General features: G+C 43.7%; 2 protein-coding genes across 3 annotated transcripts; both read right to left on the bottom strand.

Annotated features, from left to right (window-relative positions):
• Nucleotides 1–31509: 31509 nt before the first annotated feature.
• On the bottom strand, nucleotides 31510–34598 carry LOC130482400 (uncharacterized). The gene is made up of 2 exons (XM_056855108.1): nucleotides 33753–34598; nucleotides 31510–31536 (listed from the first exon to the last, which is right to left on the bottom strand). The coding sequence occupies exons 1-2, from the start codon at nucleotides 34596–34598 to the stop codon at nucleotides 31510–31512; spliced, it is 873 nt and encodes a 290-aa protein (XP_056711086.1).
• Nucleotides 34599–42752: 8154 nt separating this feature from the next.
• Nucleotides 42753–112416, bottom strand: LOC130482733 (ligand-dependent nuclear receptor corepressor-like protein). 2 transcript variants are annotated; one of them, XM_056855571.1, is made up of 7 exons: nucleotides 112263–112416; nucleotides 88007–88072; nucleotides 82440–82519; nucleotides 82091–82220; nucleotides 65584–65838; nucleotides 45656–45743; nucleotides 42753–44347 (listed from the first exon to the last, which is right to left on the bottom strand). In XM_056855571.1, exons 1-7 carry the CDS (start codon nucleotides 112408–112410, stop codon nucleotides 43315–43317), a joined length of 1800 nt encoding a protein of 599 aa, XP_056711549.1. In that variant the 5' UTR covers nucleotides 112411–112416; the 3' UTR covers nucleotides 42753–43314. The 2 variants fall into 2 exon arrangements, with proteins under 2 accessions (XP_056711549.1, XP_056711550.1); XM_056855572.1 differs by having other exon boundaries at nucleotides 112267–112395.
• Between the last annotated feature and the right edge of the window lie 28793 nt (nucleotides 112417–141209).

The following is a 141209-nucleotide window of genomic DNA, read 5'->3' as shown; positions in this document are numbered from 1 at the left end:
TTAAATGCAGCTGAATTCCAACTGATGGTGCAGGTGGAAACACTTTGTCCTATTTGTATAAAATAAAATGTGTGGCATGAAATTCCCTTTTGATTCTGAATTAATGGCTGGTTGGGTCACATGTACAGTGAGAAACAGAACTATAAACTAGTCCTATCATTTTGGTAGAATCCAATGGACACAATTCCAGCATCCTCTTCTTCTTTCTTTTCTTATCCCAAACTTGTAGTGGACGTTTGTGAGAGGTATTTGGTGTATATGTTGGCGAAGAAAGTGCCTGCAAGAAATGTCAGGGTGGTGGATGGGTGTGCAACAACTTGGCCTTATGTAGCCTTCACACCCTTTCTCATTGCTTTCAGCGGCTGTGTGTGTGTGAGGGCATAACTCTGTGCCATGAGAGCTACTAAGCTGAAATGGGTCAAAAATTAGAGCTGAAGTCTCTAGTGAGCCCAGTGCTGCAGACCCAGAGTAGGGGCTGTCCAGGCCTCTGTAGGATTTAACACTCCAGGCATACATTTTTCCAGTCAGTCTGTATCTGGCACAGCTGGGTCTTTCTGCCGTACGTGACACATCAGAATTGTCTGCCCTCCAAATTGGCATGTCCCAGTGATTCATGCAGAAACACAGCAGGTACTTCTGCATTCAAAAACCACTTTTTTGAATTTTTGAAAACACACTTTAAGGGTAAAGTGTGCATACACTTTTAGCTCAGGGAAGCAAACGTGCTTTTGCTATTAGGAGTTTGTGAAATAGTCTATTGTCTGTTGCTGCTTTCAGTTTTTTTCTGGTGCAATATTAGACCATCTTGGATCTTAAATGACAAGAGTAGGTGCAATAGCGGAACAGGTCTACACCCTGAATAATAAAAGTATATCCGAGAGATTATTTTGCAGCCTATGAAATGTGTGTGTGTGTGCACCATCCAGTCACAGCTGATTTATGGCGATCCCCATAGGTTTTCAAGGCAAGAGATGTTTGAAGGTGATTTGCCATTGCCTGCCTCTGTCTTAGTCTCCTCAGCATTATTAGTAAACTGCATGCCAAGCACCTTCATGACAAATTTACCAACTGGCTAGATCAAGAGGACATTGTTGACGAACAAGCAGGCTTTAGAGAGGGCAGGTCTACTTTAGATCACTGCCTGATTTTACAACATTTAATCGAAAAATACACTTTTTAGGGTCCAACAGCTTTGTATGCAGCCTTTATAGACCTTAAAACAGCATTTGACTATTTCTAGAAACAGACTCTGGGAAAAGTTAGAATGCTCCTCTATAGATCGAAGGCTTCTATACTTGATCCATACTCTGTATGATAACACCACCCTTCAGGTCAGATGCAGCAGACAAGGGCATCTTTCAAGACTTGTAAACACCTACAAAGGAGTGAAGCAAGGCTGCATTCTGGCTCCTAAGCTGTTTAATTACTACATCAACAATTTAGTTAGCAACTTAAAAGACCCTGCTTTACACCTTCCAAAGCTAGCCCATCGTGATATCTCTGTCTTAGTCTATGCTGATGACGGTCCTGCTTTCCAGGACCCCGGTGGGCCTTAAAGGAGCCATGCAGAGGCTATCTCAATATTGTTCTGTTGAACTAGATGTTAATTTCTCAAAGACAAAAGTTATGGCCTTTGGCAAGCACCCTAAAATACGAACATGGAGCATTGATGGCCACAAAATAGACCAGGTACTCAAGTTTAAATACTTAGGAGTAATCTTACAAGCCTCTGGTTCTAGAAAAGCTCACAGCGATTACACAGCACAGAAAGGGCAAAAATCTGCCTTAGACATCATTAAATTTTTAAGAACGAAGGGAGGGCATTATTTTCCAGCCACTCTTAAGCTTTACCAAGCAAAAACACTGGCACGACTGACATATGGGACTTTACTTGGGCCACCTTCAACTACTTTTGTCCCACTAGAGCGGGTTCAATCTAAATTCTTGAGAGGAGCCCTCCATTTACCTCATTGTGTATCAAATGCTATTGCTAGACTGGTGGCAGGACTGGCGAGGGTGGAGGCAAGGGTCTGTAAAAAGGTAAAGGTCCCCTGTGCAAGCACCGGGTCATTCCTGACCCATGGGGTGATGTCACATCCTGAAGTTTACCAGGCAGACTGCCTTCCCCAGTCGTCTTCCCTTTACACCCAGCAAGCTGGGTACTAATTTTACCGACCTCGTAAGGATGGAAGGCTGAGTCAACCTTGAGCCGGCTACCTGAAACCAACTTCCGTTGGGACCGAACTCAATCATGAGCAGAGCTTGGACTGCAGTACTGCAGCTTACCACTCTGTGCCACGGAGCTCTTGGGTCTGTACTGCTTCCATTATTCTTTGGCTTAAATTAAATCTTAACCCTCAAGGACTACTACCCCTGCTTCTACAGGATAAGTTCCAGTCAACATGGCTAAAGACAGTCCTTAATAAAATGGCCTGCCTGGGCCTTTCTCCACCTACCCTGTTAGTCATGGGTGTAGACCGAGCATCAAGTTTCTTGAAGCAAAGGGTGGAAGACATTGAACACCAGACAAACCTTGGAAAATCACTTTTCCTAGTACCTGATAAGTCTAGATACTTAGTCTCACCTGCGGCTTATTTTTCTCATCTTGAGCCTATTAATTATAGGAAGGCCTTTACCCTTGCAAGATGCCAGGCCCTACCATAGGCTGTTTTAGATGGGAAATATACGAAGATCCCTAGATCAGAGAGGTTTTGTCTGTGTGGGACAGGGGACATTGAAACCATCAAACATGCACTGATATGTTGCCCATTCTACCACAAAGTTAGATCAAAGCTTATTCCCCCCCTACTTGGTAAATTCCCTGAAGAGTCAGCTGAGCTTTTGGCAAAAAAGCTCCTATTAGAAGATGCTCAGCTTACGCTCCAAACTGTCCTTGGATTTTTCTTAAGGCAGCCTTTTTTGTTTGGAGAGATCTCGCCTCTGCAGGACTCTTGTTCTCTGTTGTATGAGATCCCTTTTATCAACAGGATTGTTTGTGGAAGTATTAAAAAGATGTGGGAGGGTACAAGATATGACGCAGGCCCTCTGGTGCTGGGGGGTACGAACTGAGTACCTTGAGCCAAGCAAGGCACATGTGCTACATCTTGTCTCCTTAGGGTTGCCAGGTCTCCCCTCCTCCAGCAGGAGGTTTTTGGGGCAAAGGTGAGACAAAGATCATGTGCATGGCTGCACCAACACAATTGCGTCACTTCCGGTTTACACCCGGAAGTGCTGCATCTCAAGGGGCCTTTCACCACTCAAACTGGGAGTTTGAGTGGTAAAACTGGGAGTTTGGGTGGTAAAAGTTTCAGTTTGAACTGGGAGTTTGAGTGGTAAAAGGCCCCTTGCAATGCGGTGCTTCCGGGTGTAACCCAGAAGTAATGTGGCATGGCGGGCAGGCGCGCATGTACGTGTTGCTTGCCGACCCTCAGCTGGTCAGCAGGCAGCCAGGTGGATTGGTGCGGGTTTGCCCGTCACCACCTGGCACCCCTATCTCTTCTAATCTCCAGGCAGTTAGGCCAAGAAGGCATTCATGTCCTTCAGTTACCTACACAAGGATGTTCCACAATGGTGCATTTTTTTAAAGTGGATTTTGGAAATGCTCTTTATCTGGCACAACTGGATCTTCCTGCCTTACCTGATGCATCAGATTTACCTGACTAATTTGTTTGAATTCTTGGCTGTAGAATCTGTATTTCTAAAATAGAGTGAGGGCGAGTTAGTTTTCTAACTTAAAATTCTCTTCTAAAATGTGTGTAAATTATATGGCTGAGATCAGGTGATCTCAATTCCCCTTTCATTGTTAACCATTTAAACATCTGTATTCAAGAAAGTCAGTAGGTAGTTTACAACCATTTTAATCTGAGCTTGATACAAATTTTCACCCCCACCACCAAACACTTAGCAAAAATGTTGATAAAGGGAAGGCTTGTTAAATGACAGTCTTTTAAGAATTGGTTTCCTCTACAATCAATGGCCTTTTTAGAACTAAAAAAGAACATTTTATAGAATAAATGAAAATAACAGTTTAAAAGTATACCATATGTTCTGATAATTATAATTACCTGTAAGATTTTATAAATCCTTTGCATTTTTATACAGCGTTGCACCAAGGTAAACTATCTATTGAATTTATGAATAACTCTTACACATCACATTACATAAATATATTAACATCTGTGCACAAAATAAAACTGGAGAATATATCTATATATAATAAGCAGTAGGATAGAAAAATGACAACATACTGTTAAAAAGACAGTATCCAATTTTTCTATGACCTATACTGAAATTGTTTTTGCTTATACATGCAAAGAGGTACAGTGAATGGAATAATGTTCATGGTTTATTATGAAGCCAAAAACCCCGGAAAGTCATTTAATGATAGAAAATGCTTATTCAGCAGGGGGGGATGAACCATGTACAAAACAATAGTGCAAGAAGAAATGCAAACTACTTGTTCTCATCGTTGAGCTTTTAATTAAAAACTGTACAGCGGCCCTGTGGTGCTGTTGTAAAACTTCGCTTCCACGCCATGGGTGGATTTAAGGCACATCATTCTCTTCAAAGGTTGCTTGCTTATCTCTATGTCAAATGGGTCCCAGTTCTCAGTTTTACAATTGTAGAAACTGGTTGGAGCAAGGGGGAAAGGAGTTAAAAGCATTTTTTAAGATTTTCAATCCAAAGTAAACACATTAACCTGCCTTGTTACATTGTCAAGAACGTGGGTTTCTATTGGCTCACCCAAGAGCTGGCTTTGGGGGATCAGAGTCCTGTTTGGGCTGCGCTACGTGGGCGTGCACAGGCCCTTCTTGGTCGCTACTGTTAAGATTTTATTTGCTGATCACGAATGAAGGTTTCAAAAGTGGTTAGGATTCAGTGATGTGTGTGAGCCAAAAAGTGTTTTTATGCCTGAACAAGACCCACTGCTACACCTGGCTGGTTTTGGCAGCAGATACTTATTTGGAACTACTGAAATGGTTGTTAGTATCAGGTATAAAATATGGCGCACAAGCACATTTTCAGAAAAATAATATGCAAAAGTAGAGCAGAAAATTTCTTGCATAAGCAGAAAACAGCTCGGCGTATACATTATATGACTTAGTACAATGGACAAGCTGGAGTTTTTTTTATGCTTCTGCAAGGACTCTAGTGCAAATGGTAATCTGGAGAATCCAGCCCAAGAGGATGTAGTGGTTTGGTTGTCTACATGAGCATATTGCAAACAACTAAGCACTAAGTTGGAACAACCTGAATTTTTGTTGAGCCCGAAACGTGTCTGTCTACCTCCTTTTCTGCACTCGTTGCTGGAATACCCTTCCTGTGATTCATAAGAACTAAAGGCTGACTTTTTAATGTAGCTTTCTGTTATACCTAGAACTATACTCGTGTCACTTAATGGCCTCTGAGATTCTCAAATCTGCTGTAAACTTCACAACTGGCTCAGGCAGACTTCAGCCTGCTGCTAACGTACATGCTGTCACCTAGCAGTGAAGATTAGAACACATTATAAAGGTGACAAGATTGTTTTGCTATTAGATGATCCAATACTGTGGGGCCGGAAGTGTTAAGACCTCTAAAGAGCCTGTCTTGTCAACCGCCCCTCTTATTTTCATGCGATGCCATATTTTGCTAGGGTAGGGAAGGTAACCACAAGGTGCTCCTTTTCGCTCGGAGGAAGGAGGACGTCTTCAGCTCGGGTTATTTTCAGACCAATGTTCAGGGAGGCCGGAACAAAAAAGATCCTCCTTCCTCTTAAGCGCCATCTTGTTTCCTGCCTTTGACAGGGAGAGCAGCTTTTTCAGTGCTCTACCGCAATTAGATCTTAGGAAACTATTTTTCTAGTAGCCTTCTTTGTGTTTTTTCTGTTTTGTGTGCTACCCTTATCTGTGTCCTGGTCTGTGTCCTGGTCTCCCCCTTTTGTGCTTGTTGTGGCTCCTTCGCCTCAAGCTTAGACTAAGCTTTAACAGAACAACTTTCCCGCCAAAACAAGATGGTGGAGGGTCGACCCGATGAGTACATCTCGTCTGAGGATTTAGATCCCGGCTTGGTGATTGCAGCTAATAGGAGCCAAGACGAACCCTTAGTCAGCCGTTAAGCCAGACAAGGACTCTAAAAGGAAGAAAAAGGGTGACTCCAACTTCGCAGGAGCCAGCAGCTCCAAGAAACGCGGTGCAGCTGATAGCCAGGCACCGGGGAAAAGTAGCGTGGCTTCTAGCCTCCCGGAAGCGCCGAGAACTTAGACCAAAAGTGGCGCGGCTCCTAGTCCTCCTCAAGCGCCCAGGGCTTCTCCTCCCGCAGGGGTGGAATTGCCCACCTTCCAACTTGCCCCGTTGCTTCCCAGCCAGGTTTCCCCGCTCCTCAGAATGCAGTCAAAGGGGGCTCCGATCGTCACCGACGGTAATGTACCCAGCCGCGCGATCGCACAGGTGGAGGGGGGGCTGGCCTCTTTAAGATCGGAGCTAGTCGAACTAGTCAGGAGCATTTTTGTGGAGGGTCTGCAGGCTCTGAATGTTCCCTCCCCAGCACCTTCCGTTCAGGGCGGCTATAACGAGCAAGGCATTAGACAGCAGCCCACGGAGGGAACCTCCAGACAGGAACCCTTGGAAGAAAGAGACCTTATGCGGGGCTGCGGTACACAGCGCTGGCCAACCAAGGCAGCCCAGAAGGCTCCCCCCCCAGGCGTTCCAATATCAGTATATCCCCTGACTCGTCTGAGGGTGAGGGGAGAGGGGAGGGGGAATTCTCCTCTGACGATGAGCCCCCACATGTGAGGAAAAACAAATGAGACTCTTTCCTCAGGAGGATTTTCAGAACCTCCTGACTAAGGCACTGGCAGACTTGGACTTATCAGAGGAACCTGATGCCCAAACAACAGAAAAGCTGAGGGGCTCTAAGGAGTTCTTCCACAGACACTCCACCCCATCTAAGACCATCCCAGTGCCTGACTATTTTTCCACCCTAATAAAGGCTGAATGGGAAAAACCCCTCGCAAATAAACAATTCCATGCAAGTACTAAAAAGTTTTACTCTCTAGCCCCCTCTACCACTCAGTTGCTTCAGATTCCCCCAGTGGAGGCCCCAGTTACTGCTCTCCACTCTCTGGATCTAGTCTCCAGGGATGGCATGGGTTCTAATAAGGGATCCGCTGGATAGAAAGACGGAATTTGCTATTTAAAAGGCACATGAGGCTTCATCTTTGGCTGTCAGCACTTCGATTACATCGGCACTCATGTCCAGAGCCGCCATAGTTTGGATGCGCAAGCTGAATCAGTTCATCCCAGATGACAACAAGAAGGCCCTTGAGGGTGTTTCGAGGGTTTGGAGTCACCTTTCTTGCAGATTCCACCCTAGACACCTTATCCTTTTCAGCACAAGCTATCGCCACCCAATCAGCAGCCAGATGGGCCTTGTGGCTACGTCCCTGGCAGGCAGATCCTTGCTCTAAGGCGGAATTGATGACCTTTCCTTATCAAGGGGGTAAGCTGTTCGGAGACCAGCTAGACTCTATCCTAGTGGAAATGAAAGACAAAAAGAAGGCCCTTCCTAGGAGTGTTCGTCGGGAGCACAAAAGTTATGCTTCCCATTCCTTTCGTTCCTTCCACACACTATCCAGGTTCTGGAGTGACCAGAGAAGGGAACAATGGAATATGCCTAGAGGTTCCTTTCGCAGGGGAGGACGATTCTCCAGGGCTCGATATTCCCAACCAAATACTGATTGGCAGAGCTTCAATTCCCGCCAAAATAAACAGTGACACCATTTTGCCACCCGTCAGGGGATGCCTGAGCCTGTTCGCCAACCAATGGGTGGCTGCTCATGCAGATCATTGGGCGACTCAAATAGTCAACCACGATTATCTGATCGAATTTGCTCACACTCCCCCGGAGCGTTTCATCCCTTCCCCTCGCCCCCTCTCAGGGGACAAACTTCTTCGCATAGCAACTGCAGTGCAGCATCTACTAGAGATTCAGGCCATCGAAAAAGTCGAACCATCAGAATGCTTCTCTGGCGTGTACTCAGTGTTTTTCACAGTCCCCAAGAGAAATAGGGACTGGTGCACCATTCTGGATCTCAAATTCATCAACAAGTTTGTCATACAAAGGCGATTCAGGATGGAGACACTGAGGTCCATTACCAAGGCCCTTAGGCCAGATGTCTTTCTCACGTCGGTAGTTCTTACAGAGACATACCTACATATTTCTATCCATCCCAGCCACAGGAAATTTCTGAGGTTTATCTTTCAGGAGCGGCACTACTAGTTCGGAGCACTATCTTTTGGCCTCTCAGCCCCCAGGTCTTTACGAAGGTACTGGTGACCCTAGTGGTGATGGCGTGAAGACAGGGAGTCCAGGTACATCCATACCTGGATGACATCCTTATCTGTGCCCCGACCAGGAACCAGAGCCGGTCATATACTTTGATCCTCATGCAGATTCTGGAGTCCCACAGCTTTATAATCAGGACAAGAGCCACCTGGAACCATCTCAGAGGCTGATACACCTGGGGGTCCTGATAGACACCACCACGAACATCCTCTTTCTGCCTCAGGACAAGGTGTCCAACATCTCGAATTTAGCCAAGAAGATTGCAAGATCCACCACAGCCAGGCTCATGACCTTAGCCAAACTTCAGGGTCTCATGATCTCTTGTATCCCGGCGGTCCCGTGGGCCAGATTCCATGTGAGACCCCTTCAGTGGTTCCTTCTTCTCCAACAGGACATCGCTCGGAAAGGGAACTGGGTCTTACTCCTCCACAAGGGGTCCAAGTTAGGCCTTCAATGGTGGACAGTTCAAGACAATCTTTCCAGGGGCCTCGTCTTCCTACACGAGCCCCCAACTCAGCTATTCATGGATGCCAGCCTGTCGGGCTGGGGGGGGCTACCTTCCAGGGTCAGCCAGCCCAGGGTACCTGGAACTCTTTAGAAAGACAGCAGAGCATCAATTTCCTGGAAATAAGAGCTATCCTACAGGCCCTCCTCCACTTCAGCCCTCAGCTGGAGGGGAAACATCTCCTCATAAGGACCAACATGGCCGCAAAGGCCCGACAACATGGCCGCAGAGGCCCATGTGAACAAACGGCGGTTCCCGGTCCTTGAACCTTCATCACCAGGCGGCACTAGTTCTAGATTGGGCAGAGAAGCATCTGGCCTCGATAGCAGCAGAGCACATTCAAGGGACCTTGAATGTGCAAGCAGACTGTCTAAGCTGGAAACATCTGGACAAGGCAAAATGGCAGCTCAACCCGGAGGTCTTCCGCCAGTTATCTCAGAAGTTCGGAACTCCTCTCATGGACCTGTTTGCGTCCAACCAGAATCGCTAGCTTCCAAGATTCTTTTCCCAATACAGACAACAGGAAGTGGAAGATACAGATGAGCTACTGGCCACCAGGTCTGATGTATGCATTCCCTCCTCTGCCCCTGATCCCATGAGTCCTGCGGCGCATCAGACACCTGAAGGCTACTGTTCTCCTTGTGGCTCCAGACTGGCCAAGAAGACCATGGTACCCTCATCTGCACGAGATGTCCTTCAGACCTCCTTGGTGGCTACTGGTCAGACACGACCTCCTCATCCAGGGACCCGTATGCCATCCGGATCCAGAATGGTACCAGTTGACCATATGGTCATTGACAGTATGGTCATTGAGAGGCAAAGGCTTTTAGAACTAGGGTACGACTCAGATATGGCCAGCGCTATTCTGGCCTCGCAGCGTCCTTCCACGCATCGCATTTACAACGTTACCTGGAAGGCCTTTGACTCTTGGTGCGACAAGAAATGCGACAACCCACTCAAACCTAGGGTGAGGGATATCTTGGCCTTCCTCCAGGATGGTAGGAAGTTGGGCCTCAAATCTGCGACCATGCAAAAGCAATTGGCGGCCATTGCTACCCTAGTCCCTAGGGTTGCAGGTTACCCTCTTTCCAGACACTCTCATATCAAGGCCTTCCTCAGATGGGTACACTCTACTTCCCCAGCAGTGATCCATCGATTCCCCACTTGGAAGCTTCATACTGTCCTTACAGCCCTTACCAGGGCACCCTTCGAGCCGCTGCGCACTGTTGACCTTAAATGGCTCAGATTGAAGGCTTTATTTTTGACTGCCATAACCTCTGCTCAAAGGGTATCAGAATTGGGAGCCTTGTCTATCAGGCCCGGTCTGTGTGAGTTCCACAAGGATGAAGTGGTTTTATGGCCAGATCCTACGTTTATACCGAAGATCAACACCCGTTTCCATCAAGAGCAGGAGATTGCTCTACCTACCTTCTTTCCAGATCCCAGCCGGCCTCGAGAGAAAGCATGGCATTCTTTAGACCTGAGAAGAGCCTTACGGATTTATATCAGACATACTCAGCCCATCAGAAAATCTGATTCTCTATTTATTACCCTCACAGCTCCTAACAAGGGTAATCCTATATCTAGGGCTTCCATTAGCTGCAACATCAAGCGATGTATAGTCCACGCTTACAAGTCTAGCAGTATTCTGGTGCCATCTGGCATTACAGCCCACTCCCTTAGGAGTGCAGTTACCTCAGCGGCACTTAAACACCGTGCCTCAGTCGAGGAAATATGTAAGGCGGCAACCTGGTCATCGGTATCTACTTTTGTTTGCCATTACAAGGTTGACCTCCTTTCTTCGGCAGATGCTACCTTTGATAGAAGGGTGCTGCAGAGTGTAGCAGATATATAGCAGAAAGAGCCTTGGCTACTTACCGTGAAGGCTTCTGCTCAGAGGGACGAAGGGCATCTTCATTATGGGTGTTTCCTTTTCCTCTTATCTCGGGAGGCAGGAACCAAATATTTAAATTTTTCTGACCTCTGAGGGTAAACGCCCCCTTGTGATCAGTTAAAGACTTTCCGAGCCTTATATATTTAAGATAGACTGAAGAAACATGTTAGTTATAATTCTATACAAGAAATAAGTTCCTAATAAACACTAACGATGAACCTTTAGGATAACTATAAGTCATGAACCAACAAACAGCGTTTAACTTGAATTGAATGTCAACTGGAAGTTAGATGTAACCATGATTACCTGTAATTTTATTTTATTTGTTTTATTTATATTTTACTGACGTCTGGGCGGGCAAGATGCCCTTCGTCCCTCTGAGCAGAAGAAGCCTTCACGGTAAGTAGCCAAGGCTCTTTCTCGCTCAGAGGGAGAAGGGCATCTTCATTATGGGACATACAAGAGCTGTCCCCCGCCCTTGGGAGGGTTAGACATCCTGAAGTATACTTTGCAGTACTCGTCTGCCTAAGGCGGCATCTGCTGACAAGTATAGATCTAATTTGTAGTGTCTCACAAATGTGGACACCGAGGACCAAGTTGCAGCCTTACATATCTCTTCCATAAAGCACGGCAGTCGAAGGCTGCTGAAGTAGCCGCACTTCTTCCCAAGTGGGCAGTAACGCCCGCAGGAGCAGGTAGGTTACTTATTCTATAAGCCTGTGTTATGTATAAGGTGATGGTCCTACTAATGGATGCCTTGGACATATGCTTGCCCTTGTCAGGTGGTGAGATATGAACGAATAAGGAGTCAGAGTTCCTAATAATTTTAGTAAGATAAATGTAAACAGGTAGTGCCTTCTTAGGTCTAGCTAGTGCCAGGCCTTCTCCTTAGGATTCTTGGGGTTAGTGCAGAAGATGTAAGCACTATGTCCTGCTCCCTGTGAAACTTGCAGCTACATTTTGTCCTATCTCAGTGATTGGTTCGAATGGTAGTTGTGTGAGTGCTGTCAAAGCTGTGTGCAGGCTCTAGTTGTGAATCTGTGTCTAACAGGAGGAGCTAAATAACTGACGCCCCTTAAAAAGGCTTTTATGTGATGGTGTTTGGTTAAGCGGTATCCAGATACCTTGGGTACTATGGTAGCTATAGATGCCAGTTGCCTTTGTAGAGTGCAGGTAGCTAGCCCTAAGCTCTGTCCCTCCTGATGGCTTCCTTGTTGTCAATATGGTAGTGACGGCCACCGGGCTATAACCTAGGGCTATAAGTCATCTCCTTTCAGTGCCCATGCGGTCAGTTTGTACCACCCTGGATTGGGATGGCATATTGGGTCTTGTAGAGGGAGATCTTGTCTGTCTGGAAGTCTCCAATGGTTCTGTATGGACATCTGAATTATAGATGGGAACCACGGTCGTCGCAGCCAATATGGAGCTATGAATCTGACTGATGCTTTTTGAAGTCGTACCTTTCTCAATACCCTTGGAGGGAGGGGAGGGAACCCGTACAGTAGGTCGTGTGGCCCTGGTGACATTAAGAGGTCCATTTGTTCCGCCCCCTGTTGACGGTACATGGAATAGTACCTTGGCAGCTGGTGGATGATGCTGGATGCAAACAGATGAATCTGTGGCGTGCCGAATCTCTGAGTAATAAGTTGAAAGACCTCTGGATGTAGAGACCATTCTGCCTCGCTGATGTCCTGTCTGCTGAGCCAGTCTGCTTGTATGTTGACTGTGCCCTGAATATGTTCTGCTGATTTTGATGAGAGGTTGGACTCGGCCCAAGGAAAAATGTAGTCGCTTCTGAGGATCGTCCTGATTTCTAGGGCACTGATGTGAAGATTCTGTTCTTGATAGTCCATGTTGCTTGAGCCATTGTCCCTTGAGTGTGGCTTCCCAACCTGATAGACACGCGTCCGTGAAGATTTGAATTGGTGTTGGACGGAGATACCAACTTCCTTTCGTCAAATTCTGAGACTGAAACCATCATACTAGTCTTGATCTGACTTCATCGGTCAGGATGAGATTTCTGTCACTTCTTCCTTGGTATGTCTCTTTGGTACGGCCTTAAGAACCATTGAAGAGGTCTTGCTCGTAAGCGTGCCCCTTGAACTGCGGGAATGCATGCAGACATGTGACCCTTCAGTTTGGTCAGGGACATTAGAGAAGGCGACCGGGAATTAATCGCTTTCTTTGCTAGAGATGAAATGTTGTGGATTTTTGTCCACTGGAAGGTATAAGGAGTTTGTCAGTGTGTCTATGTCCATCCCCCATCTCTCTCAATCGTTGGGATGGAACTAAGTGGGTCTTTCTGAAGTTGATTATGACCCGTGTTCTGTTAACCTCTTCAGAACTCTCTCTGAATGATCTATGCTCTGCTAGTTTGAGCTTGCGCAAATCAGAATGTCGTCTGAGAAGGGTGCATTCTCACGCCCTCCTCGTGCAGAGATGTGACTGGTGTGTCCAGAACTTTGGTGAATACTCGAGGAGGGGCGATGATAACCCGAATCGTAAGGCCCTGAATTGGAAGAGGTGTCCCTTGTACGGGAACCGAAGGAAACAACAATGTGCCGGGTGTATTAGAATGTAAGAAAATGCTTTTCCCTGAGGACCTGTGTGACTGACTTTAGTGTCTCCATCCTGAAGCGCTTTAATGGGATAATCTGTTCAGAAACTTGAGGTCTAGGATGGCTTTCCATCCGCCGCCTTTGTTGGGAACAGTAAAGAATACTGAATAGACTCCTTCATTTTCCCCGTTTGTGCAGTGTGGGAGAAGTGGCTATAGCTGCTGTGTTCTCCTGGCTACTTCCCGCTGCTTCCCGTCCTTGAATAACAATAGGCGAGCCGCCTAAGGACGGAGCACGGCGGGCGAGGCAAAAAGGCGAGCCGCCAGCCTCCTTCATTTCCCCCGTTCATGCTGTGTGGGAGGAGCGGCTACCGCCGCTGTTTTCTCCCAGCCGCTTTCTGTTGCGATCTGGCAGTCGCGTCTTTCAGGCGCGGCAGAGCAGCGTGCGTTTTGCAGCAGGCATTTGGCGCGCTTGTTAGCGGTCGAGCCAAGCCGTTTGTACTTGCCTGCGCCGTTCTTGCCGCTTTTGCCTTTCCCTTTTGAGTTTTGGTCCTCAGGTCACCAGAGTGACTGTCCAAGGGTTCATCTAATTGTAGTGGTAAGGCCACTAGCAGGCTAGGGTCTAAATTGGCAGGCGCTATATAGCTGTCCTGATGCCGATCCACCATTTTTTATTTATTTTATTTTTTTGGCAGGAAAAGACCCTTCTGAGGAGAATAGGCAGAAAATTAAGACAGTAAATAGAATTGAGTAGTAGATTAGTTAGGTTAAGTTTAGGTTTGTTAAAATAAGAATATTTTTAGGTCTAATAAGTAAGGCTAAGATTTCTCTATTATTTCTGTAGCAGAGAGCTGCTAGAAGGCTGCTCTCCCGTTCAAGGCAGGAAATAGAACTGATCACAAGGGGGCGTTTACCCTCAGAGGTCAGAAAAATTTAAATATTTGGTTCCTGCCTCCCGAGATAAGAGGAAAAGGAAACACCCATAATGAAGATGCCCTTCTCCCTCTGAGCGAGAACCCACCCAATACAGAAAAATAGCTCTTGTATGTCCCGAGCTGAAGATGCCCTCCTTCCTCAGAGCGAGAATGAGCCTTGGATTACTTACCATGAAAGCTCCTTCTGCTCCGAGGTACGGAGGGCATCTTCCCCTCCCGACTAATTTTGCAGCTATATGCACGGATCCATATGTATTATATATGTATATGTTTAGAGGGGTTCTTTTACACCCCAGTTCATTCTTATGCGCTGAAGCTTTTACTGGTTCAGTTCTTTGAGGAACCTAGTCCCGCTGTTGTTCTAGGTTTTCTGTCTTCCTGGTTACTTGCTAATGATTACAGCTCTGAAACTGATGGAGCTTAAGAGGAAGGAGGGGTCATTTCCCCCGGGAGACAGGAAGACGGATCTTTTTTGTTCCTGCCTCCCTGAGCATTGGACGGAAAATAACCCGAGCTGAAGACGCCCTCTGTACCTCAGAGCAGAAGGAGCCTTCATGGTAAGTAATCCAAGGCTCATTCTATCTAATTGAACGGAATGAGCAGAGAGCGCCCGCTGCTAATGGTGGCACTTCAAACCAAAGCACTTAGTATTATTGCTGACTCCTGGTGGAGAGGGATCAACACTGGCACAAGCCCTGTCTTCCCAGTGGCCTGGATTGATCAGTTGCTGGTACTAGAAGGAAGCTGGTAACTATCCTCCTAACAGGTCAGAAGGACAAGTTTGAGGGAAGGGCTCCCCAACTTTTTTATTTTGAGCCCGTGGGCACATTAGGAATTTTGACACGGCATGGTGGGTGCAGCAACAAAATGGCTGCCACAAACTGGCTGCCACCAGGAGGCAGAGGCAGCTACAAAATGATTGCCACAGCTTAACTTCAGTAACACAGTGCAGATCCTTGTGCTGTGGTGGCAGCTGCTGCCAAAGCAACATTTTTTTAAAAAAACCCTGCAGTTAATCAAATCTCCAGTAGTCAACCAGAAACCTTGCTGGGCAAAAGCCCTACCTGGCCCCACCCACTTCCTAAAAGCACTTGATGGGCACCAGAAAAAGTTTCAGCTGGTGCCATGGCGCTCACAGGCACCACTTTGGGGACCCCTGTTTGAGACTAATAAGATTCTCCAGATAATGCTTTGAGAGTCCTGAGACTTCCAGGCTGATTTCTCCCTGCCCCCAGTAAGCAACATTGCAGGCTCTATTTGCTGCTTTGACTCTTTTGAATTAATCTCAAGACATCTCTTAGGTTAACAGTACACAACTGTGTCCACAGGGTTAAACACACCTCCTCCTTTCACTTATCCTTGAAAGATTTTTAAACTGTGATGCCAGAACCAAAATTCGTTCATTTTTAAAAACTTGCTCCCAAGCCAATGCCCATTAGATTTGGTGTTCTTTCTTGTCAAGGCCTATGACGTTGCCACGACCTCACTCAAGTACATGGTGGAGGATGACCACGACTGACAGTCCAGAGAAGGTCACCGTATGTGAACGGGTTCTAAATAAGATGGCACTAAAGCAGGATTGGACATTTCAAGTCATTCCGCATGCTGCTGGAGTCTGTGCTGCAGTCTATAAGGATGCTCCTAGCTTTAAGCCGCATCTCATTTCCTGCCAGTCAATAAACATACTCCTAGGCCTTCACCTGTCTTGGGCACCAGCTGACTCTGCTTTAAAAGATCCAGTAATAGTGGAAACACATGCTTGAAAACTAACCTCTCTCTCCCCTCCTGTCACCAGTGGGGGTTGCAGGGGGAGAGAGAGAAGGGATGTGATCAGTATCACTTGTGGAGTTGAGGTGTGCAGACAGAAAGGCCTGGACAACCATACAAAGGAAAGAGCAAGAACCTTTTCCCTTTAGCTGATCTGCCCATGCCTCACTGGGTGAAGATTTTTCATGGCTTTGCTGAAACGCTTCGCCCGACACTTGCTTTGCCAAGACTGACTTTCTATCAATCCACCTGCTCTGCTGATGCTTAATTATTACAAAACCTTAAAACATTCTGGCATTTTGATATATTTGAAATATCATTGGAAAAATGAGTAGATGAGCACATACACACAAAATAGAATTGTTGAACAAAAAGCTCACTCAGTAGGATTGGCCATGAACTTAAAAAAAAAAAAAGACCTATCTTTGCTTGAAGAACATTGCGATGTTCAAGTATTAAATGAACATCAGCCGAGTACTATACATGTGCATAAATCTCCTTTCTGCTCTGTTTCTTGATGCTTCCATGCAGACACCTCGGGGTGAGAAGAAAGCGGAACTGCAGATGATGTCATGAGCCAAGCTAACCATGATTGTCTACTCTGTTTGAAGAAATGCCTGGCTTGAGAGGGGATACTAGAGAGGGAGATATTTCCATCTCCAAGGAAGCATGTCCTCTTTCCTTTGAGCCTGCAGAACCTTTTCCAAAGGATAAAGTTTTGGAGGCTAGTGCAATCCAATAGGTCCCATCCAACCAAGATGTCCAAGACATAATTGATCATCAGGTACAGATAGAGGTTTATTACCAGAAAGAGTATCTGGAAGCCCCACATCACTATAACCCCAAGAAGGTCTACAACAGGGGTGTTGAACTCAATTGTTACAAGGGCCGGATATGACCTAAATGCCACTTGGTCGGGCCGAGTCATGCCTCACCAGCCCAGATCAAGAGTGGATGGGGGAGGGTGGCTGCCTCGGCTGGCTCATGGGCCAAATAAGAGCTCTCAAGGGGCAACATCCGTCCCGCGGGCCATATGTTTGACACCCCTGGTCTAGAATCATCCAATTGGACATCACTTCCAGTTCCTTCAGTTTTGAACTTCAAGATATTTCCTGTACTGGTTACCTCTGTGCTCAGTTATACCCTGTAGACTAGAGCCCACATCCAACAAGGGAGCTACATCTACGGAAGCGGGTTTTTCTTAAGGGCCATGAGGATGCATATCACTCAGGATGCTCAACTAGGCCAGACTAAACTAGTTGTATGTGTCCTTTGCTATAGAGAGGAATGTGCATCCTTGTGCTTAACTAGAGCTGGACCAGAGCTTGGGCTGCAGAGAACTCTCCCACCTGTCGTTAACGGCACTTCTGTTGATGGAGGAGGGCAGGCCAGTTTCTGCTACATTCCCACTTCCCATGGCAGATTCCTGCTTTGCTCCCAGACTGTTCCTGAGGCTCCCAGGAGCTGAATTTTGGGGCAGGGAGCTCAGTGGTCTGAAGCAGGAGTGGAAGGAGGAGAATATCTGCTCTGCCAGCGTCACTTTCCCATTAATTTTCTTCACTTATTCTCAAGGAATGCCCGGGTTCTCCCCACATGACATTTGGTTGAGCCCATAGCTTTCGAAGTTACATTCCTGTAAGTCTGTCTCAGGTGAGGAAACAGTGCAGAAGTCCAGGGTATCCAGTAAATATCCCTTTGTAGATAACTTGCCCCTCAAAAGGGACAATTGGAAGGAAGCTCAATGGGGAAAAGCTAATATCAAGACAAAATACACACAAACATGCACACACTGAAGGCTCATTATAGCAATCTCAACTACCAGAGAAATGTTTCTGCAGCTGCAGTTTCAAATATCTCCTCTAGAGTTGTTTCCAATTTTTTTGAACAGACGTGCATTTTAAGATGTGTGCAAACTCACACAGAAATAATTAGACCACACACCCATTTTTACTTTGCATTTGGGGATTAAAACAACCACAACAACCCTGGAAGCTAGTTTGCCAAACATGCAAGATCTGAGTGTTGCAACTGAATCACGGCTAACCATTTCTAAACAGACTTTGGCATACACAGCCCAAAGTTAATTGTAAGGTGCTCTGCTTGTAATAAGAATGGACTCAATCCCCCGGGGGGTGTTTTCCTAGAGGAATGCGCCTGAGTGTTGGAAGCAGCGCTTAGCCCAGGTGGAACATGGGGCCTTTCAGCAACCCCCAACTATAACTGCCTTAAAAACAGCCTTGGAAAGGAGTTTCATGTCTAGTTTGTTGAATCAGTTTTGTAGAGTATTATGGCAATGACCTGCTCATTTTTAAAACAATCATTCACAGTACTACATGCTTATTAGAGACTAGGATGGATGGACTCAGCTTGAGGCTTCATGGATTTTGCTGTTGGGAGCTTCTATGAAGAGGCAACTGAAATGGGATCATGGAGTATTCAGCAGCTCTGTTTGCAAATCCACTCAGCAAAGGCAATCCAACGGGTTTAAGAGGCCCTACGAAAAAGAAGCAAGCAATTAAAACCGAAATTTCATAGACATCCCCCCCCCCCCCCGCAATCAATATACATTTGGTAGGAGATGCATTAATTGTTTTGGTGATTTTTTTTTTTTTTTACAACTAGTGAAATGCTATTTTGGTTTTAGTTAATATTTCCCCCAGCAAAGTTTATGTCGCAATTCTTTGCACTCTTGTTTTAGTGAACGCCTCACTAAATTCAGTGGGACTTGCTGCATGTTTTATTGATTTTAATGGGAAATTAAGCCATCAAAAGAACCAGAGTTCTTAATTTTGGCTGGATTGTGTTCAGAATTTCCCAAGGAATCGAGATCGAGTATTCCTCTGCCAGTGATTTACACTGGTGCCAGATTTATGTAATGTCTGCCTTCAAAAGCAAATGTTACACCTAAATTATAATTTATTCCCCTTACATAATTTAAAATGGTTCCTCCTAAAACTCACTGACCATTTTAACTGTGACACCAGGGGTTAGATATGACTGATCTGTTCTGCTAATGGTGGCACAAGGCATCTTTCCCTGATGCCACCATTAGCAGACCAAATCCTTGGGATCCCACCTTACACGGTCTGGGACCTTTGTAACAGTGGGACCGCCTCTCCTGGTATGCCCCCCAGAGAACATCATGTTCGTCAAATAATAATCTGCTGGTGGTGCCTGGCCCAAAGAGTGTCCGGCTGGCCTCGACCACAGCCAGGCCCTTTTCTGCCCCGGCTCTTGTCTGGTGGAAGAGTCTCTCTAATAAGACCAGGGCCCTGAGGGGCCTTAAGGAGTTCCACAGGGCCTGCAAGACAGAGCTGTTCCACCAGGCCTGTGGTTGAGGCCAGTTACATCTTATTCTGTCCTCTTTACACAGAGCCCAGACTTAAATTTCTCGGAGCATTGCTAAAGGGCCTAAATCTTTCTCCAGATCCAGAGAAGCTGCTCTTTCTCCTATCAGACGCCAATCCTGATGTTTCCTACAAAGTGTCACTCTTTGCATTAGCAGCTAAGAAAATCCGAACTAAAGCTGTTTTTAACTTGACATGTTTAAATACTAGTTTCTTGTGGGTCAGACTGTTTTAAAGTTATTCGGCCGCAGACAGTAAACTTTATCACTAACTACGTGGGGGGACCTGACTGCCCACAGGCCCTGCTTCGGCTTACATGCTATAATGGTGTACCACCCTATATACAGTAAGGGGAAAATGTATTTGATCCCCTGCTAAATTTGCCCATTTGCCCTCTGACGAATTAATGACCAGTCCATAATTTTAATGGTAGGTTTATTGTAGCTGTGAGAGACCCCCAGAAACCCAGAAGACAAAAGTCAGAGATTGATGTGCATTATAATGAGTGAAATAAGTATTTGATCCCCTATCAACCAGCCAGGTTAGGGTTAGGGTTAGGGTTCTGCTGTCGACAGAAGCAATTAATCCATCAGATTCCAAACTAGCGACCATGACCAAGACCAAAGAGCTGTCCAAGGATGTCAGGGACAAGATTGTAGACCTGCACAAGGCTGGACTGGGCTACAAGACTATTGCCAAGCAGCTTGGTGAGAAGGTGACAACCCTAACCCTAACTGTCAACCTCCCTCGGTCTGGGGCTCCATGCAAGATCTCATCTCGTGGAGTTGCAATGATCATGAGAACGGTGATGAAGCAGCCCAGAACTACACGGGGGGAACTTGTCAATGATCTCAGGACAGCTGGGACCATAGTCACTATCAAAACAGTTGGTAACACACTACGCCGTGAAGGACTGAGATCTTGCAGAGCTCGCAAGGTCCCCTTGCTCAAGACAGCACATGTACAGGCCCGTCTGCAGGTTGCCAAAGCACATCTGAATGACCCAGAGGAAAACTGGGTGAAAGTGTTGTGGTCAGATGAGACCAAAATCGAGCTCTTTGGCAACAACTCAACTCGCCATGTTTGGAGGAGGAGGAATGCTGCCTTTGACCCCAAGAACACCATCCCCACCGTCAAACATGGAGGGGAACATATTATACTTTGGGGGTGTTTTTCTGCTAAGGGGACAGGACACCTTCACCGCATCGAAGGGACGATGGACGGGACCATGTATCGTCAAATCTTGGGTGAGCACCTCCTTCTTTCAGCCAGGGCATTGAAAATGGGTCGAGGATGGGTATTCCAGCATGACAATGACCCAGCATTGAAAATGGGTTGAGGATGGGTATTCCAGAATGACAATGACCCAAAACACACGGCCAAGGCAACAAAAGAGTGGCTCAAGAAGAAGCGCATTAAGGTCCTGGAGTGGCCTAGCCAGTCTCCAGACCTTAATCCCATCGAAAATCTGTGGAGGGAGCTGAAGGTTCGAGTAGCTACACATCAGCCTTGAAATCTTACTGACTTGGAGAGGATCTGCAAAGAGGAGTGGGACAAAATACCTCCTGAGATGTGTGCAAACCTGGTGGCCACCTACAAGAAACGTCTGACCTCTGTAATTGCCAACAAGGGTTTTGCCACCAAGTACTAAGTCATCTTTTGCAAAGGGATCAAATACTTATTTCACTCATTATAATGCACATCAACCTCTGACTTTTGTCTTCTGGGTTTCTGGGGGTTTTCCTGTTGTTATTCTGTCTCTCACAGCTACAATAAACCTACCATTAAAATTATGGACTGGTCATTTCTTCGTCAGAGGGCAAACGGGCAAATTCAGCAGGGGATCAAATACTTTTTCCCCTCACTGTATTTATTGTTGATGCTTTTATTGATTATGCCTATGGGGCTGGTTTTTAGTCATAAACATTGTTTTAACATGATTTTATGGTAACTTTATGGTAATTTGATTCTTTCATTGGAATCAATGATGTGTGAGCAGCCCTGAGCACAGCTTTGCTGGGGAGGGCAGGATATAAGATTAATAAAATAAATAAATACATATGTGTGTGTGATTATGTGCACACTGTGGAATATAGTGCAGAGAAATCCAACATTTGGTGTTGGCGATGTAGTCTTCCTTTTGACTATAGACCAGTACTGTAGACACGGTACTAATGCATCATGAATGAAGCGTCCAGGTGCAGATGGATGGCATCTTGAAATAAGATGGGATTTTAGGGAGTGGAAAAACTTGAGTTTGTGAAAATTCTTCTGAGACAAGGAGCTGACAGTATGAATTGACATGAACAGCAAGACCTTTGGAATGCTTTGCCTTGGGAAACCAATCCTACCAGGGCACCATGTTCTGTAAATAAGAAGATTGCCTTGCTTTCCAGAAGACAAGCTAATGCCATTCTCATTGCCCAGAATGGGAATTTTTGCATATGGGCCAGGGACTTGTAAGTGGGCCTTGCTTTGATTCACCAAAAGGTTTGTCTACTGGATCTTGAAAAAGAGTGCTCACTTTCTCAGAATATAATTATGTGCGGAAGAAATATGACTGATTAGAATGAAAGACAATGAAACTTTCTGGATTTAGTGCTTTCTCAATGAAGTACTTTCCCTCTTCTGCGATCTCTGAATAGGTAACTATGGATATCTATGCTTTCAAGGCCTAGAATAATTTATTAATTTAGCTTTTAATCAGAATGGGCAGGGGGTGTTTATGAATGCAAAACAGAACAGCAGGTCAAATTTGTTATTTCCATGTAACTGGGTACTTCTTGTTTGCAAATTTCTTCCTGTGCTTCCTTGTAGCCTTTTATTTGCTTTTTTAAACGCACCACTTAATTTGTTTCAGTTAAAACTATGGAGGCTGAGTCTTCCTTACTAGTTCGGAGTTTGCCTGTTGAGGGGACGTGATGGAGGCTTGTAAAATTATGTAATGGGTGGAGAGACCTGGCAAAGTTTTCTCCCTCTCCCCAAATACTAGAACTCAAGGGCATTCAATGAAGCTGATGGGCAGTAGATTCAAGATGGACAAAAGGATACACTTCTTTACACAAGTGATTAAAATGTGGAATTCACTGCCAGAGGATGTAGTGATGGCCACAGACAGACAGCTTTAAAAGGGGATTAGACAGATTCCTGGAGGATAGGTCTGTCAGTGCCTACTAGCTCTGGTGACTAAAGGAATCTCCACATTCAGAGGCAGTAAACCTCTGAATGCCAGTGCCAGGAGGCAATATCAGGGGAAGGCCTGTTGACGGCCTTTGCCCTGTTGATGGCCTTCCAGGGTAACTGGTTGGCCACTGTGTGATGCTGGACTAGATGGATCACTGGCCTGATCCAGCAGGGCTCTTCTTATGAGGCCCTATAAGGACCTCATTTTCAAGTATAAGCACAAATAAATTCCAAATGCTGCATGAGAAATAAGGCTTTTCGTTCCTTATTTTTCAGACAAGTTGGGACTTGGGGGGGGGGAGTTTGTGTATTTGGACCTCCAGGGAATGTAGGATACAACGCAGGCATACAAAGATACTTGGCTAGCACGGAGCCTTCCCAGATCAGATAACACCCATGGTGGCTCTAGCATAAACTAAGCGCATCCCAGATTTTTCCACGCTGCTGAAAGGGGCTCTGGGGCACGCTCTCAGTTCACGTGAGGCTTGGCAAGGATGGTGGGAACAAAAATGATGCATCCTGGGAACAACCCTGGAAAAATGATGTTGTGGTCGATATAATCAGGGACTTCCAGATCAAAGGCACCATCAAATAAGGAGCGTACGGTTAAGAAACATGAGAACTGCTAAGCAAAATTAATTTCTCTCTCATGTCATTTATGAATGGTTGTTTCCTCGCGGTTACCCCGCTGACTACTTTGAGGCTTTGCTTTGATTATGCTTACATTTTCTGACCGTCAGAGGTTGTCTCGCTTTCCCTGCAGGGAAAATGCGTGGGGAGAGCAAGGTGACTTCTGACGGTGGGAAAATGCAAGCATAATCAAAGCAAAACCCAGAGGAGCCATACTGAAAAGGGTCCAGAAAATCAGTCTCTTCCAAGACCCCTGGAGCTGAGAAGAAACCACCAGCTCTAGTAACTTGCCCAAAAAAGGGAGACTGGAGACTGGCCAGAAGTTCTCCAACATAGTAGGGTTTAGGGAGAGTTTTCTTTCAAAACAGGTCCAATCACTGCCTTCTTGAGCACAGGCGGCACAATCCCTGCCCTCAAGGAAGCATTTATCCCTCCCCTTATCCATCTAGGGCACTGGTTCCCAACCAGGGGTCCATGGACCCCCAGGGGTCCGCGAGAACTAAATTAAGGTCCGCGAAACAAAGTTATAAACCCATAATAAATTAATATTTTCAATTTAAAGTTCTCTAATATAAAATATATATATTCAAATATTATTCTTAGTTTAATGTTTAACTAACAGTTATGATTAAAGTTTATTTTCAAATTCTCTGAATTTTTATTTTGAACCTTGGGGTCCCTGCACCAAACAAAAAAGTCCTAGTGGTCCCTGGTCAAAAAAAGGTTGGGAACCACTGATCTAGGGGGTCCCCTTCTGGCAGTTTTTATTAACCAGGAAGGACAAGGTTTGAGAACACAGTTAGTGGCTTCACGGCCAGATACTGAAGGCACACTGACAGTTAAATAGTAATGTTTTTAATTATTATTGTAAGCTGCCTTGACTCACAAGGAAAAGCAGGATATAAATGTCTCAACTCAAAGATCTTAAATTTGTTTGGGTTCTTGGTACTACGTGCCTTCTTAAATTGGAGGTAGCAGAAGCAATGTGTAGTTATGGGAGGGAGCTGCTGCTGCAAGAAAGCCATCTAACTGTGCCAGAAATAGGGCAATCCTACAAAGCTACACATCCAAATTCATTTGCACATATCTGAACGTGTGGAGTAAGCAGCTCCCTGCTTATCACAGGTGATTTGGGCATGACCCGGACCAGTGGGGGATTGAATATAAACAGGAGAGAGTGCACAGAAGGCAGGAATTCCACCTCAAAAACACAGGGCAGACTTTTTGAGTAGAAGAAGGAATGAGCAAAACCACAAAGGTTTTAGGAAAGCCCTGACCTGGATAGCCCCAGGCTAGCCTGATCTCTCAGATCTCAGAAGCTAAGCAGGGTTGGCCCTGCTTAGTATTTGGATGGGAGACCACCAAGGAACACCAGGGTCATGATATGGAGGCAGGAAATGGCAAACCACCTCTGAATGTCTGCCTTGAAAACCCTATGGGGTTGCAATAGGTCAGCTGTGACTTGTCGGCAAAAAAGAAAAGAGGAAAGCTGCCCAGAAGTAAATATATAGAAACTCAATTATAGTTTTCTTTGTATGTTACAGCCTGGCTTCATGATGTTTGCCACCAAAATGGCACCCTCTTGGCAAGCTCTCTTCCATACCATCTAGGCACACCAATAAGTACTAAGTCTCAATGCAAAAATCTCAACCTTTTGTTCCTTTTAATGCATCTTTTAAAATTGTTGTGGTGTGCGTTTACTCACTCTGCGTCACAGCACGCTGTAGAGACAAGTGTTAAGGGTGCATCCCGTCACTCTGCTCGGCTAACAACAGTGCAGTGTTTAGATGCAAGAAGCCCTCAGACACAGGAGGCTCTTCTACCTGTGTAAAAGCCTCTGGTGCTGGCGAAAGGCCCAAGATATCAGGCAAAGGTGCTGCTGTTTACAGCTCACTGTATGAGGATACTGGTGTCATGTGGTGAACTCACCCCACATGATCGACAGCAGAGAGGGGGGCTTGCTAAGCGGATGCTGGTTATGAAATCGATGTCTAGCAATGAATGCAACAGAGTTCGACTTAGGAGGGTTATGAACACTTTAAGGTGGTGCTCCACTGAGTGTGCTTGGGAATGCGTGTTCCCACCACTGCAGTGGCATTTCACAAAAAAACAAAGTTATGCCAGCATTAAATGAATGTTGTGCTATGATGGATGTTGTGCATCCAACTACAAGATGTGCCTGTGAAAGCCCTACAGACAGCTGTTAAATCCACCCATTTTGGAATTATAGTTAAGGAAAAAAAGAAAGAAATTTAACAGCCATTTCTTGAAACCTTCCTGCCTAATTTATTTTAGGGTTCCTATCGCTTAACAGATTTTTAACAATTGAAGGAAACAGAAATGAAATGCTTGTTACTTCCTTTAATTTCAAAAGATTCTGACTTAAGACAGCAGCTTATATAACAATCAGTGCAAGATATATTTTTTTGCCTTCAAGTCATATCTGACTTACGCCAACCCTGTAGGGTCTTCAAGGCAACAGACGTTGGGAGGTGGTTTGCCATTGCCTGCCTCCATGTCATGCCCCTGGTATTCCTTGGAGATCTCCCATCCAAATACCTGGCAGGGTCGATCCTGCTTAGCTTCTCAGATCTGACAAGATTGGGCTAGCCTGGGCCATCCAGGTCAGGGCCACTGCACACTACAACCTAGCATTTTGATGTGAAAAGACACTGGCATGGATCCTATGCTACATGAGCATAGCAGGCTCATGAAAGGGAACTTTCTGACCTTCGACTTGCTGCCATGCCTTCTGAAAGCCTGCTCTAAGCAGTGGACCCCTGCAAACAACAAGGAGGTTAAAGTGGGAGGGAAGAATCCATGAAATTGTTCTGCCTCTGGGAAGTGCCTTTTATCAGCAAAAAGCATAGTTAGAATCCATGCTGTTATATAGAAACAAGATAATTACTGGGATTTACTTCCAGTTCAAGGATACTAAAATGCCTTAAAGATTCTGTAGTATGCTCTCCTATAGCTGCAGGGACTCAAACGTGCTCTGGAGGAGCTTAAGATGAACAACACAGGGCACACTTTGTCTGCTAAAGATACCTTGACCTCTCTGGCAGAAGCTCAGATAGCTGGGCTGGGCAAGTCCTTGAAGAACTACCACCAGTCACAGCTGATGTTACTAGGTGAGATGGAACCTATGATTGGATGCAGTGTTAGGATGTTTTCTATGATTGGTATACTTTTTGAACTTGAATTCTGCCAACATGATGTTAAGAAGGCATCAAGGCAGCATATCACCCACCTAATTTTGCAATTAGTTCTCCTCCCTATCTACCACTAGGATAGCTATAATTGGGGTTTAAAGACAGGGAAACCGGGGACAATTCAAACCACTTTTGTTACCTTGAAAATCTGTAGAAACCAACTATAAGTTTCCTAGAATGTGGTGGCAAACCAGGTTTAGTATTTCTCTTCCTGAGAATGTAAGTTGGCAGATGCCCAATCCATTATGGGCATCACCATTTTGCTTCAGAAAGGGCAAAACTAAAGAAAAATCACAGGATATTTCTTTTGTTTGACCACAATTCTGCACAGTTTTCACTGCCTTTACAGCAAACTACCTCCCTTCCCCCAAAAGATTCAAGATTCAACAATGACAATGAGAAAATTAGAATGAAATGAAGAGAGAAACTACAGACAATGCAAACAATCTTACGTGGGAGCACGGATGCAAAGGAGCATCTCTTTGGAAAGCCATAAACCTTCTTGTCATACTGAAAAATGCTGCATGAGATGGGATCAAAGGCAGCACATTTTCCACAACTCCCAGCAGCAGCCTCCTGCCCCCCAAAGTTCACCCCACAGGGTTGGTAGGACCCCCCCCCTTTGTAGCACCCCATAAGGCACAATAGGCTGCTGTCGGAACAAAGTTTTGCCAGCCTCCCTAAGCGTTATGAGCCACTCAAAGCCTGACCTAGTTGGGAATGGGTGGCATAAAAATCTAACAAATAAATGAAATAAATAAGTGCCTGGAAGCATCTTCCATTCTTGTGGGTGGGGACAGGGATTGAGTCCCGCCCCGGAGTATCCACACAATTGTATCAAATTCTTTACATACTACCTGATTCTATTTGTTTTAGTCTTTTCTACATGGCCCCATTCTTAACTCTCCCAAAAAAGATGAGTATTAAGATTACCCTTTAAGGCTTCCACTGTCCCACTAATATCCAGATTAAGAAAAAAAAAGGGAAATCTTAAAAACAGGGACAGTATTTTCAGAAGTGAGTGGGAGGGTAGGCAAATGTTATCCTCATTCTTGAAGGATTCAAATTACAAAGCAACAGTGGATTCAGGTCAGGTTTCTTTTAATACAACAATTACAAAAATGTTCCCAATACACTTGTTGCTGTTTATCTGATTTAATTTCTTATAGTAGCAATTATATATAGTGCCAATACCCTTCTAGGTTCAGTCAATGGGCTCAGAAGGGTGTAACTCTCCTTAGGATGGCAGTATAGATGTGGCAAACCAGGAAACTGGCCAGAAATGGAGATGAGCCTGAGGAATAAATACATTTAACCGACTCCTCTTGAAATCCACCCCTGCTCAAACAGCTTGACAAAAATTTGAGAAAAGAACTTTGGAAGAGCTATCTGTTCTGTGGGGGCTCTAAAAGGAGTGCCACCTGAGGCCGCACCCCCAACTCTGCCTGTCCCCCCTTCTCATTGCTTCTGTCCCAAGCAGCTAATACTTCTTATTCACCAGCTGTCTTTAAACCCAGTACACACTTGAACATTCACAAGAGGATTCATGCGAAAATTTGGCATTTTCTTTTCAAAATGTGCAGCTTGCTATGATGCATTTAGAGTCCTAGGGGAGCAAGCAGAAGGTGTGTGTGTATGTGGCAACAGCGCTAACAGGTGTCTACTCACTATCTGCTCCCCCCCACCCAAAGTTACCTCCTCAATTCATTATAGAGCCAGTCCTGAATTGGAAGACTGTGAGTTGCAACATTAGGGCTTCACATTAATGATATGCTCATACACTCAGTTTGTGCATGCAAGAATGACTTCTACAGCCAGAAACAGGATCTGCAGCAGGGTACATTTCTACATTCATGGAAGAGGGTAACTGAATCTAATTACACGGGCACCATTGAGACAACCAGCATTTTGGATGGCAAAATAAAGTGGATCTGAAATGTCACCTGCCCTGATTTTAGAGCTGTCTGGTGAGGTTTTTTTAAAATGCCCAAGTATGGAAATATGAAAAACACAGAATGAACAGAAAAGAACACAAACAGAAGTCTAAAGGGAAATAATGGAAAACTCTGGAAAAAGTTATCAGGGTTTGATTTTTCTGAAAAAGTAATAAGCAGCAGCAGTTGTTGCTAACATTTGTATGTCTGAGCTTCTGCTTTGACTAAAAAAAATCAGATTTTTAAAAATACACCATAAGATAAGCCTTCAGTTACCAGATCACAACTCGGGGCTCTTACTCTTCTCTTCATACATTCTGAGGCAGCAGGAGAGTAAGGAGCCGCAGCTCCATCCTTCCTCTGATCCCTCGACCATCCCTCGGTGTTTACCCCCCCCCCAGCTATGGAGCAGTAAAACCCAAGTCCCAGCTGCTGATGCAGTGGGAGAAAGAGAGTGAGCCAAAGGGTGAAAGGAGGAAGGGGAGCCCTGAGAGAGCTCTTGGTACATGCGTGACAGAAAACAGGCATGCCATTTTATGGGATTGCGAAAGACCGTTCTTGTAGGATGTTTTCGTTTGAGCATTGATGAGATTTACTCGTAGGACACATTCAAGACAGTCAGCAGGAAAGCCAAAGTTATGCCTCATGCCTCCTTGGCTCCCTTTATTTAGAGAGCACTTTTATTTTTGGAAGGCAAATAAACGAAAAGGGAATCAGCTTCATGCTGCTGATCTGCTATGTTTAATTTACAGACGACAGCAAAAAAAAAGCTTTGAACAACAGTTTTGAATGATTTAACTCAAACTGCCTTGATAAGCCTAAGGGCGACAGTGGAAACCTGCACACACACAACCTGCTCACCAAATTTAATACCTTTGTTTACTCTTTACCTAATATGTCTCTAAGTGTTACCTAACCTTATTGTGTAATTATATATTTATAAGGAAAATATTTTAACTGTGCTACAAATTAGTAGGCAAATGTATGTGGTTACATGAAGCTCCAGATCCCAAAGGTATGAGGATGCTCAGAACTCTCTCAGCCCCACCTACCTCAAAAGATGTCTGTTGTGGGAAGAGGAAGGGAAGATTGTAAGCTGCTTTGATACTCCTTAGGGTAGAGAAAAGTGGGGTATAAAAACCTACTCTTCTTCCTCTTCTAAATAAATAAATAAACACTGACTGTGACAGTCATCCATTTAGACTGCATGTGCTGTTCTAGTTCAGTGTTGCAGAAGCTCAGCCTAAGGTTGCTGAATGGGGTATCCAGGCCCAAGGACTGCATGCAGAGCCCATCTGAACGTACAGCCTCCAGTTTGGCAACCGAATTGCCCCCTGCATCCAGGCAAACACATAAGGCCCAGCATGGTTTTTAACCTCCTCTGATATCAGATGGAACTGGGTCAAGCTAATTTCTTCAAGACTGTGATCAGCATGCCATAAAAAAATAACATAAAAGCAGTAGGAGAGTCTGTTTTAAGAAGGCATTTTGTTTGGTCCAAAGCATTGCCAATGGAGTGGGGAAGCAGGATTTTCCTTCCTCCACACTCCTCCCGCAGCCAGCTGAGCCCCCCAAATTCTGCTCCTGGAAGTCAAGAGACCGTCAGGAATAGTGTGTGTGTTCAGCGGGGGGGGGGGGGGGACACGACAGGAATCTGTGACAGGAAGGGGTAAATTAGCAAAAATAGCCTTCCCTTCCTCCTTCACCAGCAGAAGTACCCTCTGGCCAGCATGTGGTATATTTTGATCCAACTCATTAACCTGCACTTTTAACATTATGTGCTGTGTTCCTAAACAGGATATTTTACTTTCATTGTTTCATCGTTATGCAAAGTTAATAAGATTTTGTAGGGGGTGGGAAGATGAGTTTAAACTTACCTAGTTGGTATTTTGAGTAACAACTTGACACTTGGCCAGGGCTGCATAATCGCCTCTTGTTCCTGTCTCTTATATCCATATTGGTGGGCTTGCATTGTATTCTCCTTTTCTTGTTCATTTTTTTAGAGACCTCAGTAGGGCTGTCATCAAAAGAGACACGTTTGCTGGATTTCCTGCTACCTTGTTCAATGTTTAGCTCTTTAACCAAGCTGGAATGTTTAACTCCTTTAGATGTCTCTGCATTCTTTTCACACCCATCGGACACATTTTGTCTTGAAGAATGGGACCTTAAAGTACAATGCCTTTTCTCATGAAAGTAGCTGAGACTGGTACTACGATCAAAAGACTCTGGAGTACAAACAGCAGGATTTTTATGAAATGAATGCTGGTCTTTGGTGGGATTGATTTTCTTCAGAAATATTCTACAATCCTTAAAGGTTTTGCCATTCCACGCTCCTTCAAATTCTCCAGGGATCTGTGCTTTTCCAATATTTTGCTGATTATAGTGTGCCAACTGTGCACTTGGTTTATAATTATTTTTTAAGTCAGGCTGTGTGCTGAGGTCAGACAATTGTGTCTTCTGTTGAAGATATGCATCTCTTATTTCAGTTTCAGTTGAGGACATGTTTCTACAGGACTCCACCAGAATTGCAGGTGATTGGTTTTCTACTGTATCATTCCCTTGGCACATGCCCATTGTGCCATTAATTTTCCCACTTCCATTAGCAAAACACTGGCTTTGGCAAAAAAATCGCAAGTTTCTTTTTTTCGATTTCCAGTTACTCATTTTATAATTATACATTTTTTTCATTTGTTTCCACCGATCATGCTGCAGATTCTCAAGTTCTGTTCTTCTTAATTTAGCTAATGTCAAATTATGCTTCCTGTTTAAGACTTGAGACCTGACCATCTTATGTAAAATTTGTAATTTTCCTGCTGATTTTGAAGGTGTAGATAGTGCAAACTTTTTAAAGTGCTTTCTGCAAGGATTAGAATTACAATCAGATTGTCTTGTTCCCATTTTAAACTGCCTTGTACTAATTACTTCAAAAGGATTGCGAGCGTTTGCCTTTCTCACTAATGAAAGTGACTGGGTTTCCGTTGTCTGCATAAACCACGTGCACAGTTCATCTATATTACATTTTTTCTGGAAAAGCATTTTTATGGGTGAGTTTTCAAGCTGTAAAATGCAGGAGTCCAAGGAGTTTGATACTTCAATGCTACAATCTTGTTCAATATGACACCCTTCTTCGTACAGACATTTCCCAAAATCTTCTCCATTGACATGCAACCAAGTGTTCGTTATATGTTCATATCGACTGTTCAGTTCTTTTAACAGAGTATCATTGGAAACTGATGGATCCCACCATCTAAGGGAAGAATTAGATGGAACAATGGGATCCGGTGAAGTTTTGTTGAAGGACCTCCGTTTATTATTCTCAGAACCTTCGTTTGCTTTTCTTGAATTCTCATTTACTGAGGTATCTTTAGGTGGCACACTCACATTTGAGTCACATTCCAATTTTTGATCTTTAGCATTTTTCAAACAGAACTTATATGATTTGGGTAGAAAGGCACTCTGATAAGATAATGAGCTAGAAGAGGCTAATGCATGTAAGAAAGGCAACGATGGTCTTCTCTCTCTAAGGGATTGCCTCAAAGGAATTTCAGGCTCCTTGGAGGCTATTGCAGTTTTACTGTGCAAACAATCCTCATGGACACTGTTTTGAAAAATTTTTCTATCATCCCTCTTATTGCACTGCCCATGATCCTCCTTAGATGATACACTTTTTTCTAACACAGTCTCTTGCTCTAAAGGAGGCAGGCAGCTGCTAACGCTCACTTTTCTTTCCTGAGATGAAATCTGATTAACAGTCACTGATATGCCAGATATTTTTACTTTGGCTGGCCTACCAGGTTTCCTAATCACATTTAAAGGCTTCTGGTTTGGTCGGACAATATTGCTGCAGTGCAATGGTAGCAATGGGCTGCTCTCTAGAGGTCTAACATATTCATAACCAGTTACACGGGTCTTATTTTCCTTAACAGAATTTTGCATAGCTTTGTTTTTTGGCAAATCATTTCTGGTTGGCAAACTCTGCTTTACTTGAGCAGACTCCTTTGCAGCGTCACAGTCATCGGGAGGGTTTGGTACCACACTGACCACATTGAGGTTACCTTCAGAAACACATCTCTTAATCCTTCTTGATCGTCCAAAGACAACTGTTACAGTAATATTTTTGTTAATATTATCCTCCTCCAGTGGTTCTGCATTAGAGTTGGCACCTTTCCCAGCACTAATGGAATCACTTGGATTGTTGGCATTTTCAGCCACATCTGTCTTAGGCTTTGGAGGCCGCCCAATTGGCCGCTTAACTTGTTTCACAACTTGAGGGCCTATTTTCTTGGGTCTGCCAGGTCTTCTCTTCAGGCAGGATCCACTGTTGTTTTGTTCAACAGTCTCTTCACTGGGTTTATGTTCACTGGGATTGGTTTTATTAGCAATTATTGCAGGTAAAGCAGAATCCACTTCATCTTTATGACTATTTTCACTATCACCACAGACACATTCCTCAGTGGAAAGATTTTTAGTGAGATCTTGTATTTCTGATTGTTTTTCTGAAACTATACTTCCTCCCCTCTGAACAGAATAAAGATCAATGTTTAATTTAGCAGAATTGTGTGCAGAAGTTAGAGTATATTTGACTCCTTCACTACTGTTAATCTCTGAAAGGAACATAAGTTTTATAGGACTAGTGTATTTTAGAACGGGTGAACTATCCCCAGGATTAGAACTTGTTTGCAGGTCCTCGTTATTGGAAGTCAATACAGCTGAATCAAAGACTGATGAGTTTGGAACATTTTTACATCTTTCATCAGTTATTTCTTTTTCTTTGATGGACACACAGTCCTTGCTATTATTGCTACATGGCACATGAGCCTGTGATAGCACATACTGACTCTTGCTTCCAGATTCATTCATGCTAATAAGAAAGCCAGTTTTAGAACTACTGGCATCACACTTGTGAATATCTTTCAGTTTGCTGGATATTTTATAGCCACTGAACAATGGATTTTTAGTCTTCTGAGCCATGTTTATTGTATCTTCCAAGCGTTCTACCACCACATGCAGATTTGTATTCCGTACAATCTTATTTATATCTTCATTGCTGTATGTTGTTTCTTGAAAATCTTTAAACACTTTCTCTCCTTCGACACTATCAGGAGGTTGTTTTGCCTTTGAGGGCTTGGAAAATAAAAAATTATTTGTTACATACACAGAGCACCACACAGGGGGAATAAAGCTGTTACGTTTGGTCCCATCCAATATACCATTATCCTCTCCCTTTTCAGGGATCTTATCAGTATGTATTTCAACTTCACAATCTCCATGCGTTTTAACCAAGCTGGTATGGGATGCTGTGGAGTTATTTGCTGAAAGTGCCACAAAACCAGAACTGGTTTCTAAATTGTTATGAGGTAGTCCTAGTGACTCTTCTTGACAATGCACCAAAGACTTTGATTTAATAGGAGAAAATCGCTTGTCTTTATTTTCATGATTTTGTAAGACAGTATCTTTCAGCACTCTATGATTGTCAGTTGTGCTTGGTGATAGTTTGTCGTTTTTTGTAGGCTTTTTCATATTTTTCTCTGAAGCTGCCTTTCTCTTTATCAAGGTTTCCTCAAGTCTAGCAAGTTCCCTCTTGAGCTGCAAAGACTGCCGTCTAAACAATGATGAATTGGGGGGATTCTGCCTTGCAAACAAGGTTTCTTGTCGTTTGCGAAATCTGGTTTGGATATTATTTTGCGCTTCTGTGTCATGTTGGCTCAACAGCTCCATAAAATTGTAATCATTTGCCTTAGCGTTGCATAAGAGAGATGCTATAAACTTTTGCAATTTAGTATCAGTTTCTGTTTTCCCATCACTCTTCAATAGTTTTGCAGGGTTTGCTTTATCAGTAGTATCAGTAGTTTCTATTAATTTTAATTTCTCATTAATTCGATCCATTAAGTCTTGAAATGCAGCTACGTTTTCAACTTTTTCAAGCTTATCAGAAATCATAAGGCGATTTTCTCGATTTACACACAGAAAAGTTTCCTCTGAGTTATCAGACGCTTCTACAATGAATATTTTATCTTTATGTCCACACTCAGAGCAACTTCTTTCAGCTGGCAAGAGGGATGGAGGCTGTTTAGAACTGATTTCAATTTGGTTTTCTAAAACTAAAGAACCTGCAACTGATTCTTTCAAAGAATCATATTCATCCGCCTCCACAGGGGATAATGGGGGCGGTGAAGGGCTGCGGCCTCTTCTAGCTTTGGTTGACTTTTGCCTGGCTGAACAAAGCTGCGTACAAAGTGCTGCTCTTGCAGGGTGGCTGCTACACTGCTGTGATTGTTTGGGGCAGCACCTATGAGCATTGTGAGGCATAGTAATCCCTTTGTTCAACTCAGAATTAAAATATCCAGCAGCCACAGATTGGCACGAAAAACAATCCGAGTAATTTGCACAGGCAGAAAGAGGTGGTAAAAAAGTATTTGGTCTTTGATATTGTAAACAGCACCTTTGCAATAACATGCAGCCAGTGCAACTGCAAACAGGATCATGTGCATCATCTTCAGATGTTTCAGAATGCATAACACATGGCAGCTGGCAATGGCAAACTGAATAGATATTCTGTCCTTGGATTAAAAACTGCAACATAGCTAGAATTTGATGGCCATGATACGGACACAACGACTCCAAAACTTTGTTTAAAGCAGACTTTCCTCTTTCCAATTTAGTTGTTTCCTCTGATTTTGCACCAGCTGCTGTACTTGAACTGAAAACAAAAAAAGCAGATCAAAACAAAAAGTAAATGACAGTAAAGTATGGCACATTTTGATCAAAGACTAATTATCCTAAAGTAGCAAAATTATTTGGAAATTTTATTATAAGAATGCTACACTCCCAGAGATTTGCCTATGTAGTAAGTAGAAAACATGTACAAATGAGCTACTATGTAGTATGCTGATACAATAGTTAAGTGAGAATAATTTAACTTAGCTAACCAAAATGGTCAGCAAGAGGTTTTCTCAGCTAAAATTTTGAATTCAATTGTACCGTGCATTCCATAGTCTAACGATAGAAATAAGGCTGGTGTCACTCTGGAGATAGGATTTTGTTCATTTAAATAATCAAACACACCATGGCTATAATCGTAAGCATAATTTTAGCAATATGACAGTGACACTGAACTCAACGGGAATCTGAGCTGTTTCATACATGGTAAATTTTCTACATAAATAACTTTTCTTCACAGGATACTCTGTGAAGGCATTTTTTATGCACGATTAAATGCCGATATATCATGGCTGTTTTCCAACTAAATGTATGTGCAGCAAAACACACACATTTGCATTCATTACATAAAGAAGGTCACATGATTTCCTATGTGAGAGTGGCATGTTTGTGAATGATCACTTGTGAAGTAGCTGTTACTTCCAAAGAAATCTACTTAGGAACAGGTAATTGATCAGATACTGGTATTAAATATTTTCAAGCTTAAACAGGAAAGTTACAGGAGGATCAGAAAAGCAATCCCTCCTTTTATGTCTTGTGTTTTGTCTGTAATAAGCCTGAGTAATACTGACACTATAGGAGCTCCTATTGGGCTCAATTATGCCCATTCTTTTTTATAAGCAATGCTACAGAACCCAGAATATTGGGCTCATCAATATTAATTTTAAAAGCTTGTTTTAAAGGATGTTGCGAAGGGTAGGAATTATTTCCTTTAAACTAGTAATCCATTGCAGAAACCTTTCCTAAAGATTAACATCTTTTTTTAAAAGCGTGCACCACAGAAGCCAGATTTTGTTCACTTAAATGCACACCTGAAGATCTATATTAGAAGGTCTTCCCCTTCTAATAGAAGAGGCAATTCCTCAAGTGCATTCCTTCCCTGGAACAAAGCTTTCGCTTTCATTTAAATGATCCGGGAACCCCCTGTGGAGGACCACAATGAGCAATTTTAGGCAGTTTGGGTGCCATATTAAAGACAGTCAATGAAATGTTGATGGTGCCCTGTTACAATATTTATATTTTATATTTACAAGTAAAGTAAGCCAATAATATATTGGGAAACCAGTGGTTTATTTATGTGTTGGATTAAAACTACAGGTCCATCTACTCTAATAAAAGTTCAGCTAAAATAGCCCACAAAATATTGTCTAACTGTGTAATATTAACACTGTTACTACTTACCTAATCATTAATTCAAAATGAAATATTAAATAGCTTATAGTAGAAAATACACACTTTAGTACAAAATTGCTTAATTGAAACTTCAGTTATCAATGTTGATCAATTTTATTTAAAAATACGAATTAAAACAAATTATATAGTTCTGTTTCAGAAAAGCATGTATATGTTCAAACATATCACCAAACTCTGAACATGACACTAACTGATCATCCTGTCCATTTCCTATGAATGTTACAGGTCCAGAATTGTGGAACGCAGGGAAAAAGTATTTCAAACCACATGTATTAAATGATATATCACATCATGTAACATTTCTATTCTGCTTGATGACCAATTTAAACAGAATAGTCTTTCTCTTGCCTAAAAATATTTAGCTGCCCTCTAGCTCTGCACTATTCCAGTCATAATTACTAGATTGCATCATAAGAAATACATTCCAAAACTATAAGAAATGTCAGTGTCCCTAAAGATTACCACAACTATATAGCAGTCTCGTATGGTGGCTCTGAATAAGGCACGCAAAAGCCCAAGTCTGAAGAGCCTGTGACTTGATGTTATAGCACATGCTTTTGCATCCAGAAAGTTCCAGGTTCAGTCTACAGTTAAAGGAAAGGTATCTGCCCAAGAATCACAGCCTGTCCTAAGAGACAATACTGTGCTTAACAGACCAGTAGTCTGACTCGGGATAATGCAACTTAGTTCATTTGTAAGTAGAGTATGGTGACTGCAGTGTCAGTGAAGTATATGATAGCACTGGAAGGTCAGTTGGTGCAAATGTTTTCAATTTGGTGTAAGTAAGTACCATGTAGAAAATTTAGTGTCAATAAACTTTGCTGCTATTACTGATATACACATCTCCATGGTTCACAGCACTGAGAGGTTTTCAGTGGGTCATGACGACCTTAAGATCCCTCCAACATCCACCAAAATCTATCCTATTATGAATTTAGAGACAATCCCTTCGGAGGTCAGAAGACAGCTGCTGTAATAAAGATGCTTCTAATTTGAATTTGGTAATAGACTCAGGTTCAAGAAATGTAGAGAGGCTCCATGAAAAGAGGGTGGGACTGAGGGTGGAACTAGGTGCCGTGGGGGAAACCAGAGGATTTCCAATTTCACTAATTTCTCATTCAGAGCATTCGCATGAGAGAATCAGCAGATAGGAGGTTCTTCACATTTCCCTCAACAGGGGAGAACAAATCAGGGGAGAAAGGGAATTTTGCCGGGGAGAATCAGCAAGCATGGGAAAGTAATGATGGGGGGAGTATTCTTACTTTGGCAAACAATGTTACGGAGTACTCATTTGCCAAAGTAACATCCAGTTCAGCGCTTAAGAAACACATTCTCACAATGACTGCTTCACCATGGGAAAGGTATTTTTCAACAAGAGTTTTTATATGCCAATTTTCACTACCTTTTAAAGGAGAATCAAACTGGCTTACAATCACCTTCCCTTCCCCTCCCCACAACAGACACCCTGGGAGGTAGGTGGGGCTGAGAGAGCTCTAACAGAGCTGTGACTAACCCAAGGTCACCCAGCTGACTTCGTGTGTAGGAGTGGGGAAACCAACCCAGTTCACCAGATTAGCGTCCGCAGCTCATGTGGAGGAGTGGGGAATCAAACTCGGTTCTCCAGATCAGACTCCACCGCTCCAACCACCACTCTTAATCACTGCACCATGCTGGCTCTCATTAGAGTCCGGCACTCTTAACCACTACAGCATGCTAGCTCCACTTTTGGGGTGACCTCAGGCCAGTCACACTCTCAGCCTAACCTGCCTCACAGGGTTCTTGTTGTGTGGATAAGACAGAGAATTATGAAGAGTTAATTTTTATACCCCACTTCCCTACCTTTCAGAAGTCTCAAAGCGGCTTACAATTGCCTTCCCTTCCTCTCCCCACAAGACACCTTGTGAGGTAGGTGTGGCTGAGAGAGTTCTGAGAGAACTGTGACTAGCCCAAGGTAACCCAGCTGGCTTCAGGTGGAGGAGTGGGGAATCAAACCTGGTTCGCCAGATTAGAGTCCACCGCTCTTAACCACACCACCACACTGGCTCTCAAAAGCTATGGGAAACCTGTATGTGCTTCTGTTGCCAGCAAACTACAGCTATCACAGAATGTAAGTAAATTTCACCTGCCCTGGCAATTAGTTTGTACAAGTTCAGCCATGTCTGCAACATACATAATTTCCGCTGGTAAATTGAGAGAACATCTTTTCATGAATAAACACATTATTTTATTCCTCATTACAACTGTGGCTGGGAAGATGCATATATTTAATTTTACCAGGACCATCCAGAGGGGCAGAGGGATGAACTTTAAGTGGATGTGAAAAGACAATCCTGATAAATAATAAGAACAGAATCAGAAGGTGACTTGTGTCAGGGTAGACTGACAATGCATATTTATGAAACAGCTGAGCTTTCTTGCAAAATTTTCTACTCTCCTTTGTATATACAGCTGTGCTGCGCAGAGGCCATGCAAAAGTTAGGCTGAGTATTTGCTTTCTCTCTGATGCCAAAGGGAAATTTTGCAAACATTTTACAGGTCTGCTCGTGGCACAGAAAGGAAACTCATTACTGGGTTGGATCCAGCCAGCTTTTCTATTAGTGAAAATGGGAGGAGGGGTCCCTTTTAAAAATAAAAAAAGGCTACAGTGATGATCATGGGACCTGTATGCACAAAAGCCATGTCATTACAGGGGCTGCAATGAGAAGACCTGAGTGAAACTGGATCCAACCCAGTACCTTTAAATGGATAGAGTATGTGGATATATTCACATAAACACACATATGTATTAATTACATATGGGAATCTAATGTAAAAGTGAACTGCAATAAGAAAAATGTTTTTGCTAGTTATATTTCTAACATTGGCAAGCCATAGGCACAACAAACTGGGAAGCTCTCCTGCACAAACCTCACTGAGATGATTGCAAAATGTGCAAGAGGATAGTGCCTGATACGGTGAAATAGCTTTCCTTGTGTCACATATTTGTGCTTTGTTGTTAAGTGTATAAAAATGATCTCTTTCGCTATCACACAGTTACATGGAAGCATTTATACCCATGGAGTAAATCAAATAAGCCAACATACAGTATTTTTTTTTACTGAATGAGCAAATCAATCACACATCAGTACTGTAAATTTATGTGCAAAAGCATTGAAGTGCTTTACTAAAAATTACAACATATAAACACATTAACAAATTCATACGATCAGATTTAGAAATATAACAATACAAAGAGGAAACAGAATTACAGTACATTTACAACACAAGACAAATACATGGAATTCATTAGAAAATATTGTAATAAATAATTCATGAATTATAGTGCAATTGATTTATGCATAAATAGAACTAATTGCCTAGAAGTTATTAACAAAATCTGTCAAAAATCAAGGCAGCCACAGAGTTTTACTAAATTACTGCAACAATGGAAATACTGCAATTAAAAAAAAAAGAATACAGGTATTTGTACTGTAAACAACTAAAAAAATCAGTCTCACTAAAGTTAATATACAATTTAATTTAATATAAAATAGTCATTAGCTACCAGAAATGGTTTAAACAACTTTACTGAGCAGTAGTTCTAAAAACAGAGGCACTGTTTTTTAATATAAAATACTTGAGAAACATTCAAATAAGTAGAAAGCATGTAGGGCTTTCTTTCACCTTCATTTAAAAGTCTACTGAAATACGAATTTTCAGAAACTTGTCAATTTCTAAGTTGCGACTGGTAACTGAATTTTAAAAGTACTTCAAAATTATAATTTAACAACCTTTTAAATGAATACATTAGGGATGGATAAGGGGAGTTTACGTATTTCCCTGCCTTTCCTCAGTGGTATAATCAAAGGTTCAGCGAGTTCATTAGAAATAATTACGTTTTATTTAAACTTACAGGTTGAGCATTATCTACAAACTATCAAAAAATATTTTAATATACTATTTCTGACCAAAAATAAATACAAGTACTAAAATGTTGAAAAGTAATTATAATATTACATACAAAACTACCAATCACTGTTAAAGTCAATAGCAAAATGATCCCTGATTTTATGAATCCTGTCACTTTTTGGTCAGGCCACCTTTTAAATGATATTAAAAGTGTACTGTAACTTTTCTGATACAAACTTCAGAATAGAATCTAACTATTGTTTCTGGAATTAAAAAACGAGGCCAGTATCCAAAGAATCCTGTCTACGAGAAGGAAAATACAGGGGATTGCCCCCCAACTGCATTCCCCTGTGTTGTATCACACCTTGATCTGGGGCTTCCTGAACTTTAAAAGCAGCTTTGGGGGGCATGAGGATCTATGAGGAAGTGGGACAGAACCCCCTCCCCATGTTTGGATCCTGGCCCATGCATTAAGCTATTAATCAAAGTTCTCAATAGTTCTCCAAGCAGAATGGTTTAGTCTACTGGGGAAAGATCCAACAAAATTCTAAACCTGGCAAAATATGGCTTAGTTCTTTAAAATTAAGGATGGCCTTGACACCTGATGTTCGATAGTCTCTTTATAACTAATATATTATTTTGTTTACAATGGATTTGTTTATTAATACGTAACTGAACTGAAAAAGATTCATTTCAGATTGAAGGGCCAAACTACACACTACACAGGAGAAGCATGAATAGAGGTTTGGAGCAGCTTTCAGGAGTGCCCAAATTCTTTTGGGCCCATGGAGCTTGGGGTTGGTGGTTAACCCTTTCCCATGTCACTGTGGGGAAGACACAGGCACAATATATCCCTATATATCCCCCCTCCCTTGGGGATATATACCTATATCCCCCCTCCCTTGCAGCTGATAGTGGCTTTGGGGGCAGGGAGATTTGACTGGGAAGAGAGTAGGGGAAAGTGGCACTGTGCTCCTGATCTAATTCAAGCACTCCCCACATATGCTTTCTTACCTATTTAAAAAACCAACATGGAAAGATCCAAGGATGATTTTACAGTGTAATATGTAGTTTGGCCCCAATAGGCCACATAACTGCTAGGCTGATTTTATTACCTCTACTTTATAATTTGATACTCCAATTAAAAAGAAATCAGTAACAAAGTGCTGATTCCCCTTCCCAGTTGATTATGAAATGCTACCAATTGAGTTGAATGGCAAACTCTAAAAATAAAATTACATGTGAATTTAAATGCTTATACACTAAATGTAGTTTGCAATATTTTCATTTCAGTAACAGATACGGCCAAAAGAGATAAAGCTTTTGGATGTTCTAAGCTTTCCATAAATACCTAATAGTCAATGAAAGGGCATGGATGTCCTCTTTCATACAGAGATATGTTTTGATAGCATACTCAAGTTACATAGTATATAAAATCCAACAGAGATGGATTCTTCCCCACATGAGTGCAGTGCCTGCATGCAGTATGACCCCATAGAAAGTTCTTGCACAGCCAGCATAGTGGCTTATTAGCTGGATCAGAAGGTATGTACCACCCATATCCCCATGGTCCACTTTCCTTCCCTCACTCATGCCATTCACTCAAGTTATGTGTGTTCTAGAGATGGGATGAATGCCCACACAACCTGTTCTTCAGTTTACCCTTGTCTGCCTGCATGCGCTCAGTGGAAGGAAGGGCTCTCTATGAGCCCTATAGGCATATCTCTGCAGGGAAGGATCAGACCTGATGTGAATACTTCAAAATTCATCTAAAAATTCATTTGTAATCTAAAGGTAACTGGTCCTCTGAGGTTCCATGAAAAGTTATTTATTTATTTAAAATGAACTGCCCAGCTTTCTAGTAAATATATAAGGATTTCTAGTACTGAAAGTTCAAAACAGCTTCACTGTTTTATATCTGTAGTTATATCAAGACCCTGAACTGCAAATTTGGTTATTAGCAAAGTGATGAGATATCGGCCCACCAAAATGAAAACCTGATGTTCATTTTGATAAACTGAAAAGGTTTTGAAATGTCACAGCAGCAAATACATTACTGTTATAGTGAGGTTTTTCAGTAGGAGTGTTACACAATCCTTAAATAAATGTAAGTAGTCATAACACTAACTAACCAGCACATTTAAACCAAAATAACCATTCTCAAGCTCATTCTGTGCACATTATGAACATGCTCTAATCTGCATTCCAACTCTTGTCTTTAACCCTTACAAGTTAGCTTATTTTCCACACTAAAGGAAAACAGTTAATTTTATGCCTTTAGTATTCCATCTTATAATCATTCTATAGCTACACTATATTTGTCAGTTTTCACAAGTGTATATTTTGTAAACACCGATTTTTTGCTAAACTAACAAAAAATGTAAGAACCCAGTTACATACTTAGCACTTGCTTTTAAAACTGAATTTTTTATCTATATCAGATGTTTAGCATTGATGGACTTTTTCTTCCATAAAACTGTCTGCATTAAACTAATACTTCACAAGTTACTTTAAGAAACTAAAGCTGTTCTCAATTTCTCTTAATTTGTATATTTTCAGTTCCTTGCAACTCCTAAAAATATTCTGAGAGGCATAAATGTCTTCAAAGCATTAATCAGGTATTTCCTTTATAAAATGGATTATTGAATGGCTAGGGTCACTCTTCATCAGTAAAAAATAATGTTTCACATGACAAATACTTGTTATTCCAAACATTTTATGCTATTGACTACTAAATAAAACCTGAATCTTTTTCACTTATTTATACAAGGATTATATTAAATGCAAACTATCACAATTAAGTGATCGATTCTATCATTTTTCCACAGTGAAAACCCTGAATAAAATTATTCTTCAAAAAGGCATGTAAGTGGTTTCTGAACTGTAAAATTTCGTCTTCTGTCTGAGTGAACATTTGTGTTTCTCACGTGTGTAGTCTTACACACAAGTGCGCGCACACACACATACACACACACAGGCGCACAAAGGTTTCTAACAAATTAAACTACATAGGCTTGCTGCTATTTTTGCAGGTGCCAGTCCCTGAATCTGTCATGTTAAGCAACCCAGTGTCTGGTAATCGGAGCTTCTTCTTCGGTGGAGTCTTCAGCGTTCCAGATCTTTCTTTAACTTTGTATTCTAAAGTGCTGTGAGGTACCCCATAGATTCCTTGTGCTTTGGAAACACTCATTTTCCCGCTCATTACCATAGTAATAGCTTCCTCCATTATTTCATGATCATACTGTCGGTAGCGACCACGTTTTTTTCTTGGCTGCTTATTATCCTTGCGGTCGAAACCATCTTCTGTAGATTCAGAGGTTCCATCAACAATTCCATTCTTAGTATTAAGACACAAAGGAGAGAGGTCCCCATGCAGAAAGTAGGAGTCAACACTTGAATGAGTTACAGATGCAGAACATTCAATTTTGTTCTGTTTAGGGAGTATACTTTTCAGTTTTTGAAGAGCCGATCCTTCCAAGACTGATGTGGTTTTGGAAACCTGGTACATAACATCGAGAAGTCCAGCACTATCAGGCTGTTGTTTGGGCACAGCATTGATTCTTAGCTGAGGAATTTTTAACTGTACTGTTGGAGTCGATGCCTCATACTGTATGTTTTCATTTTTTTCTTTAAACTGAGTGACCATTCTTTGTAGGGTTAACTGGTGGAGGTAACTGGAAGCGGTTGGGAACCTTAATTCTGAGGTTTCAAGTAGATTGAGTTTATTTTTTTCTGTGCGCTCTGCTTGAGCTTTTGCCCACAAGGCTACTTTTTGCAGCACTGCACAAGTTTCTTTACTGTCTTTGTAAGAATAACTGTCACTGAAATCTCGACTTTTGTTTTTAAAGGATGCAGGCTTTCCTGCTGGTAAGGCTTCTAAGTGGAGAAGTAAAGTTTTTTGAGGTATGCCATAAAGTATGCCTGCTTTATTTATGTCCAGTGCTCCGGACTGAATGTCTTTCAACGCTTTTGAGAGCAAACCATCTGCAAACTCAGCACTTCTTTCCACATAGTCCTCTCTGTGTCTGTGGAGTCTCCTGGATGGATGGAATGAAACGATGGTGAACTGATGCATGAGAGACTCTCACACAGCTATGGAAGGGAAGGGTCCACTCCTTTATTATACTCCTTGCTTAGGTAACATCACTGCTTCTGACACTTTTAAGTCTTTGAGATGTGGTAGCTATTGATTACCATAGCAAATGCTACAGTTCTGGTAGGACCTTGTGTCAAAAATGATACCCCAGCTTCTACAGGAGCCCTTCCAAGAACTTTAAATCATAGCTCAGTATTTGATAACGGTCTCATCTGTTTGCAACTCCCTTTTGACACATGCTTACAGAGCAACACTTTTCTTTCCACAATTAACATCCATTGAATGCCCCCCTCCTAAAGGAGTTTTGTTAGTAGAAACGTGACGTTACCGCTAAACAAGTAATAAAAGAGTCAACCCCCTCATAGAAACTTTGTTGCAACTACTAACAGAAAATATTGTAAACATCCAAGAAATTTTTCAACATCTATAAGTTGCAATTAAGTCCTAAATACTAATCATACCCCAATTTTTTAAGCAAAATTATATTTGTTCACATGTGTATATATAATTTAATAAGCAGATTTTAAAACAAAGCAAGGAATAATGCTACTAGACTGTTAAGGGTTTTTTGGGGGGTTGCTTTTTAAAAATAAGTTTTTAATACAAAATGCACATGTTACATAAAAGGGACTGCTATGGTTCGTGGATGGAAGGATGCCAAAATTATAACATTGCTTATTTCTCTATTACTTCAGTCAGGAGATTTCAGCACATTAAACATCACATTAATAAATGGTATCTTAGCAGCATGCCACCACACACCAGAGGCAGAATCAAAATGCAAGAATGGCCATCAAGAGCTCTCTCTCTCTCTCTCTCATGAGGAAACAGCAAGGATACTAACAACTATTTTTAACTTATTCCTAGATGAAGGACTCCATGAAAAATACAAATATTTTCCTTTGTCCCAATTTGAAAATTTCTACAGCACAGAAAATAATTTTTCTATCTTTTTTCCTTTGTTTGCACTAATGTAATTATGCTTTCAGTTCACTTTCAATAACATGAACTAAAGTTTGGTGATTGTTCTGATAACTTTTCTTTAACAGAAAAAAAGTGAAAAACACAAAATGAAACATATGAGTTATACACAAACACACAATTATGAGTGGAAAACTCTTTGGTAAAAGCAACGTATAACTGTGTGTGCCCGTATACATTTTTTCAGATTACAGAACAAATCTGTCTTCAGGTTTAATCTTCAATTATTTTTAAATTAACCAAAATAATATTACTACATATTCCTTACCCAGACACCGAATTTTCAGAACATGATCCATCATATGCTGACTGTTCCAAACTTATTTTCTTTGTAGAGAGATCTAGCACTCCATCCCCTATAGAAATGATGAAAATATATAAGTATTACTTTGGAAATAACTATCATTTGCAACAGCAAAATTAATTATAATGATGGATTTCAGAATTATTCTTCTGAACCTTACGAATGCCAAAGTGCAATTACCTGCCTACTTAGGCACTGCACATGAGACACGACAATTTGTAAATCTCATGATATCCAGGTCATAAATGCAGAAGTCCACACTCTACCCTATTTCTATGCCAGCTGTCCTGCTCAAAAGTTACCAAGGCAAATCACAAAATTAAAGTTTATATAAAACACAAAATTTTATAACACATTATTAACCTAAACATTAGAACATATTAGTTATAATAAAAGCAACATCACCTCATCAATCAGCTAATTAATCCTTCAAAGGCATTCTGGAATAAAAAAGGTTTCAGCATCTCTGAAAGGCCGGCAGAGATGGCCCAGATGCCTCACCCACCAGGGAAACAAATTTTATAGCCCAAATCTGATCCCATGGATCCTTGCCAGAAAAGGCTGGCTGAAGGCCTCGCCCTCAAAAATCTCAAAATTCAGACATGCTGATATAGTAGAAGATGATCCTTTGAGGTATTCTGAAACCAAGCCTAGGCTTTCTGTCAGAACCCCAGCTACTACATTTTGCACCAACCTTACAAATCATCTTCAAGGAAATCCCCACGTAGAGCACTTTGTAGTAGTTCAATCTAGATTTTCTGGATGTTACCAACACATGGGTGATGGTAGCAAGGTCTGGGACAGCTGATGAACCAGCCCTAGAGGGAAAAAGGCATCCTCTGGCAACTTCGGCCACCTTCCTTTCCAAGAATAGTAAGGTACCCAAGGAATACCCCCAAACTGTGTACATGCCCCTTAGCAGTTGTGTAACCCTATGCAAAATAAGTTGTACACACATTTCTTTTTATTTCCAAACAGCAGTACTTCTGTCTTATATGGATTAAGTTTTAATTTATTCATCCTCATCCAGTCCTTCAATGCCTCAACACATTTTAGTATTTCAACTGCTTCCCTGGATTTAGATGGAAAGAAGAGACAGTGTGAGCACAAGCCAGCAGTATATCATCAGCATAACTGGTGACTCTTAGCTCGAAGTCTCTGGATGATGCCCAGTGGTTTCATGTAGGTTAAATAGAAGCTTGAGGGACCCATAGGCCAATGAGTCAAAATGCACAGGATCACAACCAGTAACTCCTAGGATCTACCATCCAAGAAAAACTGAAATCAATGTAGAACCAGTACCATCTACCTAATGTGAACAAGAGATTCAGCAGAGCAATTATACTGAATAAGGTCCAGGAGAACCAACAGGGGCATTTTCCTGCAGTAAATGGCTGTACATTTCCTCTTGAGAATGAGAGACCAAAGCAAGCAACAAGGAATTTGTTGCTGGAAATGTTTAATTCATCCCACTGTATCTGGCATGGCTAGGAATACCATACTGCTAGACAGCTTCTAGGCTGGATCCAACTTGGCTGTTTATTTCAACTCATGTTCCCAATTTCAGAGACTAATATTGTGTAGGTTAAGAAAAATGAATTTTGATTTACTGTGAACTCTTATGATGGTTATCACTTATGGTGACTTTAATCATATACATATTACCAAATATCTGTGGTATGTAGAACATGTTGTCTATGAAAATTATTTACAAGTTTGCTGACTCCCACACAATTTTTCAAAGCTATATTTAAAAAGAAGTGCTTGATTTCATTCATCCTCTGATGCTCCATCCATTGCCACAGACTTTAATACACATATCTTAAAAGTCCCTGCACCTATATGACTATGTGCACATTTTACATATTCTGAAACCACACACCTTTTGCTTGATATCTGTGTAGGCACTAGTTGTAGATAGCTTTCCTTTACGCACAGGTGGAATATACACAAGACTTATTACCAGCTAATTTTCCTTGTATTTCCAACCCACTGAGTTGGGCTGTGGTGATGTTGAGTGTTTGGGGTGTGTGCACACAACAGTTTGACATGACATCTCCTGGGGAAAGCACAGGCCATGACGTCTGTATCATAGATGTTGTAGATTCAAAGCAAATAGGCATTTACTTGTGTGTGTGTGTGTATGTAAAGTGCCTTCAAGTCGCAGCCGACTTATGGCAACCCTGTAGGATTTGCAAAGCAAGACTTACAGAGATGGTTTGCCAACACCTTCCTCTGCATAGTGGCCCTTACTTGGATTTTTTGTTTTTTGAGCTCATCTTTTTTTAAGGTTTTGCAACAGTGTCTAAACACTTTGAAATAAATTTTGTTTAGGAATGACTAGCAATGAAGTATATACTGTTGCATCCAGAGAGAACATAGATAGGTAGCACAGCAGATAATACAGCTGGGTTGCATGCTACCTCTTCCAAAATGGAATAATTAGGGATATATATTTTAGATGCTCCAACTTTTTGTTTAACAGTTCCATCTCACAAGCGTGTGCAACAAACCATAGCTGGATATCAGGCTTTCAATGACATGGTGCAGGACACTTCTGACTGGGACAGAGAGCAGGATTGAAACGCAAATAAATAAATTTCTTCAGCTCAGCATCATGCTCAGCACTTAATCCACATGCTTCAATGTTAACCACATGGTTAACATTGTTTGGAGCAATGTCAGTTACTTTTAAATCTTTCAAGACCTGTTTTGTTAGCTGCTATGACCAATTGCAATTTGCAGCTGATGCAACAGGCCTTCTTTCTATCACTCTTATATCACAACTTTTTTCATGTACGTATGTCATTCTGGTTTTCAATACATCATGTGTGTGTATGCGTGCGTACGTGCATGTGAAATGCCATCAAGTCGTAGCCGACTTGTGGCAATTCCAGCAAGGGGCTTTAAGTGAGAAGCAACAGTGGTATGCCATTGCCTTCCTCTGCAGAGTCTTCCTTGGTGGTCTCCCTTCCAAGTACCAATCCTGCTTAGCTTCTGAGATTGGGTTATAACAGGGATGGGGAACGTCAGGCCATATAAGGCCCGCAAAATCATTAGGTCTGGCCCTTCGTGGGTCCTGGCAGATCTCTAGCTCAGAAGGATCTAAGACTGGCAATCCGCCCCCTCCCAGACAGGAATAACCTATATTCAAGGCAGATGCGAGTTTGTTTTGCCAAGAAAAGGAACCTGCTTTCCCCCTTGCAGAAGAGTCGTTAGCTATGGAGCTGCTAGGACAGCCCAAGAAGCTGTGTTAACTCTTTCCCACCCGGGCCGTGGAGAAACATATTCCCTCTGTACTACAAGAGAGCTGGGGGCGGAAGTGGCGACAATGGAGGGATTAAAGGGGGCAGGGCCAGAATGCATGGGGGGGGGGGGCGAGTTCTTTGCCAGTTCTCATTTCATTCCTGCAGGCAGAGGTAGCAGGAGCTGGCTGTAGAATCCAGCCCTGACAATGTGGCAGACACTCGGAGCCGTCTCCAGTCGTGCCTCTTGGCTAAATGTTTGACCAAATATAGCAGGCTAATTTTTAAGTTGATAATTTTGTATGGCCCGCGAATGATATTATAAATATCCAAATGGCCCTTGGCAGAAAAAAGGTTCCCCACCCCTGCCTTCCCTCCCTCAATATATCATAATATCTAATATTAAAGACTACATCAACATAACTGAACTTCTTATCAATCAAACAACTGAAGAATGTCATTCCTTGTACTTTACAAATGTTATGCACTAGCAGCCAAGATCAAGTAAAAGTTTTGATCACTGAGATCCATCACCCAGCTTTGTACACTATCACAACCTTTGCAGAATATGAAAAAATGCCAACGATTCCTTCTCCTTTTTTGTCAACAATGCAGCCCTTCCTCCTGAACCTAATACCATGTCATTTTATATTGAGTTACATTATTATCAAACAGGTGTATTCAACCAGGTGGTTAGAAGGAATCCATTGCCACCATTTGACACAATAGGTTGGAAGTATAAGGTAAACAATTTGGTACTAATCCTCATGTCTATCAACGTGGGCACTGCACTACAACTTCATTTGCCTGTACTACTAACACTGAATTGCACAATGTTTACAGCAAGATCATCAAGCAGGTACAGAGATTTTCAGTCTACATATTTCATGGATGGTGACCTTGGTGAAGAGTCAGAAGGTGAACAGTCCAACTGTGCATCAAACACTTCTTTGCAAACACACCTTAGAAGCAACGAATGTCTGAGAACCCCCAAACTTTAAAGCAATTTTCAATATATTTTATTACCACTGTATGTTTCGAACACATGTACTTGTTTATGTTGATACAAACGGGAACTCATGAGGACTGCAGGGAGATGTCCCATTTTCTCTTTATATCCCCCCTCCCTCACTATTTCCTCTTGTCTTCCTCTGGTGGTCCCTATATTCTCCCTCACCCACCAAACGACCCCACTTTTATCTGCCTCCCAGTCTTTAGCTTTCTCTCCTTTCTCCCCCTTGGAGCCTGTCCCCTTGTATGGTGTAGTGGTTAGTGTGCCAGACTAGGATCTGGGACAAACAGGTTCAAATCCTCATTCTGCTATGGAAACATGATGGGTGACCATGGGCCAGTCACACACTCTCAGCCCAACCTGACAGGGCTGTTGTCAGGATAAAATGGAGAAGAGAACAATGTAAGCTACTTTGGATCCCCACTGGGGAGAAAAGTGGGGTATAAATGAGGGAAATAAATAAAATAAATTCTCTCACATCCACCTGCCTACCTGTTTCAGCTTAAGTTTCAGCATTGATGAGAGGAAAAAGACTCTCAACTGCGACCCAGCAGTTACAACCTTTCCTCTCAAGCGATGTAATACTTTGTAACTGGGCCAATCCACATTAAACAAACACTTTCCTTTCCTCAAAACATCTACCTCAGGTTAGGTGGTTTACTGGACCCGGTTACCCAAATGCAGGTTATCTCAAAAGGTGCAGATTTCCCCTTTCACCGAAGAGTCGCTGGTTCTCAGAAACTGCCCAGGTAGATTTGGTGTGTCTGTTTTTTACCAGGGTGCTTATTTATCACCTAAATATAAGCTTTTCTCCCTAAACCTAACCCAAACTCTACCTCAAAGCCAAATAAAAATCCTGGCTAAATTAATGCTCTTATCCAGAGCTGCAAATCTGTCTTGGAAGTTTTTCCTCCTCTTTTTTAAACTGCTTGCTCACCCCACCCCACCCAGTGGAGTCACACACTGGCTGCCATTAGATTCAGGTGCATCTTGTGGTGGCAAGTCACCTAATTGAGGTGTATGGTGGCCACTACCAAGCCTGGGTAAGTCATGAATGTCAAATGGTAACATGTTACTCAGGTGAGTTGTGCAGTGGTCACTGTTAAGCCCAAGTGAGTTGTACTGTGTTCACTGTGGGCCTGGGCAAGTCATGTGATGGATGCGTGGTAACCAGTCGCCTAGGTGAGAGATGTGCCGTGGCCACTGCCAAGTCCAGATGAGTCACACGAGCCCCATGGTAGCAAGTCATGTAGTTTTGTGAGAAATCAATGGGCACTCATTTCTTAAAACAGAAGCTGCTTCTACAATTTGTGTTTCTTTTTAGCCCCCACTATATTTCCTCCCCTGCAAACTTTGGACTTCTCTCAGTTTTGTAGGAACACCCCCCCACCATCTGCCAACTGCTCCATGTGTGTATATTTTGATCCGCATTCTACGGCTTGGATCAGAATTAAATATAATTAGTTACCATAAATTAAAACCATCTTGAGAGTCCACAATAACTCCAAACATTTTCATGAACACACAAAAAAAAGTGTCTGAAATCAGGAACATGATGGACTTCCGGTAAGGACGCTGACCGAGGTGAATTGCCTCACTGGACCTCCCAGTGAAGGACCAAAATACGTCTAAGATAGAGGCATTTGTGGACCCCTGCCCCCTCCTAAAAAGAGGAGAGGGAATCAGGAATTCTTCTGCAGCCAGTGAAGTGCGGTGTTGACTCCTGAGTCCTCCGACAGTGCTTTTTTAAGACTCCCGGAGCCTCAGATGCTGTCCCGCCATGGCAAGAGGATCTAGATCGCCACAGACGTTTTATATTTGGAGTCAGGCTTCGCTCTCCCTTACCCAACACCATCTAAGCAACTAATTAAGGGAACAAAAGCCTCACCCTCCGAAATCTGTGAGTAACAAGAATCTCTTTGTTTACATTGGGATACAAGAAATCAAACTTTTCTTTTAAAACTACTACTGCTTCCTGACCTCCCGATTGGGAGAATGATCTTTTAAGACTTTATGAAAATCCTGAATTAGATCGGCAGGGAGCTTGTTAAAGCTATTGGAAGATAGACTAAACAACGGCATAGAAAATTGACATACCGGTACCCAATAGCAAAAGCCGATTTCCTTGAGAGAGAAGGAGGAAGTTCCCACCTCCAGCAATGGCCCCTGAATAGCAGATTTTCTGCTGCATGGCAAGGCAAAGAGAGAGGGATTCCAGGCAAAGCAGAGATCACAGGCTGCAAAGCGACGCCGAACGACCGGAAGTACGTCTGGTGGTGTAACCGGCAAATGGATCCGATTTACCATAGAGAGGACGACAGAAGGTCCGTGGCACTTCCTACTTCCTGCCTAGAAGCCGACCTAGAGCGACTCTAAACTCGATGGTATTTTAAAAACTTTAAACTTGTTTTAAAAATCACTCGGGGGCCGAATCCAACTTTTAATACAGCGATATGGTTGGGGAAGCATACTAGTACTTAATCTCTCAAGGACTAACAGCTGGGAGCTGGCTGAAAAACCGAGACTTTTTGCCAGATTACATGTCGATTTCACGGCCACGCTCAAGCTCATTCCATACTCCTGCAACAGCAAAATCTTCAGAAACCATGACGGAGAAGTAAGACAAGAAAATGCAAGAACTTTTGGCCAAACAGACTGATACTTTTACTAAACAGATGGAACAAATGTCTAAGCAGCAAATGGAGCATGTGTCCAAACAGCAGGAGAAGCAAATGACCCAACTAACTGAAATGTTAGCTGAGATTGTCAAAGAGGTAAAGGAAACTAAAACCCAGGTTACCTCATTACAAGCTGATATGAAGACCATGGATGCTTCGGTAAAGAAGATGGCAGAAGACCACAAAGAAGTTAAGAAGAAAGTGGATACACACGACAAACAATTGGAATTGTTGCAGATGCAAGAGGAATCTACGAAGGACCAATTTGCTTTAATGGATTTGAAAGCCAGAGAGTCTAATCTGCGCCTACGAAATTTATCGGAGGATTGTGGCAGCACCAGAGAATCACTGATTACAACTTTGGCTGGATTATTCAGTATTGGAGAACAAGATTTAGACCACGCCATCAAGAGAATTTATAGGATCCCTTTACCACCCAATATGAAAAGAGCAAAAGCAAGAGATGTTATGATATCCTTTTATGATATAAGGATGAAAGATATAATAATGCAACAGCACTACCAAGATCCAAAAGTAATAGAAGGTAATGCTCTGATACTCTTGAAGGATATACCAAGACACCTGATGGCGAAGAGAGGTCTGTTTAAAGAATTTGCTACATCTCTGAGGAAAAGTGGAGTTAAATATAGATGGCTGCTACCACAAGGGTTGGCATTTACCTATAAAGACGTGAAATACACAATCTCCACAAAAGAAGACGTTGGAAAATTTCTGAGAAAATACAAGAAAGATCTTGTAGGATATACATCAGAGCAGAAATACGATTCAAGTCAAGAGGAAGATGAGGATGCAACCAAAGGAGCAGTGGGTGGAGTATAAGACTAAACAATTAAAATTTTGACAATGGCTAAAGTCATATCGTGGAATGTTAATGGTCTAAATGAGAAGGTGAAAAGAGGGCGGATTTTTAAATTTTTACATAAACAAAAATACTCATTAATATGCCTTCAAGAGACGCATATTTCGAGAAAAGACAAAAAATATTTGGAGAGGAAGACCCTGGGACAATCTTTTATTTCCTCAGCTAAAACTAAAACCAAAGGACTTGTGATATATGCCCAGGCTAAATTTGCTCCAGAACTGGTTTACAAAGATGAAGAGGGCAGAATTCTGTTGGTAAGAGTTAAAATAGGTGGACAAAAGATATTGATAGCAGGGGAAAGCTCAATTTTATAAGCAATTGTATGATATTTTATTGCAAAACGTAGAACAACAACTATTGTTAATGGGAGACTTTAATGGAGTTATAGACACTACGATAGACAAGAAATCAACTGCAAAGGATGAACGAGAAGGTTGCTTACCAAACATTTTTTCCAATTAACTGAGGAATTTAATATACAAGACATTTGGAGGACAATGAACACAACAGCAAAAGAATATACTTTTTATTCTGTTAGACATAATTCACACTCCAGAATTGACATGGTATGGGCGAGCAAATCTGTCTTTACCCAATTGAGGAAGGTGCAAATAATCCCAAGAACATTTTCAGATCATAACCCGGTTGCCTTTGAATGGTATACTAGACAAGCATTCAGGTGGAGACTTAATGATAGGTTACTGAGAGATGAAAAAACGAGAAATGAAATACAGGATATTGTTGAGGATTATTTTCGGATTAATCTGAATGGAGAAACCAGTTTGAATGTTGTATGGGATGCTTTTAAGGCGGTGCTAAGAGGATATATGATTCAGAAGAATACGGTATGGAAGAAAAAACAATTGCAGCATACGAATGACATTCTTTGGGAATTACAAAATCTAGAACAGAAATTAATTTTGGAAATTCATGAAGATAAGAGGAGACAAATTGAGACAAAAATCAAAGTAGCCAAACATCAATTAAATTTGGTGATTATGGAAGAAATGAATAAAAATATGAAAACTGCAAAACAGAGATATTTTGAACATGCAAATCGACCTGGTAAATTTTTGGCAAGTCAATTAAGAGATTCCATGCAGAAAAAGGTAATTAGCAAAATACAAACTACAAAGGGACCGGTTTATACAACAACAGCTATATTGAAAGAATTTGAACTGTTTTATCCAAAATTATATCAAAAAGACAGTATCACTGGGGGAAAAAATGGATAAATTTTTAAGAAATGTCAAGGTAAATAGACTTTCCTCTGAACAGCAGAGGTTTTTGGATGCACCAATTACAATGGCAGAAATTGAAGAGGCTATAATGAAACAAAAAACAGATAAAACACCAGGCCCAGATGGCATTATAGCTTTATTTTATAGGACATTTAAGGAAAATGTCAAAAATTCTCTTTTACAAGTATGTAATTCAATTTTGGATACAGGACTAGCTCCAGAGACTTGGTCGCATGCTTATATATCATTGACCCATAAGACTGGAAGAGACATGGAAAAGGTGACCAATTATAGGCCAATTTCGCTCCTAAATGTGGATTATAAAATCTATGCTTCAATTTTGTCTAATCGTTTGAAACAATCCATAATATCTTTGATACATGAAGATCAAGTGGGATTTGTACCTGGACGACAGATAAAAGACAACTTGAGGATATTATTGGATGCGGTTGAATACTATGAGCATAACAATCAACATAAGGCAGCTTTTGTTTTAAAAGATTTGCTCAACTTTATATGGCAAGGGAAAAAACCTAGAATTGCCTATAAATACTTGGTTGACACTAAAGAAAGAGGAGGATTTGCTTTGCCAAATTTTAAACTTTATGCGGAAGCATCAGTATTAGTGTGGCTAAAAGATTGGATACAACTGAAAAACAATAGACTATTGGACCTAGAAGGCTTTGACAATAGATACGGATGGCACGGTTACTTATGGTATGACAAATTAAAAATACATAAGGGCTTTCAGCATCATGTGGTTAAATCCTCATTAATAAAAACTTGGCTAAAATATAAACATCTTTTGGAACCTAGAACACCACTATGGATCTCCACGCAAGAGATGTTGACATTGAGACCACTGAGACCAGCACAATTTCTTATTTACCAAGATTTATTAGTATGGAAGGATAATAAATGTGCCCTTAAAGAATATGGAGAAATGAAGGAATATATTACTTGGCTTCAATATTATCAATTACAATCTGTATTTACGCAAGATATGAAGTTAGGTTTTGTAAAAGATAAATCACCTTTTCAGCGAATGTTGTTGGATAATAATGAACCCTTAATATCAAAAATGTATAAGATGTTATTGACTTTGTATACGGAACAAGACCTTGTTAAACAATGATAACTTGGGCGCAAACTCTGGGACATGATATTCATCTACATAAATGGGAAAGACTGGTCAAAAGACATGAAATATATCTGTTCTCAATCATTGAGAGAGAACATATATAAAATGATCTACAGATGGTATTTAACACCAAAGAAATTAGCCAAAATGTATGGAAACATGTCACCAAATTGTTGGAAATGTCAAGAAGAAGTGGGTTCATTTCATCATATTTGGTGGCTTTGTGAGAAGGTTAAGAACTTTTGGGATATGATTTACAATGAATTAAGGTTGATATTACAACAAAATATTCCCAAGACACCAGAAATGATGCTGTTAAATATAATACCAGATACCATGGTGACCCAGAGATCTTTTTTGATGTACGCCACCACAGCCGCCAGATTGGTATATGCTAGGAGATGGAAAATGGCTGAGATACCAAATAAATCAGAGTGGATAGAAAAAATGATGGAACTAGTTGAAATAGCAAAACTTACAGCATCAATAAATCAAAAAGACGATAATGAATTTGCAACTGAATGGGAGGCATGGACAAATTACTGTTTGAATGAACTTAACTGTGATATTAAGAAATTTATTTTGATCTAATTCTGATTTGTTGTAGGGGATATGGATGATTTGTTATAATAGAATTAGACAATACTTACAAAGAGAGCAACAATGATAATAAAGAGATAGAGGAGGGGAGAGGGGAAGTTAAAGAAATTTACATTTTATGAGATAAGAAAATACTGTTACAATATAATTAATCAATGGCTATGTATAATGGAATATGAAATGATTTTGGGGGGAAAATTAAAAAAATTATATAAAAAAATCAGGAACATGATAAAAATGAAATACGCAGCAACCATGCAATATTTCCAGATTAGAATGCCAATTCAATTCTATTCAAAACTGCCTCTAGAAGTTTATTTGTGCGCAAACTGCCATCTCCTGGCATCTAAAATATGCATGCCACAGTATTCTGCTTGGGGAAAAATACTATAACAGAGAAGTACTGAGTGGTATTCTTGGTAAATAGTATCACAGTAAGCCTACTACTAAGACACTGAGTAAAGAATACACAGCACAAAACTGATCCCAAAGAAGTGAAAGTTTGATGCCTCCCAATTGTCACAGAGATTCTTCCAACAATTATAAATATACTGAAAAATACACTTGCTCTAGCCTCGGTTGGTATATATTTGCAGATGGTTTGTAGATGCCCAGAAATTTCAGTCTCCCTTTAAAAAATTTGGTGTAGGGATTCATTTCCCTCAAACTTTCAGAAAATCCATAATTCTGATATACAGAAAAAAGCAGTTTATCATGTCTGCAGCTATCTATTACCTGTTCTGCATTACAGGTATCAATTAAGTAACACTGCCTAATCTAATATTACAATTACCGTATATACTCGCGTATAAGCCGAGTTTTTCAGCCCAAAAAAAGGGCTGAAAAAAGCCAACTCGGCTTATACGCGGGTCAATACGGTAGGCGAGGGGAGGGGGGAGGAGGGATAGAGGGAAGGGGAACTTACCGCCGCTGCCGCCGCCATCCCGCACGCTTTCTCTGCGGCCTGGGAGAGGCCTGCAGGGCCTGCCTGAGTGCAGGCAGGCCCCGCCGCCCCCCCGCCGCCCCCCCCGCGCCTTCTCTGCGGCCTGGGAGAGGCCTGCAGGGCCTGCCTGAGTGCAGGCAGGCCCCGCCGCCCCCCCGCCTTCTCTGCGGCCTGGGAGAGGCCTGCAGGGCCTGCCTGAGTGCAGGCAGCTGCATGGGTCCTAATAGGAACATCATGCACTGCACATATTCAACTGGTGCTCCACCAGCTGCACTGGCTCCAGACTGAATTCCAGATCAAGTTCAAGGTTCTGGTTTTAACCTTTAAAGCCCTTAACGGTCTGGGACCACTGTATCTTTGAGATTGCCTCTCCCTGTATAACCCCAGAGAGCCTTATGATCAGCCAATAATAATCTATTAGAGATTCCTAGCCCCAAGAGTGTCTGGCTGTCCTCAACCAGGGCCAGGGTTTTCTCGGCCTTGGCCCCAGCCTGGTGGAACTCTCTGTCTAATAAGACCCAGGCCCTGCAGGACCCAGCAGAGTTCTGCCAGGCTTATGGTTGAGGCAAGCGATGGAATTATCTAGATACTGACCTCCTCTCCCCTCTCCCTTGTTTCTTTTCCCTTGTTGCCCCCTTCCTATTCCCCATCAGTTCCTTAATGTCCTTCCCCCCTTTTCTCCTACATGTCTTCCAACTTAAAGGTGTGGTCCACCTTCTCCCCGAGGTATGGTATTAAGTTTGAAAGAGGTTCTTTGGAGGAACATCTCTCCCTGCAGGGAACTAATTTGGCGCCTTAGACTGGATTATATTAAATTTTGATTCAGCGTTTATTCAATTAACCTTTATTGCTCATTGACAAAGTCTTAAGCATTCATAATATAGAGAAACAGAAATAAACAATTTTAGAATAAGCACAATTAATAAAGACTTTATCCATTTGCGGTACAGGGTAAACTTGCATTATCAGAGCTATTGGAGAGAGAAGCCTAAAAAAGTTAACTGGTATATTTCTGTACTACTACTTCAAACTGTTTATTTTGGGCCTCTAATTCATCTATAAAACTCAATCTAAAGGGTGGTTAAGTCCTAATGATGATACTATTTGGAGTTCAATTTCTCTTTAAGAGAATTTTTAAAAGTTAACAATTCATTACTTTCCAGCACTCATTTAAGGCATGATCCAGCATATTTAAATATCAGTGATTTCCACTAGAATATTAAGCAAATTTAACAATTCAGTGGTATCTAAATTTCTCACCTTTAGCCAGATCACACCCTTATTTATTTTACAAAAGATTCATTAGAATTGAATTTCAAACAGATGGCTAACTGAAGTGTGACTTTGCTGTGGTTGAGGGTGGTGTTCACAAAAATGATACAGAGTTTTCAGAGATCACCCAGGCTAATCATTTATGCTTGACTACGTTTTCAAACCTTAGTTTGTGGTACCTAGTACATTTAGTAGAAATGTGGTAATTCTTTCTCCTTCAGGGCAATCCCTGCTCCAACGATATCCAGTATTGAATGTGTGAGCCCTGTGTGGGAAGCTAAGGCGAGTGTGGCTCTCTTGCTGGTGTACCAGCCGCCTAGAGCACCAGTGGATACCCCGTCAAGCATGTTGGACGTGGTGGCAGGGGCTTGGACCTTGAGGTTTCCAAGACTTACAGTTCTGGGTGACTTCAAGGTCCACACTGACACCCCTGGGTCCTTGGGCTCGGACCTGGTTTCTTCCAGAGCGTCACTGGGACTCTCTTAGTTATCAGTTTCCACACACCAAGCAGGTCACACACTAGATTTGATCTTTGTGGCAGGATTAGATCTGGGCTCGATTCAATTGAATATTGTGCCATGGTGAGATCATTTTGCCCCAAAGGCCCGTCTGGGCCTCGCCATCCCCCCCACCCCCTGCTTAAGCAATGAGCGGATTTATGCTAACCCACAAAGACTTATGGATCCACCTGGTTTCCAGAATGTTCTGCGGGACCCAATTCCCTCCAGTGATTCTCTAGATGTGCTTACTAATGAGTGGCACCATCGTCTCTCTGACAACCTCTCTGCCTCCATTCTAAATTAGCTCCTTGGTACACTGAGGAGTTAAGAGATAGAAAATGGGAACTGAGACAGCTAGAGAGAGCGTGGCATTGCACTCGCGACAAAGAGTCAGGAGCATCTTATGGAGCATTTATGAAGTCCTATGAGGTGGCAGTGAAGGCCATGAAAAAAAAGCTTTTTACTCGGCCTCCATTGCATCTGCTAGCTCACACCCAGCTCAATTATTCAGGTTAGTTCAGTCTCTCACTTCCCTTTCTGGGGAAGCCCAAAACATTAGGAATTCGGCTTTCAGCTGTGAGGATTTTTCAAGCTATTTTGCAGATAAAGTCTTGGCATTCCACCGCAACCTCCCTGCCACAGGTCCCTTGGCTATCTTCTGGTCCTTATTTATACCCCTTTGGGGTCAACACTGATAGGATGCTGACTGCAATGAGGCCAACTACTTGCCTACTAGATCCTTGTTCCTCTGGGCTGGTGAAAGCCAGTCTTGAGAAAGTGTGTGCTCCCCTAGAAGTTATTGTTAACTTATCCCTTAGTCCGGTGGTCTTCCCAAGGTTGCTAAACCATCCCTAGATCCAACTGATCTGGGCAACTACCACACTGTGTCATACCTTTCCTGGGTAAGGGGGTTGAAGAGCAGTGGCCAAGGAACTTTAGGCATTCCTGGAGGACACAATGGCCCTGGATCCACTCCAGTCTGGCTTCCAGTCTGGCCATGGGACAGAGACTGTGCTGGCCACCCTTACAGATGATCTCCAGCATCAGCCAGAGCGAGGAGGGTCAGCGCTGCTGGTTTTGCTTGACTTGTCAGAAGCATTTGACATTGTCAATCACGATCTTTTGACCCACCGCCTCACTGACATTGGATTCCATAGGACAACCTTACAGTGGCTGGCCTCATTTCTCCAAGGTTGGGGACAGAGGGTGGCGCTAGGAGAGGACCTCCACTCAGCACCCCTGGTATGTGGGGTGCCTCAGGGGGCGATCCTTTCTCCAACATTATTTAACATCTATATGCGCCCTTTCACCCAGCTGTTCTGGAGTTTCAGGCTGGGGTGTCACCAGTATGCTGATGACACCCAGCTTTTTCTGTTAGTGGATGGTTGGCCGGACACTGTCCCAGATGTCTTGGCTGAGCGCCTAGAGGCTGTGGTGGAATGGTTAAAACACAGCCACTTGAAGCTAAGAACATAAGAAAAGCCTGGCTGCATCAGACCAAGGCCCATCAAGTCCAGCAGTCTGTCACACAGTGGCCAACCAGGTGCCTCTAGGAAGCCCCCAAACAAGACGACTGCAGCAGCACCATCTTGCCTGTGTTCCACAGCACCTAAGATAACAGGCATGCTCCTCTGATCCTGGAGAGAATAGGTATGCATAATGACTAGTATCCATTTTACCTAGTAGCCATGAATACCCCTTTCCTCCATGAACATGTCCACTCCCCTCTTAAAGCCTTCCAAGTTGTCAGCCATCACCACATTTTGGGGCAGGGAGTTCCACAATTTAACTATGCTTTTTGTGAAAAAAGACTTCCTTTTATCTGTTTTGAATCTCTCACCCTCCAGCTTCAGCAGATGACCCCGCGTTCTAGTATTATGGGAGAGGGAGAAAAATGTCTCCCTGTCCACTCTCTCCAAACCATGCATAATTTTATAGACCTCTATCATGTCTCCCCTCAGCCGCCTTCTTTCCAAGCTAAACAGCCCTAAGTGTTGCTGGGCTTCTCATAGGGCAGTTGCTCTAGTCCCCTAATCATTTTGGTTAAATCCATCAAAGATGGAGGTCCTGTGGTGGATCAGGCTAATTTATTGCTGACTTTTGACGGAGTGCAACTAATACCATCCGCCTCCATCCAGAGCCTGGGGGTGATCCTGGAGGCTTCTCTTTCTTTGGAGAGCCAGGTCACCAATGTTGCCAGGTCGGCTTTTTTTTACCTCCCCCAGGCTTGGCAGCTTATGCCCTATCTGTCTCACCGTGACCTAGCCACAGTGACCTATGTAACAGTAACCTCCAGATTGGACTACTGTAAATTGCTCTACGCAGGGCTACCCTTGAGGCTGCTCCGGAAATTACAATTAGTCCAGAATGCAGCTGTGCAGACCCTAAGGGGAACTCCATGGAGGGCACATATTCAAGTTGTGCTCCACCAACTGCATTGGCTTCCAATCAAATTCTGGATCAGGTTCAAGGTATTTTTGCTTATATTCAAAGCCCTAAACAGTCTGGGATCTTCATATTTGCAGGGTCCACCTCTTCTAGTAAACCCCCCAGACAGCCTTGTGCTCTATTTTGGACAATCTCCTAGTGATCCCTGGCCCAAAGATCATCCGACTATCCCCTGCCTGGTGGTACTCTCTGTCTAAGGAGACCCAGGCCCTGACAGATCTTTCTCAGTTGCATAAGGCCTACAGTTGAGGACAGTGATGGCTTATTTCTTTTTATCTATGACATTCCATTGACTGGTCTAGGTCCTGAAACCCCCTCCAGCCCATCTGCCTTCTCCAGGCTCTTCCCAGCCCCCCAGCCCATTATTTGTTGATTTGTCTTAATATATTATTGTTTTATATTGAGGAGTGTTATTTGGTGTTACTATTAGATTATGATTATGTTTTTAATGTGATGGTTATTTGCATTTTACCTTTGTTGTGATCCGCCCTGAGCACACCTTTGTGGGGGAGGGCAGAATATAAATATAAATATTATTATGATGCCTTTCTACTGTTCAGTTGTGTGCTCCAAGCGGTACTTTCCAAATACCTATCAGCAAATGCTCTGCAACGTAAGGTAAAAAAAGGTAAAGGTAAAGGTCCCCTGTGCAAGCACCGGGTCATTCCTGACCCATGGGGTGACGTCACATCCCGACGTTTCCTAGGCAGACTTTGTTTGCGGGGTGGTTTGCCAGTGCCTTCCCCTGTCATCTTCCCTTTATCCCCAGCAAGCTGGGTACTCATTTAACTGACCTCGGAAGAATAGAAGGCTGAGTCAACCTCGAGCCGGCTACCTGAAACCAACTTCAGTTGGGATTGAACTCAGGTCGTGAGCAGAGCTTGGATTGCAGTACTGCAGCTTACCACTCTGCGCCACAGGGCTCTGCAACGTAAGAGGGGCTCTGCAACATAAGAGGAGTGTAGCCAGCCAGCTGCACAGGCAAGGCCTATATCAGAACCTGATGTTGTGGTTTCAACACTACCACTGCAGCAGTTCCTTGGGCTCCTAAGACCACCAGAAACAACAGAAAGGAGTCAGTCAGTGCTTATCTTCTACTGTATCAGGGAGGATATGCATAGGAATCTCTCCCCTAAGCTGCTTCCTTCCCCTAGGCTCTAATCCAAGAGATGTTGTTTGTTTTATACCATGTGAAAACTGGTTGTCTCTGTGTTTATATCCTGTCCAGAACCAGGTAAGAGCTGATATCTGGACTGTTGTCCGTAAATTGTTTGTTTGTCTTGTCTCGTGTGCTGGTTAGAGATGTGTCTGGAGAGGCCCGCATGGGGAGGAGGATAGTGCCACGATCAATACGCTGTGGGGTAGAGGGAGATTTGGGTTGGGAGAACAGCGCAGGCCAGGCAAGGGGAAGGGACAACAGACATTTGTGTGCTATTTCTCCTTCTAGTTCTTCCATTTGGGGTGATGCCGGTGACCAAATCAACATGCTGCTGGGCTTTAATATCTTACTTTAAAATGCCAGGTCAGTTAAAGGTAGAGTGGGAACCGTCCACAATTTATTTCTAGATTAGACAGCTGACCTGGCATGTATCACTGAGAGCTGGTTGGGGGAGTGGAGAGGTATTAACCTTTCCCAACTATCCCCCCAGATTACTCAGTGATGCATCAGCATAGGCCTGGTGACTGGGGAGGTGGTGTTGCTGTAGTCTATTGGGATTTTATCCCCTTGGCTCAATGTCCTGTCCAGGACTCTGCTGGGTTTGAGAGTGTAATTAGTGGCGGGAGTGAGAGACAGGACTGGGATTCTGTTGGTGTACCACCCATTCCACTGCCCAACAGTTTCCCTGCCTGAGCTTGTGGAGGTGGTCTGGGACATGGCTTTGAGGACTCCTAGGTTAGTTGTCTTGGGGGACTTCAGCAACTATGCCACGGCTACCTTGTTGGGAGTGGCTTAGGATTTCATGGTCTCCATGACAACCATGAACTCTTTTGGGTGGTCAGGAGCCTATTGGGTTCTGGCCAACAGGAGGAGGTGGACAGCTCTGCAGCCTGCTGTGATCATTTTGCTAAGTACTTTGCAGATAAAATCTCTCACATCCATTTAGGCTTCGACTCTACACTAACAGCAACAGTATTGGATGATCCCAGGGTGCCATTTGTCCAGTTGTGTGGGATATCTGTCAGCTTGAGGATGTGGATAGGATTCTCAAAAGTTTGAGACCTACCACCTGTTTGTATGACCCTTTCTCCTTTTGGCTGCTTAAATCTGCTGGGGGGGAGAAGCTGGCAGACTGGGCCCAGGAGACCCTTGTAGCAGGCAGTGGTGCATCCACTCCTAAAGAAACCTACTATGGATCCAGGAGAGTTGAATAACTACCATCCAGTCTCAAATGTACCATTCTTGAGCAAGGAGATTGAACGACTGGCGGCTGGCCAACTTCAGAGATTCCTGAATTAAGCAGATTGTTTAAACCCTTTCCAATCTGGTTTCATACCTGGTTATTGGGACTGAAACAACCTTGGTCACCCTGGTGGATTGATTATCTGCAACAGGAGATGGACATGGGGAGTGCAACTCTTAATTCTCCTAGACCTCTCCAAGACTTTTGATATCAGCAATCATGGTATCCTTCTAGATCACCGTTTGGAACTGGGAAGCACTGTTCTGTGGTGGTTCCAGTCTTATCTCGAGGGTAAGCTTTGGAGTGTGATACTGGGGGATTACTGCTCTGCCCCTTGGCCTATGGGGTTCCACAAGGTTCCATCTACGTAAAGAAGCTGGGAGAGGTCATCCAGAGATTGGGCTGAGTTGCCACCAATATGCACAAGCCACTCAGCTCTATCTCATTCTACCAGCAGATCCCTGGAGGCAGATTTGGAAAGGATGAAGGCTAACAAGCTGAAACTTAATCCTAAAAGAATGGAGGTGCTACTGGTGGTGGGGGGGGGGGGGAGGTTTGACCAGGATAAAAGGTTATCTCCTGTTTTGGATGGGGTTACACTCCTCTTAAAAGAGCAAGTTCATAAATTGGGGGTGTTCCTGGTCTCAGACCTCCTGTTGGATAAACAGGTGGCAGCGGTGGCCAGGGGTGCCTTTCAGTGGCTTCAGCTGGTGAGCCAACATACTGTCTTCTCCCATTTGAACATACCTGCTCACTCCAGTAATCCAGTAATGCCCTGCCATCTGAAGCTAGACGGGCAGCGACCTAACAAAGGGTTTCTGCATTGTGGCACCAAAACTTTGGCACTTCCTTCCCAGGGAGATCCATCTGTTTCCCACTATCAGTGTCTTTTTGTTTCTTCTGGCATACCCCCAATAACAGTTATTAGCTCTCCTTCTAGTGTCGCTTGTTTATGCATTTTGAATTGAGTTTTACATTTTTAACTGTATTTTGTTTAAATGCTTTGATGTTTTATGTTCACTGTCTTGTGTACTCAGAGTGGAAAGGCAGCATTAAAGGGTTCTAAATAAATAAATAATCGTCTCTACTACGAATTGCCCTGATCCACTTACTGCTTATAAACACAGAAACTCTGATGTACACAACTGAGTTACCATGTCCTAAGGTATTACTTATTAATTTCAAATATTCATTGCAATGTGCACCAGCAAAGCAATGGATACATCATTCCTATATTTTGACAAGAATAGGGCAGGAATGCATAAAAAGATCTGTGTGATCTTTGGGATGAAACATCCATCTTTCGAAGCTACAGACTTAGGGAGCAATCTGAAGAAGAAGTCATATTTTACTCAACAGGCTTACTCCAAGGAAAGTATTCTTCGGACTGCAGCCCTGCTCTACTACAAATTATTATTTTTGTATAAATACAGGTAATTTAAAATGGATTCAGAATGACTTTCAGATATATAATGGATCCTATGTTCATTTCCAATCACATCAAACAAAGAACAACAAAAGATTTACCTGGCTGAGTATCCTGCTCTTGTGTTCGATTCACAGTGAGGTCTAGAGGGCTATCCTGTTCTTCCTGAAGTGAATTTTCCGTTTGGTTCATTTGGATACCTTTACGTATCAGACTTGTTTCATATGATGAACCGTTTCTATTTTCTTGCATTTTACTACTTTTTGAAATGTATTCAATTGCAAATTGACGGATCATCTTTTTCATTAATTCCTGAGCAACTAAGGGAATGTTAGGATCACAGTTCTGAGGAAGATCTAGAGAGGGGGAAAACAAACACAACATAAATGAGTTAGAATACATGTACCAAGTGTATTTTGTTAACCTTTTCTTTCTGCAACAAAACTCAATAGTTCAGTGGCATATTTTATGAACTTGTCAGTGGCATATTTTATGAACTTGTCAATCTGCTCAATACATCTCCCTTATTGAAATACTACTAATTCAATATTTACTTTGAGTACTGCTTTAAAGAAATTAAGGACCCAAAAAACAGAGTATAAATGTATACGTAGTCAAAGATTTCTCCACAAGTTTCACTACAGCACCTCCAGTGCCAAAGACTCAGACCACAGTGTGTATGAAAGAGTATTCTGCTTTTCTAGAGGAAATACTGGCACCAAAAACAGCATGGAAAGGCCTCAATTGCACATACATTTCCAAAGCATATCCCCCATGGTTCCTTTCCACTGGATCTAATGATATTACTACCTTAACACAGGAAGTTGGATCCAGCACAAAATTTATTATAGAGAAACAACTTTCCCAACAAGTTGAGATACCGAATCCAACACCTTCTACATGGAAAACCAGTCCTCTACCCAGTGAGCCACAGCCCCTCACTTAATTGGAACCTAACCATAAGCACAAAAAAACATGTGAAATGGAGATTCAGTTTGTTAGCTGTACGAAGTTTTGAGAGCGTTCTATTGATCAAGCACAATGCAAATTAAGTCTGAGATAAAATCTTTATGCTATAAAAGAAGTTGATTATGATTGTAACACACAAACATCGCTCATTGTAACACACACATCACTAAGACTGTAACGCAAACATGTAAAAATGTGACACATATATTCCAGAAAGTACACTCATCATGGTGCACATCATAGGAATCCATGTGCAAGGGAACGGAATTATCTGTAGACCCCCATCCCTTGTATTTAAGTAGTAAACATAAAATACAAACAGTACTAAGAACCAACATTTTGCTACAATAGGAAGTAGACAGTACCTCAAAGCGGGGTGGATCCTACCCGTATTCTATCATTTCACTGAGCAAAGTTTATTCATTTATTAATTAGAATCTTTATATACAATCTTTCCTCTTGGCTCAAGTTTGAAGCCCTCTGTCAGGCCTGCTTTCTACTGCTCTCAGCAGCCTGTAAGACTGAGAATGTTTTGGTTTCGGTTCCACCAGGTGCCTCTCAAGGTCGAGCCTGCTAACTGTTGAATTCCTGTTCCAGCGCTATGTCCAGTGGGAATGGCTCCTCGTTAGGAGGGGGGTTGCCATGACTCGTTGTGACTAATGCTTTCCCATATAGGTTCTGTACTGTGCTACCAGTTCCCATTCGTGCCAAATTTACCTGTTAGCTCTGTATACCTGTAGGTTTTCTAATAAATCAGCTCTCTCTTGGACTCCTCGTCTGTGGATGTTGTTTGTGGGATTACCATGGGGACAAGTGCTTACATTTTAAAATATAAGCACTTGTCCCCGTGGTAATCCCACAAACAACATCCACAGACGAGGAGTCCAAGAGAGAGTTGATTTATTAAAAAACCTACAGATATACAGAGCTAACAGGTAAATTTGGCACGAATGGGAACTGATAGCACGATACAAAACCTATATAAAAAAGCATTAGTCACAACGAGTCATGGCAACCCCCCTCCTAACGAGAAGCCGTTCCCACGGAAGATAGTGCTGGAACAGAAATTCAACAGTTAGCAGGCTCGACCTTGAGAGGCACCTGGTAGAACCGAAACCAAAACATTCTCAATCTGACAGGCTGCTGAGAGCAGTAAAAAGCAGGCCTGACACCCTCCTACAACCTAAAGAGGCTTCCTCCAACTTAAGTGAGCCACTTAGGTTGGAGGAAGGCCATCTGGAGGCCAGGATCCATCCCAGTGTCAAAGTTTGTGTTAGATGTTCTGCCAAAGTTGCCGACGAAGTATTTTGCAACATATTGAAATGGGTAAATAAAACAGTCCACCTAGACTTCCAAATACAAAATAAGTCACTTGGATACCTAATTAAAATTTGTAATAATTGAAGAATTTATTAGTATTTATATGTCTCATACAGGAAGATGTTTCAATGACACCATTTCAATTGCTTACTTTATTAACACAGTTGATGTTAAGAGGTCAAAAATCATGACACTGTTTGTAACATGAAATGATTAATTTCTGTGCTGTGCACAAAGGAGAGAGGAAGGTGGACAAAGTGCACCCCCCGAGTTCATTCTATTAGTGACATACCAGAGTTTGGTATTATGTATGAACTACGCCATTCACTGTCCTGATCTGGATGGCCAAGGCTAGCCTGACCTCATCAGATCTCAGAAGCTAAGCAAGGTTGGTCCTGGTTAGTACTTGGATGGGAGACCAAGGAATACCAGGGTCTTTATGCAGAGGAAGGTAATGGCAAACCACCTCTTTTAGTCTCTTGCCTTGAAAACCCTGCTGGGTTGCCGTAAGTCGGCTGCGACTTGATGGCACTTTACAAACACACACATGCCATTCGCTTGAATACAGACAACAGTGAGTGGAGTTTGCAAAACAAATTATTGGCCAACTCTTTTTATGTTGTAGCCCCTTGAGTCCACTGACAAACTGCTATTAAGGGTAAGGGGTCCTTTGTGAAAGGTGTAAGATATACTGCATGAAGATGCAAAAGGAAAGGCGAAACCAGCAAGGATCTAGTTGATGAACTCTGTAGTTCTCTGAATGCATTAAAATTAGGAACAAGCCACTCAAAATGCTGCACTAGAGTTAAAGCAGTGTAATATAAACTAACATATACAATCTTCTAATTGTGAGGATCATGTCAGTTAAATGCCTTGGGTAACACCTGCGTCTCTAACTTGAAATGTAAGAGAAAATTCCAAATTCAAATGGGGTTGCATATAATGGCAAAAAATCCATATATTCAGAATCAATCTTCCTATCTGAGCATGCTAGCCAGATACTTTTATCCTGCCATTTGAGGCAACTTTCACATCACCTACTTGCTAGTCGGTTTAACTGGAGATGCCGGGGATTGAACTTAGGACCTTCTGAATGCCAAGCAGATGCTCTACCACTAAGCCACAGCCCCTCCCCTGACTTACATCTCCCCATTAAAGAACCTTAATTCAGCACCTATTAAACAACAAACGTGACACTGATAGCCTGTTCTTTCCCTTCTGAATGCCAAATTGTTTGGTCCTTGCACCTTTTCCCAGAAGTTCAACAGGGAGGAACAGTAACGGATTTTCAGGAAGATGTTCCAAATCTTGTTGGCTACAATTGAAGAGATGACTATTTCCAGGCAGAGCTTTAAAACCCCTGAAAACTAGTACTGGGATAATGTTTTGCCTGATTATTTTAATATTCTTTAATAATTTAATAATAATTGTAACTAATTTTTATTTGTTGGTGTTCTTACCATATTTTACTTGAAAACCACCTCAAGCAGCATCAAAAGTTCTAAATAAATAACTAGGGAGGACTTGTAGTAATGCAGCACTGGTTGTGCATAGTACCACTTTCCCATTCTAGAGGCAAAGAATGCTGCAGTTTTTGAATTATTGTCAAGAGCAACTCCACAGCATTGTAGTAGTCAACTGTAGAAGTTACAGAAGCATAGGTGACTGTAACTCTGTCCCTTGCCCTCCAAGAAACACTGCTGATATATCACATACAGTTGATAGAAAGTTCCATAGTGGCCACCTGTTTCCTAAGAAGTGCTGGGCCAAGGATTGTACATGTTTCATATATGAATTACACTGATAACAGGTATGCTCCCATACCTTGGAGCAGAGCATGAGTATCCCATGGCTGCTTCTGTTTTGCTTCACAGAAGTATCTTGAAACATTTGCATGCAAGGATATATGTGGAAAACTTACATCAGATGGGAAACTTCAAATGAATTTTTAGGAAGATCTATGAAAAGATGCCCTTAATACTTGTTTGTGGCCCTTTCCTTGTGGATTTGATTCCAACATTATTATTTTTATACTATTCAATTATGAAAGACATTTTCATTTTTTTGGAAGAAAACCAAATGTTGGGGCACTTATCCCAGACAGTCCTCTGAGCACTCCAGGAAACCAAGAACTTTATCTGATTATGCAAGAAAAACAGAGTTGCACTTACCTGTAACTGTTGTTCATCGAGTGGTCTTCTGTGCAGGCATGCATGGGGACTGCGCTTGCGCAGGCCAGCCGCGGAGAACTGACTAGAAAGCTTTTAGGAGCTTCAGAACGTCTGGAGCGCTCCCCCTCCCCTCCGTTCCAGGCTGAGAGCAAGCCGGCTTCCCGCCCAACGGTCATGTGACGAAGGGAGGAGGGGCGCTCCCCCCTCAGTTCTCCCTTCGCCGCCATGGAAGACCACCATAGCCACCAAGCAGTAGCCCACAGCGGGGAAAGGAGGGAGGGATGCGTGCCTGCACAGAAGACCACTCGATGAACAACAGTTACAGGTAAGTGCAACTCTGTTTTTCATCTTCGTGGCTTCTGTGAAGTCCCGCATGGGAGAATAGCAAGCTCACCTGCCATGGAGGCGGGTGTGGGCTTGTCACCTAATTAAAAGACAACTCTCCCAAACAGCTGTTTCCTCCCTGGAGACCACATCTACAGGCCAATGCCAGAGGTATGTGGATTGAAGGACCAGGTTGCCACTTTAGAGATGCCTCAGAAATCTGTCATGGCAAGGAAAACAGCGAAAGAGACATGAGCCCTGTTGCAAAAGGCCTCCATATGGAGTGGACAGCATAGTTCAGCATTGCTATAAGCACAAAGTTTTGTAGTGTCCACCCATAGGGAAACAGTTTCCAAAGAAGCTGCTGGTTCAGCCTTCCATGCACTAGACCAATAGGTTGTTTATGTGCTGCAAAGAAGCTGCTGGTTCAGCCTTCCATGCACTAGACCAATAGGTTGTTTATGTGCTGCATGGAACCTGAAGGACATGGTCTTCAGGCATTTGATTGCATGAAGAGATTGCTCAGCGACTGAGGATTTAGAAGAAAACAGGTTCGGCAACGGGACCTTACCCAAGGTCGAACTTCAATCTAGGTAACCTGATGGAAAGTGATCACAGACCAATAAGTTAAACAGGTTAAATGACAGCAACCAAAAACAGCACCTTAGTGGATAAAAGAAAAACAGGTTAGACGGTGCCATTATACAAAAGGTTTAAAGCATAATGCAAAGAATAATAAGGGCATTAGCGTAGGGGGGAAAAAATAGATTAGCCAAGGCCCTCAAACCATTAGCAAACTGGTGTTGCAAATATTGAATAAGAATTAATCAGGAAACAGAGGGCTGAGATGACCACCAGATGTGCTTGACGGGAATAACAGCCAGGCTAGTATCATTTAATGAGTAATGACACACCCCATATAAAGATGAAGTAAGAGGTTGCAAATCGTCTGACCCTGATCATGCAACAAACTGAGCCCACTTGGCAGCATAAGATGACCATCTGTGCGGTATGCATAATACTGTTAACAACCTTGTGACTCTAGGTAGGTCCCGATCGATGGTTGAGATGACCACGCCACCCACTGTAGTGAAGCGACATTGTGGCAGAGAAGGAAGGGGCTATACCCTGATCAGCTAGTCTTCTTGAGAAAGTACCCCAAATCCCCCTCAAAAGTAATCTACAGATTGGGAACACAAAACATTGTGGCCAAAAGGGACCTATGAGCATCACTGGTGTCCTGAGTCTGTGAAGCCAGGGAACAAAAATGCAGCATCAAAATAAATGTGACCAGTGAAACTGGAAAATCTCCCCGAATGCCCCATGGCAGCCAGTGTTCTGTAGGAAGCAGGGACATATTGCATCAGCACTTGAGATAATAGGACTCTACCTGGGAAAAACCCATTCCCTTAAAAAGGGAAAGCAGGGAACATAGAGTGAGGGATTACTTGTGGGTTGATGAAACCTGCCAGCTTGGGAAATCTGAGAGAGTAGACTTCTCCCACCACCTGGACGTCCAGGAAGGAAACGTTGCGCTGTTAGGTCCTTTGCCGCAACCGGAAAAACCTGGGACAGCAGGACAGGGAACTCTCCCTCATGCTATAGATATTTACATTGCCATGCTATATACACTCATAGCCGGGGCTGAAAAAAGATACAAAATGGTACTGGATTGTCCTGACTTCCAGAAGAATAATGTGATTTCATGAAGGAAAACATTCAGGTAAACACCCTTGCACAAGTGCTTGTGAGAACCTTAGTACTGGAGAGAACACAGCACAGTTCTGGATATAGGAAGACTATGTCTTCAGGTGGTATTAGCATAGTTGCCCTGTCAGACAGGATCTGTACCACTACTCTGGGAAGGAGCAGGAACCAAAGAGATATGCAATAAAACCAACTGTAGTAGGGGACGATGACTGGAACATGTATATTTATTTGTTCGTTTGTTTGCCTTTGGTAAGGTATGTTATTTAATGTCCTCTTGAAAACCCTTGTTTTGTAAATTCGGGTACCAGAGGTCTAATGTTCTTAGACTGATGTTCCACAATACACACAGGAGTATTCCCCAGTCTCAGAACCAAGCTGAAACCCATTAGTTGTCGGTCTTGTTTTTGTCTTTTAATTTTAATTTTATTTTATTTTGAAGCCTCTAGGTATATAGACCAGTAACAATGGTGATCAAAAATATTCCTTTTAAGAACTGATCTACACTTGAACATAAATCGTGCAGCTAAAGGGACAGAAAAACCATGGGCCCTTGAGTTGTTAAGGGCTCAAAGAAAAAACATTCAAAATAGCGAAAAGAATGCTATTCTTTGAGTAGGGAGCAATTGGGATTACACAAATCCAAGGACACATAGGGCTGACGAGGTTAGAGACAGGCAAACCTGCAGGACTGGTAAAATGAATTGTCCAATAGCCAATAATCCAATTACGGATCAACAGCACCACCTGCTGACAGCAGGAAAGCAAGTGCAACAAGCCTGTAACATACAATTAAGATAATTGTCCTTAGATACAGGACTACAACCAAAAAGGCTCCCAGGCAACTGAGGAAGGACATCTGAAAAGGGAAGTATCCTGAAATGTGGGCACCTGTGGATCCATATTAAGGAGTCTGAGGTCCAGTCGGGGTCCCTTATCAGCATTTTCCTTTATCCAAGATAAAAATACATAGATTAAAATTTGCGTGTTCCTAAACAAAGGGGTTTATTTGCATTGCAATATAGAGATCTCAGCTGCAATGAACTCAATATGGAGGGAACCCAGTGCCTTGGATGGTTAAGAGCACCATTCAGCATTTAGCATAAATCTACCCAGGAGTTAGCATTTATTATCCTGTAGTCATGCCACCTGTTTGTCTCTGTATGAAAAGTCCTTGGGGAGTCAAACACCCTGTGAGTTGGGGAAGTCTCCCCTGATGCTGGATAAACACAATATGTACAAGACTTATCAGTGTACATAATTTGCTTAGGCTAATTACGGCCCTAACACTGAAAAGTGTTCTTAATGGGAGATGCAGTGCTCCTGCCCAGAGACAAAGTGGGCAGCCCCAGCAACCCCCGGAAAAAAATGGGAACCTGACCCAAATTAAGATAGAAGTGTCCCAGCAACCATCAACTAGGTGAGGGATACTGTAAGAGGAATCCAGCATCCTCTTTTGAGCTTTATGTAGATTTCCCACCTTCTAGGGAAAAGCTTGGCTATAAAAAGAAGCCAAATGTATACCATATTGGTTTCGCATAACACAACTCCTTGTCAGATCCGCCTTCGAATCTGAGGGAGAGTATAAAATCTTCCAAGCCTATGCCATCCAGATTAAGTATTCTAAATAGAGCTGAATGACCCCATGGGTGAGACAGGCAGGAACCCAGATAGGTTACACATGAGAGGAAGTGTCTCATGAGCCCTCCCTCCTTGACGCCAAGGTGACCATGTAAATTGACTTCGAGGTCGGTGGGAAGACACTTGTCACAGAGGGGATGAGTGTCTATACACCCATGGGGATATATGCATTCCCGCAGGAGCATCCCAAGGAGAGGCTCAGGGAACATAAGGGGGGGGGGAACGGAACATGGCTGAGAAGCCTTCCCCACATGCTGGACAATGCTTCAGCCCAAGCTTGCTTACCCCACCAGTGACGGCGATGCCTGACGTCGAGGGAAGCGGGGGGGGGGGCTGCAATGCCGAGACTCCTCCCCTTCTCCGAACAGATGCCGCCTCGGCAGCAACAGACAGTTGGCATGGAGGCAAACTCGAACCTGCTCATCTCAGCACCAAGGAGGAATCGGTGTATGACGTCGACAAGAGCCAGGTGGCTGTTGTGCCGGTGCGTCAGAGGCGAGCCAACGTCGAGGCTTTTACACCCTGAGGAGTAGGTGTTCCCACCTCCTTGGAATTGCTCGACCTCGAGACCTCCTCTCTGCAAGTCATGGGGGACTGATTCCCCTAGTGCTGTAGATTAGCAGGCTTTCAACAGAGCCTGTTGACGTTGAGACATCATCCATGCACGTCATGGAGGCCAGAGCCTCTAGCACCACAGTAAAACGGCTTTCCACGCAGCCTGTCGACTTCGAGGTCTCATCCATGCACATCGTAAGGGACGGAACACTGAGCCCCTAGTGCAACCATACAGTGGCTTTTCTCAGAGCCTGTCGACTTCAAGGTCTCATCCATGCACGTCATAGGGGACGGAACCCTTAGTGCTGCAGCATATCCAGTCATCACAGCCTTTGGGTTTGAGACCTCTTTCCACACACGTAGTGGGGATAACCTAAGTCCCTAGTGCATTAGTAAAGCCGGATTTCCTCACAGACATTTGAACTGGAGCAACACAGCCTGAATGACTTGTAAAAATGAGAAAGAGACAAGATTAAAACAAGTATCTGAAACAAAACTGACCATTAATTTGTGGTATACTCATTCTGCATTTGGCAGAATTGTCAAAGAAAGCGATATTGGCAAAACAGACATCAAATGCTGAAAGAAAAAAATTTCTGAGGTAGAAGAAAAGACACAAGTCTTTCAAATAGAACAAGCATTATTAATTTGTACCATACTATTGTACATTTGGCAAATTTGTTAAATAAAACCACATTGACAAAAGAAAAGAAATCAAATCCTGAAGAGAAGACCTTTCTAAGTGAAAGAAAAGACATAGGTCTCTTAAACAGAACAACAATCATCGTTATTTTGTGCTATAATCCTTTCATATTTGGCACATTTGGTACATCAAACGATATTGGCAAAAAGGAAAACAAATCCTGAAGAGAAAACTTTTCTGAAGCAAAAGAAAAAGCACAAATCTCTCAAACGTAACAACAGTCATTATTTTGTGCCACACTATTTCTACATTTGGCACAGTTGTTAAATATGATTATATTGGCAAAAAAGAAATAAAATCCTGAAGAGAAATTTTCTCTGAGGTAACAGAAAAGACGCTCTGAAACAAAGCTAGCGCTCTCTCCACGGCGGCGAAGAGAGAACTGAGGGGTGAGCGCCCCTCCTCCCTCCGTCACATGACCATTGGGCGGGAAGCCGGCTTGCTCTCGGCCTGGGACGGAGGGGAGGGTGAGCGCTCCAGACGTTCTGAAGCTCCTACCTAAAAGCTTTCTACTCAGTTCTCCGCGGCTGGCCTGCGCAAGCGCAGTCCCATGCGGGACTGCACAGAAGCCACGAAGATGAACATATTTTACCTTAGTCTTGTTCTGAAAATCCTTTCCTGAAGAAGAAATAACGTGGTTCAAAACTCACAACATAAATTCAGTTGGTCTAATGTTGTTTCACTTACTCTAGCTAAACACAACAAAAATAAGTCCCATAGCAAACGAAAAACTCTTCAAATGAAATCTTATTTCCCAAAAGCAGGTTCTCAACACAGGAAGGCAATATTCTCTGAAGCCCTCATCAGTACTTCGCAAAAACAAGAGTACAAGGAGGTGCTAACATGGCTAGATAGATGAAAATTGAAGTTTTACAAGTGAAGATGATGTCTGGTGGCTCCTGCAGGTTAAAGGAGTTAGAGGTACCTGTATTTAATGGGTCATAGGCAGGGCCTCAGTACGCTCCTGGAGCTGGTATATCTACTGGGTTCCCAGGTAGCAGCTGTTCCTGTGGAAACTTTTCAATCATACTGCCTATTTTTCTGGGGTATACCATATCTGCAGGTGAAAGCCTTTTCTGGAGAGCAGGGGCGTAAACCATCACTCAGGCCTTTGTAACCTTATGCACTGAAAGCTGAAAAATATCTTCTATAAGGTGATGCAAAAGTAATATTGTAGATCTCTTAACTGCCATTAAGTTATCAGAACTGGGCTGCAGAATCACTCCATCCCTCCTCCAACAGATTTTCTACCTGGGGTGAACTTCTTCATGTTGTTCAGAAGAGTTATTTTAGAAACAACACTGACAACTGGTTACTACAGTTAATGTAACTTACACGTAATTAAGAAGGGGAAAAACAAAGGGAAATTTATTCCAAAAAGGGAAGGCAGTAAGGGGATGGAATGAGTAATCTGATACTCACTCCTAATCCCTTAAACCCAGTTAAAGAGATCCCAGGTGTTACATCTGTGCTAGTCCTTGGTGGAACTGCCTTTGCAGAGCAATGGAGCTGGAGTGATAACCTACTTGTTGCCTAGGATCTATACCAAATATATTTTGGATCAGTTCCCCAGGTTCTGGTAGAGTAGATTAATCTATGGAGAAGATTAGGAACCCACCAACTTTCAGTGGATTCTGATCTGAAAATAGCATGCAAGAGCTAGCATTGCCTGGGACTTCCCTGAATCTCATGCCACAAAGCTTCTGGTCTAATAATGGATAAACGTCAAGATTATCTGAGAACTAGCACGGAGGTCCCAAACTCATTCCCTGGTACCCTCAGGTAAAGGATCTTAGATAACGTATGAAACATATAATCATAGAGTTGGAAGAGACCACCAGGGTCATCTTGTCCAGCCCGCTGCACAATGCAGGAAATTCACAACTACCTCCCCTACCCACACCCAGTGACCCCTACTCCATGCCCAGAAGACGGTCAAGATGCCCTCCCTCTCATTATCTGCCTACGATCATAGAATCAGCATTGCTGACAGTTGGCCATCTAGCCTCTGCTTAAAACCTCCAGGGAAGCTTACCACCTCTCGAGGAACTCTGTTCCACTGAGAAACCGCTCTGTTAGAAAATTCTTCCTAATGTCTAGACGGAAACTCTTTTGATTTAATTTCAACCCGTTGGTTCTGGTTCAACCTTTTGGGGCAACAGAAAACAACTCGGCACCATCCTCAATATGACAGCCCTTCAAGTACTTGAAGATGGTTATCATATCCCCTCTGTCTTCTCCTCTTCAGGCTAAACATACCCAGCTCCTCCAACCTTTCCTCATCGGACTTGGTCTCCAGACCCCTCACCATCTGTGTTGCTTTCCTCTGGACATGTTCCTGCTTATCTACATCCTTCTTAAATTGCGGTGCCCAAAACTGAACACGATACTCTAGGTGAGGTTTAACCAAAGCAGAGTAAAGCGATACCATCACTTCGCGTGATCTGAACACTATACTTCTGTTGATACAGCCCATGATCACATTTACCTTTTTAGCTACCGCATCACAATGCTGACTCTTCAGTGTTTGGTCTACTAAGACCCCAAGATCCTTTTCGCACACGCTACTGCTCAGACAAGTCTCCCCCATCTTATAATTATGCATTTGATTTTTCCTACCTAAATGCAGAACTTTATATTTATGTAAAGTTCTGCATTTAGGTAGGAAAAATCAAATGCATAATTATAGGATGGGGTAGACTTGTCTGAGCAGTAGTGTGTGTGAAAAGGATCTTGGGGTCTTAGTAGACCAAACAATGAGCATGAGTCAGCAGTGTGATGCTGTAACTAAAAAGGCAAACGCAGTCTTGGGCTGCATCAACAGAAGTATAGTGTCTAGATCACGCGAAGTGATGGTATCGCTTTACTCTTCTCTGGTTAGACCTCACCTAGAGTACTGTGTTCAGTTTTGGGCACCACAATTTAAGAAAGATGTAGACAAGCTGAAACGTGTCCAGAGAAGGGCAACAAAGATGGTGAGGGGTCTGGAGACCAAGTCCTTTGAGGAAAGGTTGAAGGAGCTGGGTATGTTTAGCCTGAAGAGGAGAAGACTGAGAGGGGATATGATAACCATGTTCAAGTACTTGAAGGGCTGTCATATAGAGGAGGGTGCCGAGTTGTTGAGAAGGTCGGACCAGAACCAACGGGTTGAAATTATATCAAAAGAGTTTCTGTCTAGACATTAGGAAGAATTTTCTAACGGTTAGAGCGGTTCCTCAGTGGAACAGGCTTCCTCGGGAGGTGGTAAGCTCTCCTTCCCTGGAGGTTTTTAAGAAGAGGTTAGATGGCCATCTGTCAGCAATGCTGATTCTGTGACCTTAGGCAGATGATGAGAGGGAGGGCATCTTGGCCATCTTCTGGTCACTAGGGGTGTGGAGGGGGGAGGTAGTTGTGAATTTCCTGCATTATGCAGGGGGTTGGACTTGATGGCCCTGGTGGTCCCTTCCAACTCTATGATTCTATGATTCTGTTGAAATGCATTTTATTAATTTTAGCCCAATTCTCCAGCCTGTCAAGATCATCCTGTATCCTGGCTCTGTCTTCTACTGTATTTGCTACCCCTCCCAATTTAGTATCATCTGCAAATTTAATAAGCATCCCCTCTATTCCTTCATCCAAATCATTTATAAAGATGTTGAACAACTCAGGGCCCAGGACAGATCCCTGAGGCACTCCACTAGTCACTCCTCTCCAAGTGGATGAGGAACATTAATAAGCACTCTTTGGGTACAATCTGTCAACCAGTTTCAGATCCACGTAACAGGATCTCTTCAAATTTCCTAGGAGAGGAAAACAGAAGAGGAGGTAAGTGAAAACCTGACGTGCCCAAAGGATTAAAGTTACGGAGCTTGGGGAGAAGGAGAGCAGCTGTGCTTATAATTATTTCGCGAAGTAATACCTCTTGTGCTGACTCCTAGACTGACTGCCTAACACTTTAGTCAGAGCATCATGCTAATTCTCACATGAACAATACTGTGTTAGATGCCATGAATGTTTATCCCACACCTTCCTCCAAATTCAGAGGCGGGTGGGGGTGGGGGGGAGGCCCTTTCTCGGTTGTGCCAGGCCGTGAGGCTGCAGGCAAGCCCGGGGGTTAAGGGGGAGGCCCTTTGCCGGTTGCTCCGGGACGCGAGGCCGGGGGCCCTTTCCCGGTCGTGCCGGGCCAAGAGGCTGCTGGCGTGGCTGGGGGTGCAGGGGGAGGCCCTTTCCAGGTTGCGCTGGGCCATGAGGCCAGGGGTGGAGGCCCTTTCCTGGTTGTGCCGGGCCGCGAGGCCAGTGGTGAGGCCGGGGTGGGGGATTTCCTGGTCGCGCCGGTCCGCAAGGGCGGGGGTGGGAAGGAGGCCCTTTCCCGGTCATGTCAGGTTGCAGGGCCGCTGGTGCAGCTGGGGATGAAGGGGGAAGCTTTTGCCCAGGTGTGGGGCCGCTAGTGCGGCCAGGGTTGAAGGAGGAGGCTGTTTCCCAGTCTTTCTTTCTCTGTCTCCCTCCCTCCTTTTCTTTCTTTCTCTTTCTCTCTACCTCCCTTTTTGTCTCTCTCTTCCTCCTTTTCTTTCTTTCTCTTTCTTTCTTTCTCTCCCTCCCTCGCTTTCTTTCTTTCTTTCTTATTTATTTATTTATGCGCACATGACCCAGCCCGACCAAGTGACATTTATGTCCTATCCGGCCCTCCTAACAAATGAGTTTGACACCCCTGGTCTTGAGGATGGAACAGCAAGAGAGAGAGCAAGAGGCAGAGAGAGTGTGCACACGCTTTGGTTGACTCCTTGCCTACTAACTGTCTAGTTGAGCTCATCTCAAGCAAATGTATCAGAGCTATGTGTCCTTACCATGTCTACATTCACAGACCTTCTTATGTCCCTGAGCTTGAAAATCTCTTCCTGTACCTGTGTAGGGACCAAAACCTTGGAAACTGAAACAGCATTTCTTCCCCAAAGCAAAGAGATCACCTTGGCTGTCCTCCTAAACACAGAAGGCATCATATTTGTTTTCTGTTGAAGAACTGCTTCTTGTGGTGGCTCAATGACACTGCTGCCTCTGGCTGTTGCCCTGAGTCACAGCCCTTGACTACCCTGACAACTTCTCCACCAACCTACACCCACCACATATGAACTGGAGCATCTAATACTCCTACACGCCTCTTTCCCCAGGTGTAAACCAAGATGTCAACTTTGCCCTCATTTTTTTCTTCTTGAAGATTAAGTCATAGCTGACTTTATGGCGACCCCGTAGGGTTTTCAAGGCAAGAGCTGTTTGGAGGTGGTTTGCCATTGCCTGCCTATGTCAAGACCCTGGTATTCCTCGGAAGTCTCCCATCCAAATACTAGCCAGAGTCAGCTGTCCTCATATACACTCAAACAATCACTGGACCTAACAACACCAGCCATGCCATCTCAGCTTCATTCACTTTCTCATCTTCCAATGTTACATATGCCATCAAGTGTCCACAATGCCTTTCGACTCTCTACATCAGAAAAACAGGCCAGTTCCTATGCTAAAGAATAAATGGACATAAATCCGACATTAAAATCACAATATTCAGAAACCAATGGGAGCGCATTCTAATCTTCCAGGATCTTCTATTGCTGACCTAAGAGTGGCAGTTCACCTACAAAGAAGCTTCAAAGGGAGATTACAACATGATATTGCAGAGCTAAATTCATTAAACAGGTTCAGGACAAAAGCCCCCCCCACACACACACATACTGGGGCTGAATAGGGATACTGGATTCTTATCTCATTATAGATTCTCATCTCATTCTGCATTTCCCACCTTTACGCATATTTCCTTGCTCTAATCAAACTGATTACTTTTTGCATCGTACCTCTGCATCCGGACTCCAACTGCCCTACTTGGTAACACCCCCTCTCCTCTCCCTGAACTTCTGAACTGTATATAAAGGCTGATAGATCTTCATTTATATTTATATCTGAAGAAGTGAGTTTTGACTCACAAAAGCTTATACACTTGAAAATGTACTATTGGACACAAATTTTGTTTTGTTACTACACAGTAAAATGGCTATCCACCTGAATCATTTTATGCAGTTTACAACAAAATTATTACAAAACCAGTAATAAGCCAGTATTGAAACAACAACACTTAAAATAAATCAAGGTCAAGGAACATCTAAAAAAAACCCACGCTAATCCCTAATCCTGCTCAAACAAAATGGTTTTACATTGCTTTTGGAAATCTTGTAGATATGGACGAAGGCATCAACCCTCAACACATGTGAAGTCTGGGAATAATACATATTTAAATCAGTAGGCCTTGCTTCTTAATATATTTGGTTTAAACCAGGCTACAAGTCCAAGTTTTGTTTTGGAGAACAGTGCATGAAGAGATAGCCACTACAGTAAAATAAACAGGACAGAATAAATATAGGAATAATTTATGGAACTTGTTAATTGCCATTTGGACCTAAACGGAATATTTTCAGTAATAATGCAGCTGCAGCTGGGGGGAAAAACAACAAAAGATGAACAACTAGCTAGACATTTTTTAGAAAAAGATTGGTGAACTAGATGGATGCATGGTCTAATCCAGTAAAGCAGGTCTTAGGTTTGCAGTGAGATAACCTTTTAAGAAGGACTTCCCTAATAGGACAAAAGTATCTCACAGGTTCGTATGGGGACATTTTGCAAATATACCTAATGTATCTAAGCCACTTTAAGCTTTTGGTCGTAACTAGCATTTTGATTGAACTTGCTAAATGGGGAACTGAACCTAGGTCTCCTGCATCCAAAAGAAACTCTCAATCCACTGTATTCCTCTGGTCCCTAATCAGAGGAGAACCCAATCACCAAGAGAATTATGTTATTGAAATAAACAAAGACACAATCACTACTATTGTTTGGTTTCAACAATACAGAAAATTTAGAATATCCATTAACAAACCTTGGCAAAGTTATTCATTTACCCTAAAAGTAGTTTTACCATAAAACACTATTATCTGAACAGTTTAACAACAGAAAAAGACCATTTAACTATTAAAATAATCTAGGAAATAAGTTTAAGATGGACAAATAGACTTACAACAGAACATAAAGAGTTCTCAAACACTCAAGCAGGGAATAAGAGAGGGATAAAATACTAAAAATTATTTCAATAAACACAACTGCATCATGAAAACCATGAGTTAAAAGGCATGAGTTTTAAAGGGATGCTTTAAAAAAATGACATTATACAACAATGTCACCAAACTAAATAAATAATAGTACCTTTCTTGCGAAAGAGTGCATTTAGGTAATTCTCTGCTTGGCATTCAATTTTGTCAGTGTTGAACTGGCCCTGAGATGACAGTTCCTCTGTAGGGGTTGACTGCAAAGAACCAATGACTGTTGTATGTTCCTAAAAAGGAGAAAAATAACCCAACAGATCTAAAGATTGAAGATGATTTAGGGGATCCAATTTTTTTTTTATAAATGTTATAAATAATATTTAGATTTGTATCTCCTTCACAAATTTAATTTGCAACAATTCTTTACAGACTTTAAGATGAAAGAAAGAAAGAAACTGAAAATATTATTTATAAAATATTTTTAAACAATTTATGGCACAAATACTTACACTGACTGTTTCTTTATGTAAATTACAAAAGGAACATTTTTCATCCATAGACCAGTCAGTCACTTCTTCTGGTTCACAGTCTAGGGTAAAACATGTTTCAAATGCAAATTGTAAAAATACATTGTTAAAGCAGCTTATAGTTCACTGCACTATAGATAATTCTGTAATTAAACACTATTGTTTAACCACCCTTTGGAACAGAAAATTTTAGACTGAATTAGTTTGCATATGCATAATACAAAAAAAAGATGTTTAAAAATGTGTGTGATCCCATTCTAGTCTTATAAGGAAGTTTCTTTCTCTCTGTTCGTTTATTCCCTACAGTACATAATTTTATAAATTTCCATCTTTTCTTCCCACCTCTTAGAAAATTTTCCCCTGAGGTCACACACTCGCCCCCTCATACCATTATGAAATCTTGCAGTTACTTTTGCAAAGCAATGGGCCTCTATCCTATGACTCTGCTCAGCAAAGCCTTCCTCCAACTACAGTAGCTCTTGACACGCCTGATCTTTGAAAGTAACTGGGATAAAGGTTTGATAAAGACTGTCGTTCTGCTCAAAGGAGCAACAGCCATTACGCTCAGACAGGCTGCTGAAATTTCCTGAAAAACTACTGCTTGAGTTAGATCCCCAGAGGAGAGTAAAAGTATCTCAATAGGTCTCCTCCACAGATTAAAGTTGTCCTCATTTTTCCATCAGAAGAAATAGGGAAAATAGTATGAGGCTCCTTACAATAAACTGCAGCACCTGTGGGCTATACAGAACTAAGAAAGCACCAGAATAGGGAATCTAAGTCAATGTTCTCTGTCATGGTACAGGCATATTTAATTATGGATTCACCACTCTGAATAAAGTGTCAGAATTCCCAGTGAACCAGTACATCACGCCATAATGTATAGCAACAGCACAGCTCTAATAGCACTAAACAAGAGGGAGAACTGTGAGAAAGGGGATACCATTTCTACACACATACACCCTTGTCTCAACCCACCCTCCTGCTTGCTGCCTCAGCTGCTTCCACAGCTTGTCCTTGCCACCGTTGATTTTTCACATGCCATTTTGGATTTCTTCCTGAACTCCTGTGCATTGGTTTTTATAACATCTGTGCATACCAACAAGTTGCTATTAATTTGTGGGTAAGGATGGTTACCCCATTTTCTTAAAGCTAAGATTTTTCTGTAGACCTTTGTGGTTACGCCAAATTTGTAGAACCCTAAGTAACAGCTGTGGCTAGCCTAGTTGTACAGATAAAGCAATCTGCACAAGGGTTTACCTTTGACTATTGGATATAGTGATACTATAGAGTTGCATTTTTGAGATCTCATTACATACAATGGACATCTCATTGATTTTGATTAAAGAGTCCAAAACATGTTTAACTTGATTCAAACAAGCAATAGCAGAATCATGTGGTTATATTTCTCCTACATTATACCACTCAAGATTAGATTTGAACAAGAGGAGGACCCACAATGGCTTGCAGAGGGACCTCATTTTCCCCTGTATCCTCCTCCCCCAGCAACCCTCACAGCATCTCCTACTTTCCTACTTCCTTCTCCCTACCCAATAGCCAAAACACCTTTAGCTGCCCCCTGCTGTCTTCTGCCTTTCCTCCCTGCCTCTGTCTGGCAGCCTCTCCCCAGGAAAAGTTTGGCCAAGTTGCAAAAGTTGTGCGGTGACCACTAGCAGGATCAGGCTGTACTAGGTGACCACTAGTAGGCCCAAGCTGCTGGGCCCAGCAAATCTTCCTCCATCATGACAGGGGGTGGGTGGGACTTTTTCCACGGCTTTTCCGACCTCTCAGTTCACCCTGCTCCCTAGTTTTGTTTTACAGAAACCAAAGCTTGAAAGGCATACCAATATTGTTGTGGCTACCTAGCAACCCCAAGATGGATACTAAGAGCTCAGTGTGCATTCTTCTCTTAAAGGTATAAGTGGTATTTCTATTATTTTGGGGGATTTTAATTATTCAGTGTACTTTTTAATTTTTTCTGCAAACCTGGGAATTCTTTCAAGGTTGTAGAGAAATCCCCCCATCTGTCCTTAGCTCCATTTTGTGGATGTAGTGAGCATATAATCTATGACTTGGCATTGGATATATGATGCTCCCCCATGAAAAAAAATGTCCTTGCACAGAAGACCACTATGCATGGTATAATGGCCTGCAGCACCATATTCTAGAACTGCTTATTTAGCTTTGGTAGCAAATCCGGGTAGGGTGTTTCACAGACCCCTATGGTACCAGCTACTTGTACCACTTTTCTGCTGCCACTGCATTCTATAAAATGCTCCCTTCGATGTGCATCATCAGCTTTATCAAAAGTAATAGTGAAGTCCCAGTTTAATGATAAACCACTTCCTGCCCTGTTCATGGCAAAGGGCTAATAGGCATGAGAGGTTAACATGTGTCAAGAAGTTGAGACCTCTCAATTTCTTGGATTGTATTATTTCTTTTGGTTCAGGCCTGGGAGGCCTATGAATTTTGTGTTATTGGGATTTTAGACCAGAAAAATAAGTTTCCTTTTGAAAACTGCTTCTGTGGAGGGAGTAAGCCCCAGCTGGTGCTAGTTAACCTCTCCCCTTTTTGGAATGCAAGGCCGTGCATTGCCATGGTAATTAAATGGTCAGCCATCATGACAATGTCCAGGTGCAGGTAGTTCTGCAGGCTTCCTCACCTGAACACATCTCTGAGTGAGTCAGCAATTCTGATCAAGCGATTAATTAACAGCTAAGTGCTTGCGTTTTCTCAATTGGCCTCTATGAGCTCATGCCACTGAGAAAACGAATATAAGGACAAACCAACCCTTGAGAAAACTATGCATGCTTTGGGGGTACAGCAGGAGAGCTGTGCTGGCTGCATCACAACCCATTTGATTTTGGCCCTACGGGGAAACTCTGGTCAAGCTGACCTGCTTGGGGAAACCTTTGGACAACCTTTTGAAACTCTTGAATGCTGGAAGCATCTTTGGAAGTTGGTAACTATAAACCTGATGCAAGAAACCTTTGCCAATCCTTTTGAACCAAAAAGGTTTTTGAATGTATTAGCTAGTTATGCTAAATAGTTTATTGTTTTCTTGCTTAACACTTCATGACTTTTCTTTCCTGTAAACCAGCTTGAATCTTATAAATAAATTGTTAGCCTTTAAATGGCTTGTGTCTGTGATTTTGGGATTCCAAGCCTAAATTCTAAGTGCCTTGTTTGAGTGTAAAAACCACCTACCAAAAACCTAAGATATTTTTAGGAGTGTAATCTTTCCCTGGCAGGCCTTTACCTTGCAGGGTAAGCGTTGCACTTAATTTTGGAGTGAGTTGGGAGAGGATTGCCCTTATCTTCCCCCTGGAGCTCAACCTTTTGAAAGGGCTGGTGGCAGCTACTCCTTGGACTTGGGGCGAAAGCCTGGAGTTCAAGGTTTTGTCTTTTGGAAAACCTTTGACCAAACCAAAGCAGCCTCCAACTGGTGGAGACAGGTTGGGGAGCTCTTTGACAACATGGTACTGTAAAAGTAACGTTTCTTTAAAAACAGTTATGAAAGTGGAAAATACAGAATATTCAAACATCTTACTGTATCAATATGTTTTAGCAACATGAACAAGCAGGTTTGTTCTAATACTACCACAAGACTTCTCTGCCCCAGATATTCAACCACCTTGATTCATTGTAAGAAATCTCAATACTCAAAACTTTTAAACTCTTCTTCGGCGTAACTTTTTTCTGGTCTGTACCATCTTTTAACAATAACACCACCTTTCTAAGCCCCCCCCCCCGACTTTACCACAGTTCTCTTCAGCCTGAGCTAGTATACTTTCCAACTGTTAGTCCTTCAACTGTCATCTCTAAACTCCCAACTGCTCCTTTTCATCACCCAAGATTCTAAAAAAGGTCTCCTTCACTGGGTATAGGAACTATCCATTCAACCCATCATATACTAATTCTTTCCAACCAAGGTAATTCTTGAGTTAAAATTTCAACTAACAGAATATAGTGTCATCCTAATTATACATAAAAAACCTCCAATATCCAAAATTGTGTGGCTCACAATAAAGTCTTAAACTGAGTTATAACCTTCAAAGCTCATTGTCTGTAACTGAATTAGATTCTATTGTTTAGGATTGCACTGGAAGTCATTTTGTCACCCCATGTGACAAAAGCTATTTTCTTAACACATTAATTTCTATTTCCCTCATAGGGAACATTCAAAGATGTGATCCCATTCTGGCAATTTGGAGTCCAGGAAAAGATTTTACTTCTTGATTTTGCTCACTGTTTAAACTGGCACCCATTATGCTAGCTGTAAGGTTGTTGTTTAATTGAACAATGTAAAACAAAATGTATCATACTATAGAAAACATTTGCACAGGATTACGAAAAGCTGCTTTCCTCAGCTTTGATAGTATATAGTTATACTGTTCTGATGCTTAATTAGTTCAAAATGGATCTTAGCAGACAGCTAAGGTTCTGTCATTTTATAAGATTACTGCCAAAGAACAAATCCTTTGGGCATATTGTTCCAAAACAGGAAAATACCTAGGGACACTCAGTGTTTAACTAAGACTTACTTCTCATTGTCCATGAGTGAGCCTTGGCTCACAATCTTTTTCTCCCTTTTGTGGAGAACCACAGTATGACACGACCTTTGAACTGGCTAATGGTAGATTGCGTGCCCTCCAAACCAGAACTGGAATCCATGATCAAATCATGCAAAGCAGGAACAGCTGGATATAATGGCAAACCATGGTTTGTCCCCAAATAGAAAGAGAGTGAGGGAATGCCAGCAAGTTAGGAAAGAAGAGAATGTGTGAACCCGAGACTCAAGACAAACATGTTTTGGCATTTTTTCTCGGTCATCAGTTAAAAATCTGCTGAAAATTCTTGAAAAAGTACTGATGGGAAACAAACAAAGAGGAGTCTGTCATAAAAGAGCATTCAAGATAGCATACAGAATGAAACACAAGTAAAATCTATCTCTAATTTCCAACATCGAAGAGCTTTCACCCTGGCCAGATGCCAAGCCCTCCCATCAGCCATCCAGGAAGGCCGCTACAGGAAGATGCCATATGAGGAGAGAAAATGCCCGTGGTTCTGGATATATAGAAACCCTTGAACATGTTCTTTTCCCATTGTCAATATTATACTGCTATCAGAGAAAGGTTCATCTCAGCACTAATTCATAAATCTCCCAGCCAGTATGAACAGTTCCATATGTCATCCCTGCTAATGGATGTCAACTCAGATATAACGTATTCAGTTGCTAGATTCTGTGCCGCTGCAATTGACATATGACGGAGGAGAGGCTGTGCTAACCAGCAGTTTTGAAAATGAAGGCAAACAGTTATATTACATGTGCTCTCCTTTTCTTACCAGGTAGTTCATTCATTATACTATTGAACCAGCACGTTTTATTCAGATGTTTTTTTAGACAACTGTAAATTGGTAACTTACCTATTTTACTTGTGCTGGTCATTGACTGTAATAAAATTTCTATTCTATTCTATCTCTAATTTCCAATAAATGCTTTAGTGTTGCATAATTAAGAATATATCGATGCATTACAAACAATGATTTACCTTCAAATAAACTGAGGTCTCTTCGTAGCCTTGGTCCATAAAGCCCTTCTAAAATACTTTCAAAACCTAACAAAAATAAAAATTACAACATTTTACAACGCAGTTTACCACAAAATGATTCATTAAAACCACAGCTTCAAGTCGTATAACATATTTAACAGTTTAAAATGTTTACAGGTACAATATAGAAAAGTTCAGCCCTCTTACCTACTGGACATTTCAATATCAGTAGAAGACAAGTGAGCACCTGCAAGGACTTGTGGGGGGGGCACCTCATTCCCCCTCCTTCACTATTTCTTTCTTTCCTTTCCCTAAAAGCTCCCAAGCCTCTCCCCTTTTCTGTTCCTTCTCTCCTTCCCATCAAACAGCCAACCTACCTTTATGTGACTGTCTTCAGCTCTCTCCACCCCCTCAGCCTCTACCTAGGAAAACTATGACCCAGTTTTGTGGTGCGGCCACTGGGACAGGCCCTACATGGTAGGGAACCCTCAAGGACTTGAGTAGGGCATCACTTTCCCCTGTATCTCCCTCCCCACATTATTCTCCCTTTCCCTCCTCCCAGCAACCCCATATATTTTCCCCTTTCCCTGCCTCAATCTCTCCTTCTCAGCCATTCAACAACCTACTTTTTATCTGCCTCCCATCTTCAACTATATTTATTATTCATTTACACCTTGCCTTTCTCCACAGTGGGAACCAAAGCAGCTTACATCACTCTCATCTCTTCCTTTTTATCCTCACAACAACCTGTGAAGTAAGGCTGAAAGTATGTGACTGGCCCAGTGAGCTTCCACGGCACAGTGGGAATTCAAACCTGGGTCTTCTAGATCCTAGTCTGAAACTCTAACCACTGCACCATACTGACTTTTGTGGGGTGGATTCTGTTGAACATTAGCAAGCAGCTGGGCCTGAGTAAGTAGTGGAATTCTCACTGTATGAAGTTGTGGTTGCTGCCAGACCTGGACTCGATGAGTCCTTCCTCAAAGGCCAAAACAGTACTGCAAAGGGTCCTGCCCTTTAGCCTTTTACTGACAGAAACCAAGTGTAGAATGCAGTAGTTGCCTATCAACAGCCACTGAGGGAGTCCATTCCTTAAGCATCAGGCACTCCTTTCAACATTTGGGGTTTTTTGAATACCCTCCCAATGTGTTTTTTAAGATTTCAGATTTTTCTACAAACCTGAGGCGCTGTTCAGGTTTGCAGGAAAATCTGTCTTGTCCATTCAGAGCTCTCAACACTGGATTTAAGTGTCCTCAGATATGGGTGACTTGACTGTTAATAATATATAAGCAGGAACCCACAATGTGGAACACATCTGCCCTATACTGAATCAGACTATTGGTCTAGCAAGGTCACTATTGTCTACTCAGACTGGCAGCAGCTCTCCAGGGTTTCAGGCAGTTGACTTTGACATCACCTACCACCTGGTCCTATCAACGGGAGATGCTGGAGATTGAACCTGGGACCTTCTGCATGCCAAGCAGATAATCTACCGCTGAGCTACGGTCCCTCCCTGGGAAAGAGAAAAATACTTGAGGGGTGAATTTTCCTCTCCCCCACTATTTCCTCTTACACTTCCTTGAAGGCTCCCATAGCCCCTCCCCCTTTTCTGCCTCCTCTCCTTCCCATCCACCAGCTACCTTTATCTTCTCCCCATCTTCAGTTTCCGTCCCACCCTACCCCAGGCAAAATTATGGCCCAGTTGCAGAGGGGAACCTGAAAGGACTTGCAAATTCACTCTCTTAGCTTCTCCACACTATTCCCTCTTTCCCTCTACATGGCAGCTCCCATATCCTAAACCAGTGGTTCCCAACCTTTCTCGAGTCGCAACCCCCTTTTACAATTGCCAAGTAACCTGCGACCCCTGCCACATTTAAGGTAAAGGTCCCCTGTGCAAGCACCGGGTCATTCCTGACCCATGGGGTGATGTCACATCCTGACATTTCCAAGGCAGACTTTGTTTGTGGGGTGGTTTGCCAGTGCCTTCCCCAGTCGTCTTCCCTTTACCCCCAGCAAGCTGGGTCCTCATTTTACCGACCTCGGAAGGATGGAAGGCTGAGTCAACCTTGAGCCGGCTACCTGAAACCAACTTCCGTCCGGATCGAACTCAGGTCGTGAGCAGAGCTTTTGACTGCAGTACTGCAGCTTAACACTCTGTGCCACAGGGATCCTACATTTGCATAAGCCATAAAATGACATTTTCAATAAGATAAAGAAAACACATTAAAAATAGATTTTTCAGAATATAATTCCAACATAATATTTAATTAACTAATTTCATTAAATAATTAATATTTAATGCTATGGTGGTGCTTGCATCTGGGTAACCAAGCTTCAAAATTCGTGGCTGAGTGTTTGTTAAAGCCAACCTCATGTCATCCTCAACATTTAGTCTGTTTCTTGCCTTTGTTTTGATATGAAGAAGCGTTGAAAATCCACTCTCGCAGAGATATGTAGAGGCAAATGGAATTAAAACTCGAAAGGCGAGCATGGTGATATTTGGATATGATTGATACATAGCACACCAGAATTGAGTCAGCAATTTTTCATAAAACATTCCTACAAAACTTTTTATAAGACTATTTATAAGAATATAATTAGCGATTTTTGAGAATTCTTGGAGAACAGGTGAGGTGCCAGAAGACTGGCACCCATCTTCAAGAAGGGGGAAAAGGAGGATCCGGGTAACTACCGACCCATCAGCTTGACTTCTATACCGGGAAAAGTTTTTGAACAAATCAAACAGTCAGTCCTTGAGCATTTAGAAAGGATGGATCTGATCACTAAGAGCCAGCATGGGCTTCTCAAGAATAAGTCATGGCAGACTAGCCTCCGGCGGGTAAGCGCACACGTGAGGCGTCTCCTCCAGACCTGCTTTGCTGGCTGGGGAAACTTTGGCGGCGGCAGCGAGGAGGAGAAGGTTTCGGTCCGAATTTTCCTCTCAGTGCCGCCAGAAGCGGGAGCGGCTCCGCTCGCCGGGAGGGGAGGCGGGGTGGGGGGGAGAGCAACGCCGCCCGTGTGGGGAACAAGTTTGGCTGGACTTTCGCCATTTAGGCACGGGAGGTTTGGCCTTGGATTTGCCTCCATGTGAAATTTTTAATAAAAATAATTACAAGTAAAAATAATGTGGCGACGACCCCCCAGAAAACACTTCGAGACCCCCTTGGGGGTCGCGACCCACAGATTGGGAACCACTGTCCTAAACCTTCTCTCTTTCCTTCTCTTTCCCCACCCACCCAGCAACCTTTTGTCTACCCCTCCATGTTTAGCTGCATTTATTATTTATTTACTTCATTTATAACCCACCTTTCTCCACAACGGAGACTCAGAGCAATTTACTTCATTCTCTTCTCCATTTTATACTCAGAACAATCCTATGAGGGCACGGAGGACACAGAGTGGAAAACTCTGGGAAAGGCTCTCTCCCCAGTCCACCCTAGCCCCACCTACAAAGAGGGAAAGAGGAAGAGGCAGTCTGCCTGACTCTGCCCCTCCCTTCCAAAAAGGGGTTGGAAAGAGGAAGGAAAAGGCAGCCTGCCTAAACAATTGGCTGGGTGCTGCTTTCCGTGCCTCAGGCAAGTCTTGGGAGGACCAGGCGCTGCGTCCCTCATCTTGCCAGACAGCCCTTCTGTCAGAGGGGTGGTTGGCCCAGGTAGGAGGGTATTAGCCCACTAGGAGGCATCAGGTGCCCTTAATGTGCTCAACCTTGACCCAGTCTGTGAGTTAAGTTAGGCTGAGATTATGTAACTGGTCACCCAGTGAGTTTCCAGGTCAGAAAGGGAAAGTCCTAGTCTGAAACTGTAATCACTACGCCGCACTGGCATTTGTAGGGTGGCTACTGCTGAACAGTAGCAATTAGCTGGGCCTGGGTGAGTCATGCAAGTTGCATGGTATCAAGTCGCCCAGTGGTTCCTGCCAGTCCTGGCCCCAATGAGTTCTCCATGAAAGGCCAAAATAGTCCCAGAAAGGGACCATCCCCCTTCCCCTGCCTTTTACACACAGAAAACAAGCCTGTTGTTGTCACCTAGCAACAGCTATTGAAGGCATTTTCTTAAAGCTGCAGGTGATCCTTTTATAATTTGGGGGGCTTATAACTCCCATGGTGGGGTTTATTTTTAGATTTCAGATTTTTCTGCAAATCTGGAGCTTTTTAAATGTTTGTTGAAAGATTCATCTTTGCTCTTCATGGGTATAATCTTCAGATTTAAGCATCCTCAGATTTGGTTGACTTGGCTAGTAGAAAATAAATCAGGCATGTCAAACATACAGCCTGTGGCCTGGATCCGGCCCCCTGAAAGCTCTCATCCAGCCTGCGAGCCAGCCACCTCCTCAGTCCCAATCTGGGTGAGGGAGCCCCCTGCACGCTCTCAATTTAGGCAGCCCCCCCCCACACACACACTCTCAATCTGGGCTGGTGAGCCCACTGTGGGCTTGCCATCAGAGGCAGCCACCCCCCACCCCACTCCTGATCTGGGCTGACAAATCATGGCCCAGCCCAACCGAGTGACATTTATGTCATATCTGGCCCTCGTAACAAATGTGTTCAATACCCCTGGTATAGATGATGAATTTAAGACCAATCAATTGCCATCTTTGCCCCAATCAGTCCACTTACTAAGCTATGCCCCAACAGACTAATCAGACTTAAAATAAGAAATCCTAGAGATAAAATGAGTAAAGTACAATGTCTCCATATGTTAACTACTTTCTGGGCAATGAATGAAAACGAAGGAAGCAGAAACAACTCTCCTCAGTTGCATTTTATTTACAAATTGTCTAGCTTTAATATTCAGAAATGATTGCTAAATACTCTTCCCAACCCAATATACAAGTTGATAATATACCTGTGGAATCTCCTATGACGTTAAAAACATCCTTCCCAGATTTAAAACATATTTTTCATCAGTGTCTCTATTTTTTTCCTTACTGTTCCTTTGTTTCTCAGGGACAAGAACTAAACTCAGTTTTCAATTTGCTTATTCACTGGAATCATTATAGAGAGAAAGAATCAAAACAGAGGAAAATGGAGACATGCAATAGCAAATAAAGATATATCATGACTGCTGTTGTTAGAGCAATTAAACTTCATATACCAGTGGTATTCACTCCATGGCTTGTGGACAGTCATATTCCCTATATCAATCCCATGTTGATTTATGCACACATTGTCAGCTTTAACACTCAAAAAAGAAAGAGCACTCCTATACAAGAAGGAATGGCAGCCAACCCCAATAGGATGTTGTGGAAGAAACTGCGCTCAACCTACTAAGCAGCAGCAGCAGCAGCAACCCAGCCAAGCCTTCACTTCCTTACAAGACAGAAAAACTCTCCTTCTCTAATATACGAGGCAGCCCGCACACAACGCAAGTGCACCTTTTCCCCCCCATGCCCATCTCATTAGTTGGAAGAGAGCAGCATTCATGGTTGCCAATCAGACCCAGGGACACTAACTAGACTAGCCGATGAATAAGGGCTGGAGGCGGGGCTATGCTCTCCTGCTGTCCCAGGTGACGTATCTGAGATCAGGCAAATGGGGAGAAAGAAGTTTCTTGGCTTTTCGAAGCGGTCACTTTCTCCTCAGCCTTAATGATTTCCTTATTCTGCATTATTACTTCTCAGCCAGCCTCCCCTCCTCCTTCCCTCATGCGAGGCCAGAATCACGTGCAGACCTCCTGTCCCTCCCCCCCGCCCCACCAAACATTTCCGTTTACTTAAGTTTGAGCTCCTGCACCCTCCAAAATTAATTTTTCCCTTTCAGGCGCAGCGGCTGTTCCCTGAGGTGAAGTGGCCAAGGAGGAAGGGAGCTCCATACAAAGTGACAAAACTAAGCGGCCTCTTTTTCCTGCTGGTGCCGCCATGTCAAAGCTGTAAATGTCCCGGCATCCCTGAGGACAAGGAAGCGAGGCTGAGCAGATACCCTCCTGTGCTGAGGCTTGCATGCTCCCAAGCCTGTAAATGGTGCAGATCTGCATTCAGATTGGCCCGGCTTGAACACTCCATCCCAGGGCGGGGGTAGCGGAGGGTGGCTTCCTCAGCCCCACAGGCCAAATAAAAGCTCTCAAGAGTGCTGGATCCGGCCCGCAGGCTGTAAATTTGATACCTCTGGCATAGGCCATTGCTTCATGAGCTCTACGTAAGGCTCCCTCACTTTTTAAATGTTAAATCTATGGAATCCTTTAAGCTTTCCCCCTCTTTAGGTAAGGCCACATCTAAGTCCAGACTGGCCACTGGGGTGTCTATGACCGGAATTTTGAGGAGTCCAGAGACCTTTGGTGGAAAGCAGTATAACTTTTTGGCGTGCCCAATGTGGAAAGCTAAACTGAAGGTTCAGTTCATTCCTCCTTGATCCCTTTAGTGAAGAGGCGAGGAAAAGGAAAGGTGAAGCCCAAGGTTTCAGGCATACCAAACTTCTTCATGGCCCTATCCTTCTCAGCCTTATCGGGCTCTGGATCTCCCTTGGGGGTAGAAAGTTGCAGAATCTTTAGGGTGATGGTGGCAACTCATTATGAGAAAATAGTCTTAGGATGAGAGACCTGCTGAGGAATGTCTTCATGTGATAGTTAGCTTTCCTCCCTGTTTGAGTCAGACTCTTGAGTGCTCAGAATGGGTTGTAAATCTCTTCTTTCAACTGGGAAGACCTTGAGATGAAGCTTGGGAGGATGGGTACTTAGGCTATTTGGTGCCACTTCAGGAGGCCAAGAGGATTTTTTTGGTGATCTGAGTCTGGCCCATAAAAGAGCCCTCGGACCGCTGCGAAGCCTGCCTTTTAGGCAGAATGTAGGTAGGCTGATGAGGTGGAGGGGGGTGCACCTGAACAGCCATGCCTCTGTCTGCCCTGAGTGGTGTAGTGGTTAAGAGCAATGGTTTGGAGTGGTGGATTTTAATCTGGAGAACCAGGTTTGATTCCCCACTTCTCCACATGAGCTGCGGATGCTAATCTAGTGAACCAGGTTGGTTTCCCCACTCCTACACATGAAGCCAACTGGGTGACCTTGGGCTAGTTACAGTTCTCTTTAGAACTCTCTCAGCCTCACCTACCTCACAGGGTGTCTGCTGTGGGGAGGAAAAGGGAAAGTGATTGTAAGTCGGTTTGATTCTCCCTTAAGTGGTAGAGAAAGTTGGCATATAAAAACCAACTCTTCTTCTTCTATCTCACTATTTAAAAAGTTAGTCAGCCACTCTGGAAAATCCACCAGGGCAACAGAGGCATCTCCAGCCCCTCCTGAGGGGCCCAGGGAAACAGGACTGACCTGCACACTCACCTCCTCTTGATCAGCTTGTGCTTCATAGGAAGTGGCGGGGTTTCTGGAGTGACTAGTCCTTCCATTATGAGAAGACAAGAATCATGGGAAAAGACTATAATGCTAGGAAAAGTCGAAGGAAGGAGGAAAAGAAGAAGATCCAACATGAGATGGATTGACTCTATAAAGGAAGCCACGGTACACCGTTTGCAAGACTTGAGCAAAGCTGTTAGCAATAGGACACTGATTCGTAGGGTTGCCATGAGTCAGAAGCAACTTGACGGCACTTAACACGCACACAGCACTCGAGCAGAGGTAGAGGTGGGAAGGACAAACAAAGAGATGTCTTTATCCCCCCACCAACAACAGAGAAGAAAACTCACAGTAAGGCACATGAGGGAAAGACATGATGACCTAAAGAGTACTCTAAAGCAGAAAAAAAGGCTAAAAAGCAATCAGAGCTCCTCCGAATCTTGCACAGGCAAAGGAGACAGGAAAAGAACTGAAGAAAGAGGCACTTCTTTCCTCTGGGGCAGGAAGAATTAATATCCTGCCTCCAGGGTTTGTGGGAGGAGTACCCAAACATCAGGATGTCCTCTCCTCAAATGTGAATTTCTAGTTTCAACTTATATTTGTTTTTCTACCAATCATCTGGGATGGGAATCTTGTTTGACCTGTAGGCCTCTATAATACATTGTTTCAGGGTGTAGCTAATTGCTGCTGCCGACATTCTTTTTCCTTTGTTGGGGTTAGAAACTCCTATAAACTTATAGTCCGATTGCCTAAACTCCATTGTCCTGTTTATGAAGGTGCGGATAGCTCTGTGTAGATCTAGAGTGTGCCAGGAGAGTTCCTTCAACCAGATGGCTCGCTTGATGGAGGTAATGGAAGCCATGGACCGCGCCACGAAAGACACTGAATCTAAGGAAGCATCTGCCATCAGGGTGACTGCGCTAAGGACCCTCTCAAGACCTCCTGCCACTCTGAGTTTATCCGATGGGACAAGCTGAATGAGCTTCTTTACCCATAGGTATGAAGCCCTAGCAAAAATAGATCCGGTAGCACAGGATTGAATGGCCAAAGCTGTGGCTTCATGAGCCTTCCTCATGAAGATTTTTGGTCCAATTGATTCCTTCTGTGGCCCTGGTGCAGCGGCACGGCTTTTCGCGCTTTTAGCTTCAGCTGCACCGGGCTCGTTTCCTCGCTCTCCTGCAAGGAGTTGGACTGATTTTGTGCCCCTAAGGGTCCGCATTCACGGCCGTTGGGGGAGCTGGCTTACTTTGGGGTGGATTGGACCAGCCCCACCTGGTAGTCCTCGACCGATAAGAGGTCATCTCCCCTTAAAACAATGGTGTCTGCCATATTTGGAGGCTCTAATACAGTGAGAGAAAGGGCACAAAGGGAAGAACTGGGCGGGAAAGCTGGATAAGACTGAAAGGCAAGTAGGTAAAGAAGAGTAGATTGACGAAGGTAGGTAAAAGTTTCCCTAACCTAAACCTAGAGACCCTGCTCTCCATTCAGAGGCAAGACGGAAACTGGGTTCCTGCAGGCTGTTTTCCCGCCAGCGGAGACAGGAAGTTAAAAATTAGTCCTGCCTCCCGGATACAGCAAGGAAAACCCCCACAGCTCAAGATACCCTTGCTCAGAGGAGAACTCTCCCAAGCTGCCTTCCTCAGTGAGGCAGGAAGAGAAACTGAACAGTGAGGGGGAGATTCCCACTAGAGGGACAGGAAGCAGAAATTCGCAAGCAGCGAGAATCACCCAATCAAGATGCCCTTTCCTCAGAGGAAGAATTAACACGCTCAAATATAAGTTAATAAAATAAATATGCTAAATGAGGACTCTGGAATTTTTTCCAATTCATTATTTTGCAAAAACCACATCATCCACCTGCTACACATTCCTGTATCAGACTGTTTTGCAACATTTGAAAGTACATTTTTCTCAATATTATAAAGATCACTTTTTCTATAGCCAGTGTCAAAAAACAAAAAAAACAAAACAAAACCCCACTCAGTTCTTTCCAGTCTCCTCAAATAACATAAGGTAACATTTTGCTGAGGAAAGGAATTCTATCACACTATTAGCAGGTCAATCAAAAACAACTTATCCTAAGAATTCTGTCCACAACCCCCCCCCCAAAAACCCCAGTAAGTTTTAACAGAATCAGTGTTGCTTGTATTATGATAAGCAAACAGGTGAGGTGCCAGAAGACTTGAGACGGGTAAATGTTGTCCCCATATTCAAGAAGGGGAAAAAGGAGGATCCAGGTAACTACTGACCTTGACTTCTATACCAGGAAAGGTTTTTGAACAAATCATCAGTCAGTTCTTGAGCATTTAGAAAGGATAGATCTGATTACTAAGAGCCAGCACTGGTTTCTCAAGAACAAGTCACTACACTTGATCTTAGCCAATAGGCCGAGAAGCATGTCATGTCAGGCTAATCTTATCTCCTTTTTTGAGAAAGTTACTACCTTGCTGGATCAGGGGAATGCAGTAGACATAGTTTATCTAGATTTCAGTAAGGCTTTTGATAAGCTTCCCCATAATATTCTTGTTGACAAACTGGGAAAATGTGATTTAGATCCTGTTACTGTTAGGTGGATCTGTAATTGGTTGACAGATGGCACCCAAAGAGTGCTTGTTAATGGTTCTTCATCTACTTGAGAGGAGTGACTAGTGGAGTACTTCAGGGATCTGTCCTAGGCCCTGTGTTGTTCAATATTTTTACAAATGATTTGGATGAAGGAATAGAGGGGATGCTTATTAAATTTGCAGATGAAACTACATTGGGAGGGGTAGCAAATACGGTAGAAGACAGAGCCAGGATACAGGAGGATCTTGACAGGCTGGAGAATTGGGCTAAAACCAATATTGTGCATTTCAACAGAGGTAAATGTAAAGTTCCGCATTTAGGTAGGAAAAATCAAATGCATAACTATAGGATGAGGGAGACTTGTCTTAGCAGTAGTGTGTGCAAAAAGGATCTTGGGGTCTTAGTAGACCAAACACTGACCATGAGTCAGCAGTGTGATGCTAAAAAGGCAAATGAAATCTTGGGTTGCATCAACAGAATCCAGATCACACGAAGTGATGGTATCGCTCTACTCTGTTCTGGTTAGACCTCACCTAGAGTATTGTGTTCAGTTTTGGGAACCACAATTTAAGAAGGATGTAGACAAGCTAGAAGGTGTCCAGAGGAGGGCAACAAAGATGGTGAGGGGTCTGGAGACCAAGTCTTGTGAGGAAAGGTTGAAGGAGCTGGGTATGTTTAGCCTGAAGAGAAGACTGAGAGATGATATGATAACCATCTTCAAGTACTTGAAGGGCTGTCATACAGAGGGTGGTGCTGAGTTGTTTTCTGTTGCCCCAGAAGGTCGGACCAGAACCAACAGGTTGAAATTAAATCAAGAGTTTCCGTCTAGACATTAGGAAGAATTTTCTAACAGTTAGAGCGGTTTCTCAGTGGAACAGGTTTCCTCGGGAGGTAGTAAGCTCTCCTTCCATGGAGGTTTTTTAAGAAGAGGTTAGATGGCCATCTGTCAGCAATGCTGATTCTGTGACCTTGGGCAAATGATGAGAGGGAGGGCATCTTGGCCATCTTCTGGTCACTGGGGGTGGGGTGGGGGAGGTAGTTGTGAATTTCCTGCATTGTGCAGGGGGTTGGACTAGATGACCCTGGTGGTCCCTTCCAACTCTATGATTCTATTCAGGGCATTGAGTAGGGATCACTGTGTGTGTGGGGGGGGGAGGTAGTTGTGAATTTCCTGCATTGTGCAGGGGGTTGGACTAGATTTGGGGGTTGGACAGAATTTATATTAGCCATGTAGCAGTTAGCGTGACAATACACTGATAGCAACTTCAAGTGTTTAAAGAAACATAGTTATTATTATAATCCTATGGCTCTTCCAACATGGTCCCCATGGGCACCATGATGGCCACTGACACCTTCACTGGCACCCGCCAAGTGTTTTTAGATGGTGCAAGGGGTCAGCTTCTTATTGGCTGAGCAGATTTTGAAAAATGTGGCTTTGGGAGCAGCTGCCACTGCAGCACAAGGATCTTCACGGAGTGATAAAAGGTAAGCCATGTGTATATGCAAGAAACACACTAACTAGGGGGAGGGAGGAGGGACTAGAACTCCCAGTGGCCAGTAGGTGGCCAGATATGGGAGAACAGTGTTCTTTGGCCAATCACAGAAACTGGAATGCCATGCAAACTTTTGTGTTTGGGCAAAGAGTACATATACACCTTGAATTCTCTCCCAGAGCGGCCTTTGCTCACTGAGAGTTTGGTGCACAAACCTTGGCTTTTGCTCCTGCTGCCTCATCCTGAGCTGACTTGGTGGATTACAGCCTGCTGCTTTCATGGGATTATTTCCTGGCTGCTGCCTGGAGAAGAGATCCAGTAGTTTGAGATCCTATCATCATTTTATTTGGGGCCTATTTTCTAAACTTGGCTAAAAGCCGGGGGCGGGGGTGCGTTCTAGTTTGAAGCACTGGTTGGTTGGGGGGGATTTCATTTCATTATTATTTCTTGCTCCTTCTTACCTGCTTTTAAATTCCTGATTTAAGTGTGGTTGGATCTAATTGCAAGCCTTTCCTGATTTTATTATTTGGGTGTGTGTATGGGTAGGGATCCCATTGCAATACTGTTTATTTCTTGCTCCTCCTTACCTGCTTTTAAATTCCTGATTTAAGTGTTGTGGCTGGTGGGATTCTGCAAGCCACCTTTGCAGCTGTCATTCTTTGGTTTTTTTGGGGGGTGTATGACCCATGGTTAGGTAAAGAAATGATTCCAACAGGCAAGTGTTGGGGGAAAACAAAGTACACAGTTTCATTAAACAAAAAATGCACCCTTTTACCCAGGCTAAGTAATCTTGTAACAAAAAAGACCCTTTATCCAGGCTGAATCCGAAATAAGGATGGGAAGTTGTCTCCTGGGAGGCAAGCAAGCCGCTTCTTCTCTGGCAGCCGTCCAGACGCCCTCCTCCTGGCTGGCTGGCTTATCTGAAGCCCTCCCCTTCTTTTAACAGAGTGAAAACTAACCGTTTCCCCCATCACCAGGTGCTCATCATTTACAGTGCTGTGTGCAAGTTAATGACCTGAGATTGCTCTCACATGGGGAAGGGCTGCATTGACCACCATCTACCTCCTTGTAGTACAATGGTCTTCCGCAGTTTCCAGTACAGGGGGGAACTGCTTGGCTTTGGTCTGTGGTTTTGTTTAGAGAGTTTTGGTGGAGGCCACCAGGCAGGGCTTGGCGTGTTGGTGGGTGTAGGCTTTTCGACCTGGTCTGAGCGGCCAATTCATTTGATCATTTCTCTCTGGGTAGTCTAGCGGGGTGACTTCACAGACACAGAACCAGCATTAATAAGACCTGTGAGGAAGTTGTTGGGCTACATTGCCTCCTCAAGTTTAAACAATGGCTGTAGGTGTTCAGTGTCCTACAAATTAGGCTTTGTTAGGGCGTTAAAAGAGCAAAGGACATTGAATTCTAAATAAATAGCGGAAAAAGTTATAGAAAGGCTATGTATTGTGCCCTGGCCGGCATTAGATTTACAGTTCAAAGGTGAGAGAAGTGTGTCGTTGCAGAGAAAACTCCTCCTCATTAAGTGGAGGTTAGGGCCTCTTTTTGAGTGAGAGTGAGAGTGAGAGAGAGAGTGAGAGTGAGAGAGAGAGTGAGAGAGTGAGAGAGTGAGAGAGTGAGTGAGAGAGAGAGAGAGAGAGAGAGAGAGAGAGAGAGAGAGAGAGAGAGAGAGAGATTTTTTTTCAGGGCAGGGACTGATTGTAATCCAGGACAGCTAGCTAGACACTAAAACTACCCCACATTAGATAGCCAGAGTTTGGCCCAGGGGAACAATGAGTGGCAGGGGTGCAGGTAAGAAGGATCCCGGGGAGAAGACTAAAGGGGCGGAGGGGAGAGGGAGGGCGGCGGCTCACCCCCGACATGTGCAGGGAACAGCTCTAGAGCTGCTGTCCACGATTCCGCGGAGGAGTCTCTTTGGCGAGGGGGCCTCTGGAGCTGCCCCACCCACACAGGCGATAGCAGGTGCTCCTCCTCCTCCTGATGTTGAGTCTTCCCAGCAGCAGCAGCGGGAGGAGGAGGAGCAGCCTGAGGAGGACTTTGGGCTGAGCTTCTTGGACAGGAGTCTTTTGGAGCTCACCCCCACTTTCAAGAGGGTGGTGGAGGAGCTTGCACGGTCGCTAGTCACCATTGGCCTTGCCTCCTACTTCACACCCCAGCAGTCCTTCCAAGGGGAGACAGGAGGATTTTTTTTTTTTTTGCACAGTCCTGGCCAGAAGCTCCCATCGCACTTGTTTTCCATTTCTCTTTCCAGCCGCCCCTTTCCCCACCCCTCTTGCTGTAGTTCGCCTTCTCTTTAGCCGGCCTTTCTTTTCCTCTCAAAGCTGCCTTTGCACTTGCTTTCCATCTCTCCTTCCAGCTGAAATTTCCCCCTTCCTTGCTGTAGCCTGGCTGCTCTTTCTCTCGCTCTGAGGGGCTTTTCTCCCTTCACCTTTCCTTGTCATTTTCACACAGGAACATGCTGAAACAAATAGGTTGTTGCTGGAAGAGAGCCAAGAATTGGAAAGGTACCGGCAAGGATGAGAAGTGGGTGAAGTATGGGGAGAGATGCAGGCTGGCCGCCTCTGCAACTGACATGGGTTTTGCTACTGGCCCTTGCTCCCCTAGCCATGGGGAAAGTGAGGTGGAAACACCACCACGTCCTGCCATTTGTGTGGGTAGAAAGTTGCCACTACTATTGTTCAGCCTACCTGCCATCTATATTTATAGGGCACCCTTACCTATTTTTTTAAAAGTATTGCCTATAAATGCCTCATAAGGAGACAGCTATATAAAGCAAGCTTTTGCTTGTGTGTTAAAACATTTAATACAGGTGTCCAGAAAGGGAGGGATGTGCAGACAACTCACTTGAGAGAAATTGAAGTTATTGCTTTTTGGAAGCAAAAATGACTGGAATGCTGTGTGTGTTACGGAGTTAAATACAAACACAAATGAGGTTTTCTAGGAGGCATGGTAAATAATACATTTTTCAGATGACCTTAATGGAATATGGTAGTTGGAGCTAGTATTTATCTTTCAAAATAAGGCTTCTTTGGGGAAAGAGTTATCAGCTTTTTCTCCATTTTCGATTAACCAGCCACCTGTAATAAAAGTGTTTCTTAAGTGGAACAGCACACCAGCCTACAGGAGCAAGGCTGATCCCAGCCTAGAGCCTCACAGATAATATAAAAGTGTAATTATTCATTAACAAATTATGGAATTCAGCACAATTTATTCTATCATTTAAAAGAGTTGTTGATTATATATGTATATAAAGAAAAATATGTATATAACATATGGGGACATTGTCGTACTTTTGCCCCACTTCAAAAAATATGTAGATCCAGCTCTGCCAGCCAAGGCAGTCACCCTCCAGTCCAGATCAAATTTAATCCCAAGGACCAGAGATACAAGCTCTATAGAAGACACAGGCAAAGCCAATTAATGATATTATATTTTTTACTTAAAATACAAACATGCTTAAAATAATAACAAAACTAATAACATTAACTGACTTTGCCTGTGTCTTCTATTAAGTTCATATCTCCAGTACCTGGCATTACATTGTATGGAATTTATTTATTTTTTTGTTTATTTGATTTGGTACACATGGCCCAACCAAGTGACATTTATGTCATATCCAGCCCTCATAACAAATGAGTTCAACACCCCTGTATTAGAGTTATGCATAAATCCACCTCCTGACATTTTGTGGTTGGCTGTCTCCTGCAGCAGCCATTTTGTGTTTGGGCCCTGTGATAAGAGCTCTAGTGGCGCTTGGAAGCTCAAAAAAGTTGGGGACCCCAGCTTTAGTTTTTCAGCCTCCTGAAGGAGTTTCATAACCTAAAGATCCAATGGAAAGTTCACCATTCAAAACAATGCATTAAGACAACTACAAGAAACTTTCAAGATGTCTGAAAGTATAGCAAACTATCATCCTTGCCCATCAAATTTATTTACATTTTCCCAAGCTAAGTGCAACTCAACAAGAGAGATAATAGTTGTACCAAATACTAACACTTCCTACACATTGAATAGGCCACCTACATAAAAAATCAAACAGCTTTATAATTGTGCTGTACAAAGATGCCCTTCAGTTTATGTTGTGAGCTTTTTCATTCAGCAACAGAAATGGGCAGGTGTTCCCAAGTACTCGTGTATCAACTGATTATGACAAAACAAATAGGGTTGCCAGATCCCCCCTCGGCTTTGGCGGGAGGTTTTTGGGGTGGAGCTGAGGCAGAGATTGCATGTGCACAGCCGCACCGACATGATCGTATCACTTCCAGTTTACACCTGGAAAACGCTGCATTGCAGCTGGCCTAACAGGCCTCAAACTGGGAGTCTGAGTGGTAAAAGGCCCGTTGCGATGTGGTGCTTCCAGGTGTAAATCAGAAGTGATGTGACCGCATCAGAGCAGCCACACACACATGTGATCCCCGCTTCAAAGCCGTGCACTGGATTGGCAGGTAATTGCCCGCCAATCTAAGCAACCTGGCAACCCTAAAAACAAAGTATGCATTTTTTAACATTTCAAAGAAAAAAACTCAGAATGAGGAAAAAGAAAATGGTGCTAAAACAGATTAGTGGGTTTAATTCAAAACAGGAAGAGAACAATGAGAGACAGAATCAGGATTTTTGTGTTGAACCTGGAAAGATGAAAAATTTGACAACATCCCACCACTGAAGACTGTTTTGGAGGATGTGAACACTGCGGGGGTTGTCCATTTTCACACATCTAAACTCTGCCTACATTGTCCAATTATACAACAGAACATCAATAATTAAACATAGCACTTTGAATAAGGCAAACATGCACAACTCAAGGGCCAGCTTCAGCCCCCTCCTTCTCTCTTCGTAGCCCCTTAGAGAAAATCAATATAGTCACATGCACTCTTTCCCGTCACTTTGGGGAGCAATGCAGGCCCTCTCAAAACATCAAAAATGGGGAGATGGGAAAATGGCTGAGTAACTACATCAGTACTGATCCTTCTTTCCCTAAATCCAGATAAGCACAGTGGAATTAGCTCCATGTTCCCTAGCCCACTCCAGCCAACTAGCCATGATGCATGGTTTCAGCATATTTGGGCTTTCACTAGCATGACCTGCTGGGAGCATGAACACTTTTTGTGCTAATGTTGGAGTATTCAATGAGAAGTAGAGGTGAGATTGGAGGACAGAAACTGAGCAAAAAGGGAGGATGAGGTGGGTACAGAATCTTGTCCAGCAGAGGAAAGACAAAGAAGAAACATAAAGGAAAAATGGAGTGGCTAAGAGACAATGGACATCTGACTTGCTAAGAGATGTAGTGAGGTGCCATCAATATGTAGATGACACCCATCTCTATTTCTTTTCAACAGAATAAAGCAGTGGTTCCCAAAGTGGGCAGTACCACCCCTGGGGGGTGGGATTACCTGGGGGGGAACTAAGAGGCAAGGGGGCAGCAGGGGGCACTAGAGGTGGGCCCCTTCAACCATGTTGTTCACTAATTTACAATAGATCAAGCTATGTCACCATGCCGGCAAATTTGGTGGAAACTATCAGAATTTTTTTTCCAGACTCTGAAGAGCTGGTACCACTGGATCAAGTTCATCAGTTTTGTTGAATAATTTTCAACTAAAAAGTACTAATTTGATTTTGAATAGATGTGCAATTGTTACTGTTTTGAAATTTTATTATCATCTTCTTTAGTGAATCATGCAAACCCCTTTGAATAATGCTTTTTATAGGATAGGGTAGGGGGCGCTGGGCTTGAGTTTGTGGAGCCAAGGGGCGGTGGCCCGAAACGTTTGGGAACTACTGGAATAAAGTGAGGCTACTGAGATCCTTAATTCTTGTCCGAGGCAGCAATTTGCTAGATGGGTTGTTCCTCAGAAATCCAGGTAGAAGTAGATAATGTTGGCAGACAATATAAACCAGTTGAGGATTTTGTAAGTTGTAATGCCTTTAACCAAATCAGTTTGGTTTACTAGCTGCACCTCTTCATCAAAAGGTACAGTCTGGCCAGTCATCCAAATACTGGTTACAACCAGCCTGAACTATCGCGATCTGCTTCAGGAGGTACTGCCTCATAAAGCAATAGCCAGATTACTTGCTGGCATCAGCCAGAGAGAACATGCTATGGCAGCACTGAGATATCTGAATAGCTTCCAGTGCACTTTGAATTAAACTTTGAATTAAGTGCTGGTTTTCACCTATAAAGTCCTATAGATCCTGAAGGACCACTTTTCCCTGTATATATATGCTCACCAGTCAAGACCTTCATAACAGTCCCTGTTCTGTGTGCCCCCCGCCCCGAAGTGGGTGTGTATGAGGTAGACAGAGGTTTTTTTCTCGGTGCTGCCTGGTTACTGGAGAATGAATTTAAAAGTTTCTGTGGTTACCACAGTTCATAGGGGTGGGGATAGGGGTGGTTTTGTTGCCCTCAGTATGATTTGAAATTTCCACAGTTGCAAATAAGGGGCACTATATCAAGAAGATGATCTGACCTCACCACTCTGGCCATCTCTAGTTGCTTGCAGAAACATCCAATGTGAACCCTCCTTCACAGTTGTTAAGTGTCACACCACATTCCTCAGAACCTCTATGTCCCACACAATTTGTCAGCATTCTTTGATGAGAATGTTGTTAATAGAAAGTCCATGTGCCTGAAAAACAGCTTTATGATACTGGCTTTTTATTTGTTCTTTTACAATGCATTGTGTTTGTCACTTTAATTATTTCTGCCCCCAAGGGGCATTTAAGGTGGCTTACTCTGTCTAAAAGGCATCAGTATAATACAATTCAAATCTAAACAATGATACAGTGGCATTAAAAATTATGTAGCCCCAGGAAAATTAAAGAATATGACATAGTTGGAGGATTCCTGCTCACTTTGAAGACAGCAGTCTCAAGGCTCAATACGCAATCAATATGCACCATGGAATATATCCCGGACTCTTCTGCCAATATACATGTTCTCCTTGGGAGCTGTGGAAATTGCTTCCTGAAGGCAGAAGTTTGAAAATACTATCCAAGGATAATATCTGACATAAACTGTTCATATATCCATAACAAGCTCTCAATAGTTGTTCTTTGAAAATGTTATGTTGCTTACCATTATTACTTCTGATCCCAGAACTTCCTCTAGCGGCAGAACTTCCACAGACCAACTACAAGGTATATTTTTGAAGAAACATTTATTATAACTTGTAGCATACTGGTGTATGGTCAAATAAGGGACATATTTGTGATTACTTAGTGCATTAACATGCAAGATCAAGTAATCCTTCAAAAATACTTTTGTAACATCTACTTACATGTTCACTGTAAATAGACCCACATCTTAGCTACTAATTTCTAACACTCACGGTTAACAAAAAGCTTGCCTGATTTACTTCAAATACATATGGCAGCTTGAAAATACAGTTGCTGCATATCAAATAATGACTCACTGTCTACAAATACATTGACAATGCGTTCCTGAGCTCTTGGCCCAAAAGAGCTCAGGAGGAGCACAAGTCTCTGCTCTGGCCACTTGTGCCACCACGAGAGGCAGGGACGCCGCTCATGCTGGTCTCCCTGCTCTGCTGCAGCAGTGCAGCCCAGGAAGCCTGGCTTGGCCTGCAGCACCGTGTCCCACCAGTGCAAAGCCCCACATCAGTGCCCCAGGGGACATTCCCTTTCGCCCCGGGTATACCATCTAAAACAACAGCGTTGCTGCGCCAGCTTTTTGCTGGTGCGGCCTTGCTATTTTTAATGGAACAAAATGCCCCATTTAAAAAAAATTAAAAGGCTGTTTAAAAGCCTTTCGGCAGCAGGAGGATGGATTTGGAGGCACCGCGATAGCACCTCGGCCACACCGTCCTCAGCCGCCAAAGACTCAGGAATGGGCTGTGAATGAAATTGGGGCAAATATTTAGCAGAAGAGATTCTGTGAACATCTCACTAACCAAGAGATGTGTTTTATTCAGCAACTACCTAGATAGTATCTGTTCTCACCTAGAGGGACTATTTCTCAATTCCCAATACCACTTTCAAGCCATTTCTGTTGGTGCAAGGAGAAATCATGTCCAAGTTATTGATACTCTTTACAAACTCAATAATTATATATTGGACACAGTAGATTATGCAAGTCAATCCTCTGAAAGCTAGGATTTGCACCCTTATCCCGAAGCCTGTTCTGCAAACATTTATGTTATTTATAGTTAGCCTTTCTCACTGGGACTCACGGCGGATTACACAGAGTGAATCAAAAATCAACAGGATGGGACACTCAATAAACAAAGGAATAGGAATTGGGTTGTAGAACCAGCCACAAATCTAAAAAACAGAACTGAAGCAAAGTGTAAATGTTAACATGACACATTAAATGATGCAAGATTACATAGTAGGATCCAATTTACAGCAAGCTACACAATTGTATAGATTACAGTCCCTAATAATCCGTCAGCAGCAGAAGCAGAAGAGTTGGTTTTTATATGCCGACTTTCTTTACCACTTAAGGAAGAATCAAACCGGCTTACAATCACCTTCCCTTCCCCCCAACAAACACCCTGTGAGGTGGGTGAGGCTGAGAGAGTGTGACTTGCCCAAGGTCACCCAGCTGGCTTCATGTGTAGGAGTGGGGAAACAAATCCAGTTCACCAGATTAGCGTCCGCCACTCATGTGGAGGAGTGGAGAATCAAACTTGGTTCTTCAGATCAGACTCCACCGCTTTAAACCACTGCTCTTAACCACTACACCACACTGGCATTTTGTACAGTGCTACCCTACTGCCTGTTTAGAAAAGCTCTCTGGAATAATTCCGTTTTGCACAGTTTGCTGAAAGCCAGAAAAGTGGGAGCCTTCTGACCTCCTTAGGCGGACCATTCCACAAGGTGGGGTCCACAACGGAGAAGGCAGTTGTTGATTTTGCCCATTTGCAGGTTACAGAAGGCCCTGTTAAGATAAGCAAAGCTGTCATGGTGGAGCATAGGAGAAGAGGCGTTCTCGCAGATATGAGGGTCCAAGACCATGAAGGGCTTTATATGTGACAACCAATACCTTAAATTGAGCCTGGTAACTGTAGAACTGTAGAATAGGGGTAATATGCGTGCTCTGTCCAGCTCCTGATAATAGCTGAGCTGCGGCATTGTGCACCAGCTGGAGTTTCCGAAAGGATTTTGAGGGAACACCAATGAATTAAGTAGTCTAGTCTCAATGTCACCGTAGCATGGATCCAAGTGGCCAGATCAGCCGTATCAAGATAAGGGGCCATTTTTCTAATTAGGCTGAGTTAGACAAAAGCCTTTTTTCGAAACTGCATTAACTTGCTTCTCCAGCAATGTTGGGTCCAGTATGACCCCAAGGCTCTTAACAAACTTGGCAAGGGTCAGCTGAACCCCATCAAAAGTGAGGAGCAAAATGTCCTTCACCTTCCCAACTCGCATTACCCTTGTCTTTCCAAGATTAGTTTCAATTTGTTCACTGTTATCCAATTAACCACAGCAGCCAGGCAGCAATTTAGAACCTCTACTGCATAACCAGGAGATTTGGATAACGATATCTAGAGCTGGGTATCTTCTGTATATTGATGACAACCAACCCCAAAACTGTGAATGATTTGGCCTAAGGGCTTTACATAGAGATTGGAGAGCATGGGGGATAGGATTGCACCCTGTGAGACCCCACAGGATAGGTTCCACACTGGTGATGACTGGTCTCAAATGGCAATTCTTTGGGTCCAGTCCACGAGGAATCATTTGAACCAGTCCAACATACAACCCCTGATGCCTCCACCAGATGTTATGGTCCACTTTGTCAAAGGCAGCACATAAATCCAGCAAAAGCAACCCTCATCTACATTTAGGCAGAGGTCATCAGCAAAAGCCCACAGAGCTGTCTCCATCCCATAGTCCAGTCTGAAACTGAAAAAGGTCTAAGGCAGATGGAGTTTGCCTGCTATTGCTCTCTCAGTCAATTTGCCTAGGAAGGGCAGATTAGAAACATGGAGATAATTGGCTACACCATTTTTCTGTAGGGATTTTTTTTTGTAGCAGACAGATAACCACCTGTTTGAGTGATCAAGGGAAGGTGCCCTGAGTTAGTGACTGATTTATAATAGATACTGGGTTTGTTGATGTGGTCTTTACATGATTTTAGAAGCCAGGACAGCCAAGGGTCCAGGGCACAAGTTGTGGCCTTCTCCGATCCCAAGAGTTTGACAACATCCACCACAGAAACTGGGTCAAAATGGTCCGTAAACAGAACAGACGGTGTATTAGGCAGTTCTTCCAGCAGACCTATGTTACAGGCAGCATTTAGATCAGAGCATATTCTTCATATTTTATTAGCGAAAATCTTTGCAAAGGTATCACAGCTAACTGTCTGGTTCAAGTATGCCAGTCATGATAATGCAAGCCCCCTCACCTAGAATCATAGAGTTGGAATGGACCACCAGGGTCATCTAGTCCAACCCCCAGCACAATGCAGGAAATTTACAACTACCTCCCCCCCACACCCCCAGTGACCCCTACTCCATGCCCAGAAGATGGCCAAGATGCCCTCCCTTCTCATGAACTGCCTAAGATCATAGAATCAGCATTGCTGACAGATGGCCATCTAGCCTCTGTTTAAAAACCTCCAGGGAGGGAGAGCTTACCACCTTCCAAGAAAGCCTGTTCCATTGAGGAACCACTCTAACTGTTAGAAAATTCTTCCTAATGTCTAGACGGAAATTCTTTTGATTTAATTTCAACCCATTGGTTCTGGTCTGACCTTCTGGGGAAACAGAAAACAACCCGGCACTATCCTCTGTATGACAGCCCTTCAAGTACTTGAAGATAGTTATCATATCCCCTCTCAGTCTTCTCCTCTTCAGGATAAACATACCCAACTCCTTCAATCTTTCCTCATAGGACTTGGTCTCCGGAGCCCTCACCATCTTTGTTGCCCTCCTCTGGACACATTCCAGCTTGTCTACATCCTTCTTAAATTGTGGTGCCCCAAACTGAACACAATACTCTAGGTGAGGTCTAACCAGAGCAAAGTGATACCGTCACTTCACGTGATCTGGAAGTCTCAAAAGTACACTGGAGAATTAAAATCACTGCTTTTTCCTTCCCACTTGCGGATGGGGGGGCGGGAGAACACTGTCTATAAGGAATAATTCTAACATGGAAGATACTGAAGGAGCTCCCAATCAAATCTGCAACCCCACTCTGAAAGAGTCAAGGCAGTTTGACATAAGCCCTCTGACTCCATCACACACCCACTTACACAATTTGAACATATTGATCCACCACTGTCTTTCTAACCAGCTCTGACCAATGTACACATTCTAAGCCAAGAATGAACAGAAACTGATTTTTAGAGATTAATTTGATAACTGCCAGACAATGTGCCTTGTATAAAATTATAAAATTTAAGAATTCATGCTGTTCTTGATGTCCAACAGATCCACAAAAGAAAAGAAATCTCAACTGTTTGTAACTGTCTCCCCTGACAGCTGAACATGCAAACACTGCAGTGTGACGGTAATCCAATACCCATCATCTGCAGGTGGGTATGATTATAGTCCATCCCCTACAAATGCCCCACAATTCCAAAGGGGAGCAGGATTTTAAAGGTAAAAAGTATGCTATCCGCACTACACTTTCAGGATGGCATAAAACTCCAAAACCATATGTGGATGAAGCAGCCCTCTGATTCATGCCATAATCAACAGTCTGGAAATTTAGCAAACTGCAGATTCTTAACTGCCCACACGAACAGTTGCACAGCACAATAAAGTTAGCCCAAACCATTTCCATCCTGCTCCATTTCTGGCAAATGAACAAGTGTGGACAGAGGCAGGGTCACCCCGAGACGCTCCTGTGTGTCAGGCAGAAAATCCAAATGCTATTGTCCTATCCCCACTTCCAGCCCCCTCTAGGGACAGGCCCCAATCCATTGTTAAAGGCCTTCTTCACAAGTGAAATTAAGAAGGAACTGCATAAGCACCCTCCATTTCAGTGGGGATTGTGCAGAACAGCTCTGACGATTTGTTCTCCATGGGTCAGACCTGGCTACCTCATAATTAGCTATCCTTTAAGGGTGCCATCATAAAGCGGCGAATTCACAACCGCAAAGGGGAGAGATTCCTGACCTCCAGGTCCCATCATGCCAGAAAAGATCGCTCCTCGCAGATGAAAATCCGGCTTGCACGCCTTTGGCGTAGTCCTTACTCGGGTGCCTCCCCCCCCCCCCCACACACACACCGCAGGCTCTTCCCACGAACACGCTTTAAACTGGCGCCCCCCGCCCCCCAAATACGAGAGCGAAGCCTAACCGCCAACACACGCGCAGCAACGCCACGAAGAGCTAGGAAAGAAAGTTTATTCCGAAAGTTTGAAAAGGAGGAGGGAAAGAGAGACCAGGCAAGCCAGCCCAGCTCGATCCTGCACAAGATGAACCAGGCTGGACGCAGGACGGCCCAGGAGGCTGGAGAGGGGGCAAGGAGGAGGGGCCGAGAGCGAGAACCGCCGTTGTTATGACAACGCCGAGCGGGGGGGGGGAGGCGAGGCGCGCAGTCGGTCCGGCGCGAGGGAGGGGAGAGGAGGGGGGGAACTTCAAATCCCAACCGTCAACGCACGAGCGGCTTCCCTTCTTAAAGGGGCCGGCGCACCCGGGCAGACCCCGGCGCGCTCGGGCCGGGAGGGAAGCCCCGCACAAAAGGCACGGCCGCCGCACGGCTGACACGGCCGCGCCGGTTGAGGAACGGGGGACGCACACCGACCGAGAGGCGCTCCCTCTCGGGAGGGAGAGTCCCGCCCGAAGCCACCTCCGAAGGAGCGCTCCCCTCACGGCCCCTCAGAATTATTGTTATTATTAAAAAAAAAAAAAAGAGGAGGAGGAGGAGAAATGCCCGATCTCCCCCATCCCCAGCCGCCGCCGCCGACCCGTCGCCTCCCGCCCTGCCGTGCCGCAGCTCCCTATCTCGCTCTTACCCACACAGTGCATGAGCCGGTGCCGCCAGGAGTCGAGTTCGCGGCGGACTCCCCTGCGCTCCGCCGTGCAGCGGGGGCTCCGGCACTGCGAGGCGGCGGCGGCAGGAGCGGGAGCCGCGGCGGCCATTCTGTCTGTTCCCTTTTCCATCTGCCTCTGACCTCACGCCCGCTCATTTGCATACGGGAGCGCGCGCGCCTCCCTCCCCCCCCCCACCCGCCCGCCCCGCCCCGCCCACTCCGCTGGAGGGGGGGCGGGAGAGCGAGCGCCTTCTTTTCCCTCAGAGCGGTTCGCTGGCCGGGATGGTGGTGGTGGTAACGGCGCCCCCCCCCTTTTTAAATCCTGAGGAGAAAATGAATGGCGGGCGGCTGAAGGGGAGTTTGGCAAAGGGTGGTGAGACGGAGAGAGCGGCGAAACCATTGAAAGGAAGAAGACTACGAATCCCAGCAGACCCCGCGCCACTTCCACTGCCTTCTTGCGCGCTTAACCTGCCGCGAGGCATGCTGGGACCAGTAGTTCGTGCGCCTTCCACTCCTCCAAGCTTTTCCGAAGAAGGGACATTTCTTTTTCATGGGCAAGGTTTTTGGGGGGGGGGGGAGGGTGTTCTTTTTTTTGTAGAGCTACACACAATGTAAACGAACAGCTTCACCTCCCCACACACACCAGGAGCTTATGAAAAAGAGATAGCAACGTGCCCGACCCCTGTGAGGGCAGAAGCGACTTCTCAGGGCTTGTTGCAAAACCCCAGGTTTGACAGCTCTGGGTGGGGAAACACCTAGGAATTTTGAGGGCGGGGCCTGGGGAGGGCGGGGCTTGGGAAGGGGAGGGGCATCAGCGGGGATGTCATGCTATAGAGCCCACCCTCCAAAGCAGCCATTTACTGTGTTGCCTGGAGATCAGCTGTAGTAGTGGGAGTCTCCAGGACCCACCTGGAGGTTGGCAACCCCTAGCAATACCCCAGGATGGTGTTTTTTTTTTTTTTTTTTAACTGCGTTCCAGAGACCTCCTGGGGGTTCCTTGGAAGCTTCATCCAACAATTTGGCTATTTGAGCCAGCATCCTCGGTGCTGCATTTCGAGTGTCGGAAGGAGCTTCCCTCTCAGCCAGGAAGTTCTGAATCCACTCACCTTTTCTCAGTCTACCTGACCTTATAGGATTGTTGTGAGGATGAACTTATGGTGTCCTAAGCACTTTAGAGAAAAGGAGGGATAAAATGGACAGACAATCAGTAATGGTAAACTGGAGGCTTGCTGCAGGGCCCTATTGAGTGAGAGGGTTGCCAGGTTCCTCTTCACCACCAACGGGAGCTTTTTGGGGTGGAGCCTGAAGAGGGCAGGGTTTGGAAGGGGAGGGACGTCCATACCGTAGAGTCCAATTGCCAAAGCGGCCATTTTTTTTTTGAGGGGAACTGATCTCTATCGGCTGGAGATCAGTTGTAATAGCAGGAGACCTCCAGCTAGTACCTGGTGGTTGGCAACCCTATTGAGTGAGTTGGAAGGGGCCATTCAGGCCATCTAGTCCAACCCTCGGCTCAATAAGCCTGGTTTCGGCCGGGGAGGGTGGACTAGAAATATAATTAATAACAATAATAATGCATAATCAGCCTAGAGCATCCCTGACAAGTATTCATCCAGCCACTGCTTGAAGACTGCCAGTGAGGGGAAGATCATCACTTCCCTGGGCAGCCGATTCCACTGCTGAACAACTCTTACATAGAGCTCTCAATACAGGCAGGGTGATAATGAATGAAGCCTAACTATGATTGCAAACCTCCAGGTGTGGCCTGAAGATTTCCCAGAATTACAACTGAGCTCCAGATGACAGATATCAGTTCCACTGAAAAATTGCTGCTTTGGACAATGGACTCTGTGGCATTACACCCTGCTGAGGTCCCTTCTCTCCCAGGCTCCACCCCCAATTATCCAGGAATTTCCCAGCCTAACCCTCATCCTGCGTTGTGTGAACTAAGCACACACATTAGAAGAAGCACCACAAACGTCTGAAACACCTAAGAAGTTTTGGTCAGGTACACTGATGTGGAAAGCAATCCTGAAAGTTACCGCTACGTCCCATTTGCACCCACTAAGTATCAACAACAGAGAATGCTACCATTTTTCAAAGCCCATTCCAGCCAGCTACATCAGCATGGAGGGGTCCTCTCCAAATTGAAATTTTCTGAGCAGGTCTTCAGGGTGACAGTGAAGAACTAGAACACCTTGCCAGACACCTACAGGACAGGGAAGAAAAGCTCATAACATGCCCATGGTTCATTCCCAATCATAACACTACAATAGTTGAATGCTGAAGGCTTTGTCCAAAGATAGTAATGCAAGGAAGTCATGTTTCAACTTTTCAGATACGTAGCAAGAAGTAGAAGAAGAAACAGTTGGTTTTTATTCCCTGCTTTTCTTTACCTTAAGGAGTTTCAAAGTGGCTTACAATCCCTTCTTCGCCCCATAACAGGCACCTTATGAGGTAGGTGAGGCTGAGAGAGTTCAGAGAGTACTGTGACTGGGCCAAGGTCACCCAGCAGGCTTCATGTGGAGGAGTGGGGAATAGAAACCGGTTATCCAGATTAGAGTCCGCCACTCATGTGGAGGAGTGGGAAATCAAACCCAGTTCTCCAGATTAGAGTCCACCACTCTTAACTACTACACCACGCTGGATACTGCTTTTATCTCTTGTATATTTAGCAGCTTCACGTGCATGGACATGTAGCATAAAGAAAATCTTCATCTGCTGAATTTTAGCCAGCCATGGGCCCAGAAAGTTAGAAGTGACAATGCCATAAGAATGCATTCATATTCATAGCATTTGTTGCTTTCATGTTATTTGTATATTGTGCAGCTCTGCTCAGCTAACAGTTGGGCCACTAACAAAGCCCAATCCATATATGGCTATTCAACCTTTTGGAGTAGAACTTTACATATGTCTCACCTGTAGGTTACCAGCCTCAAGAATTACAAGTAATATCCAGGCTACTTTGATCAGTTCCCCTAAAAGCAATGGAAGCTATGGAAGTTGGACCCTATGGTGTCACATCCCCACTGGGTTCCCTCTCTTCCCCCATACTATCCACTGTCACTGCCCCCAAATCTTCAAGCCAGAATTGGCAACACTATCAACAGGTATAGAGCCTTAAAAGTAGAGAGCTGTCACCAACTTGTGGGGTTGCCAAACTCCAGATTAATAGCCATTGTGATTGCCCAGCATTGACTAACTACATATTGCAATCCGAGTTTTACTTGTAAATTGTAACCTATCAAATCATGGCGCAAAATTATCAAGGCAAGTTTGCGTATTCTAATGAAGACAGAGAAAGAATTGTGGGTTCTATGGACTCCTTGCGTAAAAAACCGGACAAACGGAAAAATAATTTGGAACAGTTGTTATTTCAAGGCAAAAAAAGTATAAGATGGAATATGCATGCTACATCCTTAGCGGAGTATGTCAAGGAAAATATGATACCACGAGGCTTAAGAATACAAAAAGCCCCAACGTTGTTTAAAAATGATGAGAATTTTAGAGAAAGATGGGTGGAGATTTTGAACAAATGTTCAAGTGATCTTATGCTACTTATTATAGAAAAAGCTAATGAGGAGAATGTCAAGATTAAGAAAGAGATAGACAGAGAGAAAAAAGAGCTGGAAAGAAACATGGAAGCTGATATTTTCTCACAAAAAATGGCACAGGTTTCAGCTGAATTGGAGGAATATACGGAACAAATTAGACAATATAAAATTAAAAAACTTGACAGGGACACTTTGGATTATAAAAATAAGACTGTTTATGTTTGGTTGAATCCTAAGTATCGCTCAGATGAACAACGTTTTAATAGAGGTGGTGATGAGGAATCAGATAACACAGAATCCTCCAGCTTATCTAGCAGGGCTTCGAGACGGGAGTACTCTTTAAGACCCAGAAACTATCCCAATTACCATATGCGGGGTGGTTATTTTCCCCGGAGACGGAGGAGAAATATGAAAACTTAGTAGTTAACTTGTCCGGCCGACAACTTACAAATGTTGAAAATAAGGTTTTAAACCTAGGCTTAGGATATGTTCCATGTCCCAAGTACTCTAGTATACATACACGGATAGATCTTTTTAAATTGATTAGATTGATTAGGCTTAAGGATTTTTTTAAAGGACGGGATTCAGACCGGGTAGATTTTAGAATTAAATCAGCATTTATCCCGCCTGTTCAAAACCCATTAATAGACACCTTCTATCATTGTGTCTTACGTGACATCCAGTCTTTGGAGCAGAAAAAGACATTTCGCCAATATAATTTGACACTAGAGGAACGGGAAGCCTTACGTGTCTTAACCCAGGATTCTTCTATTGTAATTCAGCCCGCCGATAAGGGCGGAGCGACTGTAATTCTCACTGCCAGGGACTATGATGCTGAATGTCTCCGGCAGCTCAGACAAACAGATTTCTATGAGGAAATAGCCAGGGATCCCACAAATAGTGTGCTACACATTGTGAAAACAGTGATTTTTGAAGCATTATCTTTGGATTTTATTACCAAAAAAGAGGCGGACTATCTTTACAATCAATATCCAAGAATGCCGGTATTTTATATACTACCCAAGATTCACAAGACTTTAGACCATCCCCCAGGGAGACCAATTATTTCGGGCATTAATGGGATATTGGACCCAATCTCTAAGTTTTTGGAACATTATTTGCATGTTTATACTACAGACACCCCATCGTATATATTAGACACTGGGGAATTTATAAATAAGGTTGAAGGTACCAAGGTACCTGTAGATACGATTCTTGCCACCTTTGATGTGGTCTCGTTATATACAAACATTCCTCTCCCTGAGGTCAGAGCAATCATTGAACTTAAATTGGAAACACGAGAGAATAAACATCCACCTACCCATTTCTTAATGGATCTTGTAGATTTATTATTTGAGAATAATTATTTTAGATTCAAGGAACAAATTTATAAGCAGATTAAGGGGGTGGCTATGGGATCGGCTGTAGCCCCTTCGGTGGCAAATATTTATATGGTTGCATTTGAGCACAAACATTTACTTGCAGATGATTTCTTTAAACAACATGTGTCATTTTACTTTAGATTTGTGGATGATCTGATAATGGGTATAGATACTGAAAATAATTATAATATGATGTTTGAAAAACTTAATCATGTTGATCCCAATATCAAATTTGAATCTAAAAGTCATCCTAATTGTATCAATTTTTTGGATATTAATATACACAAGAGTGTTGATGGTGTAATTTCGGTATCCCCGTATAAAAAACCAATGGACAGAATGGCCCTTTTACACTTTGATTCTAACCATCCGGGCCATCTAAAGCGGAATTTACCATATAGCCAAATGTTGAGGCTTAAAAGAAACTCAACCAATACTAAGGATTTTGATGTTGCTGCCTCTTCTTTAAAAGGTGCCCTCATGAGAAGGGGGTATCCTACAACTCTGATTGACTCGGCTAAAAAACGGGCGGATGTACAGGTACGGGAACAGATGTTTACTCGTTCTAAGAGACCAATATCTAAAATAACCTCATCTTTTCAGTACACTCCTTTAGTGGGTGGCATTCGGAAAATTATTTATAAACATTGGCATATGATTGCCACTTTGCCTGACTGCTCTGAACCACCCCTTTTAGGGTACAGAAGAACTATGTCCCTCAAGGATCAACTTGTACACACCGATAGAATTGATCGGCCCATTGTAACTACTAGGAGGGGCCATTATCGGTGTGGATCTTGTACGATGTGCCCATATGCGCTCCCTGTTAAGAGTTTTACTTATGTCAAAACAGGTTTTAAATTTGAAATCAAGTCATGTACGGATTGTTCCTCAGAAAACGTGATTTACGCCGTCCTATGTTCTTGCGAATTGATGTACATAGGCAAAACGAGTCGATCCTTGAAAATACGGATCGGAGAGCACCGATCGAGGATACGGAACTCCGTGTTAGAGGCTCCGGTCGTAGCGCACTTTAAGCAGGCAAAACATAATGACACCGACTTGCGGTTTTTTGCTTTATGGCAATACAAGAAGAAACGGTTTAATAGGGAAAATATAGATAGGATTCTTCTTCAGAGAGAAGCCCACTTTATCACCATGTTTAATACTATGGCCCCCAATGGATTGAACTCGGCATGCGACTACTCTGTCTTTCTGTGAATTTCGTTGCTTAACGCCGTATAGGAGCGTCTTCAATAAATATCGCACCCTCTCTCTCTACTCTATCCCACCATGATACAAGAACACTCACCATAAGAATGGTAGAATTAAATATATGAAAGAAGTATAATTATATTCATATTATGTGGATGTGCTGCATATTTTTATAATTATATAATGAGTTCCAATGATAGCTTTTGGAAAAATATTTTATTTAGAGATACAACGTGGGATCGCCATTGTGCACGAACAATCCTCAATAATTCTTCAGCAAAGAATCTGAAAAAAAGAAGAAACAAAAGATTAATGAACTATAATTTATGAAATCATACTTACCAACTGATGAAAGTTTATATGAAACAGGAGAATTACCGGAAGCCTGTTTTGATTTTCTGTTGTACTGTTTATGTATATTTTGTATCTTTGTGAAGGAACAAAGGATGAATAAGAAACTAAACCTTTAAGAATATTGTTATCATTGGTTTTGATTAATAGCCATTGTGATTGCCCTGCATTGACAAACTCCAGATAGTGGCTGGAGATCTCCTGGGATTGCAACTGATCTCCAGGTGACAGAGATCAGTTCACCTAGGGAAAATGGCTGCTTTGGAAGGTGTACTTTATGGCATTACACCCCATTGAAGTCCCTCCCCTCCCCAAATCCCACCCTCCTCAGTCTCCACCCCCCCCAAAAAATTTCGAGGTATTTTCCAACCCAGAGCTGGCAACCCTACCAACCTGCATAACCCTCAGCCACATGCACAAACCACCACATCACCCAGATTACTTTTGTAAAAAAAGAACAAAAACTGACATTCTATTTTTACAACATGTTAGCGGAGAGATGGGGGGGGAGAGAAGAGGGGTTGGTAGCAGCCATGCGTCTCCTGTAATACGTATGTAGGACAACAGGCAGAGAATTTTGCAAGATGGTGAACAAAGTAGGTTCATTGACCATGTTCAGAATTATGATTGTAGAATTTTGTTGAAAGTACATAGGATGTAGCTACTAGCTTTAATGTTCCATTCATCTTTGTGTTGGGGCCAAGACAGATACATCAGCCACCAGATCTGTGAATGGATTTTCTATGGGTATTTACAAGTTAATAGACAGTAAATGGCTTTTTTGGGAACATGATGTAAGGGAGGATTGCCCCCTTCCTTCCACTGTTTTATCCAGATGCAAAATAGGGAGCGGGTCCCCCACCATAAAGCTACTTTTTGATCAGTGTGAGAACCCTGTGAGAACATGTACCAACGATACAGCTGTGAACGACACTGAAAACATTAGAGCTGACTATGAAGCTCTCGGGAGGAAGCTGAAGGGAATGGGGCACAGGTGGTTTTCTCTTCAATCCTTCCTGTCAGAGGAAGGGGAATGCGATGGGAACAAAAGTTAATGGAGGTGAACCACTGGCTGCGGCAGGAGCTATTTGGATTCTGGGATCATGGGCCAGGTTTTCTAGATGATGGCCTACTAGCATGCGATGGAATTCACCTTTCTAGGTCGGGGAAGAATGTTTTTGGAAGAAACCTGGAAAGATTCATCAGGAGGGCTTTAAACTAATACCATAAGGGGAAGGAGACGACCAACGTAGGGATTTAAATGAAGGCAATCAAACACCAGAGACCCACCTGGGAGGGCCGGATCTAAAGAAGCCAAAGGTGTGGGGCTTCAGGTGTCTACCAAAGATTGGGCAATAAGAAAGAAGAGCTTGAGCTTCTAATGCAGTCAGAGGGATATGATTTAGTACGCATTACAGAGACTTGTTGGGACGATTCTTATGACTGGAATGTAGTAGTGGATAGATATGAATTGTTCAAGAAAAACCAAAAAGGTCAAAGAGGTGGCAGAGTGGCGCTGTATGTGAGGAGAGGGATTGCTTGTCAAGAAATATTGGAGGAGGAGAGTGATAGCCCAGTGGAAAGTATCTGGGTGAGGATAAGGGAAGGAAGGACAAACAATATTGTGGTTGGAGACTGCTACAGACCTCCTGACCAGGGTGTGGATGCTGCCCTCCTTGAGCAGCTTGACAGGGTATCCAAACAACAAAAGCTGGTAGTTATGGGTGATTTCAACTTCCCTGATATGTGCTGGGAGACAAACTCTGCAAAGCGACCCCAGTCACACAAGTTCCTCACCTGCCTGGCCGACAACTTCCTTCATCAAATGGTGGAGGTAGTTACGAGGGGCTTGGCCATACTCAAATTAATATTGACCAACAGGCAAGAGATGGTAGATGAGGTAAAGGTGGTGGGGACCTTAGGGGGAAGTGACCATGTCCTCCTAGAATGCCTTTTGCTGTGGGGGACCAAGGAAGTTCGTAGCCAACATGTCTGTTAGATTTGGGTAGGGCAGATTTTAATAAACTCAGAGGCATGATGAGAATCATTCCATGGGCAAATCTGCTGGAAGGGAAAGGAGCAAGTAAAGGGTGGGCTCTCCTTTAAAAAAAGCTCTTGCAAGCTCAAGCCCTCACTATTCCAACAAGAAGGAAACATGGTAGAGGATCCAAGTAGCCAATGTGGATGAACAAAGAACTCCATGATGAGCTAAGGGAGAAAAAGAAAATGTTCAAGAAATGGAGGCGAGGACGTACCTCTAAAGAAGAGTATCTGCGGGTTGCTAGGCACTGTAGGTCAGCCATCAGAGAGGCCAAAGCTCACAGTGATCTGCTGCTGGCCAGGGAAGCTCACTACAACAAGAAATGTTTCTTCAGATATGTGAAGAGCAAACGACCTCCAATACAAATCTTACCCCTTTGTCCTCCCTCTCATAGCTGATATTAACTTTTTGAAAAACGCCATCATATCTGTTTTGGTCCTTGATATTTCATTGCAATACATACAGATTTGAAGACAATCCATTGAGTTGTCTGCTGTCAACATTATTTATTTACTTCCATACGACCCAAAGTGGCTTACAAAGTTCTCTTCGACTCTGTTTTATTCTAGAAACAACCCTGTGAGGTATATTAGGCAGTGAGGGTGTGACTGACCCAAGATCACCCAGCACATTTTTCAAGCAGTCCAGCATCAGCCGCAATCTGTTTAGGTATGAAAACATTTGTAGACGAATTCCTTTCCTTTATCCCTTAGAAGCTCCTTGATCCATTGATCTTGAGCAGCATGTATCTAATGTTTGAGGGATATAAGGAGTAGACGAATGCCATAAATAGCCCAATTTTTTCCTGCTTTTTGCTGCAGCAGCATCCCCCACAAAGCAAATGGGGACACAGTCTGTCAGGTTGTCTTTAAAAATCCTTCAAATTGCTCCCATATTAATTCAGTTTTCCCAAAGTGCAACAGGAAATAGTTGTTAAGGGAAAGGACTGCTCTGAAATTCATTAGCGCCAGCGTAGTGTAGTGGTTAAGAGCAGTGGTTTGGAGCGGTGGAGTCTGATCTGGAGAACCGGTTTTGATTCCCTGCTCCTCCACATGTGCGGCAGAGGCTAATCTGGTGAGCTGGATTTGTTTCCCCGCTTCTACACACGAAGCCAGCTGGGTGACCTTGGGCCAGTCACACACTCTCAGTCTCACCTACCTCACAGGGTGTTTGTTGTGGGGAGGGGAAGGGAAGGTGATTGTAAGCCGGTTTGAGTCTCCCTTAAGTGGTAGAGAAAGTCGGCATATAAAAACCAACTCTTCTTCTTTATTAGGATGTGGTTCAGTGCACCCCCAGCTATAAACTTCCTTATTCAACCTCATTTATTTATTTACTTCATTCATACCCTGCCTTTCTTCCCAACAGGGACCTAAAGCATGCATATCTTTCTCCTCTTATCCATTTTGCCCTCACAACAACCCTTTGAGTTAGGCTAGGCTGACAGTGTGTGACTTGCCCCAGTTTCCACCAGCAGAGCGGGGACTCAAATCTGGGTAGACCCTAGTCTGACCCTCTGGGCATGTGAAACAGCAAGAAAACACCAAATTAACATGGCGGTCAATCCGTTGGAAACCCACCTGCAAAAATACAACTGAAATTAACAGAAGGTACACAAAAGAGTTTATTCAGCTAATTGTACCAATGATATAGATCAGGGCTGTGCATTACTCTCCATGGGGCCCCAGTTAAAGATCCTCCCGGGCGGGGGACTCTTTTCACAACACTCAGATGTATCCCAAACAGCATGTGAAAACTAATTACATGATGTGCCCATCTCCATGGGCCCCTAGGATGAGCAAGGTGTTCAGAATGTTGTACCTAGTCTTCTCAAAGGTCCTAGTGTAGATTTCACCACCTCCTAGGCCCTCAGAGTATGGCTTTACAAACCCTGATGCAACATAGCTCCTCTCCTCAGAAGAGTAACACTGGTTATCCTTGATACTTACCAATATTAACCTTCTCAGTGTCCGTTACAAACACATGACACAGCCTTAGGGACTAACCTCCTTACAGAACATCTTATCCCTTCCTACACTCATTGTTTTTCCATATTTAGTCTTAGCAGATTTTTGACCCCCATTAGCCACTCTCTTCTGCCTGGGAGGCAGTTAATCCTTAATTTAGGACAGTTATGACACCTTGTGAGTTTTACCACATAAATACATAGGTCTATCACTGTGTCTCTTTAAAAATGTTTCCATAGAGAAGCCCTTGATCTGACGTAGATTTACTTCCCTTAGGGAAGCCTGAGTTCCATGAGAGGCAGTAGAGATTCTCTATCTCCCTCAAGTTATCATTTCTAAGAAAGGGGAGAGCAGTGTTCTTCCATAACTTTGTGCTTAATTGGTACTGTGTAGACCAGTGATTCTCATTTTTTTTAAAAATGGGACCTATTTCTAAACTATTTTTGGGGCCCACTTACATAGTTACTCTATGCACCTTTCTCCCTCTCCAATATAAAACCTGATGGAATTTCATATTCCACAGTGTAAGAACCACTAGGGTAAACTATGCCAATGCTTAGACTATCTTGTTTACCGAGTTAAGTCTCTTTTTATAGCACAGTTCCTACTATAAACTGACAAAAGGTGGATTTTAGTTCGTTTCAAAGTCTCATCAGACAGGCAGACCACTATGTGGTTCTCTCAGAGGAGCTGTGTTATTCTAAGTATGTCATCACCACAGCAACCCTGCAGCTGAAAATATATTGAGGTAAACCCCACGGAGGATACACTGCTAATTGGAATTTAATGTTACATATCCAAAAGGGCCCGATGCATGAAGGTGCAAACAGAAATAATATCTTCAGAGTCATTTCTCCCTACTCCTAATGCAACTCCAAATGCAATCCTGTTTTCTTAACTAGGTAAGCAGGTATCCAGAAAACAGGGGAGCATCTCCACTGGTCACACTCACCACCCACATGGGAGGCAAGCATCCAAGGAACCTCTGGCTTCTTTGCAGCCAGGATGCAGCATTGTTTTCTATTATCCCTAGAAACCCAGTCCTAGAGCTATACTTCTTTGGTGGACACCTAGGGTTCCACTGCAGAATCAGGACCACCAAGGACAGGCACATCTTCCCAAAGATGAGAACCAGGCCAAAGCAGCTAAGTTAAGGGCATGGTTGGGGTAAAAAGACAATAATAATATACAAGACAAGGGTCAGATATTTCTGGGTTAGTGGGGCAGGATGAAAGGCAATTTGTCAAAATTATGAACTACAGAAACTGGCTCTTTGGGGATGGAGAGAACAGTGATCTATCACAGTGAAAATAAGTAGTGCAAGACACAGGGGGATTCCAGTTTTTATTGGAAGCTCTAGAGCCCTACTGGTTGCTGCCATAATTGCGAATGGCCACTGTGGTGTTGGACTAAGATCTGAGAGCGTTGGACTAGGATCTGGGTGACACAGGTCTGAATCCCTGCTCTACCAAGGAAGCTTGCTGGGTGACCTTGGGACAGTCACTCTTTCTTAGCCCAACCTACCTCACAGGGGTGTTGTGAAAATAGGAGAAGAGGAGAATGATGCTGTCAGATGATTTGGGTCCCTATTGGAGAGAAAAGCAAAGTATAAATATCCAAATAAATAAATAAATAAATGGGGGAGGCATATAAAGCTTACACCTAGAGATGTGGAGATAGCACAGCTGTTTGCATAGAGCAGTGGTTCCCAACCTTTGTTTACTAGCGTACCCCTTGACAGCCCATTTCTATAATTTGTACCTCTTATATTACAAAAATGTTTGTAATTAATATAGCCTTTTCCCACCATTATTCATTTTTTTCCGCATAGCCCTATATGTTCTGGTTCGTATCCCTGGGCGTATGCATACCCAGGTTGGGAATCACTGGCATAGAGGGAAATTTGGCCAATATCAACTCCCATTTAATGTGGACAATTCACGCTTGCATTGTCTTTTCGTATCCCTGTCATTGAAGCTGTTTGGGACCTTTGTGTTCCTTATGTTTTAAATGCCAGCCCCTCTTCATTCAAGACTTACTGTATCTGCTAGCCCTGACATAAATTAAGCATTTAAAAAGAGTTGTGAGAAGGGAATAGATCAAGACAGGAGAACAGCAGTGTCTCCAAAGTCCTTCTTGAAAGTGATGGGACCTACTTCTGAGTAATGAGATACTGAATAGTTAAATTGTGGAACTCCCTGCCCCAGGATGTGGTGATGGCTGCCAACTTGGAAGGCTTTAAGAGGGGAGTGGACATGTTCATGGAGGAGAGGGGTATTCGTGGTCACTAGCAAAAATGGATACTAGTCATGATGCATACCTATTTTCTCCAGGATCAGAGGAGCATGCCTATTATCTTAGGTGCTGTGGAAAACAGGCAGGATAATGCTGCTGCAGTTGTCTTGTTTGTGGGCTTCCTAGAGGCACCTGGTTGGCCACTGTGTGAACAGACTGCTGGACTTGACGAACCTTGGTCTGGTCCAGCACGGCCTTTCTCTTATGTTCTAATAGGGGTGCCAAAATTGAAAGCTCACCAAAGCTACAATGACATGTAGAATGAAATTCATATTTCAGCTGTGAGGGTCAACAGGTAGTTTATGTCGTTGTATTGTGGTCTGATAAGCTTTACTTTGGCAGAGGAAAAAAATAAAATCAGGTTACCTTTAAAGGGATGTCTAATGCAACAATTACATCATCATGTTGTGGGATTTGACTTGCTGTAAGCAGGTGTTTCCCTGTGCACCTGTACCTTTGAAACAGGCTTGCTTTGGCACCTGCTCATTCTTTTTTTAAAAAAATATTTTTTATTATTTTTCTGAAACAGGTTAACATATAAAAATAAAGAGAAAGAAAAGAAAAAAATATAACAGGACTTCCCCTACATCTTCCTCCATCCATTAATAAATCTGTATACTCTTTGGTATCTACAATTCTAATCCTAATAGTTCTAATTACGCTCATTGAACTAAATCTCATACAGTTTTAAAAATATAATATTGAATGTAATCATTAAAAAGTGGTTAATATTATCTCAGAAAAAAGGAAGGTTAATAAATCTCACTAATAATAAATGGATTAGATCAAAATGTAAAGATTATCATCTTCTTCATAAAACAATACCTCCATAAACCCTCCATGTCTTCCTACACCTATTCATTGTAAATTGTCTTTATAATGTATTAATATAGTAAATTCTACCATTATTGCCAAAATCAAGCCTTTTAACCAGTCCCTTGTCCATTTCCAGAAAACAAAACTAGACTCTTTTAGCCAGTCCCTTTGTCCGGAATTTCCAACGTCTTCCACTTTTCTTCATTGACTCCAAACACCAGAGAGCATCCTTGGATGTGTTTGATAAAATTCCCTCTGCAAGCATAGAGTTCTCATAGTACATCTGCAGTGTAGTTTCTTCAATTCCATAAAAAGAAATCCTGGTAGCTCCAGCCTTGCCACCCTTCAAGTCCTCCAAGCTAATATCAAAAAATTCTTCAGGCAATTTATAAAGATAAAAGTCAAGGTCTCTCACGTTCATATCCTTCGTAAACAGCTGGTCTGTTGCAGTTTCCTGTTGAAGGGATGCGCCATCTTGTTGTTTATCCTGACTCTCTTTTTCCTTTGTGGGAATTTCCTGATCTTGAGCCATCTTCTCACTTGGAGAATCCACTGCTATCACATCTGACTTCATTGTATTAGCTTGGTCCTTTATGTCTTTAAGTACATCCAAAATAGAATCCAGTTTTTGGTTGATAGATTGGTATATGGTGTTTGTCATGGCAATTAGTTGATCCATCTGTTTAATCGCATGTTCCATGCTTGCTACTTTTAAAGATTTTGTTAGTTAGTTGGTAAAGTCCAGGCAAATAAACAAAAAAATAGAAAAATTTGTAGGTGATTCAACAGGATTCCTGTATTGTGGGTAGTATTTTGATGTTAAATACCATCAAGTTGAACACACTCTAATATAGACTGCGGCAAAGAACAGGATATACCCATAAAAATGGAGAATTGTGGACCTTTCGTTATCTCCTCTTCCAGGAACTTGGGAGCGATTTGCCAGTTACACAAGGGAGACACACTTCCGGTCTCACGATCTCACAGTCTGTCACAGTCTCGCAATGGCATTAAACAATGAAGGCGGAAAGACAACACCTAAGGAGGGGGGATTCTTCCTCCCTCCCCTTTCAACGTTGAAGTATCTGATTGGTAGTTGTAACGTCTTTCAAAAGCTCCTGTTTGTTATGTCTACTCACTGATCAAATTGATAGGATTCCTGCTGGATTATCTCATGTTTTTTTGTTTTATAAGAGTCATTTATACATCAGGTGGGGAAGCACAGATTTGATAGATGTATTTGCCAATTCTTCAGATCCTCCAAATCCAGGTAAAACAAAAGAGTTTTTATAACTTATTCAGATTTTAGAAGAGTAGGTATTCTTGCTTCCTTATAGTTGCTTAGGTGGTAATAGGTAGAGGAGGACTGAGCCTAAATCCAAAGAGAAGTTCGCGGCGTTGTACTTTCCCCTCAATGCCCGCAGGACGTCGCCCAGTTCCCCGAGAGTCGTCCTCTCTCAGAAAAATGGGGGTCAAACCACTCTTCAAGGCTTCAGGAGAGTTCCTGGTCCCCGGTCCACTATTTAGGATCCGGGTAGGGGTGCAGGATGCATCCCAGATTTGAACGTTTCTTGTGTTCTTCGGGAGCCCCCGAAGAACGTGGCGCTCAGTCCAGCGTCTCTAGCGGAAGTGGCACCTGCTCATTCTTCATTTCTAATAAAGCAGACCCATTGATTTTAAGTTGGCCTGGTTTAATGTTCACCACAAACTCATGAACAGAGATTTTTTTAAACTTCTTGTGGAAATACACATTTCTTTGTTTCCAATGGTTACTTTTCAAAATACCCACACATTAACTTTTTATTCCAAATAGAAAGCAAAGGCTTTTAATATGACTGTGCACAGAATGCTCCAGTGCTTGCACAGGGGACCTTTACCTTAAATTAATCTGAGACTGTGCCCATGGAAAGATTGGACCCCAAATCTGGGAGTGCTGTGTAAACATGTCCTCATTTGATCAAAAGCATTTTTTTCCATTTTAAATCTCACCCATTGACAGCACTTTATTTTCTATTCCATGTCTTTTAACAGCTTAAATATTTGCCTGTAACATTTCTTCAGCAAATGTTTTGTTATCACCTAGCAAAGTCGAATATATTTGACATTATAAATAACAGCTCTCAAAAAACATTCTTCCAGCCCCTGGAGTATTTGTTTCCTTTTCTATCAGAGTAGGAACTGATTTGGGACAGAATACCCTGCTCTTTCTTTGTCAGAATTGTGAGATGGGTGTCTGATCGAAGCGTGCAGTTTGGCAGAGACAGAAAACCAGACGACCACTGCTGTGAGTTGGCTGGAGTACCCTGGGGGTGTAGAATCTCTCTGTCTCTCTGTCTCTCTCTCTGTCTCTCTCTGTCTCTCTCTCTCTGGAGATGTGGCATAGCAGATCCTCTTCCCTGTAGGGGTTCCTCTTTGCCTCCACTTGTGGCCTACCTGTATATTTGTAAATAAAGCCAATACGTCTCCTCCAAGAGAAACCAATCCAGGTAAGTGCTTCCCCTGGAATCTCTCACTGCTTAGAGAAGCACTGTGGAGCATGTTGCACCTTTTTTCATGTTGTAATGAATACAGAAGTCATAAACCCTCTGTCAATAATCTGACCCAACTTTATGTAATTTTCTGTATTTTATTATTATATTGTTTCTATGTTTGTTTTTAACAAGGTTTCTTGTTATTGTTGTTTGGTTGGGTGGTAGTTTTCTGTTTGGAAAATTAATAACAAGTTTTAAAAAGCAAAGTGTAACTGCTTAGGATGGTACTGTTAATTGTTTAGTAAAGACATTCTTGTTTTTAAAAAATGAATACAGATGTCAGCTCTGCTGAATAAGTGAAATGGCTTCTTCCTACTTGCCCATCAAATGGGGAGGTTGCACAAAGCGTGGTCATAACGTTCAATATAAAAGCCATATAAACCATATGAAATTCCATTGAATCAGACCATATACAAATTCCATTCCATCTGATCTAGCATCCTGTTCCCAATAGAGGAACCAGGCTTCCATGAAGGCCACAAATGGAGCATGAAGGTGATAATCCTCCATACCTCCCACCCCACAACTACTACTCAAAGATGTAACCTGTTTCACTCAGTGTGGTAGAAACCCACAGCTGCCAGTGTAGGGTTGCCAGCTTCAGGTTGGGAAATACGTGGAGATTTTGGGAGTGGAGCCTGAGGAGGGTGGGGTTTGGAGAGATGAGGGACTTCAATGCCATAGAGTCCACCTTCCTAAGTGGCCATTTTCTCCAGGGGAACTGATCTCTGTCACCTGGAGAACAGTTGGAATAGCGGAAGATCTCCAGCCACTACATGGAGGTTGGCAATCCTATGCCATTGCCTTGTGATTGTAAGGACTAGTGGGATCTTAACCTGCCATTATGACGGACCACTCAAGGCTAAGGCTAAGAGGGTAAAAGCTAATAATTGTCCAATACACAAGCAACTGCACTGAGAAAGGAGCAAACTTCACAAGATTTTGGGATTCCATGACTGGCAATGCCATCCTAAACAGAGTTAAAGGTAAAGATAGTCCCCTGTTCAAGCATCAGGTCATTACTGATTCATAGGGTTACGTCACATCATTACGTTTACTAGGCAGACTGTGGTTGCGGGGTGGTTTGCCATTGCCTTCCCCAGTTGTCCACACTTTACTCCTAACAAGCTGGGTACTAATTTTACTGACCTTGGAAGGATGAAAGGCTGAGTCAACCTTGAGCTGACTATCTGAAACCAACTTCCGTCGGGATCGAACTCAGGTCGTGAGCAGAGCTTTGACTGCAGTACTGCAGCTTAACACTCTACGCTACGGGGCTCATCCTAATTAAGCCAATGGACTTAAGCAGACTTAGAGCCAAACTAGACCGTACCTTTTCCACACATTTTCAGGTGTTCCCCTCAGCTACACAGCAGCACTGCTTTTGAAAAGAAGAGCCCAAAGGGGCTCAGAATGGGGGCACATGGAGAAGAAGGGCGTCTGCCTCCACCACAAGCAGTTTTGCCATGCAAAAACTGGGCTGGGGGGGGAGTTATTTCTCAACAGAATTGGTGAAATAACTCCCTTCTGTGTGGTTTTTATATGAGAAAATTGCTTGGGGAAGCAGGAGCTTTTCATCCCCTTATGGCTGTGAGCCCATTTGGGTCCTTCTTTTAAAATTTCTATTTATTTAAAAAAATATTTATTAATTTTATTTATGTATTTAAAATAAAAAAACATATATAAACAAGGGTCTAAAATACAAAAGAGCTATCAACTTCAATTATACAAATTATATAAACTTCTCAGAACAGAAAAACATTCCATTTTTCAAACTTTTCAAACTTCTGGCTACGTAATAGACAGGTTAGTTTCTACAGATGAATGTCAGTTTCTCCAACCACTCCTCCTCCTTCAGGATTATATTCTTCTTCCAGTTTTGGGCAAGAACTAACCTTGCTGATATTAAAGCATTAAGTACAAATTCATGGACTTCTTTAGGAAGGAATTGCACACAATTCAACAAGAAAACCTAACCATGCATTCCTGAGCGGAATGCCTGCGCCAGGCTTAGGAGGCGCCGAGCTTAGGAGGAAGCCCGTGCAACCTCATAGGCCAAAAAAAGAGGAGGCATTCCCAAGCCATAAAGGCTCAGGAGGCCACCTAAAGGCGGCTGCGCCCCCTGGCCAGCACCATGATGCCCCAGGAACGCTTCCCAGGATGCCGCCATGGCCTTTGCCGGCGTCCGGACTCCGGCAGAAGGCTCTGTCGGCATCTGGCCCTGCATGCCGGCGCTGGGGCCACAAACGCTGGCATACGCTGCTTGGACACTGCCACTGTGGGCCCTTGCACCGGCACAGGCCTTTGCCGGCATCCTGAAGGCTTTGGTCCTGGCCGCCAGCTAGCTCAGGAATAATGGTAACTCCTTTTTTAAAAAATAGAAGTAGTTTTCCATAGCTGCATGAAAAGGGTCATGTCTAGTTTGGCTCATAGAAGGGTGTAATTGCTTAGGATTGCTTTGTGAATCTCTCAGTGTGGTTTGTAAAAAGAAGGGGGCCAATATGGTGCCACTAGGACTGTCGATTCGGTTCCATCCGAACTGAAAAACAGCCGAATTTGCTCTGATTCGGCGATTTCTAGTTCAGATAGAACCAAAGTTTAAAAAGGCAAGAAAAGGATGAGCCGAACTCAGAGAGTTCGGGTGGACGCCGAATAAATTCATACAAATTCGGCGCCCTTGAATCAGCATTCTCCCATGGCCAATCAGTGGCCAAGCTGGATTTTCTTCTGGCCAATCAGTCGCGGATGAGTGTGTGAACCCATGTCGGGCCTTTGCTGCCTGCTTGAGTAGAGACCTGCCGGGTGCAGGTCAGAGGCTGGCTCCCTGTCAAGGTCAGGAGCTGGCTGGTGCTCAAGGTTGGGTTCTCAGGCTTCAGATCCTGTGTACAAATGTAATTATCTCTTATGACTTCATCCTCTGAGAATCGTTACCACACGGCTTCCGCGCCTTGTTGCTCTTTCTCTGCCTAGAATGTTTTTATACTTCAGCTCATCTATGTAACCCCATTAATAGCCTCACTTGCCCGTGGGGTGGTCAGCTTCATTTAATCTGTCTTTTTGCTCCTAATAAATTAGCATTGCTTAGGATTTGCCCCTGCCTGAGTGTGCCTATTATTGGGATGCTAGGGATGGACACCCGAGTTGACAGCCCGGCCGTTGCGTGGCCCGGGGAGAGAAAGAGAGAGTGTCTGTGTGTGAGAGAGAGATCTCCGTGTGGGGGGGTGCGTGTGCATGGTCCTGGGTTGCTGCGGGGCCCGGGGGGGGGAGAGTGTGTGTCTGTGTGTATGTGAGAGAGAGATCCCTGTGGGGGGAGGTGCGTGTGCATGGTCCCGGGTTGCTGCGCGGCCCGGGGGGGGAGAGAGAGAGAGAGTGTCTGTGTGTGTGAGAGAGAGATCCCCGTGTGTGGGGGGTGCGTGTGCATGGTCCTGGTTTGCTGTGCGACCTGGGGGGGAGAGAGAGGCCATTTATGCATGGGAGGTTTTGCTTTGGATTTGCCGCTCTCTAGATGCACATTTTCCCCATCCAAATTCTCAAAACTCAGCAATAAGCCCCCATGCAGAGTTTTGAGAATCTGGACAGGGAAAATGTGTATCTAGAGAGCGGCAAATCCAAGGCAAAACCTCCCGTGCATAAATGGCCAGAGAGTCTGTGTGTGTGAGTCTGTATTCCTTCCATTGCTGCTGCTCCTGTGCTGATCGTGAGAGATCCTGAGCTGAGCTGACCTGGTGCTGCTTGCTGGAATCAGTATGGATTACTCCTCCTGACCCCTGCTTCTGCTGGAAGAGAAGACATCCACAGTTTGACCCATTTTGGGGCTTTTCTCTATATTCTGTGTGGGTGACTGAGGGGGGAAGCCAAAAGGGGGTGGGTTTACCTGTTCTGCTGGGGGGTAGGCTTGATTGCCTTTGTGTGGGACTGTGCTTTCTGCTGCTTTCACCGGTTGCCAACTTCGTGTGGTCAGTGAGTCTCTCTCTGGCTGGCTCCTATTGTTACCAATGGGCGGTGCAGCCGCTCCTGTTGTTTCTAATGGGCTAGCCTGTCATTCGTTTTAGTACATCCCATGTCAGTGAGTCTCTCTCTGACGTTACCCAGGCTAGTTACTCTGTTTACTTACGCTTTGAGCGGGATGCACTTTCGGCGTAGTTACATTGGCTCTTAGAAGCCACGGACTGGCTTCTACTGTGTGTGTGTGTGTGGGGGGGAAGCCAAAGGGGGGGGGGTGACCTGTCCTGGTGGGGGGACAGCTTGATCTCCTTTTTGTGAGTGTGATTGTTGCTGTTTTCACTGGTTGACACCTTCGGCTGGAGGTCAGTGTGGGTCGGTGAGTCTCTCTCTCTCTGGCTGCCCTGTTGTTCTCCTTCGTTTGGAATTTGTGTCTTCTTGTCACGGGGGAGGCTGTTCTGCTTGGGGGGGTTGATTGTCTCTTTGGGCCGTGTCCGTAGAATCCAAGCTTTTGCCTACTTTTGCGTGATGGGGGGAGGGAATGGTGTGCAGCGGGCGTGCATGTGTGTATGCGCCAGTGGTGTTGTGTGCCATACAATGCAGCATCCTCCTTATTCCCCTCTCCTCGGCCCCTCACGGGTGTCCCTGCTCAGGATTTCTCCTTTCCCCTGACAGTGACAGCTGTCAGATAGGCTCTCCGCCAGCCCCGGAGAGAAACAAGATGGTTTCCCCCACGGACAAAATGGGGTCCTTTTGCACTCCGTCCCTCTCCGTTTGCACCTGGTCTCCTGCCCAAGATCTGCGGCTCAATGGAGACCCGCCCCAGTAGTGGCTGATCTTCCCGGGCTCCCAGTATTGTTTTGCGGGACCTGGTATCAGATCAGCCATTACCGGGGCGGGTCTCCATTGAGCCGCAGATCTTGGGCAGGAGACCAGGTGCAAACGGAGAGGGACGGAGTGCAAAAGGACCCCATTTTGTCCGTGGGGGAAACCATCTTGTTTCTCTCCGGGGCCGGCGGAGAGCCTATCTGACATCTTGCCTCCCCAAAGACCCCCTCCCCGGGTTCCCAGGTTTGTCGGGACAACTCCGGTGAAATTCAGCAACTAGGAAGGGGGTGTTTACATGTACCGCGGAAACCCATTCGTCATGGCTAGAGTTTAGGTGTTTCCAGCGGACAAGGTACTCCAGCTGGCCCCTTCGCAGTCTGGAATCCTGCGAAATTAGAAATTTCAAAGTGTTGTTCTCCCTGAACCATAATAGGGGTTGCAGCCGGGGGCTCAGGATGCCAATCGGGGGCAGGGAGAAAGGGCTTTAAAAGGCTCACGTGAAATACTGGGTGTACCCCCTGCAAAGTCTTAGGAAGGTCTAGTTCAGCAGTGACCTCATTAATGACCCGGGATATTGGAAACGGGCCCACATATTTTTGGCACAATTTCTTACACGGGTGCAATGACCTTAAGTTCTTATTGGAGAGGTAGACCTTCTCTCCGACCCTCAGGTCCCATTGGGGCGCCCTGTGTTTGTCTGCCTGCGCCTTGTATCTCTCCTTAGCTTGGTCTAATTGCTTCACTAACCAGGGCCAAGTATTCCGTACGGTATTAGCCCATGCAGAGACTTCCGGGGGGTCCCCCCCCGGCGGGAGAGGAACAGCTCCCAAAGGATCAAACTCCACCCCATAGACTGCTTTGAACGGACTCAAGCCAGTTGCGGAGTGTACAGAGTTGTTGTAGGCATACTCTGCCAATGGTAGCAGGTCAACTCAATTGTCCTGGTGGTAGTTAGAAAAGCAATGCAAGTAGCATTTGATCACGGCGTTAACCCTTTCAGTCTGCCCATCCGTCTGCGGGTGATAGGCAGAGGATAGACCCTGATCTACTCCAACCAGCCCCAGGAATGCCTTCCAAAATTTAGAAATGAAGACCAAGCCCCTGTCGCTCACGATCTTCTGTGGAAATCCGTGTAGGCGGAAGACCTGCTGTACAAACAGACGGGCCAATTTATGGGCGGAGGGCATTCCTTCGCAAGGAATGAGGTGAACCTGTTTTGAAAATAGGTCAGTGATCACCCACAGTACAGACTTCCCCTGGCTGGTAGGGAGGCTAGTGATAAAATCCATGCCGATTACTCGCCAGGATGCCTCCGGAGTTTCTAGGGGTTTTAACAATCCGGGGTTTTTTCCCATCAGGCGTTTATTAGTGGCGCACACAGGGCAGGACCTAATAAACCCATCGATGTCCTGGTGCATCCCTGTCCACCAGAAGCAGCATCGCACTAGGTGCATGGTTTTAACAAAACCAAAATGACCCCCTGCCTTGGAGCTGTGGCTCCATTCCAGTATCTCTCGGTGCAGTTTCCGGAGAACATACGTTTTTCCCTCTGGGGTGTCGTTCTCCCCCTCCCCCAGGAGTTTGTCCCCTCGCTCCTCCCGAAGAGCGTCCTCCCACCTAGCATGAGTGGCCATGGGAAGATCTCCTGGGATCGCTAGGGGGAGGGGGGTAGAGGCCGCCTCCCCTAGTGGGAGGTCCGGGACGGCCGTTGGGACTGCCGCACAGGCTTGGGCTCGGGTCAGAACTCCTGCGCTTGCCCCTTCCGGGTCCAAGCCAAGGTGTTCCGGGGTAAAAAGGGAACCAATCGGTCGCTCGACTCTACAATCATACTGCGGCATGCGGGAGAGTCCATCCGCCAGACTATTCTCCTTTCTGAGGACATGCTTAATAGTGAAGCGGAACTTTGAAAAGAAGTCCGCCCACTTAAGCTGCTTGGCAGAAAGCTTCCTCTGCCCCAAAATGGCTTCCAGGTTGGGGTGGTCCGTCCAGACCTCGAATGGTTCCGCTGCCCCCTCCAGGAATTGACACCACACCGTGAGGGCGTGCTTAATTGCCATGGCCTCCTCAACTCCCCCCCCACCCTGGTCTTCGTTGTATTTGGGTGCCCCTGTGGCTGAGGAAGTGGTGACAGGAGGAAGCAAAATGTAGAGGAAAGGGCGGGCAGTCCTGATTCTCCGGTTTGCTTACTCAGAAGTAAGAGCCGCAGTAGGGCTTTGCTCCCAAGGTAAAGCGGAGCAAATTGTAAACAACGACGCCTTTTATCAGTCCGCAACAATGGGAGGTTTTGCCTTGGATTTTCCGCTCTCTAGATGCACATTTCCCCCATCCAAATTCTCAAATCTCAACAATAAGCCCCCCTGCAGAGTTTTGAGAATTTGTCTGGGGCAAATGTGCATATAGAAAGCGGAAAATCCAAAGCAAAACCTCCCATGCATAAATAGTCAACGAGAAACAATGGGAGGTTTTGCCTTGGATTTGTCGCTCTCTAGATGCACATTTCCCCCATCCAAATTTCCAAATCTCAACAATAAGTCCCCCTGCAGAGTTTTGAGAATTCAGATGGGGAAAATGTGCATCTAGAGAGCAGCAAATCCAAAGAAAAACCTCCCATGCATAAATAGCCAATGAGAAACAATGGGAGGTTTTGCCTTGGATTTGCCGCTCTCTGGATGCAGATTAAAGATTGCCTGCTCCCATTCATTCCAATGGGCGGATGGGGGGACCCATTCCAGACCCCATAACTCGGGACCCCCTGACCCAATCTTCACCAAACTTGGGGGTTCTTGCAAGCAGGGTCCCTCCAAGCTATCCTGAAAGTTTGGGATCTCTACCTCCAAAAATGCCTTCCCCAGAGCCGCAGAAAGGCGTGGATGTGTTTTTAATGGCTTTAAATGGCCGAATTTATTCACGAACGCCAAATTTCATGCCGAATTCCATGGATCCGAAAAGGGGGAATTCGGACTTCGGCATTTCCCCGAATAAAAATGGGCCGAATTTTGCCGAATCTGAATCTTACCGAATTTATTTTTTTTCAACAGCCCTAGGTCTCACTGGTAGCTATTGTTTTCCCGAAGGAATGGAAGAAAGCAGTGTTATTTCCCCTACACCATTCCTAGATATTGTATTTATTTATTATCAACAAAGTTTATATCCTGCCTTTCTGCCCTCCCATGGACTACCAAGGCAGCTAACAATAATAAAATCACATTTTAAAACCATTAAAATCACCCCCACCAACCCCCTGGTCAGTAAAACAGTTAAAAGCAAAGTGAAAATACTCCCAGACAAAAAACAGCAATTAAAACATCGGTCAGGAAGGAGTTATCACTTAGGGAACGGCAAACAAAAGAAAAACGTTTTCATCTGCTAGCAGAAGATGTCAACAGAAGGGGACAAATCTCCCCGGGAAGAGAGTTCCAGAGTTTTGGCTTCATGACTGAAAAGGCCCTCTCCTGGATTGCCACATGCCTAATCTCAGAAGGCAGGAGCCTCTGAAAATGACAGTAGTGTTTGGGTGGGTTCACAAGGGATAGGTTTGCCAACCTCCAGGTGGTGGCTGGAGATGTCTTGCTATTACAACTGATCTCCAGGTGATAAAAACCAGTTCCCCTAGAGAAATGGTTGCTTTGGCAATTGGACTCTATGGCATTGAAATCCCTCCCCTCCCCAAACCCGGCCTTCCTCAGTCTCCACCCCCAAAATCTCCAGGTATTTTCCAACCCAGAGCTGTAGTAGACTGTCCTTCAGGTAGAATCATAGAATCACAGAGTTGGAAGGGACCACCAGGGTCATCTAGTCCAACCCCATGCGCAATACAGGAAATTAACAACTACCTCCCCCACACACTCCCAGTGACCCCCTACTCCATGCCCATTCATTTGGATGAAGGAATAGAGGGGATGCTTATTAAATGTGCAGATGATAGTAAATTGGGAGGGGTAGCAAATACGGTAGAAGACAGAGCCAGGATACAGGATGATCTTGACAGGCTGGAGAATTGGGCTAAAACTAATAAAATGCATTTCAACAGAGATAAATGTAAAGTTCTGCATTTAGGTAGGAAAAATCAAAGGCATAATTACAGGATGGGGGAGACTTGTCTTAGCAGTAGTGTGTGCGAAAAGGATCTTGGGGTCTTAGTAGACAAAACACTGAACATGAGTTAGCAGTGTGATGTGGTAGCTAAAAAAGGCAAATGCAATCTTGGGCTGCATCAACAGAAGTATAGTATCTAGATTACGTGAAGTGATGGTATCGCTTTACTCTGCTCTGGTTTGACCTCACCTAGAGTACTGTGTTCAGTTTTGGGCACCACAATTTAAGAAGGATGTAGACAAGCTAGAAGGTGTCCAGAGGAGGGCAACAAAGATGGTGAGGGGTCTGGAGACCAAGTCCTGTGAGAAAAGGTCGAAGGAGCTGGGTATGTTTAGCCTGAAGAGGAGAAGACTGAGAGGTGATACGATAACTATCTTCGGGTACTTGAAGGGCTGTCATATAGAGGGTGGTGCCGAGTTGTTTTCTGTTGCCCCAGAAGGCCAGACCAGAACCAATTGGTTGAAATTAAATCAAAAGGGTTTCCGTCTAAACATTAGGAGGAATTTTCTAACAGTTAGAGCGGTTCCTCAGTGGAATAGGCTTCCTCGGGAGGTGGTAAGTGCTCCTTCCCTGGTGGTTTTTAAGCAAAGGCTAGATAGCCATCTGTCAGCAATGCTGATTGTATTACCTTAGACAGTTCATGAGAGGGAGGGCATCTTGACCATCTTCTGGGCATGGAGTAGGGGTCACTGGGTGTGTGTAGGGGAGGTAGTAGTGAATTTCCTGCATTGTGCAGGAGGTTGGACTAGATGACCCTGGTGGTCGCTTCCAACTCGATGATTCTATGATTTTATGCTCTATAGATTAATAAGCAGAGGAGAGCTTTAACTCTCGCCCGAGGATCAGCTGTACCCTCAGGATTATTGGAGCGGAAATTTAGGAAGCTCCCAAGAGCACAGTGGGAATGCCCCTGTGGGGCAGGAGAAATTGAAAAGATTAGCCATGTCTTCCTCGGGTGTGGCTATTATGAGCACATTCTGCAGAAGTTGATTTATCCTCTTATAAATTCAATGGAGTTCGGCTTGGAGGAAGAGCTGCAGCTGACCAACCAGTCAAAGCTAGTTAATAGGGATGCCAACATCCACGTGGGGCCTGGAGATCTCCTGGAATTCCAAGTGGCGCTATATCCCACCGCTGTCCCTCCCCTCATTAGGGTCCACTGTCAAATCTCTGGAAATTTCCCAGCCCAGAATTGGCAACCCTACTGGTAAAAGGCACTCCTGACCACAGCGACCACCTGCTTATCCAGCAGTAGACAGGGTTGCCAGGATCCCCCTCTCCTCCAGCAGAAGGTTTTTTGGGTGCAGCTGAGTCAGGGATCGTGTGTGCGCGGCTGCGCCAACGCAATTGCATCACTTCCAGTTTACACCTGGAAGTTCCTCATCACAACGGGCCCTTTACCACTTGTAAAAGGTCCATTGCGATGCAGCGCTTCCAGGTGTAAACAGGAAATGATGTGATTGCGTGGCCAGCATGGCCGCGTGCACACGTGAACCCTGCTTCCTAGCCGGGCAATCTAAGCATCCTGGCAACCCTAGCATTAGGCCTAGGTCCAAGAGCACCTCCAGATGAAGGATGTGTTCCTTCAAAGGGATCACAGCCCTCTCCATAATGGGTGACACCTTAAATCTAGGGTCAGACTTTCTGCCCACCGGTAGCACTTCCGTCTTGTTGGGATTAAACTTCAGTTTATTAGCCTGCATCCACTCCAAAACAGCATCCAGTCACTGATTCAGGGTTTCTGCATCTCTCTACCATAGTTTAACATTTTGGATGTCTGATTGTTTTTGTTGCTTTTATTTATTGTGACCTGGTGCTGCTTTTGTAAGGCACATTGAATCTTCAGAACAAGGTGAGGCATTGATTTAAATCAGTGGCAATTCTCAAAAACAGAGTGTTTTATCCTTCTGTCCTTTTCACGGTTCAGGTGGTTGCTGTCTGATTCACTGGAGAGTGGTATAGTGGTTATTACAAATGTCGTGGTCCTCAGCCACACTGCCCTGAGGTTTGCCTAGAATCAAAAAGGTCTGGCTGTTTAACCCCCTCTTGCCTGGAGTTGTTATTCTGGTAGTTGATCTGCCTTCAAGAAGATAATTTCTCTCCACCACCCCTTTATGCTTTTATCCTGGCTCTCTCGTACATCAGAAGTATATCCTTCAGCTCTCCTGTTTAGTGCTGATGCAGCTGGTCAGTAAACAGGGCAGACTGGCTAAAGAGGGATCCAATTCCTATGCAGATCCAAAGATAATGAATAAAATAAATCTTCGATAATGAAACAGAAGTCCCAGAAAGCACAGATAATTGTGAACAATCAGTAGACCAGGGGTGTCAGACATATGGCCTGTGGGCCAAATCCAGCTCCTTGAGAGCTCGTATCCGGCCTGCGAGCCAGCCGAAGCAGCCACCCCCTCCACTCCTGATGTGGGCTGGCAAGCCCGTTGCAGGATCACAGCTGAGGCAACCTGCTGCGGGATCACTAGCCGAGGCAGCCACCTCCCCCAGTCCCTGCCTGGGTGGGCAAGATCCCTGCAGGCTTGCCAGCTGAGGGAGCTACTCCCCCAGTCCTGATCTTGGCTGGTGAGCCCACTGCAGGCTCTCCATCCGAGTCAGCCCCCGCCTTCCCAATCTGGACTGGCGAGGCATGGCCCAGCCCAGCCAAGTGACATTTATGTCATATCTGACCCTTGTAACAAATGAGTTCGACACCCCAAGTAGACAGATTGCTTTAGGTGGAATCCTGAAAAGAAACATATTAAAGCTATCTTGCTAACTAATGTTAGGAGCCTCGACATTTCCCTTCCAGGAATGGATCTAAGACTGAGCATCTGGGCGGCACTGCCTGGCAGGACCTGGCAGACTCTTCATACAAGTCTGGACTCCAGTCTTATTAACAGTAATCTGGGTTAACAGTTTTATACATTTTCCTGAAGCCTGGGGGTTTCTTCTTTAAGCCAATCAGAAATTATGGGTGTGGCTCAAAGCTTCCCTCCAAGCCTGCTCTTGACCAATCACTTCAAAAGTCTGGATAACAGAGATCAAAGTACCATAGGGGGAATAGAAATGATCCATCACAGTGCTTGACAGTTTGGCCAAATGGCAAATTGAAACTGGGATTCAGTTTCCTTTGGTTAGATCACCATATGCCCACATCTCTCCCTCCTGGGATGTAATTTCAGGGCTTAGTTGCTCCCATCCCAGCAGATAAGCTTGTGTTGTTTTGTGTTATTTATCCTTTCTTAACAGTGGGAACGGTGTGTTGCATTAGATCTGGGAGACCCAGGTTGAAATCCCCACTCAGCTGTGGAAGCTTGCTGGGTGACCTTGGCCTAGTGACACATTCTCAGCCTAACCTACCACAAAGGGCTCTTGTGAGGATAAAATGGAGGAGAAAACAATGATGTAAGCCAGTCACTCTCTCTCTGCCATGCCTAATTTACAGAGTGTTATCAGGATAGAAGGAGGAAAGGAAAACTAGGAATGCTGTCCTGAGCTCAACAGGATAAAAACGTACTAGATACAAGTTCATCCCATCTGTGGCTGCAAAATGTTTATCAGAGAAGAAGGTATTATTATAAGAGAAAATGCTTTTTAGATAACACAATATCCAAAGTAATATTATAAACAGGAACTAAAAGAATAAAAAAGTATTGTCTGTTATGTAGAGTACTGAAAAAGCTTCTGTATGAGAATTCATTGTAATTTTGAGTTTTAACCTTGGAATCAAATATGATGACGGAAGCAAACATGTGTATCAGGATCAGGTTGCTGTCGAACAGGGGGAGGGGGAGGATTTAAGAACAGCATGAAAGTTCTTTCTTTCTTTCTGTCTATCTATCTTCTTTCATCATCTATTTTCTTTCTTTCTTTCTTTCTTTCTTTCTTTCTTTCTTTCTTTCTTTCTTTCTTTCTTTCTTTCTT

Source organism: Euleptes europaea, chromosome 9 (assembly GCF_029931775.1).
Source record: "Euleptes europaea isolate rEulEur1 chromosome 9, rEulEur1.hap1, whole genome shotgun sequence".
Taxonomy (NCBI): Eukaryota; Metazoa; Chordata; class Lepidosauria; order Squamata; family Sphaerodactylidae; genus Euleptes; species Euleptes europaea.
Note: the sequence above shows the minus strand (reverse complement) of the source record. Positions and strands in the feature narration are given on the sequence as shown.

Coding starts and splice junctions, on each gene's coding strand:
- LOC130482400 (XM_056855108.1), bottom strand. CDS start 34,598: ATGCCTCACAATGCTCATAGGTGCTGCCCCAAACAATCACAGCAGTGT. Junction 31,537..33,752: donor GCACAACTGACAATCATAGA/GTGCTGAAAGAT, acceptor TTCTTCCCTTAG/ATGGTGGGATCCATCAGTTT.
- LOC130482733 (XM_056855571.1), bottom strand. CDS start 112,410: ATGGAAAAGGGAACAGACAGAATGGCCGCCGCGGCTCCCGCTCCTGCC. Junction 88,073..112,262: donor CCGGCTCATGCACTGTGTGG/GTAAGAGCGAGA, acceptor TATTTTTGTTAG/GTTTTGAAAGTATTTTAGAA. Junction 45,744..65,583: donor AGAGCAGGATACTCAGCCAG/GTAAATCTTTTG, acceptor TCATTTCTATAG/GGGATGGAGTGCTAGATCTC.